The 117608-nt window shown below is 37.9% G+C and overlaps 4 protein-coding genes across 14 annotated transcripts; 3 read left to right on the top strand and 1 right to left on the bottom strand.

Moving 5' to 3' along the window:
• The first annotated feature begins 22812 nt into the window (after nucleotides 1-22812).
• On the top strand, nucleotides 22813-38297 carry CIBAR1 (CBY1 interacting BAR domain containing 1). 2 transcript variants are annotated; one of them, XM_088149133.1, is made up of 8 exons: nucleotides 22813-22955; nucleotides 26970-27204; nucleotides 27762-27830; nucleotides 30082-30183; nucleotides 33830-33934; nucleotides 34791-34904; nucleotides 36029-36148; nucleotides 36748-38297. In XM_088149133.1, exons 1-8 carry the CDS (start codon nucleotides 22852-22854, stop codon nucleotides 36841-36843), a joined length of 945 nt encoding a protein of 314 aa, XP_088005259.1. In that variant the 5' UTR covers nucleotides 22813-22851; the 3' UTR covers nucleotides 36844-38297. The 2 variants fall into 2 exon arrangements, with proteins under 2 accessions (XP_088005259.1, XP_088005258.1); XM_088149132.1 differs by having other exon boundaries at nucleotides 36745-38297.
• A 1196-nt stretch (nucleotides 38298-39493) lies between these two features.
• Nucleotides 39494-45501, bottom strand: RBM12B (RNA binding motif protein 12B). Of its 6 annotated transcripts, XM_025172243.2 has the most exons (4): nucleotides 45173-45501; nucleotides 44063-44125; nucleotides 42530-42574; nucleotides 39494-41971 (listed from the first exon to the last, which is right to left on the bottom strand). In XM_025172243.2, exon 4 carries the CDS (start codon nucleotides 41941-41943, stop codon nucleotides 39601-39603), a length of 2343 nt encoding a protein of 780 aa, XP_025028011.1. In that variant the 5' UTR covers nucleotides 41944-41971; nucleotides 42530-42574; nucleotides 44063-44125; nucleotides 45173-45501; the 3' UTR covers nucleotides 39494-39600. The 6 variants fall into 6 exon arrangements, with proteins under 6 accessions (XP_025028011.1, XP_088005255.1, XP_088005256.1 ...); XM_088149129.1 differs by having other exon boundaries at nucleotides 44063-45501; XM_088149130.1 differs by having other exon boundaries at nucleotides 39494-42574.
• Nucleotides 45502-47065: 1564 nt separating this feature from the next.
• On the top strand, nucleotides 47066-83454 carry TMEM67 (transmembrane protein 67). The gene is made up of 28 exons (XM_025172239.2): nucleotides 47066-47256; nucleotides 50230-50318; nucleotides 50416-50509; nucleotides 51432-51531; nucleotides 53910-53979; nucleotides 54613-54687; nucleotides 55205-55267; nucleotides 56147-56301; nucleotides 56394-56502; nucleotides 57361-57447; nucleotides 58500-58565; nucleotides 60595-60754; nucleotides 61471-61594; nucleotides 62704-62809; nucleotides 63857-63913; nucleotides 64014-64112; nucleotides 64899-64997; nucleotides 65379-65465; nucleotides 67348-67447; nucleotides 68893-69032; nucleotides 71960-72100; nucleotides 73233-73313; nucleotides 74398-74514; nucleotides 77818-77934; nucleotides 79027-79131; nucleotides 79798-79900; nucleotides 81515-81657; nucleotides 82830-83454. Exons 1-28 carry the CDS (start codon nucleotides 47082-47084, stop codon nucleotides 82908-82910), a joined length of 2943 nt encoding a protein of 980 aa, XP_025028007.1. The 5' UTR covers nucleotides 47066-47081; the 3' UTR covers nucleotides 82911-83454.
• A 12839-nt stretch (nucleotides 83455-96293) lies between these two features.
• PDP1 (pyruvate dehydrogenase phosphatase catalytic subunit 1) lies at nucleotides 96294-106148 on the top strand. Of its 5 annotated transcripts, XM_025172238.2 has the most exons (3): nucleotides 96627-96881; nucleotides 99178-99212; nucleotides 102237-106148. In XM_025172238.2, exons 2-3 carry the CDS (start codon nucleotides 99182-99184, stop codon nucleotides 103889-103891), a joined length of 1686 nt encoding a protein of 561 aa, XP_025028006.1. In that variant the 5' UTR covers nucleotides 96627-96881; nucleotides 99178-99181; the 3' UTR covers nucleotides 103892-106148. The 5 variants fall into 5 exon arrangements, with proteins under 5 accessions (XP_007436813.1, XP_025028006.1, XP_007436817.1 ...); XM_007436751.4 differs by lacking the exons at nucleotides 96627-96881; nucleotides 99178-99212 and adding an exon at nucleotides 96294-96515; XM_007436755.4 differs by lacking the exon at nucleotides 99178-99212.
• Nucleotides 106149-117608: the final 11460 nt, after the last annotated feature.

The following is a 117608-nucleotide window of genomic DNA, read 5'->3' as shown; positions in this document are numbered from 1 at the left end:
ATCCCTCTAAGACCCATTATTAGAGTCTCTCTGGTCTCAAATCACAATATAAATCAATCCTGAGGAAGAAAAAGCAGAAGGCTATAAAGCATGCATGGTGTCAACTTATCCTTTTTGTCAGACAAAAGAAAATCTCTTTTCTGGTGAATTTCTGCCCAAGGACTTGGTGAGTTAATTGAGAACCCAGCCGATCAGATCCCTGTTCAAGTACATTATAGAGATTTGTTTACCAATCCAAATTAGCATGGTGAAGATGTATATTATGATTTCAGCACTCTGGATAGCTGGCCTCTGGTTACTTTAGAAGAACTGGTCAAACTGATAGAGTCACTTAAGATTAGAAATGCCCCAGGTAATGAGCTTGTCTTGCCTGAAGTAATTAAACTGAACTCTAACTAGTGGGCTCCCTTGCTGGCATCTCTATTTACAATTATTGACCAAGCAGGGCAGGTCCCTAAAGATGGGGGGGGGGGGAGGAGGGAGAGGGGTAGCAATAATAGTCCTTCTTTACAAGAAAGACAATAAGGAAGACCCAGCTAATTATTATAGACCTTTCAGTCTATGAAGTGTCATGAGCAGCAAATTATTTGCAAAACATCCGAGTAGTCAACTCCAAACTTAGATGGCATCTGAAGAAATGTTAGGGGACAAACAAAACAGCTTCAGAGAAAACTGGCCAACCATAGACCATATTTTGGTATTGTACCACTGTATCCTGAGGTATGTATAGAATTCAAAATCAACTTTATATATGGTATTCTTAGACTTTAAATTTGCCTTTGACTGCACAGCCAGAAAGATACTGTGGGATAAGCTCAAGAATACCACTGTGGATAGGCATCTTCTTTATCTGATTTAGGTTGTATACACCAACTCTTCCCTGAGAGTTAGATGTCATAATCAAGGGCTGCTTGTAGATGTAATATTCAGAGAGGTGCACAGCAGGGACGTATTCTGCCTCTGCCTTGTTTAATCTGTTCATAAATTCTAACTGAGAAAGTTAACAATTCAGATGGTCATGCCCTCAAATTTTGCAGGTTATAAGCCCCAAATACTGCTATATGCAGAAGATGCAGTCTTTATTTCCCTCCTGTTCCCCAGTAGGGCTTAGAAAGGCAATGATATACAGGTATATTGTCCAATACTGCAAATGCTGGTATTTAACTTCCAAAAATCTAAAGTCATAGTATTTGCCCAAAGGGCCAAAGTACAAAGAAGGAACATAGAGTGGAATTCAATTGAGCAGATTCCCACTCTTAAATATCTGTGAGTGGTTTTTTATCCCACAAGAATTTGGAGAGCTCACCAAGATTATTTCTCCCAGTTGGCATCAAGATCTGCAACAGCCATCAAATAATTCCTTTTTTTTTTTAAACTAAAGAAGACAAACTAGTACCAGCTGTCTTAAAACTATTCTTAGCTAAAACTCTGGCTATGTATTGTACAGAGCTCAAGCGGTCTTTATATCAAGAATGCTCTTGAGACAGTTCAAACCAAATTTGTGATTCTATACTTGCTCCATGCTTTATGTTAGAAACAGAGATACCTAAAATTGAGGTCAGGGCACAGATGCTGTTATTATTATTGGCTGAAGCTCCAGTTCTTCCCCTCAGATTTGCTTCCACTAAGATTGGCTGATGACTTTCCACCAAGCTGGAACAATGTCATCGAAAAAAATTATTGTCTTGTGAATTATCAACATGGTTCATATGATCCCTGGGATATAACCATGCAAAGCATACACTTCTGCATAGACTGAACAATACTGAGTTTCAGATAAAAGTAAACAGCTTGACACAGACTCATTTACCTCTGCAGGGTAAAGATCTGAAAACTCCACATTAGATGGGGATTCTTTTGGCATGTTTTGTCTCACAGAGATGGAGAATTTTCCAATCACTGCTAATTTACAGAGAAACTAAGAGAGACCAAACATTGTCTCAGATTACACAGTAATTCAGAATGGCTGGCATATATGGCAAAAAAAAAAAAAATCAATTTATGGAATTTTATTAGCACCTTGATGAACTTACACTTGACAGTGGTTATATTACATGGGAACTGAGAGCCAAGCTAAACGTTAGAGGAGCTACACTTTGGCCCCCTTGGAGTAGTAAAGATGAAGGCACTGGCTTGCAGTTTTGCTTGGTAGCTCAGAATAGACCAACGAATTGAAGAGTTTACAATGAGTTACTCAGGTTGCAAACACAGTTGAAAGATGCCAGTCAAGTACTACTACACCCATGAGAATGGCCTGCCTTGCCATGGTAAACAATTATTGCAGACTTTACAGGACCATTTATGGGCGCAATCGTTTTAGTTGTGGTGGATGTATATTCAAAGTGGCCAGAAGTGTTTTAGTGACTTCAACGATAGCCATAGATGTATTGAGAGGACTCTTCGTAAGAACAAGTGTTCCAGAACAATTAGCAAGTGACAATGGATCCCAGTTTGTTGCTGTTCAGTTTCAGACATTCCTGAAAAAGAATGGAATCAGTTTCAAGACTGCTTTGCAAGTGAAGATAGGAGAAAGCATCATACAAAATCGAAAGCTTGCACATTTTCTATGTGCAACAAAAATGCAACAAAAAAAAAAGAGCAACTAGAGAAGTTTTTCTTAGGTCATACCTTATGTTCTAGACTGGACCTTCTTAAACCTAATTGAGAAGAAACATTCAGGACAAAGAGCTGAAACAAACTGATCAATATTCTCATATTGAAATACAACTGTTTCTGATCAGAGTTATTCATGGATTTAATCAGTAAAGACACTCAGTTCCCAGTGTTGGCTCTAAACCAGAAGCATGGGAAAGGGCTGCATTTTTTATTTAATTAACCATTCAGGGTTTTTTTCCCCCAGCATCCAAGAGCTGCAATAGCATGGTACTAGCACTAAAATATCTCCAAAAGTAGTGTTGCTAGAATATTCAGCATGATTTTTCCTCCTCCTGTTCTGCGGTTCAGTTTGTTTGGTTTTTTGTTCTAACTAAATCCATTGTATTAAGTTCACTGAAGGTTTAATGTACCTATTTCACTGTTTCCTTTTTCTTTTGCTAAAAAAAAAAAAAAAAGTGGAAATTTTAGCTGCTATAATTGGGTGGTTTATTTATTTACATAGAAGAAAGGGCACCAGGAAACACAAAAATGGGGTTCAAAGGTCAGTGCATCTCTGAACTATACCACCACGTACATCCCTGCTCCAGGTTGATTTGACAGTGTCCAAATTTGACAGAAACTGGCTGGTGACCCATGGTCTTCTTAAGCCTTAGCTTCTATGAAACTCTCCTTCTCTTCCTAAAACTGCCTGTGCAGGTAATAAATGTTCATGGATGTGCTGTGTTATTTTTCAAGTGGTCAAACTTTTAAGGATCAGCATGACAGTTGTACAATTCTTGCTGAATCCTGCAGTTGGAATGCCCTGGAACAAATCAAATCAGGATATCTGTAACCATCACAGCTCCCACAGAGAAAATATACTAGATACATCTTCAATTCATCTTCCTTTCTTTATTCTTACAAATAGAATCTTAAGACGCCTTACATTTCTGTTCTGTACTTGTAGACTTCAAAAAAACAGAACAAGCTCTCTAACCTTTGCTCTCCTGCTCACAGCTGGGTAATATTAATGTAATACCTTCCTCAGTAGGGTTATTAGAAAAGCTGGTCAAGTGATCATTATCACCTTCCTCTACAGCTTCTCCTCATGCTATCAATTCATTTGCAAGTTGCAATCAATTGTGTGCTCCCCAATCTGATTTTAAAAGCTTGAATGCATTTTGAGTCCCTGCTATGACATCCTTCTCACCATGAATTGCCCAGTTTAAACACACACACACACACACACACACACAGAGAGAGAGAGAGAGAGAGAGAGAGAGAGAGAGAGAGAGAGAGTCTTTGTTCATTCAGCCTGCTCATTTTAAACACCAGCAGAAATTTTGTCACCTTCAAAATTAGGTTTGGTTTGTTAAGAAGATCAGCTGGTTGCTTTGCATGGACTGTGGTTTTCTTAACAAGGGGACATTTTGGCTTTAGCAGCACTTCATACCTCCCTGCCATTATAAAACAGAAGACAATTACTAAAATGGTTTCACTTTTGTCATTTGAAATTCTCTTCCCATTTCACTGTTTTTTCCCAATGATATGGAACCTTGTGTATATTCTCTAAATTATTTGAGAGCACAAATGGGAGCTATCAGACCTAAAAACTAAAAATTACAATGGTAGAACAAAATTGACTCAAAGGAATCTGTTTTACATGAGGAGAAATGAAAATGTAGAACCATCCAGCTGATGGATATACAACCTGCAGATCCTAAGTTTTCTGTTTACTTTCTCCTGCCTTCTCCTTAGCTTCTAACAATTTTCAGGGGAAAATTAAAATGAAATGTAGTGCTTTTAAGACTAGATAATATTGGGAGGGGGGCAGATGGTTGAGGATAAATCAATATTAAAAAGTCCAAATGAATTTTAAAATGTGGGATTTGACTCCACACATGCCCACTTTCTGCTTTGCCCACACCCACTGTTCCTTTATCCTGACCCACCCACATGTGGTCCCCAGCACATTCTACAAATAAATCCTACATATAGCCCTTGACCAAAAAAGTTTGTATGTTCATGAGCTAATACATAAGGGCAGCATTCTATGCTCCTTTCAGTGTTCATGATTGGAAGGCACTTCATTGGCAGATTGGCAGCTCTCCACTGCTCTCTGTTGTTTGGGAAGAGCACTGCTAGAGAGAAGGTTCATATTATTGGAGGCCCCATAGCATTTAAGTAAGTCTAACCATATGTCCACCACTACCAGCAGGCAAAAATCTCCAGTCAGGATGTTTCAGGTGCAGGGAGGAGCCAGTCTGGATATGCTAGATCCAAACTTTATCTGATCAATCTGACCTGGGCCCATCAGTGATGCCAGCTCCGGAACTGGTGTACCTTGTGAATGAATACATCTGCTGTACTGAATAGGCCAGTTAAGCTATCCCTATATGATCTGCTCAGCTTGACCCTTATCAGAGTTTGAAATGCAATAGAAGTTCTGTTTTTCCATGTTATCTGATTCTACTTAGGAACGCTCCATATATTATTAGATAACGCAGAAGGTTTGACATAAATTATTTTTGATAATTTATGCCAAATTATAGCAATGCATTTTAAATGTGAGAATATAATTTTCCAAATCAGCTTGATTAAAGAAAAAAGATGTTAGTGGTAGGACAAATAATACTAATGTACTTGCTAAGCACTTAAAATAATCTTTTTAATTTCTGTCAGCTAGTAAATTTGCAAAGTTTTAATCTTTTAACAAGGATCTAAGATAACTATATTGCAAGTTTAAGAGAGAAAATGTACACATTACCAAAAAACACAAAAAAGTCTCTACAACAACCAGTGGCCCTGAGCCAAATGCATATTGTCTTTACAAGACTTCATTCAGCCACATCAGCCTTGGGTCAGCTGTAGAAATTACTCCTATGGACAAACTTAAAACAACCCAGGTGATTTATGGCTGGATTTCAGACATCTTTTCATCTTCCAAAAGAAGCTGTTGGAGGAGTTGTATTGGGACCAGGGCATAAGTTAGTTAGCACTCCCCCACCCCCACCTCCACCCCCACCCATCCTCACATCATACTACAATTAAAACAGTTCCTGTTTGAGATTTTAGTCACAGTACAGGAAACGTGTCAATTATCTTATTTGACCATGCTAACTTGATTGATAAATACTGAAGTGGCAGCTATAGGGTGAAGGGGGGATGGGAGTGGCAGTAACAGTAGCTATCTCCTGTCCTCGCTCTGTACAGTAGCCTGGTGAAGGATGTGGTAGCCCACAGTTGAAGTAACATTCTGCTCTCTCTGTTTTATCCCCTGAAATTAATAGCAGCCTGGATAGATGAGGGACTCATTATTTGCATCAGAATCAGCATTAGGAAAAAGAAAAACCGGACCTCTCTAATCTGGCCATTTTCTAGCTGTGTGGACTTCAGCTGACTCATTCTCCAGGAAGCATACTGTAGCTATCACTGAAAACTCTGTGAGTTGGGGAAGATTAGATTTAAACTAGTGATTACGTCAGGACTGGTGGATTTAAACCCTAAGAAAATCAGCGTCCTCTTAGCGATGTCTATGGTGAGTGGCCAAAATCAATAAGATTGCAGACAGAGCATCACAATGCAAGCCATGCCCCTTTTGAACATGCATGTGATATCAACACACATGCAAAAGGGGCAAGGTTTACATCAAGATGCTCTACCCTCCACCTTGCCCATTTTGAGTCCTCCTACCCATCCACAGGGTCCTTTGAATTTTCCCCACAATTATGATCACATTGGCTTGCCATCTTCCATCAGGCCCCCTTCACACCTTGCCCAAAGAGAAAAGGTGAGACAAGTAGTGCTGCTTCTGCTCTTCCTTATTCCTACTGCTGCTCATTTATTCATTTAACATAATATTCGGTAATAGCAGCAGGAGACCACCTCTGTGTCTTGTCCTACAACACACACACACACACACACAATCAGCCCCACTAGGTAAACCAGACCAGGAAACCAACTTTACAGGAAGGCTAAAATTACTTTTACTGAGAGTGGCTATAATATCAGAATCTTGCAAGGCTGATGGTGCTGTACGTCCTCCCCTTCTTATACTCCCTTGAATCAGAGAGGCATCGGTCTGAGCCACTTCTGTGTAGTATCTCATTTCTCAGGACTTAAGAATGCTTTTTGTCTAGGTAATGGCTCTTGCATATTTCTGTCAAGGTCATCTTAGTTACGCTCTACAGATGGACATATATGAGACTCATATGTATATATGAAAAATATGTTTTCTCCTTTTCTAAAATTTATTTTAAATCTAGGAATCAATAGAGAGGTATGGGAATGGGGATCACCATAGGCATATGTATGTGCACCCAGGTTAAAATTTAACAAATAAATTAAACATAATTATATTATAAGTTAGATAATTATGTTTTAAATCTTTATGTGGCTCTGGCTACCTTTTCAGTGTTGTCCCTGACATGCCATTCAGAGCTGCTCAATAAATACTGTTTAGGCCTGCTTTAAATGAGTAAATTCTGTGCGTACATATGAGCTATATGTTTTGCTTAGCATATAAGAAATAAGCTTCTGTATGGGTTTATCTTTCTGTGGTATTTTCTGCATACGATAAAAAGTTAAAATATTTTAAAAATACATAAATCTGAGATTATACAATAAAGCTATGGAACGTGGAGCCCAATGTGAACTTAATTCCCAGTGTCTTTTTACATTCTAGCATCATAAAAGTACTACAAAGGGTTTTAAAAAAAACAGTTTCAAAACACCATATCTTGAAAGGGATTATGAATTTGTTGTTGTTGTTATTATTTATTCAATTTGTACCCCACTTTTCTGCCCAGAAGGCAATCAGAGCCTTCTTTTAGCCACCAAGAGAGGAAATAGGTTGCTATGGAGATAATACTTTATCATGAACTCTTGACAACTTGCTGAGGAAACTGTAGAAAAGAATAAATAAGATTAAAATAATAATGAATCTGCAATTTACCAGGTGCTAAGGTAAAAAATACGTATTTTGTTATAAGAGTATGTAAAAAAAGAGGAAAATGTGGAGCACTTCAGTGACATAATCAAGAAATCATTTTGAAATCACCTCCCTGAAATATGTCTCCAGGAACAGCCTAATATTAATTTATTTTATTCAGTTGTGAGATGTATAGACTTAATTTATAAATATATAGGAAGAGCTGATGGGAAGCAGGCACTGTTAATTCCTGAGAGATTGAAGTACATAAACAAACCTCATTACCCCTAAAACTGCATCTTACCAGCCAGCTAAACCTCCTAAACCTCTTTTCTCTTTCTGCCATGAAATCAAGGCAGTTTTGCAGTTCCCCTCCTAGGAATATGCCACCCTCCTCTCCCCACGGGCAGATGCTTGGGCTAAACTCCCTGTCAGGGAACTGTGGCCTGAATCACAAGGTAACCTTGATTGCCTGCTAATTTACATTCACTGCTAACAGCCAAGAAGAAGCCACCAAGCAGGGCAGCCTGGTTCTTAATATTTAGATACAGCAAAGCTGTTACTTCATTCTTGCTTCTCAGGGAATGCAGATATGTTATAATTTGTAGAGGAATTACAAACTGGAAAAAGGCAGCTACAGTAGCAGAAACTAAGAAAGGGGATAAAGAAAAATGGTTTAATTCACTTTCATGCTTCTGCAATTTACTACTGTATGTATCAGCACCACATCTGTGTATTACACTATGCCTGCTATTCCAAGGCACTTTGTTTTCCTGATTTTACATGCATCTTTCTTATTTCCCCCTTTCTAGCCCAAGCTAAGCTTCATTTCAGCAAGTTCTCTGATGCAGATCATCCCCAGAAGTCAATGAAATAACAGTGCATGAAGTGCTATAATTTCCTCTTCTATTCCAGTTACTGACAGAACCTGCAGTTTTTTCTAAGATTCTGTAAATAATATTAAGGGGATCACAGGACTGAATGGCCACCAATGGGTTTTGCTTAAATATGGTACCATATTTTAACACTGGCAAGGATATGCAAATACCTCTCTCAACTAAGAACCTGGAAGAAAAGAGAGAAAAGTAGGAAGTTCAATTTATTTTCAGATTCTTACCATTCTTACAGATTTTTTAAAACTTCATATGAAGATTTCCATTACAAAAATATAATTTAATATACTTGCACACAAATTATTCACATTAAAATATATTTTCCAGATGTACATTCTTTAAAACATTTTATCTTCCTCTATTCCTTTTTTATAATGGGCATAGGGAAGATTTTCAGCTTTGAAACCATTCTTAGTGTACAGGTAGTCCCCAGTTTAAGAATGAGTTCCATTCCCAAGGTCTGTCCTTGGGAATTTGTATGTAAGCCAGAACAGTATTATTGTATAATACTGAATAAGTAGTATTGTGTAATTAACTCGAACCATTGTGTATTTAACTCAAATCATTGTGTATTTAACTTGAATTTTTTTATTTATTTATTCTATTTATTTATCATATTTATATAGCCACCCATCTCACACAAGGTGACTCTGGGCAGCGAACAACAATTAAAAAAATAAATACATCAAAACAATTACACATAAAAAGCTGTAAAAACATGCAAAATAGGTGGCTATAAAATTAATACGGGAGCCATCATAAAATCTCCCCGGGCCCCTGGGAGCTCCAGGCCTGATCACATAGCCGGGTCTTGAGAGACTTACGGAATGTTAGGAGGGATGGAGGTAATCTCACTTCCAGGGGGAGAAGATTCCACAAGGTGGGCACCATGGCAGAGAAGGCCCGCCTCCTGGGACCCGCCAAATGTAATTCTCTAGCAGACGGGATCCACAGCATGCCTTCTCTGCCTGATGGAATGGGCAGATGTAATTTTGCTACATTGGGCTTCATTTTTAACTATGGGTCATCCTTAAACCAGGTGTTCTTAACATGGGGATTACCTGCATCATCATCATCATCATCATCATCATCATCATCATCATCATATGCAGAGGCTCTTTGATAATTTGAGGAATTGGGGGGGAAACAATCAAAGTGCACCATTTCCATATACTTAGGAGCAAATTAAATGCAACATGAATTGCAGAGATACAATTAAACTTCCCTTTCGTTACAGGTAAATTGTAGCCCCACAAAAGTCTGAGTAGCCTTTGCAGCAGCTCTGACCAAAATGCCTCTTTGAAGCTGGTATTTGCATTTCATGGAAAGCTTCTGTTAGTGCAAATGGTAGCTCCTTTGAGTTGCAAATAGCAGCTCTGGAGTAGTGATTATTTTCAGGACAAGGGCAGAAAGAGTTAAATTTCCCCTGTCCACTTACCCAGGGCCTTAAGGTTGCTTGGGCTTTTCACAGCTGAGATTTCTATCACTAAAATATATATTGATAATTGATGATGATGATGATGATGATGATTACGTGCCATCAAGTTGTTGTTGATCTTTATGACCACATAGATAGATTTTCTCCCTGATGATCTGTCCCTAGCCTGATCCTTCAGCTCTTTCAATGATGGACCCATCACTGAGTTTATCCACCTTGCTGCTGTCCTCTTATTCTCTTTCCTTCCATCTTTCCCAGCATTAGAGCCTTATCCAGAGAGCTGGGTCTTCACATAATGCGTCCAAAGTAGGATAATTTCAGCCTGGTCATTTTTGCCTTGAGTGAGAACTCTGTGTTGATTTAGTCGATGATCCATTTGCTTGTTTTCCTGACTGTCCATGGTATTCTCAGGAGTCTTCTCCAACACCAAAGTTCAAAAGTGACAATACTCTTCCTATCTTGCTTCTTCAAAGTCCAACTTTCACTTCCATAGAGTGTCACAGGGAATAACATGGCTTGCACAATTCTGATCTTTGTGGGTATAGACACATCACCGCATTTGAATATCTCTTCCAAGGACTTCATGGCTGCTCTACCAAGTACTAGTCTACTAGTCTGCATGAATTAATTGCATTCATGTAATTAATACCAAGTCAAGCTTGGTCCTTAGTAGAAAAAATTTAATGAAGTGAAGTGTGTGCAGGTGTTAGTATGATAGAAAAATCTATCCCCAGAACTGAACTGAAGAGCACTTCAGCAATTCATTGAAGTTGTCAGTTCAGAGAATGTTTAATCTTCCTATTTCTGGGAGAAAAAAATTAGGCACTGGTATATATTTAGATTGGCATTTGACAGTATTACCAGGTTAGGTCTCATGAATTGGAGCAGACATGGGAAGCCACAAGCTATGCAGTAAGAAAAACATTATAGAAGTCTCATCTGTTTTGAACTTGAATTGCTTCAGGGATTCAAAATAAAAAATCTAAGGACCCTGTTTTGTTTCAATTAGACTAATCTTTAAATGCACTTTGTAGATCAAAGTTACTGGCTTTCTACTATATATCACATGAGAAAAGATTTGATATTTTGCATCTATTTTCTTATCAGTACAATTTAGCCCTCATATAGTAATCAGAAGAATGAGATCTGTATACATTCAGTTTACAAAACAGGCAAATTAATAAAAAGAGTCCAAATTATTCTACTCTTACCACTTGGCCATTCTGAAAAAAAATGGGAAGAAAATGAACATCATACATAAGATCACCATAACTCAAGAGGGCAAGGTAGGGCCTAGAACAAAACATAACCAGTGTCTGTACTGTTCAAATGTAGTATTTTGCTGCCCTCTAGAAGTAGATTCATGAACATATTTTGGTTTAATGAAGTATCCTAAAAAAATATGTTGGCCTTCGATAGAAAATTAAGCACACTTGTGTCCCTTTTGTTGTTGCTGAACTATAACTCCAGCATCCCTCACTGGTGACCACGCTGGTTGGGATTGCTGAGAATTATAGCCAACAAACATCTGGAGAATCACAGATTCAACATCCTTAACTTAAAAGATGCAGTTCTGCACATATGAATGTATATCAAATTACCATTGATTTCCAATATTTTTAATGTATGTGACTATTTAATTTTTTGTAGATAGGCATTTGTTTATCCAGCAAGCCATATCAACAGTCATCCAAGTAATTTTTTTTTTAATGAGTTGGTTCATAATTCTACCCTTATACTTTTAAAATTGCCAAGTTTGAGAAACACTGAGCTAAGGTTATAATAACCTTGGGTGGACTCAGGATGGGAGAAAACAAGATTAACAGCTGAGGAAAGAAAAAGAAGGCAATTTTTTCCACCTGAAGGCTATACTTTCTCATTCTGTTCCATGTAGGAGTAAAAAAATCAGGAGTCTGGTAGACCTTTCCCAACTAACAAAGTTTATTAAAAGGCATAAACTCTCACGAGCAGCAGTTCACTTCATTAGATGCATAGAATAGCTAGACTTCTGATATTTTGCCACCCTAGACTAACACAGCACTTCTGGCATATTGTCTGTGTAGGGGTGTGGCTGGTGACATTGTGCCCTCAGTAGATGATACAACCATTTTGATCCTTAAAACTCTGACCCAAAATGAAAAAAAAGCATTCATAACTGTCAGCTCCACTCACTTTAGGGGGTTACTGGGTGGGTGTGCTCATGCACACAGGTCATGGATCATACATGGCAAAACACAGCATGAAGGAATGAAGAATTGCTAAGAAATGTTGATAATTTCACCTTACTTCAAAAGCCAATTAAGAAAATATAAAAACATCACCCTAAACTGAACAATCTGCAATTTCCAAGTACAGTGGTACCTCTACTTAACGAATTTTTCGAGATAAGATCAGCTCCGGCCTCAAAAATTTACCTCTACTTACGAACTCGCCTCGACTTACGAACCGGATCCGCGGCCATTTTCCGCCCGTTCCACGTGGTCCGCGGCCATTTTCCACCCGTTCTATGTGGTCTGCGGCCATTTTTCCACCAGTGCCACGTGGTCCACGGCCATTTTCCGCCCGTTCCACGTGGTCCGCAGCCATTTTCTGCCCGTTCCACGTGGTCCGCGGCCATTTTCCGCCCGTTCCACGTGGTCCGCGGCCATTTTCCCGCCCGTGCCACGTGGTCCGTGGCCATTTTCCGCCCCTGACACGTGGTCCGTGGCCATTTTTCCGCCCTGCCGCGTGGTCCACGGATGCCGGAACGGATTAACGGTAATTACATTGAACCTTATGGGAAAATTTACTTCGACTTGCGACCAACTCGACTTGCGATCAGAGTCACGGAACGGATTAAGTTCGTAAGTAGAGGTACCACTGTACTAGCATTCAGAAGTCTCATTTGCACAACATAGGCTGAGCCACCCACTTCTTTTCTGTAACTTTAGGGCTGTCTTCCAGTGCTCTCACACCAGTGCCTGCCTTTCCACTGGCTGGAGCCAACAGACTTCTGGCCTTTCCCTCCTGGCCTTGCTCAGTAGACCTGAGAGCATCATCAGAAACCTGCTTGGCTTGCATTGCTGCTAATCAAACTGGAAACAGGCAGGGAAAGTTTATTCACCTGGTGGGAGAGGCAGGAGGATTGGACAACTGGCCTTTGTTAAGCACAAATGAGTCATTAAGATTACCTTAATATAGTACAAGTTAACTTTTTAAACATAATATTAAAGAAGACTTTTTAAAAATCCCCCAAATTTCATTGTCTAAAAGCCTGAAGCACAAGTGAATGGCAGCCTCATTCAGTTCCAAATGGCTGGATGATTCCATAGAAATGGCTATGCTGAAATTCCACAGTGTGATGCATGTTGAACTTCACGAGACATTCATGTGTGAGGAATAGGATGCTTGGTCGCGTTGTCAAGATGCCAGCACTCCTGGGAGGAAGTATGGAAACTGGATTTCTTAAAGCATCATCTATCAAATAAGTCTCACAGAGACAGCACATAGTAGGAAGCAAAAAAAAGCAAAACTTTTTTACATGGAGGGTTGCTTGGCATGCTGCTTGAAAATCCCACCAAAAAGAGAGAAAAGGCAAAATTAATCTGGAACACAAGCAATCAAACCTAGAATAAGCCAAGGTTCTTATTGACAGTGTTTTGTTGGCTATTAAAATGAATAGCTTGATGTTTTCCATGCAAGATATTAATAAGCACATAGAAAAGTATATGCTTATACCAGAGAACTGGAGAAGAATTATGCCTTTGAATTTCTTGAAATTATTAGCAGCATGGTACAGAATTATGTGGATGAAATAGCATTGGCAACATTTCATACTTTAGCTTTTGATGAAAGCACAGATGCATCCATCAACAAATACTTGACCTTCTACTTTCTTACTTTCTTTGCTTGCCTGCTGAGGCTTGTATGCCACTCAATTTCCACAGATTTTGTGTGGTTTACAAATCACCAAAACATCAGGCTGAACACATCCAATCACATAGGATATCCCTAACACACCATGAGTGTACTGTCCACAGGAGTAGGCTAATCTTCCATGTCTCCAAATGCTTTCCTAGCTAATGTCTTCATGGCCCCTTAGAAGCTCAAAAATGTGGAGGAGGTCCTGCTATCTGCAGTAAGTTGTTCTATAGAAAATGGTCATTACTTGAGAAGGCTAGTCCTTGGGATGTCTGTAGTTGGTATTCTCTTGGAGTAAGGACTCTCAAGGAGCCTTCTCTTCTGAATGTTACCCGGAAAGCAGGTTCAATCTGAAAAAGGTGGTTGCATAGCTTTGAGATGTTCCATCAGCCCTTCACAAAAATTTGCAAATTTCAAGAAATAGTGAATGCTTCTGAATATGATTTAATGGCTTTCAGACCTCCCAATAAAGTGCACTGGTTTTCTATGCACTTAACAATTCAAGCAATTATTCACAACTACAATCTTCTTTTGGAATTCTTTGAGCAAAATAAAGATAGTCCAATTTCTAAATACTGCCTGCAAGAGTTGGTTCTTGGACTGATATTCAAGCAAGCATTAAGTAAACAACCAGCTGCAGACTTCTGCATTATCAGTGAAGACAGCTGCCTCCTCTCTGGTAAACCATGCTATGAGAAAAAGACTTAGAGGTCTCTGCCCTAATGACCCTGAGATATATTTGTTCTAAACTGAAAAGTAGTTATTTGCTAGAATTTTTATACCTCTACAATTTCATCTTAAATAAATCTTGCTAGAGAGAACTCTGTGAATTTCTAGTTGAGGAAAAATCATGTTCAGTTCAAGGCATGACGTTGGCACAAAAATTTAAAAAGCACGGAATGGCAAAAAATATTAAAAGATTTGAATGATGTTTTGTCAAGCTGTCTTCATTATGCACATTGTTTCAAAGTGCAATCTGACATTGAAAGAAGCATTTCAATCTGCACATAGTAAACTAAATGAGATCAGAGGACAGTTCTGTGGAGTCATTAAAGTTAAAAATCTAAGTTTTTTAGATTTGATATCCCAAGAAAATTAAGTGGATACCAATTTCATAATTATTTCATGAACATCCTGTATTCCCATTGTGCAGACATACTTTCAGAGAATGAAGTCTGGGGGTAGGGGGTGGGGAGGAGGTGTCTGCTTTTGGTTGCACAGCAGTAGCACAGTACAATTCAAGTTTGGAAATGAGCAGATAAGTTTCTTATGTTCAAAATGCAAAGATTTTCTTGCTGAAATATAGTTGATCTGTGAAATTATTTCAACTTTGCATTAGACAAAAAAACCCCAATCAAATTGGTCTCAAGTTATCTGGTTACAGTGACATTTGATCATCTGGGAAAGGATCTGGGAAAACTGATGGGTTCTGGAGGGACATTCCTACCATCCCATCAAAACTCTAAAACCAAATTCCAGAATTATCTACAACTAAATCATTTGGATATGCTGCTGCATGGTAAAAGTATTCAGTTTTAATGGATTTAGGCAAATGTCAAAGATCACAGGGAAAAACTCTAAGGCATGTTATGCCTTTCTCGGTGCAGTCTTGGATCCATCAAGTCGGCCCCTCTAAATAGGTCAACTAGCAGATGAAATTGCAGCTAGTGCGCCTTATTATACCTTTATGTGCATTTTTAATAAGTAGTAAAATTATTTTTATCACAAATTCAAAAAAACAATAAAGTATATTATTTATATTATGCTATCTTTGGTGTGCTTCAGTCTTGGCACACACATTTGAGCTCTGGTTCAAAAAAAGTTGCACAAAAGAAGTCTTGATGCACAGTCAATCAAAGGTTTGAGGGAACATTGTTTCCTGAGTCAAATCTAGGACACTCACTCATTCCTGGCAGCCTTCAAATTCTTGAAGTTTTTTTTTTTTTAAAACAACAAAATGATATTTTAGCCAAAGTGCTGGAATGTAAGGAAGAAGAAAAGATGTAGACTATACAAATACACAAATAAATCATGACTGAGCTTCTCTGTAACAGAAAATAAGAAGCCAACACAACTTAGGGAGCTGAATTGTGTTAACTCATTTCTACAGACTTTCTTTTCTGACTATACCACTAGTTATTATGTTATACAAGGTACAATTATGCACTGAAATAAGAGTGTTGCACTGCTGGGTTATTATCTCACGTCCAGTTCTCACTGATCATTTTTTTTCCACCAGGAAAAGAAGTAGGAAAAAATAGTGTCATCCATGATTACAGCTATGTCTATGGCTGGGATGAGTACATTTCCATGTTGTGCTAATAGCAGGTATTTTAAATCCTATAGCTTTTTTCCTTAAGAGAGGATATAGCCGTGTTTCATGAATGAATATACTATAAATATAACCAACATTACATAAATAGGTATATGAGTTTTGGAAGTTGGACTGAAGGAAAAAAAAAACCAAGAACACGTAGCCTCTTTTCTTCAGGAAACTCAGCCTGGCAGCAATACTGTTCCTTCAAATTTAGGCTGAGCAAGAGCCAAGACAAGCTCTCCTGTAGTTCCCTAGACTCTGAACCAACAGCAATTCTGAATGTTTGCTCAGCTGAAAGACATCACGAAACTTAATGCAACACCACCATCTACTGACTGTTGCTATGAAATTAAGCCTTCTAAAAGAGGATTTCCACATGTCTTTTCCAAGTCTGCCTACAGAATATCCCCACTTCCTGCCACTTGTTAAGTTGCAGAAACTTATCACTGTACACTATACAGTAATCCAAAGGATTGCCTTGGAAATTCACAACACTACTGCTTCTTGTATAACATTGGCAACCCTCTGGTCTGCTTCTGCTGCCCAGAAACCAGTCTGTTGCCAAGCCCCCAATCTCCCAGATCCTGTGGTCAGATTCAGCATTTCATGTCACCATAAATCAGGGCACATAGCGCATCAACCAATGACTGCCTGACTCAGCATTCACTTTCTAATAAATTATTACCCTTTCAATTTCTCTTCCTTTTTGTAATATGAAAGCAAATCCTGCATAACCCAGAAAGTTCATTTCAATTATAGATACTCCTCCGCCCGCATTTTTCTCTTTCACATTAATAGTGACCAAATGTACATATGTTTGGTACAGGAGAAGTTTTGGTGCAATTTAAGCTTCGTTCTGAATTTTGTTTACACACACAGTTGAGTTCTGACTGTCTTACCATTCTGTTTCCAATGGAGTCTAGTCATTTTTTTTTTTTTAGCAAAGATTAACATTTTGACAAGATGACTGTGAACTGCAGTGTCAGCTTCCCCAAGTTGGACTCCTTTGACTGTGGTGGCACTACAATACCTACAGTCCTTGAGTAGTAAAACTGTCTGCTGAACTGCAAAATGAAATGATAAATTCCATTTTTGGAGTCAGTGGTTCAGTCTGCATGGAAGAACAAGGATGTATTAAGCATCCTTAAAGTGTTGAGGCAGATGTACCTTCTGGGAATGTTGTCTACATATGCTTCACATATGCTGTCCCCAAACTGTCCATAACCACTTCATTGGCAGTCCCAGGAGAAGCATTGTCTATACCTGCACACACACACACACACAGAGGCAACCTTGGAAACCTTGGAAACAGCTACACCAAGCCTTCCGGAGGATCTGTCGACCTCAATGCCTTGAGGAAGGGTGCTTTGTTCACACCAATATACTTGGTGAAGCATCCTTTTGAATGTTTTGCACAGCCCTAATACTAATCACACAGTTGAGGAGTACCTTTATCCAGTTTTATGGTTTTTAACATTTTATTATTCACGAGACTTATATTCCACCTTTCCTGAACGATCTCCAAGCAGCATATACAGTACTTCTTTTTCCTTGGGATGAGGGTTCCATAACCTCAGAACCATCCAACAGCAGGCCTCTCCCACAAGCCTTTCTTGCTGATCCAAATAACAAGGCAAGTTAATGACAGGAGTGGCAGTCTTTCACATAGTAAGTCCCTAAGTAGTTTGGGGCTTTAAAGGTCAAAAACAGCACTGAAAATTGTGCCCAGAAAGGAACCAGCAATCAGTGCAGATCTAGCACTAGAGACATCATGTGATCTTGTTTTCTCCATTACTTAGCAGCTTAACCACCATGTTTTGTACCAAGGGCAATTTCCAAGCCCTTTTCAAGGGAAGCCCCACATAAAGCATACTGAAGAAGTCAAGATGGGATATAATCAAAGTTTGAAAAACACTGGCTTAGTGTCTTCCTCACCCAACCCCAAAGTCTTCTTATTGGGACAATGCACTTTCAACCACATAATACACACAAAGAGAGAATACGTACACAACAGTTAAATTCTTCCCTTGGAGAAGATGTCCAGCCACAGTTGCCTTGTAGAAAGTCTCACTTCCGGCAACTTGAACTTTCTTGGACCTTTTTGTGGCTTCTCCAGATTCAGCCAGCTCCCTAGCTCTGCCAATCCCATTCCACCACCATCCCAACCATCACACACTGGGCATCCCTCACTCTCTTAACCTCTGTTCTCTCTCTAGCTGACAAATTGATGGTAGAATTTACCCAATAGACCTCCCTTGAACTCAAGCGAGACACATAGCAGGGTAGGGAGGAAAACTTCCTGTATTCTCCCACCCCCTCATTCCTGAATAATATTTCATCACTCACTCTTATTACTGGAACCCTTTCTCTTTTCTCCCCATTGTCTTAAGTTACCTTGGACTCACAAGTACTCTTTCCTTCCGTTTAAAACTTCTCCCTTTCTGTAAATTTCTGGCTCTTTTTATCCGTTCAGGTTGTTTCACTAAGACAGTGTTTCTCAACCTCAGCAGCTGGCTGTGGGAATTGTGGGAGTTGAAGTCCACACATGTTGAAGTTGCTGAGGTTGAGAAACACTGCACTAAGTTAACCACTTCCTTTTCTTTTGTTTCTTCCCACCTTGATTCCTCTGGGTCAACCCTATTTCCCTCAGTGGAGTCCCTAGGTTTGCACTTGCCCTTAGATCTGTTCTGCGCAACTTACAACTCTGTACCTTTTTGTATCTTGTTCATTCCTCTCACCTCTCCTAATTCCAGGTTTCTTGCAAGTTCCCTTTTTTGTACTAAGAAGCCCCTTGCCTCCTCCTGTGATCAAATTATCTTATAGTATTCCCCATTTACTTTTACAACCATGATCTCTTTCTTACATCCTGCTAATTGCAACCCTGGGTCCCAGCCTCCTAACATACGAGATATTTCTTTGCTTCTAATAGCAAACCACTACTAGTTTGCACCAGTTTCGCCATTTCTCCACTTTTACTGCAACCTGCTGGGTTACACCATCAGTAAATTAAAACTAATATTTCAGGAATCTGTAGGCAAGTGATAGGCCATCTGGGCTTGGGATTCAGAATGAAGAACTCTAGGGCTCTATTTTCAACAAAGTTAAGAAGAATTTTTTTTTTCTTATCCAAATACTGCTCATTTATTCTCTATATATATTTAAATTTTTCACTCACCCAACTCTGAGCAATCGGGATGAATAAAAATATTATAAAACAAATTAAAATTAGTCATAAACAACAGCCAAGAAAGCCATACTATAAACATTCAAATTATACTAAGTGAATGCCACCTACTGTTTGCTTACCACTAAACAGAGAAAACAAATTCAAGCAAAATGTCTTTGTAGAACTTTAGGAAAATATTCAAGTGCAATGTCTGGCAGGTTGCCAGAGGAAAAGTGTGGTGCTATCGCACAATTTCCAAGGCATATATTCACACACGCACTGGAAGTCTGTAGCTGCAGGAAACAAAGCTTGGGCATTTGGCCGTGCAGGTTTTGAATTTTACCAGAAATGTGAATTTTTAATCATTTTCAGAATTTGAGCCTGTTTGGTGCCACATGTCCACTGCCTGAAGTCCAATACACATTATATTTAGTAGTCTTAATTTAAGAACACTGAGATCAAAGCTACATGCTATATAGAAAATCTATTAACAAAGAAAGTATCAGAAGTTCCAGTGGCACAAGAATCATAAAGTGTAAATTGGCCTTATATAACATGTGTGACAATTCTCTAGCTTTGCAAATGAAAGCATGTACAGTGCACTGTCTGCTCCTGGAATAACATCCTCCTGGGAGGTTTAGACATTTTTAAAAACCTGGATTTTCCCCCAAGCTCACAGGATAAGTTGGTGGTGTGCCCATATGTTGGTTCTGGTTGTGATATGTGCTTCCCCTATTAGGTGATGTTCTTTTGGGGGGAGGGGTCATTTTTAGGTATTGTACTGGTTTTAATTGTATACCACTCATAGTTTAAGGGCTGTTTTTTTGTGGGAGGTGTCTTCGAGTCAGCGTTGACTCCTGGTGACTACCTTGACTAGTCCCTGCAGTTTTCTTGGCAAGATTTTGTGAGAAAGAAATCTACCCCCAACCCCCTCCCCCCATACTGTCTTCTTCCTTTAATCTTCCTGCTGTAGCCAGGGCAAAGGGTTAAAAATTACAATTAGAATGAGCTGAATACAAAGATTAAAATGCAGGGGGAAGCGCCAGCCTGCAGGAAGCCCGCCTTTTCAGGTGTATATTCCTTTCAAGCTGACCTTTTACCAGAAACCCCCTTGATTAAATAAGAAAGGATCCTTTCCCCAAGGAGATTACGGTTCAATCAGCAATGCTAAACAGGAGGAAACCACAACTCAGCAGGGTGCCTGACTAGAGAGTGTCCCTCTCCGGACACTGGCTAGGTGCACTTCCTCAGAATTCCTAAAGGGTGCGCTTTGGCATGCTTTCAAGGAACAATAGCAAGGCTTTCCCCATATAAAGGGCTTTCAAGGGAAGGCTCACTGTGGCCACTTCGACAGCTGACTCTGTACATTTGCTCTTGGAAATAAACCTCACCTCTGATTCAAGCAACCACCTGTGCATTTTTATTTCCGGCTCAGAAACGAACCTAGTAAGATTTCCTTCCAAATATTTCAGAAGTGAAATTAATAGAAGAGAATATATGTAGCTCAGGGTTGAACTGTGGAGTCCTTGGTGTTCTCTGAGCTTGGTTGTTTTCTTGCAGACATTTCGTTACCTGGCTAAGTAAGATCTTCAGTGCTAGAAGGGAGTGGAGTTTGCTCTCTGTTTATTCAGTAGCTTGCCCTGTCAGTGTTGGTGGGGGAGTTGTTTTGTTCTTGGTTATTCCTTGATTAAGCTGTTTTTTACTGCTTATTTGTCTGTCTGAGTTGGTAGTTCCTTGATTAGGGTATTGTTTACTGCTTGATTGTCTGGTGTTAGTCCTGGTGTTAATCTCTGCTTATCTGGGTGTTGATTGCTGGAAAGGAGGTGTTCTGATCTTTTTATTTCCTTTTTATTGTCTCTTTTGAATAGTGTGTAGATATTATCTCCATGTGCCTGTTGATGGCTGCCTTGTCTGAATGCCAAGCTTCCAGGAATTCCCTCGCATTTTTGGATTTAGCTTGGTCTAAGATGATGACAGTTTCAGTTGAAACTATGGTTGAATCTGTCCATGTGTTGTGAGATTAAATTTTCGTGTCTTCTGTTAGTTGGTGTTCATGGATGTGCTCTGCTAATCTTCTGCCTGTCTATCCTACATAGACCTCCTACTGCATGCTGTAGATGACTCCTGTTTTTTCTTCTTGGGCTACGAAGTCTTTTGGTTTACTTAAGATGTTTTGGAGGGCTTTAGTTGGTTTATGTGTTACAGTGATGTCATGTGGCTGTAATAGTCTGTTGGTTGTTTCTGAAACATTTCTGAGGTATGGCAGTGTTATCCTTTTTATAGCTTGTGTTGGTTGTGCTGTAGTAGGTTGAGTGGTTAGGAACTTTTTGATAAAGTTGCATGGGTATCCATTTTGTTGGAAGATGTTGTATAGGTGGTCTGTTTCCTTTTTCTGCTGTTCTGGGTTGCTGCAGTGCATTTGCGCTTGTTTGAATAAGGTTCTCATACAGCTCCTCTTGTGGGAGGTTGGGTTGCCTTTGACAATACGTTGGGTTGTTACTTTGATAATGGAGCACTTGGTTAGTGTGGGCTGTTTTTCGATAGATGTGTTTCTAATTTGCCGCCATTTCCTCTGCTGATGTGGATACCCAGGAAGGGTAGTGTGTTGCTGTTTTCTTCTTCTCTAGTGAATTTTATTCCTTTGAATAAACTGTTGTTGATAGTTTCATACGTCTTCTCTAATTCCTTTTTTATTATGACAAAGGTGTCATCTACATACATACATCCATACTAGCATGTTCCTCTAGTTCTGCATCTTGTTTCTAATACTGTAAGAAAAACAAGATGATTCCAAAAAGTCCCCAGCAGAGCATGAAGCTAATCACCTTCTCCTGTGCTCAGTTTTGAATAGGATCATTCCATTTTTATCATTACTAATAAACAATGCTAGGATTCTCTGCCATTAATCTCCCCTTAAGTCTGTAAGTCAGGGGGAGGGGGAGTAACATCTCCAAGGAATAGTGAGGACTAGCAAAACTTCTCTGAAGTACTGTATCTCCTCCATTTGCTTCTGCAGCTTTCAACTGGAAAGCATTTAATTCATACCTAGCAAAAAGTTTGGCTACCCTAATCATGGTCTCCTTTGCCACTGCTTCATTCACACCTCCACTGGGAAGCAGCAATTCCTGCAGAACTTGAAAATAAATGGCGTTTCTCTCTCCACCTTTCAACAATGGGAGGGAGGTAGAGAGAGAGAACAGATTTATTCAGCGAACAAGCTCTAGAGCTCCCAGGAGAAAGTTGAAATGTTTGAAATCGACAGGGAAAATAATGAGGCGGGAATTCTTGTCACGTCTCCCAGGGAAAGCCCCAAAGTGTAAGGCTGCCACATCTGGGCGGCAAAAATCCAGACCAGAGGGAAGTAAACGTTGGTAAACCGCTGATTTAGTGCAGCGCAGGTAAGTTACCTTATCCAGATATGCAAATCAGCTCTCATCAGGGAGAGAACGTGAAGTCGCACCACCGACACCCCCAAAGATTGCTGGGAAGGGGGAAAAAAAAAGCAACAGGGTAAATCGAGCGCCTCCGATCGCCCGCTCTTTTGAAAGGCAAAGAGCAATACCGTGTCAGCCGCCAGGTGGGCGGTGCTTGGTTTCCAGGGCAATCGGAGATATGCGACGCGCACGCGCACGCCGCCCGCTCTCTCCCAGCTGCCAGCGGCAGCAGCGGCCGGTCGCAGCCGCCATGTTGATGCTGGGCCGGGGGCTGGATGCCAGGTAACGGCTCGCGTAGGGGCGAGAGGGGCCGCCGGTCTGGGGGAGCCCGCCTGGGCCGGCCGCTCCCTGGCGCGGGGGGTGCTCGCCTCGGGATGGAGGGAAGTGTTCTCCAGGCACGGCAAGGGCCGATCCGTCGCGTGGGGGGAGAAGAGGGGGCTCGGGCTTGGCTGCCGGAAGAAAGGGCCTGCCAACTTAAGGGCAGCCTTCCTCACCTTGACGAGGGCATATGGGAGTGGTAGTCCAGCGCATGCGGTACGGGGGAGCTGCCCGCTTTAGGGTTTAGGCGGGGGAGCATCCTCGCTCTGATCCTGAAGGAAAAGGAGTGACGCGACGAGGCCCTCAGAAATAGCGCTCGCTGCTCCTTTCCCAGCCCTCAGGTCCGTCGCCAGTGTGGCAGCCCGCTCGGGGACTCGCCTTCTGGGCCACGCCGCTGAGAGAAGCGGCCGTACCCTCTCGCTCGTGCTCACCCGGCTTCTCTCCCTGGGCACAAAAATCGTAGGGATTAATTTCTGCCCAATGAACTAAAAGCCTCCCTGCTCTGTACCTCCCACGTATTAAAAGAGGGCGAGTGAAAGGAGCCGTTTGCCTTTGCGACGGGATTACTTCGGTAAACCGCGGCTCACGTGTGGTTGTGTTAATGCAGCCTTCCTTAGTCTGCAAGGAAATAAGGCAAGTTGAAGGGGACTGTGTCGCTTACCTTTTGCAAGCCGCTACTGCAAAGAGAAGTATTACAGTATTCGTTCACTATGACTCATCTAACTAATGGGTTGCTTTTCCTAAAAGCAGTTTTCACATCATCATCATCTATTTATTTAATTTATTATAGCCACCCATTCCCATAGACTCTGGGCAGCTTACAGATACAAAGCAATAAAAACATTTAAAAACATACAACCCCAAAGGTAGCTGAGATAAAACAATAACAAACCAAACCAAGGCCCCCACAGACACATCAGCTCCAGGCCTGAGACCAAATCTGGTCTTAAAGTTTTTCAGAACCCTAGGAAAATGCATAGTTAGGTCTTTAATCTTTATCAGAGTCTGCACCTAGCAGGGGATTGGGCTAGGTGACCTCTGGCCTATTTCCACTTCTGCAATGATGTGTAAGGACAATCTTCGCTAGTACATCCAACACAAAATCTCAGGGCCTATTTTTGTAACAGTTATGGGTATTTTAGTATGAGAATCAAACTCGTTTAATTCTCCCAAATACCGCTTTTCATTTATTAGGTACTTACCCAGGTATGCACCTCTGATTGCAACATTTATCTTAGTCAGAAAGTGGAGACCACCTTGACCTTGGTGGTATATAAATACTGTAATAAGTAAAAATAAATTCAGTATTGTTGCACTTTGGTAATTTGGTCTCTAAATATCTAAAAAATACCCTCCGTGAAATCATTAAACCTTATTTCCGAGTAAAAATGTATATGTATATATCATTATAATCAGCCTGATATTTAGCACTGAGCTGTTTCTTTCCTTTTCTATGAGGTATCTCAATTGTTGAGGTGGCATAACAGCATCTTCTGTTCCTTAATATGCTTTCACCTGTCAGATCCAAATAGCATAAGAATACTGTTCTAAAATATGTTTCTATTATCAGATATTTTCACAGGTTTTACTAAGTAAGTCTTTAGTCTAAAATGCAGAAGACACCCAGTTTTATATCAAGGCAATATAAATTTTATGTTGGAGTATAGACATAAATGCATGCAGACCTGGTGTGGGGAAGCAGGCAGGTATTTGGTCAGCCTAATCTATTGTAGTCTACAGAAAAGCCTTTTTTTAGCTTTTCATATCTCAGTTGGCAGGGTGATAGCACAGTATATTTCCATATAATCCATACAGTAGATTTTGAAGGGAGAGAAATTACACATTAGATTAACAACCACAGATGCTGACACAGAGATCGCTTATAAAGGTTGCACTGATCTCTCTTTCACTCACACACACACACACACACACACACACACACACATTACAGCCCTAAGGCCAGATACAATGCATTGATCATATTTAGTAATATTTGTTTATAAAAATTGTCTGATCATCTTCCCATAGTTATGATACTGAGTTTGGACAAAAATATCCTGATTAGTGGGAGATGGTATTTTAATACTTTTTGCTGGACAATTCACTGTTCGTGAAAAAAAACAAAAGAAAGATATGGACTTTTACATTTGATTCATCCTTTCATGAGAAATTGACATTTTGGTATTTTTATTTTAAATGGTTGTAATGTGTGTGTGTGTATACATATTATGTGCCATCAAATTGGTGTGGACTGTTAGCAACACAGATTTTCTCCATGAGAAAGAAAAAGATAGATTGTGTTTGTGTGTAAGAAAACATAGGTCACAATGGAATAATTACCCTTAACCAACCATTAAATAATGATTTTTTTAAACTTTTGAGATTTTACAGAAGGAATATAATTTACCCCAAAAGGCTGAATGTCCATATGAATAGTTAATGCATACACTTATTATGTACTTTATTTGGTTCCAATGCCATTGTGGCCACTGAAACTCTAAGGAGTTTATTTGATATAAACCAACAGTGTATTATTACCATTTTTATTACAAAAATAAATTTGGACACTAAATTTGAAATAGAGAATTGAACTATCCTATATTGCCTAATCAATGGCTTCAGGCTTTAAAAAATATGTTTCTTATGACCTAAAAACTTGATTATTTCAGTAAAAAAAGGGTTTTGGAACTCTCAAGGAATGTTTTTAAAAGTTTGGCTCTTATACTCTCTATGCTGGAGATGTAATATATTTGAATGAACCTTGGTACTTGTGTTATGGAATGTATCCACTTGTAATTCTCTATTGGTTAGATATTATTACTATGATGAACAAAATTTTTGAAAGGCAATTAAGAGTTAAAAATGTTAATGTTAACAATCTTAATGTTTTGCACAACTATATCCTGAAAATCAGTAATCTTTCAGTCTATGAAAAACTTAGAATATATTAAGCTTGGATTACTACAAAAAAGGATTATATACTCATGGAAGAATACCTGTGTTCCAGATTCTAAAAGGTGGCTTAATGAATTTTGTCAACTCTCAGTCTTTGAATTAGCTCTACACTGAAGGAGATAAATTATTTATTTATCTGATTTATATTCCACCTTTATTGTACAGCTCAAGATGGCATACATAATGCTCCAACCTCCTATATATGTGATTCTTTAAGGTCCAGGTTTAATTTATTGTTTAAAAATTGAATCATAACAGCATTCAAAAGTGAAACAGCTCTGACCCTTGAATGGAATTATGAATGGTAATTAAATAATTATATTATATTAAGTAATAATTACTGAATTATGCATTTCAGAAAGGATGCTCATATAGAGTCTAAAAGTTGGCTTAATGAGGTCTTTCAACTTTTCAATTAGCTTTGAATTAAAAGAGAGGCAGGACTGGACAATATGATTCCACCTTATCTATGTGTGATTCATTATTCAAAAATTATGTTGATGAAATCGAAAAAAGTTGTATAATTTCAATACTGCCGGCCTGCCTTTCTTTTCCTTCCTTCCTTCCTTCCTTCCTTCCTTCCTTCCTTCCTTCCTTCCTTCCTTTCCTTCCTTCCTTCCTTCCTTCCTTCCTCCCTCCCTCCCTCCCTCTCTCCCTCCCTCCTTCCCATCCCATCCCATCCCATCCCATCCCATCCCATCCCATCCCATCCCTTTGTGGTGTGTTTTTGTAATTTTGCTCAGCTGTTACTTATTTTAAGGGTTTTTTGCTCTCTTTTTCCTGTCCTGTGTAGTTTAGGGCTTTTTTTTTTATCATATAGTTTTGTGTGACATACATAAAAGAAACTCACACACACATATATAGATTAGATTTCCTATTCGGATTTAATGGACACTCAGGTCTAACAAATGTTCCTTCCCCCCAATAGCCTGTTGAGAGTTTGCCTGCATTGTTGAAGTTGTTTACAATTCTCAACACTGTCCTTTGTCTTTACTATGTTAACTCTCTTTTTTTTTTAAATAGGGATAATCAGACCAGGCAAATAAGGGAAGCTGTTTCAAATGTGGAAAAACATTTTGGTGAATTATGCCAAATATTTGCAGCATATGTACGAAAAACTGCCAGGCTACGAGACAAAGCAGACCTTTTAGTAAATGAGATACATGCTTATGCAGCTACAGAAACACCAAATTTAAGGCTTGGATTGAAAACTTTTGCAGATGAGTTTTCCAAGCTTCAGGATTATCGCCAAGCAGAGGTATAAATTTACATTCATGCATTTTGCTATAGAAAGTCAATACTCAAATTATGGGTGTTTGTATGTTATGACCATGATAATAAATGAATTGCATTTAAAGCCATTGAAATCTGAATCTAATACTGCACAAAGTAACTTACCCATAAACAGAACTTTCCTATCTTTTGATCATTTCTGATGTAGTCCCTCTCTGATTTTCTCTGGAGTTAATTTTCAGAGGTCATAGAAAATTGAGAGGGGAAGAGAATTAAAAACTTTTTTCAGTATATTAAAAAGAAACCTTAATAAGGGTTTATGGGTTTCAGTTGCATTTCAATTTAATCTGTCACTTTAAAAGATGATAATGGAAAATGAAGAACTAATTGTATTTTAAACTAAGTAATGAGTATACTAATGAACACATCATTAGATTTCTTTATTTCAAAACAAGGTGTTTTTTTCCCCTTCTGCTACTGTTCTCCCCTCTTGATTGTTTTCTACATTCAGGTTTGCTGAAAGTAATGGAAATTTATGCAATGAAAAATTCTAAAATGATTCCTCATTACTTCTTTTTATAGGTAGAAAGACTTGAAGCCAAAGTTGTTGAACCTCTGAAATGTTACGGGACCATCATAAAACTTAAAAGAGTATGTCATAAACTTTGTTTTCTTTTCATGTTTTAAGGTACTTATTTTTCTCTATAAGAACCTGGTGTTTCTAGTCTTTCTTAGTTCAGGTAATCAAATCTTGGAATCTATAAAAAAGCCATGTAATAAAAGTAATTTTTCATACATGGATAGTCAAAGTTGGCAACATCCAGCAAAGCTTTAAAACCCAAAAACACATATTCATTTAACACAGGAAGCCTGTGTTTATAAATAACCATAATTTCATTTGTATATCCAAACCTGCATATAAATATACCAGAATATTAAATCCATTTCAAGCAAAGTTTTGATATCTTAGTATACAATATACTGTTATCTACTATTATGTGGTGATCTTGGGTAAAATAAATAATAGATAACATATACTTGCCAAATTGTTTGCTTGCATCACAAAGAGAGAGTTGTGGACTGCATTCATGAGTAAAAAGGCTTATTCATATTTTGTTATTAAATCAAGACCTAATGGGATGCAATAAGTGCTTTCTTACCGAAATTGCTACCACAAATTGTAACAGCTATCAATTTAGATTGCTTTAAAGTAGGATTAGGCAACACCCATGAAATATATGTCAGTAGCTGCTAATCTCGTAAAGTTGTAACAGTACCTTCTGAATCAGAAGCAATATGCCTCTATATACTAGTAGTTGAGGTCCAATTATGGGAAATAGCTATTGCCCTCATCTATTGTCCTAAGCTTTGGAAAACAGGATGCTGGAAAAATAGTCTTATCTAGTAGATCTCTTCTACGTCATACGTAATTATACACCAATTTTAATTTAATTCTTCAGGTAATTCACATATTTCTTAAGAAAAAGATTGAAATACAGACAGTCCTCTACTTACAAACAGGTTATGTTTCAGGAGGCTGTTCATAAGTCCAACCAAGTATAAAATGCTCAGCCTCCTAATGTGTGATGATGCTGCCAAGCATACATATGCAGCACACTGTAAACTAATCCTTTCCCGCTTTCCGGGACCTTCTAGGTTGGAGTTGCAGACAGGTTTGTTCATATCGGCGAAAGTTCATAACTCGAAAGTTTGTAAGTAGAGGACTGTATTTTTAAAATAATTGTAAATCAACTAACAAGGCAGTAAAACAGCACTAATGCAGTAACAAAGTTCATGAAAGCTAAAAGCAGTTTAGGAAAGACGGTATTTGTACTCAGATGTTAAGTAGACCTGAATCCATGCTTCTATTATGAAGATATCTTTTCCTTATCTCATATAGCGGAAGCATTTGTATGGAGAAAAGTGATCCTTAAAAAATCAGGTTGTATGCTGCAGAGGCTTTAAAAGTTAGGTTCTGAAATCAGACTAGGAGCCACTGCAACTGATACAGCATTGTACATTGTCAAATCCCAAGTATTAACTTTATAGGTGCATTCTGAACTGCAGTTTCCAAACCATCTCCAGAAGACAGTATAAAATAGAATAATTGTCTTTTAATATAACAGTATCAGCCTGGTTCAGAGTTATGCTTTACAGTACAAACAAATTTGTAAACAATGAAACTTAGCTGATTTCTTTTTGAGAAGTGAAAATGCCTTTATTCCCACAATTACAGCTGTTGTACATATGCATGACACAGTTTGTTTCTGGGAAAATCACTTAATTTCCTTTAAAATATTAAGATCTATTGGAGTTGCGCATTGTTATCTCCCTACTATCTCTGAATAGGGAGTTTCAAATTGCCATCATGATTAATAACTGATCTATTTTTCATGACTAGTACTGCATATGAGATCTTAAATAATAGCAATTTTAGAAGTAGAAATGTTCTATTTATTTTTTAAAATCTGCTTTTTTGGAGCTTAACATATGTTTTTATAAAAATGAGCATCCTTGTTTTGATTTTTTTAGTATAATGTTGTTCAGAATATGGAAATCATTGTTTTTTACAAATAAAACTAAAATCTAACTTATGTCAATACTGTGTAATTCCTTTTAATTGGAAACTCTGCATTCTCATTACAGAAGATATTTATTTTCTGATTTCTTCTGTATTAAACATGTAATAGTAAAAAATTGAGAATAAAACTGACTCTATTTTACCCTACAGCAATTCTTAAAAAATGGGGGGAAATACTTTATTTAAAAGCAGTAACCTCTGCTTTTGTTGTATAATTTAATCAATAGCCTAAGCAAATGCCCTGGAATTCCACAAAAACTTAAATGATCAGAAACCTCTTTTTAAAATTTATACTTTTTCAAAATATCTATATGTTTACAGGAGGATCTCAAAGCAACTTTAACAGCAAAGAACAGAGAAGCAAAACAGTTATCTCAGCTTGAAAGGACCCGTCAACGAAATCCGTCTGATCGGCACATTATTGTATCCTTTGCATGCACACCTATTTTAACAACTTATTTATTTGCAATAGCTAAATTGTTGAAAAAGATTGTGTACATGTAAAAAAATCTTGTAAATTTCTTTTACATTCTCTTTTCCTGAAATACTTTTAGTTGACAAGTAGCTACATTGGTTATTCAGCAATTAAAAAGTAATTACCCGCTCATGGAATTCTTGAGGGGAAGATGTACTCTTTTTCTTTGGTCCCTAATTTGTTATAGCTTCAAGATTTACTAAAAACAAAAACCCATCAATAATGGTTGTCTAATAAACTAGAAGCTCAATAAGTTGTTATACAGAAAGGATTGTTTAAATATCAGAAATACTTTTTTAGTATTTTCTATAACTTGGAAATTTTTCCTTTACTGTTGACCAGTCACAGGTGAGTCTTTCATCTGAAGTGAAGTAACAGCTTAAATCTATTGATAATTATGGTTTTTCTTATTTATAACTCAGTTTACATCATAGCTTTCCACCATTACAGATAAAAATAAATTATATACACCTACAGATACTAAGATCCGTAATAGATGTCCTTTGGAAGGCCAAAAAATCAACTCTGATAGCATCTTATCCAACTAACATACTGTATTAAAATTCATAAGCTAGCTAGCTAGATTGATTCTTTATTAAGGTTAATGGCTAGTCCATAAAACACATTGCATATATAAAACTAATATAAATTAGGTAAGCAAGTCATCCAAACCGCTGTACATCTTATATATTACATGATAGAACTTGGCCACACTTAAAGAAATATAATCATTTAAGTCCGAAAGTAATAGTTGTAAATAAAACTGATCAGAATGACCAGGGGACTGAGTTAGGAGTGGGGTTAACAGTTTATGGTGGGTGTCAGCATAAAATGAACCTTCTAAGAAGGCATATCTGATAGTTTCAGTGACTCCTTCACCACATGGGCACACTCTAGATTTGAATGGAATGCTCTTATGATATTTTAATTCTAATGTTTTATTGTTATCCTTCTTAAAGATGTGAAAGTGAGGTATCTGTAGTATAAGTAAATAAAAATAAACATTAAATAAAACTCAAAATATTAAGAAAAAGATTACCCCTAAGATTAAAAACTACTACAGCAGCAAATCAGCTTAAATGTCATAAAACCCTTGAATTAAAATGTCTTAAGAGTGAAAAACTGAAAGAACAGTTGTGCTTTATAAGGACATCCATTACAAATAGTTACATTTCCAGTAAATATTTCTAAGATACAGTTGAGAAAAATAGAAACCTTTTTCCCACCTGTATTCTTAGAAATGTTTAGAAACATTTCTCTCAAGGATCCTAAAGCTACAGCAGGCTCATGGAAAAATTGTGTGTCCCAGTTCCAGTAGGGATTGTTTATAATTACATTTGTTAGTGCCTGGGAAGGATCTGAATAAAAGGTAGCTGTTTTAAAAAGGCAGTAACATGTTCCATGTAATTGATAGTGCAGTATTTTGGATCAGTTTGAATTTTTAATGATTGTCCCATGTACAGCACACTTCAATAGTCCAAATAAGACAAGCATCTGCGCTGTAGCCATATTTGACAGTTCAGATAAGACAATATTCCTGGGGTGCAAATAATCTGGCCACTATTAACATTGGACTTCCAAGTTAATATCCAAATTGCAAAGTTGTTGCTTCAAAAGAAGTTAATTTAGCAATGTTGAATACTATTTATCAACCTCTTCTTGATCCGAAGTGCCTCTATCTTGAATGAAGCAAACTTCATTGTATTTGTATTTATCAATTTCATTACTAAGTAATATTCTGATTTATGACTTAAACAGCTTTCTAGGAATTAGATAGAGTGTCAACCAGTTCCAAAATTTTGGATGACCTCTCACAACATTTTCACATATGCGTTCAGTATCATGAGGGACAAGCTGAAACTGATGAACACAAGTCAATACCTATGGCCTCAAAAGGACTTCTAATTTCTTATCCACAGTAACAGTATCAAAGAGGATCAGAGTAAAGTATCAGCCTGAATTATACACAAATTCTTGTGAAACTATAGATATATGATTTATAAAAATAAGTCACTGTCTTACTAATGTAAAGAAGGTGGTTCTTTTCAGACATTCCACCATTCCCTTCCTTGTACATTTGTGTGCTGTAGTGGTTTACACTTATTAGTCAAACAAAACATTTAGTTTTTAAAGAATTTGTAAACAGTATGGGCTGATATTTTAGTCTGATCCTCTTTGATATCAAGCAAGACTTGCCTAGCACCAACTTCAAAAACCCCCCAACAAAAAAACAGCTGCCTTAAAACAGTGCCTCCTTCTCCACTCTGCCAGGCTGTCTCCAAAAAATGCCATGGTTGATGATACTGGAAGCTGCTGAGAGGTCCGGCTTTCAGCAGAGATTGACCAGGAAAGCAACCAAGGTTCTCTCCACCCCATAACCAGTATTTAAGCCAAATGGCTCATCCTATCCAGAAGAGATTAGCACTGAGAATTTATTATCCCAGCAGCTTGCCCAGTATGGTGGGCTTAAGGACCTCACCTTTATCTTTTTCAGCATATATTCTAAACATTCACCTTATTTTTGGGGTGTGAAAATTTAGGTAAACCATGTGTTGGTTTTGCCTTCTTTCACTTTTCCCTCTATTTAATATACAGCAAGAACTAACATTGCCATGCCTTAAAGATCAGGTGCCTTCATCAAAATGACAAACGCAACATTCATTCATTCATTTTTCAAATTTGTCACTGCCCATCTCACTGCAGTGACTCATCATGCTACTGCAACACAAACTCTGCCTCTTTCATACATGAGTGGGATATCACAACCCATATGCAAAAAGGGATACACTTGTGTTGTAACAGTGCAATGCTTTCATCATTTGACTCCACCTGTGGATCCCTGTTAATTTCAGTGTCTTTTCTTTTTTAATAACAAATCTTGAGTTGCATCTGTGATCCCTAATGACCTTTTTGAAATTACCAATATTTATGTTCTCTAACATGTCTCACCTCTATCCTTATTTAGATCATTCTGCTTTTACATCTCTTTAGAACAGCCATATTTCAAACTAGCTCCATTTAAATATACTCCCATAATCTCTTCATGACATTTTGGTTCTAAACTGTTGATATCAGTGCTATCTGTACAACTACTTGTTTTCTGAATTTTCAGTTCATCAGTTTTCAAAATTATTTACTGTAGAGCTTCCACACTCTATTCTTAAGAGAACTCCAGGATGAATTCCCCTTTCAGCTAGCATTCATGTTATGAAATAATACGTATCAAAAGCAAACAATTTGATTAAGAAATGGCAGCTTTTCCGATTGTGCTAATCCTGAATAAATGTGTGACAATATACTGGTGTAGGCAAAAATATTCCACTCAATAGAAGTTTTGCAATTACTGCTCCTTCTTCAGGATCTTTCACACTTACCTGATATAGGTCAGTTATCTTAAACAGCAGTGAAACATTAGATTTGCTTTGTATTTTGTACTTTTCCAAATTGTGGGAAAATGCATGTTAATTTACTTAGAATATCCTATCTAGGGGCTACAACTATAGCAGTTTGTTCTGTCAGGCAGTTTATCTAATAACTTTTAAATAGAACATTGGAAAACATCTGTTTGAGGAAAAAAATCATTGTATTTTTAAGGCTGAAAGTGAATTACAGAGAGCCTCTCTGGATGCAACTCGAACAAGTCGGCAGTTGGAGGAAACAATTGACAATTTTGAAAAACAAAAAATAAAAGATATCAAGGTGGGTATGTAATTCTGGTATGAAGGAGCAAAGTACTGCAGATAGTGGGGTTAGTAGACTGTTTCTGAAATACGAACAAGCAGGGTCTTAACACAAACCTCTCCATGCATTTAATGAATTTGCAAATGAGTGAGCCAAGTTCGTTAGCTTCCTTCATGTGAGGCTTCTAGAGAGGACATAATTCCTGGTTGTTTTTAAAATTACTGACATGTTCAAGTTTACTGTCAGAAAATAATTCAAACTGGGAGTTTTTAGATACTCCGTGCACGTCAGAAGCATAGCTTAGCCCCAGCAAATTGCCGTTTCTGTCAAAATATCTAGTTTACCCAGTGAAGAACAACACTGCCCAGATTTACTACTGAATTTGAACGTGCTAGAATTACAGAGTTCTAGTGCAATTAAAATCTGAGCAGATCATTAACATTAAAATTTACTAATTCAGCCAGTTATCTTAGTAAAGAAATGAAATGGGAACACAATACTTACATTAAGACAGATAATAGGATGAGGCTGGAAAAAGAAAAATGCTCAGGTGGTCCATGTTGTTACATTTCAAATGGGAAACCTTCAAACAAAGCCTAGAATTTTTCCCAGTTGAAGTCAGAAAAGGCCAAGTATCCGGTCAGCTGTTGAGGATCAAGTTGTGACTGCACTGACCTCTAGGCAGATAAAAAATCAGCCTATAAATAAGGTTCCAATTATACAAGGACTGTTACATATAGTAAACTCAACATTCGTCTTTTCAAGCATAGTGAATTATGCTTGTAGTTTTCATAGTGATGGCTGAGTTATTGCCACAATTGTCATAAAGCAAGATAGAGAAACATATATATAATATTCTTACCTTTACTTTTAGAACATATTTTCAGAATTCATTACAATTGAAATGTTATTTCATGGAAAAGCCTTAGAAATTTACACTGCTGCATTCCAAAATATACAAAATATTGATGAGAATGAAGACTTGGAGGTAAGAGACCAAATGCATTGTTGGTAAAGTTGTAGTCAATTGGTTTTGTAGCACATTTACAGTTTTATAAACTAGCTATTCCAACACAATTAATGTTAAATATTTTCTTAGATAACTGAAGATATTTAAAAATGCATGTCCTTCTGTTCAGCGTAAACAAAAATTTGTGATAGTGAATATAGTCTGTATATATTTTAACGCAGGCAAAAAATTAGACTGAATACGTAACAGAAAAGTTTCCCATTCTCACTCATTCTGACCATAAACACAGATGTAGTTTGAGAGTATGCTATCTTTTCAAACCAGATTTAGTGATAGAAAGCAATGGGTGGGAGTGAAATTTATACTTCCTCATTTTTCTCAAAAAAAGAATTCAGGTCTGAGGAAATACTTCAACTTAAACAAAAAGTTTTACAGTACTTAAAAGTGTAATGGGCCTCCCCAAATGATATGACAGAGAATGTGTTGAAATAATTTTTGCTGGTTTTAACTGTTAGCACTTCAACTGCTAATACTCAAAATATAGGGTTTTTTGTAGCATGAAAGGCAAGTAAATAAGCCTTTTTACCTAATTTGAAGAAATTCTTCTGTATCTAGAAGTTGGGATCTAACAACAAACCAGGCATAGGCAACATAAATTCAGCCAGAGCTGCTTTAATTGCTTTTAATAATGTAAAACAGAATGATTTTCAAAAAATAGATTTGTAGCTTTTCTCTTCAGTATTGAAGAGAAAATGGAAACTTCAATTATACAAGCTCTCCTGCTTGACCTGCACATACTAAACGACATCCAGATTTTAGTCCCATTTTCGATGACATGTTCAGTGACATTCCTACTTTCAGAAGAGATGAGGAGGTGGTATTAATCAACCTCCTCCCTTTTCAGCCATTTACATCCTAAGTCTTACTACTGTGTTTTACATCAGTCTGTTCAGATAGTCCTATTAACATGTGCTCCACTGGAAATATTCCAATAAATTATGTAGTGAATGTTTATATCATTTAAATCAATGTAGTACTTAGATTATCATTAGCAATTATCATACTTTCCTGAGAGACAATGTGCCTCAGAACTGCTGCATGCATTCCAAATCTCACTATCAACATTTAAGTTTTATTAACAGGTATTTCGGAGTTCACTTTATCCACCAGACCATCAATCCCGTTTGGATATTGTTCGTGCAAATTCCAAATCTCCCCTTCAGAGAACTGGTTCTTCCAGAACGTGTGCTGGAATAGTTCAGGTAAAAAAACAAACAAACCACCTTGAATATTTTTGTTACTAAGTTCTAGGAATGTTTTGACATACTTTTCCAATTAATTTATTACCTCTAACCAGAAACCTATTGCATATCAAATTATTTGAGTGCCCACTCCACTTGCCACTTCACTCAGGAAAAGTAATAGTTGAAAACAAACATATAAAACCTTTTATTTCTAAAAGCGAAAAAACATAGTTGTGTAAATCACTTATGAAAGCCTTATTATGGATAATGGTGGAACTTGTTTTTAAGGGGTTTTTGTTTTGTATTTGATCAGTACCATTTTCAAGTATAATTGAGCCTAGCATTTGTAATACAGCTGCATGTAAAATACAATATACAAGTTTTGGACTAGAAGCAGATTTTTAAAGCTTAAAAACTTACTTGCCAATTTATTGGCTGAAAATACTTCCATTTGTAAGCCATGAAACATATAGTCCAGAAAGGCAGTTTGTAGGATAGCCTGGCAATAGTGAATCCTTACATACATAGTCTTTACAAAAATAAAGGTTTTTTTTCCTTCAGTGAGTGCTTTTTTCAACTTTGGGATTTAATTAAGAGCTTACATTCTATGGTAGCAGATTTCTAGGAATCACCTAAAGGAAGAGGAGGCAGAGGAAGATGATGAAGAAGAAGAGGAAGATGAAGAATTAGAGACCACTAAGGAGGAAAGATAGCTCTTTCAACAACAAAATATTCCTCAAATTAAAAATGTTAATTGTATTTACACTTCATGTTAAGACATCATAAGGACAGCCATTAAAATTGCAGAAAAAACACATTACCTGACCACCTTATGATCTCTTAATAGTATAAAATGTAAAAAAAAAAAGTTGCTAAAATGGAATTCAGTAGATATTTTTTAAAAGTTGTGCCAATTATAATCACCATGAAGGATTCACCAAGTTTCCTTGTTTCTTTATATTTTTCAGAATAGATGTTATTCCCATTGATTATCTGCTAACACAGGGAGTGGAGTATATTTTCTTATTTATTAAACGATACAAGCAGTCAACCCCTAGTAACCAAATAAAGTGACTTTCATAACTTGTTCAGATGTATTATGGAATCCAGCAGCTGTCCAAAAATCTAAATTTGCTTTGACCTGTACACAAAGCTATAGTCCTAAAAAACAAGTACCAGAAAGATCTTGGTCATTAATCATTTCCAGCCTTATCTTCCAGCTTGCCATAGGACTGGAAAGATGTCAGTGAAGCCTGAATGTAATTTTGTCTGCCTATCCCAGACTCTTCCCCAGAATCTAGTCTTCAGTGTTTAACTGAATATGCATATTTGATTTGCAACAGAAGCAGTGTGACTCAGTATTAGACAGTTTACTAAGCAACTTCAGTCTGTTTGGCAAAAAACCCTTCAGTATTTTATGGTATAGGTTTAGGTTTTATTTTAGTCAAAATTCAAACTTGAATTTAGAAGAAAACGGAGATTTTCATAATCAGAATTTCTGCATTAACTATGTATTAGCAGTATTCTAACATCCACTCCTTTTGTTTTTAAGATTATTATAGGTTATTACATATTTTAAAAATAAAAATATATATTCTCACATGAAGTATTTATAATCCTCTGTCTCAGTGATTCTGAAACTGAAGCCCATAGCACAATAAGGTTTTCAAACTGTACAAAACAGTAAGTTTGAAACCAAAGAGAAAGAGAAGTAAGCATTTACCTCCCATCAACTGTAATGAAAATGCAGATGCACAAACACCTAAAACTGAACCATAATCTCTTTATCCCAGTAACTAAAGATCAGTTTACACCATACTGCCAAGAATGTATTATCTTGTAATACAGTGACTGAGCTTGCAAATCAGTATTTGATAAACTACATATCCATACTCAAAAAAAGAAATGGTTTTCTTTACTAGTTACACTTGAAAAACATTTCCCTAGCTCAGCTAATTAAGGCAATAAATACTGCAAGGATGTGTTGAAGGAATTGGAAATGTAGCATTTTCTGTTAAAATGTGAATATTAGTATTAAAATTAGTTATAACATTGAAATGTTATTGGAATTCCACCAGATGGAAATTCAGAAAAATTGTGTTAACATTTCATGCAGGCTAAGAGTTCACACAGTATTGCAGATGCACAGCTCAAGTTATGTATTACCTGTTTTTTCACATCTCATCTGCACAGAAAACAATGCCAAAATCTTTGGCTTTAGTAGGAGTTAATAATTCAGTTCAAAGATCACCCAGGTGCCTAGATGACAGGAGCTCCATATGTCCAAGTCAAACACTATCTTTAAGAGAAAAACAGAACACTACTCAAAAGAGATTCCTGGTATATAAGAATTGCTGATTGAGGACAGTGTCATCTTATCCTCATCTATCCCAGATATAAGTATTTAATATTGTCTTTCACAATCTGATACCCTCCAGATGTGTTGTGTTTAATTCTCAAGCAAGCTAATTGACTAAAATTGATGTGAGTTGTAGTCTAATACATCTAGAAGACACATGGTTGGGAAAGACTTGTCTAATGCATACAAAGCCAAAGTAATCATCTCAAAATGATGCTCCAGCTGCAAATGCCCAGAATGAATAAAAAACACCCTTACAATAACATGTAGATCAACATAAAAATACTTCTGAAGTTTTCTTAAATACTGGATACAATTGCCAGTTCCTTTTTCCCTCCTACCCTAATACTTAAGAAAATGTGTTAAGGCTATTTTCTACCCAAGCAAAACAATGCTGCTGACAAATTTTGCTGACAAATTAATAGAAAATCTAGGCATGAACCAAGATTGTAGGGGTACACACATATAACAGTATGTCACATTCTTTGGGGTATACCATGCAATGTTAGACTGTGTCTGGTCCTATAAAACTTAGTTCATATAATCATTACCTATGTTCACATATGCCAAAATACAACATAGGTTCTTAATGGGATTGTAAGATACTACTGTCGTGAAAAAGCAATGCATCAGTGACCATCCACATATTTCAGTGTACGTATTTTTATTTTAAAAGAAATGCTGAGCTGACGTTAACGAAACCATTCACGATACCACTGAGTATTAACAATGGGCAAGAATCCTGTGGATTTAAGTTAATATATACAGGGATGACACAACCTATGCTTTTGAATGACTTTGAAAATACAATGTTTTACATCAAACAATATATTTAGATGAACTGCCAATATACATGCAAGCAGTGTGATGAAAACTAAATACATGTTGTCAAGTTTCATATTTCAGCTAGGCATATTTTGAAGAGAACTTGTCAGAACTATCAGGCTGATCCACCTTTTAAAAAAATATTAATTCAATTAAAAATGCTGCAATTTTAAAATAAGACTTAACTTTTTATAACGTTTAACATTTTGGGGTATCTTCATTTTCCAAGTAAAAAATGTGAATTGTAATGAATTAATACTGTATATTTATTTAACCTCATTTTCACCTATGCCAAACTTAACCTAACTTTGCGCTGGCCAATTGGCCTATCATTCAGTTCATTAATAGCAGCTTCTGCCTCTTTGTAATTTACTAGAGCAATGATTGCTTCACCAGAAGACATTCCATATTCATTGTGCTGAACAGAAAGAGATTCTGGTATGATTTTATAGCCATGGAAAAAATCCAAAATTTCATTAGGAGAAGCTCGAAATGGTATATTTTTTAATTTGATCAATGTTACACAATCTGAGCCACCACCAAAATTAGAATCAGGCATAAAACGCCTATCAGGAAAATTTCCAGAAATACCTTCACCAAATTCTGTAAATGGGGGAGGACCTCTAAAATTATCAGGTGAACAGATGAAATCATCAGAAAGGCATCTATAATCAGATGGATGTTTTACATCTCCCTGCACAGAGGGTCCCTGTGAATCAACAGAGTAAAAGTTTTCCTCTCTTTCGCATGTATGGTGATGCCCTTGCATTTTTTCATTAGATGCTGATGAAACATTAATACCAAATTCTTGCATTTGCTCCTCGGGTATACATCTTAAGAGTACCTCTGTCCCCAAAAAGCGTCGGCGATTTAAGCTTTCAGCTTTTCGGGCTTGATCTTCAGTTCTGAATTTGACCAGTGCTTCTCCCAGTCCAACTCCTTTGTCATCAAAAAGCAAATAAATGTCATTGTCATCAATATTAAATCCTGCAAAGAATTTCTGTACTTCAACATTTGTCACATCAAATGGAAAATTTCTTACATAAACACATGTCTTTGAGCCAGAATAGCCATCTTGATTATTTTTATCCTTTACATGGTGATGTCTTTCTGGTGACCTTTTGACTTCCGAAGACCCAATTAATTCTAGCACTGTTCTTTTGGAAACAGGGAAAATGTAAACTTGTCGACCAAAAAGATCAAGCTTGTGATAACTAAGTGCGGATGTATATGCTCTCTCTGATCTGAACGTAATAACTGCATCCTTGCTCCTTGCCTCATTATCATGTGATTTTAGGAAAGTAATGTCCTTGTTCATTAAGGTTGGCTCCTCAAAGAACACCTGCAAGTCTCTCTTCTCAACAGCAGCAGACAAATTTTTAACATGTATACAATATTCCTTGCTCTGAGGTGAATGGGACTGGGTTGAACCAGAGAAAGGTGAACGAGAGTGGGTTTTGACCCTCCTTGGAGACCGTGAATGGGTGCTTGCTGTGATCCTCTTTGGAGAATTTGAATGCATACATGCCGTGACCCTCCGTGGAGACCTTGAACCATTGCGTGCCATGACCCTCCGTGGAGGAGACCTTGAACCAGTGTGTGCCATAACCCTCCGTGGAGATCTTGAATAGGCGCGTGCCATAATTCTCCGTGAAGGAGACCTTGAATAGCTGCGTTCCATAATCCTCCATGAAGGAGACCTTGAGTGAGCATGTGACATTACTCTTCGTGGTGGAGTCCTGGATCGGCTACGTTTTCTTGAAGGCAAATAGCTTGGCTCTCTTTTTGAATATTCTCTGCTTGAAGAATAATTTCCTTTATTCAAATTATGTTCAAAGTGGAAAGAATGATCTATCTTCTCATCTATCCTTCCACCATATTTAATCCATGCTCCTTCATTAGAGGGCCGTACTTCTATAAACCGTGCACCCATATAATTCCTATCACGCTGCAGTCCTTTCATGGCATCACTTAATGTAGCAAATTTGACCACGCCATCCCCATTATTTTGACCATTGGTTTTTAACATAAGTATCCTCTCCACTTGTAATCCAGAGAAGAAATTGAGCACATCATCTTCTGTTGAAGAATAAGGCATACCACGTATGAATAAGTATAACCTATCAGATTTAAATGATTCTTTCCTAGGCTGATTAAAATTTGATTTTGAAATGTTTATATTACTGTTTCGAGAGCCACTGGAATGAAACTCATCCTCCAAAGGAACCCTGGAATCATAGCTAGATTTACCAATTCCTTTTTTAATAGCTGCAACTAAATTTGAAAGGCTGCCAACACCAGATGGTCCTGAATTATTAGAACCTGTCCGCCTAGATCCTGTTTCTCTTCCACCACGATCAAATCTTTTCCTATTAATTTCTATTATGTTCTGCATTTCTGTCTTGCTACTGAGAAAAAACTGTATACGTGAATCCTTGATAAATCCTCCTGAGTAGCTCATTGCTTGTCTGGCATCTTCATCTGTTGCAAATATAATAAAAGCTTCCCCCTTTTCTCCTCCAATAATATGTACACCTCCATCAGGAATATTCAATCCTGAGAAGAAACGGCGAATATCTGCAGGACCCGCAACAAGAGGAAGTCCCTGTAAACGGATGACTACAGCCATTTTGAGCTCAACCCACAGCAATAATCACCTGTGGACAAAAAGGCATACATGATAACAAGCCTTTAGTATACTGGAAGAATGCTGGGCCTAAGCTACACCATTTAAAACAAAAAAAGTCCTTCCATTACTGAAAGAATAACTCCTACATTTCAAATCACACAGAACCTAGTTTAATCTGAATGTTTACAAACACTAGCCAATCTGAAATATTTGGACAGTTCCCAATAATCTCAATCATAAAAGCACCAATGTCATTCATAAAATCTATGATAAAAGCTATCACAGCTTTCACAGCATCTTATAAAATCCAGTGGAAAAAAACCTGATCTTGTTTTTCTGCTATCTGATATCAAAAAATTATTTGTGATCAAAAAGATGTTATACCACTCCCAAGAAATAATGAAGTTTAGACATTCTCTGTTAGGCCAGCTCATCTCATAATGAAGCAAATTCAGTAATCTTTTCCCCCATGTTTATTCTTTCCCATAATTAGATAGCCAACTGCACATCTTCCTTTCCAGTCATCAGCCTGGAAGAAAAAGCCATCAAATCTGACAATACAAATATTAAGCTTTCAGAAGCTTACCTGGTTCTTCTTGAAGGCCTGATAAAGGCTGTGAAATCAACTTAACTGTGGAAAGAAAATGAAACAAAATTAATGGCTAAGAAGCAGATTTACATTTTATGCCACATTGAGTGGAATATCCAGAACCATGGTGAACATTAACAACCCAGTAAGAAATAAAAAATAATGGAAGTTGTTCAGCTCCTTTCCTATTCCAAAGATGTACCAAAAAAACAGGAATTGTGAATTTTAACTGTATAGTATCTTGTTTTTCACATGTTTTGAGAGAGGTTCATTATGCTCTCTACTTAAAACTGATGTCAGCAACAATATGAAATCAATCTTCAAAATTTAGATTCTGGTAAAAAAATCCGATAGCAAAACATATTTTTCCTCAATGTCCTCAGTCCTTGAAAGTTCCACACAAAAAAGTGCAAGCGTCCAGTTCTTCTAACATCCTTTTTCTTTTAAAGAAGGTAGCGGAATGTTCAGTAACTGAATAAGTGACCAAATTAAAGAAACATATTCCAACATCAGAAATTCCAAGAAAATGATATACCAACTTCCCCATGCTTGCTGTGCCAATATGAATCCAGAGGAATCCAATGTAATGCTATAATAGCTTTGCATTTATAAGATCAGTATCTCGCAAAAGTAAAAGTACACACGTTACGACTACATCCAGAAATAGATTTACGCAGCCCTTGTAATATCCATATTTTACAAGTTCCAGCGAAAGGAAATAACAGAAAACTGCAGTACAAACCTCTGTAAGCTTACAGAGGTACGTCCTATTAAACTCATTAAAGCCTATTCACAAATGTATGCACAGAACTGCAGTTTCAGCATTAAAGACCTATTACAGTATCTAATAAATTGAAGGAAATACATTCAATTTAATGTTCTATTAATTGAATATTAATACCAGAACCCAAATCACATGTATCTTGTGTACCAAAAAAACCCTAAAGGCTGCAAACAATTATAAAATACATTATACTAAACATTCAAATCCGTTATTATGCTTAGAACCAAGCTACCTTCTCGGACCCTTATAAAAGTATGGCACACGCATCTGGATAGAATTTCTTTTTAACGATCTTACGTAATTTGTGAGATCCAATCCATTTGTTTTGTATAAGCAGTATCTACATTTCACTGAAAACGATGGCAACTAATCTTAATGGACTTGAATAACAACTCATTCAAAAAGCTCACGTCAACAATTTATAGTTTTGCATGCAATGCTAGGTAACCAGCTACAACTGTCAGTAACATACTTGGGCAACTCAACTTTTTTCCCTGAATGCAAATGAATAAAAAGCAACTACATCCAGCAAAGAAAGACTGATAGCATTACGTCCTGTCCTTCATTTTCAACAGAGCAACAAAGCAATGAAAAAGTCTTCAGGAACTCCAACTGATGTTAAATTAACAATTATTAAAATATCAATTCCTGATTGTTAAGTACAGCCAAGACACACATGCATTAATCTGTTAACAGGAGAAAAAACATATAGCAGACAAGAAGTTCAATAATTCAACACAACTTACTTCTGAGCAGACACTATAGCAGTCCTACCACTAAGCTTTAAAACCAGGTGAATAGTTAACCAACTGCAAAAAAAGAAAAGAAAAACCTCTATGGACCAGATCATCTAATATGTAGAATCATATTATACAATTCTGTACAGAGGATGAATATCAGATGAAGTGGTATATTCATAACATGTTTTTCGCAGTTAAAATGACCACTGTGCATTTTATTCTTGCATAATCCATTCATGATATTGACTTCTGTTAAAGCAGGCACACGCATTCCTATCCATGCTGGAGTAGTGCTTGGTTTACTCTTTCCCAGGAAGTTATCTGTTGCAAAGAGGAATCTATCCCTCCTAGAGAATGCAGAGTGTAGCAGAACTCTGGAATATCAGGCATGACTTCCGTAATTATAATCCTGGCAGAAAAATAACATTGTCAAAAGACAAGATGAGGAGAAAACGCATGTCTTCTCTAGCAATTAACAATACTCATTCCTTTCCAAAGACAACGCTGGCTAAGATGGGATCAGAAACACCCACTTAGATGGAAATCAATCGGTAGAACAAGCTGTGAGTCCGGAGTTTTCTTCATCTTGTACAGCTTCTATATACAAATCCCAATATCATCCAATTCGCTCCTCGGGAAAACGTTCGGAATGATCCAATGCGCTCAGAAAAGTGCCATTAAACCAACGAATGAAATGCACGAGGTACAAGAACTTCCGTAGCTTGTTCAAACCTGAAACGACCTTCCGACACAGAATCAGTGCGACCATTCCCAAGCACACCAAACAGCGAGATGTCCTTCCTCCCACCCCCGTCCTAAGAGGAAAAGAAAGCTTTCGGCGAGCTGTTTAAATGTTCCAATATTTTAGTAGCACATTGAACAGCAAACGTATCGGCATGACTTTCCCCGCCGCAGGAGCTGCCCGGGCACCGCTCAATGCCCCCCCCCCCGCCATTATATACTTCCACTTGCCGGCCTCGCTCGGCCTCTCAGTTCTGAGCAGGGCGAGAACATAGGATGCACGGTGCAGCTTAGACGCCACCGCCGAAGCCAGTACCCCCACAACACTCACACACACCCGTAACAACGGCCCGCTCACGATTCGTTTCTACTAACCAGGCCCCTGTGGGTCGAAAGAGGCCTTGAAAGAGCCTCAGCTCCGTAATTTCCCGCGGGAAAAGAGAGCAGAACCCCGCGCTTGCCTAACAGATCATCGAGACGAACGCCGCAGCCTCCTCCCTCTCCTCTCGGGCGCGCCAATCCGTCCAGGCGGCCGTCTGGAAAATCGGCTATCGGGCGTTCTGCCCTCTCAAAAATACGGCGTCGCCCCCGCCTCGGCCTCCCGAAGACAGAAGACCGGCCCGCAATCTACAAAATGGCAGCCGCGCTTCCGCTTCAGCTCCCCGCGTCCCACCTCAGCAAAGCCACCCAAAGCGACTTCCCGCGCGCAGGCGCAGAGACGCCCTAGGCGCAAGCGCCATGCCCCCGGAAGTTCAAAGTTTGGCCCGGGATTCCGATTTGTCGGGTTGTTTCCGGTGGCTGCTAATGCAATTTCTTTACAGTACAAAGAACGAGAGTTTTGTAAAGGGGAGAAGCGGGGGTGGGGGTGAAAGATTGCAGTCGTATGATATATGAACAGTCTCTTGCATGGGACTCGAAAATATAGAGAACAATTAGCATAATGTAAATATTAATCTAAGTTCATTTGTCCTCCTCCTAGAATTTTCCTAAACACAACTCAGAATTTCAATTTTGCTTATTTTTTTTAAAAAAATTGCATTTCTCGTCCATAATTGTTTGTTTGCTTTTTTAAAAAATCGATCTATTATTTATACAAGTAATTTAAAGCTATGTTTATAATGACATGAAAATCAAAGAGTTTTGATTTCAAATAAATACGTTTATGATTTCATATGACTGATTCCTATCTCCGTTTTAATGCAGTGCTCCTCTAGTGTGTGTGTTTCAATATATATGAAAACACTAATTTCGTTGATATTTTTGAGTTGAGACTTGAATAGTATTGCTATATAGACCAGTCGCTGTTGATGCAGGGCAACCTTTTCCAATCTCGTGCTTTCTGTACGTGTGGACTTCTAACTTTCAGAGCAGTGAAGCAATCAGTCACGCCGTCTCGAAACAGTATAGGAATAGAGAATTCAACGCATCTGGAGAGTGGTGTCAGCGTCCAAGCGGGCAGTTATGCTTTTCAGTTGCTTACAAAATAAATACTTTATAATTTTATAATACTTTTATTATTTTATAATTTTTAAAATATATATATATATATTTTTTTTTTTTTAAAAAAGTGTTGCTTCAACAAATCGATTTTGGGAGTTGTAATAGCATTAGAAAGATTTCCAGTTCTTGTTAGCTGCAAAATTTGTTACTGCAAAAGGCTGCAAAGCCAAAGTACATAATCCCTTACATGGAAGTATTTAAAATTACTGGAAATTGCTCAAAGATTAATGCACCAACAAAGAGCTGTGAAAATGAAGGCTAAATTTAGTCAAATTTTGTAACCATCCATCAGTAATATCAGTGATGTCCAAATGTTTTGGATGGAAATATTGACAATAGATATTTATAATTTTTCTCTTTGAGATCTCATAGGTCACAGAAACAATATATGCACTACACTCCCAATTAGTGTTTCTTTTTTAAAAAAAACAATGTACTATGTTTTGTTTTGTTTTTATTCCACCAAAATAATATTGGGTGGTGGGTTAAGACGTGCGGATTAAGATCTAAGCTTTCATGGACTGGTATTCACTTCATCAAATGATTGAAATTTAATCTTCAATTGCCAGATTCCTCATCCATCTTTCCTACAGTAAATTGGTTAATGCTGAATTAACTCGGGACCCCTCGTTGCTTTGCGGGGTGTTGAGAGGGAGAAAGCGATCCTATTTTCCTCCCGTGGTTTTATTTTAACCCTCTTGGCGCTCCGTAGTCCGAGTTTTAAGCCCGCCTTTCTATCCGAGGGGCTATTGATGGGGTGGGCGGGGACGAGGCTTGAGTAGCCATGGCGACGCTGCGGTGGTGGCTTGGCGCAGCGCTGCTCGTGCTGCCTTTGAGCGCGGGCCGCGGCTTCTTCCTCCCCTTGCGCAGCCCGCAGAGCTGCGGCCGGACTCAGTACTTCGATACCGCCAGCCTGGCCTGCGGACGGTGTGGGGAATTCCAGAGGCAAAGCGCTCAGGGTGAGGCTACCTAAGGGATCGCGGCTCAGACTGATCCCCGAGGCCAGCTGCACCTCGGCGGAGCTCGGGGGCGCGGACTCCCTGGCTCGCTACCGTTGGGCACGGCAGACGCCCCTCTCGCGGGGCGAGCGGCTACGAAGTCGCAGACTGGGCTCGCGCGTGGCGCTAATGTGGTTGCCTGCTTCGAGCTCAGCGTGTTGTGCGGTTTATTCAACTGGGCTTTTGTGCCGTGTGGGAATCAGATGTCCGCATCTTTCCCCACTGCTGAGTTGAAGGGGTTTCCCCGCCTTCTTACTAACAGGGCAGAAAACCATATCCGCATGAAATGTCCAGATCCCTGCGCTGCCTCTGCTTCCAGTCCCTGCCATTTTCCTGATTCTATCCCAGGGAATGGAGGGCAAAGCCCAGCAGGTTTTATTCGCTTTGAGTGCCCTTGGGCATATCAGAATAAGAGGGAAGTGTTACTTTAACACTAGTATAGCTAGGGATGGCATAATGCTGTTTCACTTACGAGTTGGGAAAGAGATGAGAACAAGGCCATCTGACTCAGCCAAAAAAAAAAGGGGAGGCAGGATTTGTGGCATGGCCAGGGCCAGCTTTAAGCTAAGGCTGAGTAGGCACTGCCTAGGGCGCTGAAGCTTAACAGATACCAGTGCCACCCCTTTTTCTCAAAATACAGATCTTTGCATCAGCACACCATCAGTCAGTGTAGCCTAGAGGCACTGTATACCCTTGAGCTGACATTGGTTAAGTGCAAGTGGGAAAGACCCTTTGACATCTGCTGACTGTGGAAAAAAAAAACTTTTCCATCTGGTTCTGGCTCAAAGTCTTAGGGAGACAGCTCAGTCACAATCATAGTAGCAGGGCCATCTGCTACTGTCCAGATGTTTTGGAATAAAACTCTGTAAACCCTCAACAAGTGTTATCAGAGATTCCTGGAACAGCAGTCTGCAATATCTGGCGGTCACCACCCTGTCTCCTAGAATGTTCAGTGAAGTGTGCTTCTAGAACCTGGTGCTCCCCCAGCATATATAACTCCCATAATCTCCAGTCCCATTGGAATCCAACATGTAATCCAACATGTATGAAAGACACTAAGAAGAATGGGGCTTTTTAAGAGGTTCATTCAGAAATTCCACTGAATTCAGAGGACTTTCTTGAACATAATGCATATAGAATTGCATGTTTGCATATTTCCCAGAAAGAGCAGATGTGCTTGATAGCTACCATCTTCTGGTCATTATGTAACCCAGGGGGCAGATGAGAAAACGTAGCAGTTCTTTGTCATTGGATCTCCCATAGGGAAAAGAACACATATGAGCACAGGGAGAAGTTAAGGAAGATGGTGAGATTGCTGTAAACAAATTCTGTTTATTAACAACATATTATTAATATATACAGCAAGCCTGATGTTCTCTAGTTCTTGCTTTATGTTAAGGGTATGCAAGTGGGTAGAAGTAGTTTCCCTAAAACAGTCACTTGTTCACTCATTTCCATGGTCTCTCCCAGTTTGTAGATAGAGCAGAGGGTTGCTCTGCCACCCAGAGAAAAGACCAAACAAATAGAAATATCAGGAGCCATATCTTTTGCTGCAGCTAGATCTTCTGTAGATCTTTCCTTGTCCAGACAGAGAAGTGCTGAGAGCTGGGATTATTGGGCAAATGCCAACTATTATGCCATTCAGAAACTGAAATTGCTTTAGTACATAGAGAGCAAGTGGAAGTTTCATTATCTACATAGAATCGTCTCAGGTTACTTTCTCTCTGCATGGTAGGCAGGCAACCTTTTTTTAGCCCTGGAGATTGCACAGATTGCTGGATGGAAACTTTACATGTATATATTCACATTAGCACATTTATATTTAAGCCCCTCTCTTCCATTAATCTTAAGCACTATAATTGGAAGAGAAAGGAAAGTAACTCCTCCCAGAAACTTATTAAAAACTGTACTTTCTTTCCATGGGAAATCAAGAAGAGGGCCTCTGAGTAGGAGGTAGGAAAACTAATCCCCCTTCCTTCTAGTGATTCAATTCAAGGTCAATGGATTCCCACTAGCAGTGAAGGACAGTGGAGGCCCACTGAAGGCACATTGTTAAGAGCATCACAAAATCTGACCCTATCAGTTCTCTCAGAATTTTTTGGATCTCAAGATTGCCTCTTTTCTCAAGTCTGACTCTAGTACTTGGAAGCTGCTGTAGAATATCAACTGTCAGACCGAAATGCTGCCAGGAGAAATGAAGATTACTTCTGAAAAATAATTGTATTTCTTTGTTTAATTTATATAGTCATCTACCTCTTAATTGCTACTCTGGGCAATGAACATAGGATTATAGCCAACAAAAACATAAATCATAAATAATAACAATAAACAGCAACTATGCAATAATAGCACAATGATACCCATTAATAGTTTGCATTATAAGCATGAGCATTCCAATGTATGTAGCTCAGGATTGAACTCTGGAGTTCTTGGTGCTCTCTGAGCTTGATTGCTTGCAGGCATTTCATTTCCCAGCTAGGTAACATCAGTTTGAGTCAGCTGAGTAATGAAATTTCTGCAGTTGGGTAATAAAACATCTGCAAGCAAACAACCAAGCTCAAAGAGCACCAAGAACTCCACATGAGCATTATTATTTTATTTACTACTTCTCATCATTACCACTTCTTAGAGGTTCTTTCAAGTGGTTGACACATCTTCTTTACATACTTGATCTTCATAATATGTGGTTGGCCTGGGGCACCCAGTGAGCTTTAATGCTGAGATTTGTGATTTTTGCCCATATTTTTCCAGAATCCATTGCTAACCTAACCAGAAAACCCAACATAACTGTTGGAAGCTAAGGACATTCCTTAAAATCTTTTAGAGGCAATACAGGTAGAATAATTTAGGAGATATCTCTTAATAAATAGCCTTATTAAAGCAAATGTTTTAATATGAAGCAGCTAATACAACAAAATATTGTGTACTTTTCAGGTACATCATGTGATTGTCTTCCAGGATTCAAGAAAGTTTCTGATAATGGTGGAACATCTATTGTGTGTGAAAAATGTCCAGAAACCATGGTAAATCAACCTAAAATATTTCTGTTAGAAAAGGCAAGTAGGTAAATGTTGTTTTTCCTGCCTTGTGAGCTTTAAAGTATTTTAATCTTTCATTTAGAGTGGAGTCACTCAAGATGGATGGGACTGCATTACTTGTCCTAGTGGCTTAACTACAGAAGGAAAATGTAAATGTGCTAATAATGAGATTTTAGGTAAGAATTTTATGAAGTTATTTTACATTAGTCTGTTTATTTTACCAGGCAAAGCTATGTTGAAAATTTACTCTGTGGTATATTTAACATTTTAGTTCAGTGAACAGACAAAGAATTGTAAAGGTTTATTTGTTCAGGGAACAAAATGGATATAATTATGTATTTTCAATTTGTATTTTAACAAACAAACAATTCATATGTGTCTTTTCAGATCCCCTATTCCAAATAATAACTGGATGTAATTTTTATGTCTATTCTGTTTCTTACTTCTTGGCTAAAATGAAACATCTCATTAAGACGTCAGTGATAGATTTACAGCATAGGAAACCTGCTGTGTTATACCAATCTATCAATGTCTTTGATTGAATGGTTTTCAAGGTCTTTTCCTGAGCTCTTTTATTTCCCCAAATTGAAAATAAAATCTTCTCTCTGAAAATATGTTCTTCCGCCAAGTTTACACTCCCTTCAACTGCAGGTTAGGCTATGATACCACTTTTTGCTTTGATGAAAAGTGCAACATAGAATAGTGTTGAAAGAGACTTACAAAACAGCTTTTGTTGTTACATAATTAAATATGTTTTTCTTTTTAAAAATGTATAAGCTGCATTTTTTTCTATAACATAACTGGTAGAACTAAGTGACCATACATGAGCAGAAGGCACTTCCATATTTGCACAGAGAGGGAGTTAATTTTTCATTATTCTAGGTAATTCCTGGAAAGAAGGGAATTGCAGGAAATTCCAGTACTGAAAGATCATGGCCAAGATCTCCGAATTGGGGGTCATGTATATTAAACAACATCAACTGAATTTTCTGGATTTGCTTTTTTAAAAAATATTGTATTTATACATTGTTAATTATATTTAAATATAATGTGGTATCTACAGTAACATTACTACTAATATTCATGTACTTTTTTAAGTGGAAAGAAATACTAATGGTACACTACTGAAAGCTGCATCATGTGTTCGATGTAATGGAAAGGAACAGTCATTTTCAATTTCAAATGCATTAAATAACATGTAAGTATTTTATTTATACATGATATAAATTGAAATAGGAAAGAATGTTTGCATTTCTTATTTATTCTCATTCAATTTGCAGAACTGAAAATAAAATTAATTGATGTTTGCCAAATGTAATGATTTCAAAGTTTTCACAGTGCTCCCACTTTGAAAGTAGTAACATTCTTGCCTTAAGAGGTAATAATTCATTAAGAAGGAAACAAGTGTCAGGCCTGGTTTACTTTCATCTCCATTTCCTTTTTCCTTTCATGTGGTTTTGGAACTGTGATTTTGCTGTTTACTAATCAATATTTTCCAACTTGAGATTCCCCTTGTGTGATAGTGTTGGTGGTGCAGCCCAGCTTCATTCACTCAACAATCCTGACCCATCAGTTGAAGAGCAATGGCTTAAATCCTAGTTGACATTAATACATATTTCCCATTTGGAAGTAAAAGGAAATTCTGGTTTAAAAGACTAGAATCATAGCATCAAAATTGAGGAGAGGGAGGAAGATAATGAATAATACGAATTTCCTGTGTTCTGAATCATAGTTTAGAAGGCTGGAAATATTATTGAAAGAAAAATTCCTTTTCAGGAAATACTTAAATGATGCTAAAGAAATTTGAAAGATATAAGAACAGTACTTAGCAGAATCAGGGAATTTTTATGAAAAAAAGATCCACTGGATTCATGTAGCATACTAAGCTATTTTTTCTGAGATATAAGCTGCAATTAATTAATGCAAAATGTAATAAAATAGAGAAGTAAGGAAAAATTGTAGTTGTTAACTTCAGCTCAGCTCCCTAGTTGAATTCAGTGATGAGTACTATAAACATAGCTTTTTTCCTGTTTGTTAGCTGTAGAATAGTCATCTGTAGTCTAATAAATATGTTCAAATACCATATGGAGTTTGATGGACCATAAAATGTAGGATACAACATTCAGAGGTATATTTTTATTTAGAATAAATGTATAAGAGGAAAAATCCCAAATAGTAAATTCCAGAGATGTACCGTATTTTTCCGACAATAAGACACCCCCATGTACAAGACGACCCCCACTTTTCCAGCCCAAAATTAAAAAATCAATATTTTAAAGATAGTGCAGAACACATTTTTATTTAGTAAGTAGTTAACATTTACCTGATACACTCGGTGGGAGGAGGTCCAAACCGTCTCTCTGCAGCTCTATTTCCAGGCTCTTTTGCATAACTGATTACATTCAAGCACGAGTGACTGCAGATAGCTTGTCTCTGCAAACAGCCTTCCTCTAATTGGTTTGTTCAGCATCAGCTGATGTCAGTTACATCAGGCTTGTGATTGGAGGAAGTCTGTTTGGGAGACAAGCTATTTCACTCGTGATTGGAGGCTAGCAATAGGAAGAAGCCTCTCTGCAGAACAAAGTTTGGCAGTTTTGCAACCGCGATTCTCGGCTGACTTTCTTGAATAAGACGCCCTTCAGTTTTTAGGGTAAGGATTTTAGAAAAAAGTATCATCTTATAGTCGAAGAAATACGGTAGTTTAACAAGAGGAACATATATCAGGACACGTATATATATAAATTGGAAAAATAGGTTCCTTAGTGGGTGAAAATGTATCAGAGCTTTTCTTAGTCTAGTGTTCTCTAACATGTTGAATTGCAACTTCTGTAATCTAAGAATTAACCAACATGAAAGATGATTCTTTACAGATCTACGATAGGAAACATTGATTTAAAAATCAAAGTAGAAACAACAATTAATGTCTTCCAGCTCTTGAAAAATGAGGACATATAGACATCAAGAAAAGACTTCCTAAATAGTGGAAGAGTGGTGTCCATAAGTCTTTTATCAAGTTGACTAAAGCAACCTCAGTACCATATCATGGATGAAACCCTGATAAAATGGGTCTAGAAAATCAGTTTCATCCAGGTGAATCTGGAGCTGCAAAGCAATCACTTTCTCAGTCACCTTGGCCACGAATACACAAGGATCAAGTAAGCTAATAGTAATTATCATTTCTCCACATACCCTGTCTCAATAGCCTTGAGTTTTATATGCTGAAAGGAATCCATATGAACCTGATAGTTACTGAAGCCTAATTCAAAAATATTTATTGAAAAAAATAATCCTCAATGTAATTTTGACAATTTCTTCCTTCAAGGGCAATTCTCATTATTTTGCTAAATGGAAGAAAAGTCAGTGAAAATTGTTGTATCTCCAGGCTGACTTTTCAACACTGACTTACACTAGTGCAGTGCATAGCTTTACCATGACACCAGTACACTGGTAAATAAATACTGTATTCATTCACCTAGCATATTAGCATGGCAGCAATTATATCCTTCATTTAAGCTTGTTTAAGTCATAGGATTAAACTCTGTATACCTTCTTCACACTTCATTTTATTTTTTGTAGGTGCATAAGATGTCAACCAACTTTCATCAGTGTCAACAAATCATGTAGCTGTTCTGAGCCAAATATTTTAGTAAGTGCAACAAATAGCATATACCAGAAACAGCCACTTTGCATGTTTTTGGATACAAAGGAGAGGTATACATTTAATAAATTATCATAGTGCATTGTCTTGAATATGGGGAGGCTTGTTCAAGTAAGCTGCCTGCATCCACTTTTCACTGGTTCTCCTAGAATAATGTGGAGGAACCATTTAGCTTTTGGGTCCAACCATTTCTTAGTGCAGCAACCCTACTTCAGCACCTCCCCCCCCCCCAGTATCTCAGGTCTTTCATGAATCATTTCCAATTTATTGAGGTTTTACATGGGACTGCAGTGGAAGGGATGGGGTGTTAAAGTTCTGTGCCTAAATCTGAATTAAGCTGCTGTACTAAATCTAGATATCAGTGGAACATTCACCAAAGTGGGACAGGCATGTCCTCCCAAATCCTCTCCCCACAACTGCTTTGCATGGGAGATAGGATAGGACACTTGGATAAATGGTGAATTAATGAAAATCAAGTGGCTTTCGTTCTGAGCTGCAGCTCCTGCTGGATCTGCAATGTAAAATAAACTTTTTTGTTTTTAGAAGGGTTTCTCTAGATTAAGACCTCTGCCTTTAAAAATAGATATGTTTGTGACATGATTTACTTATTTTCAATTTCAGACAGGAGGTTTATGTTTCCCAAGCACTGGAAATTTCCCTCCAAAGGGAATTACAACTGTTCGATTTGGAGAACTAGTAAGTTATAGTCATATTTTGTATATGATTTACAAAACCATTGCAATCACGACATAAAACAAATAATTGTGTTTAAGCTCCAACAACTACATAAATAGCATATTAACATAAAACCTAAGTTTGATATGCAGTAGAATCATAGACACAAAGTCAAAAGAGGCCATTTGAGCATGTAATCCAATTTAGTGCAGGAATCCAAATCAAAACATCAGTGTCAGATAACTTTCCAGTCTCCATTTGAATACATCTAGTGAAGGGAACCTGTTACTCTTAGATTTCCTCTAATGTTCAAATGGAAGCTGTCTTCCTCAAATTTATATCCAAAGTCTTGATAGCCTTTCAACTATTTGAAAAGTGCTATTAAATTTAATATTGTAGTATCAAGTCAGGTGTTGCTGATTCTCTGAAGGAAAAAGTTGTCAGAGTGCAATCTTCCTATACCTGGGACTGACTGCTGAGCAGATGTTTGTAGAACTATACTGAGATATCTGTAACAGTTGACATGTTCTATTTCTAGGGCATCACATTGAGATCAGAATGGTTTTATAAAAATCTTCAAGCATCAGCAGCTGCTTGCTGGGTATGTTTTAAATTAGTTTTCTTTTTGAACAAAATGATTGGTAAATATTTCTAATCCGTGTAATTTATACAGGTAGTCCTGGGTTATAACAGCAATTTCCACTTCTAAGTGATGCAGTCATAAAGCACAATATCACATGACTGCATCGCTTAGCACTGACCACTCACGCACCCCCACACACCCTCCCCAACCCTCACTGTACTCCCTCACATCTCCGTACACCCTCCCTGACACTCACCACATCTCCCTTGCACCCTTGTGCACCCCCTTGCGCCCTCCCCCCACCCCACAGCAGTCACTTACCTGCCTACCAGCCTGCTTGCAAGCTACCTGGGACTTGCAACTTTCTACCAGCTTCCCCGCTGACTTGGTTGTGGGAAGCCAGCAGGAAGTTCCCTTGCCTGACTATGGCATTCAGTTAATAATGGCAACCAGGACTGCACAGATTGCCATCGCTAAGCAATGTAGTCACGTTTTACAACCGCATCACTTGGTGACAGAAATTTGGGTCCCAATTGCCATCGTAAGTTGAGGACTGCCTTACAGAGCATAATAGAAAAAAATCCATTTACTTTCTATTGTTCAGAGGGGGGAAACGTTTTTTCTTTTCTTTTTTTACATTTTTTGTTTTCCACATTTTTTTCAAAGTATCCAGTGTCAGGGGCATCTGCAGGGGAGGGGTCAAAAAAGTCAAGATGGTGGCTTCAGTTGCACCATTGTGGCCACCATCTTAACATTACACTCCCCCACCCCTCCGTGGACAATCCTGCCCAGTGCGTAAAAATAAAGCGAAGACCATCAGTTTTATAAAATTTGGCATTAATCCTCTTTTATACCATGTTACACTCTGGTCATAATTGTTGGCTTATTTTCTTTCAGCTGTATTCCAATCTTACCGCTTGCCAAGCCTTGGGAAATATGTGTGTTATGAACATGAATAGTTTGAGCTCTGCTGTTCCTGATGCATGTGGTTTGTTTCAGTATGTGTTTGCAAATACTGCTGGACTTGGTACTGTTCATTCAATATCATTTTGGTATGTTGTCTTTGTCATTCATTCCTTTGACTTTTACACTGTACACTTTTGCAGTAGGCAGGCTGCAGTAAGCATTGTGTAATCGTTTGCAGGAGACAGACGCTTCCATGGCTATACTATGGTGACCAACCAGGCTTAGCATCCCAGGTTCTTGATACAACACAGTTTCCTAGTAGCTTCACTTTTAAAGAAAAAGACAAGGTAGGTTCCTGCAGTAAAAAAAAATTTTTTTCAGTCTAGACTTGTACTTGATATGATTCTGTAGTGATTAATTTATCCAGGTGATTATTTTAATAATATTAATGCATTTCTTCAGGATATGTCATTCATTGTAGTATTGACTATTTTTGAATATGTATCTTAGAAGTAGGAACATGGAAATCTATTTTACAGTTCTGTTGGAGCTTTTCATATAATTTGAAATGACTAAAATGTTTTTATTTTCAGGCTTTAATTATTTGAAGGGGATGGGAAATAAGTACCTATACCGGACCAGAACAGCTTATTTACTAGGACTTAATTTTATACAAACAAACTTCATTTTCTTCACAGAAGTTTATAAGCTTTATTGTTGGGCTTGTACTTTTTTTCTTGGAAACTGCAACATCTTAGGCAGGAGGAAGAGTTTGCAAGCATACTTTTGATTGGCAGACATTAATTTATCATATATACAATATAAATAATCATGTATCTAGAAATTAATATATCCCCATGTTATCTGTTTTGTTGAGAGAGTTCTATCCTACAGCTTTGGGTCTGTATTAGTACATTAGTACATTTTTTAATTAAAATTATGGCCATTATTCCTTTTCACATTTTTAGAATAAGAGAGTAACTTTTCACCTGTCCATGATACTGTTTACATATAGTGAGCTAGACAGTAAGTGGAGTGGTAGGGATTTACATTTAGTACTTAATTCCTCTAATAATTGTTCTTACACAGTTGTAGATTGCAACATGAAATATTAATAACATTTTGACTTTCTTTTCGATCTTGCATAAAAGATATCCCTAAGATACCAGATTCTAGATCTTGAAAGCACTTAATCTTTTTTACAGGATGTAAAATTAAAGTTTATTGCAGCTTCATATGATGCAATGGGAAATTTTCTGAAATGGCAACATTTAGAAGGTGGTCGTTTACAGGTAAGGAAAGAGCACATCACCTGGTATTAATTTGGGTTAAGAATATCGGCTTATTTAGTCAAATTTGTCTATTGAAATCTAGTAGAACAAATTAGTCATGGTTAAAAAATGCTTTGAATGAATTTAAACATGTCTAGATTTAATGTTACACAAGTGAACTTCCATTTGCTTTCCTCCTTCTCCATCACCACTCCTGCATACTTTGCAGGAGCTCAAAAGGGTATTCCAGCCCTCCAAAGCAGATACAAGAGTGTGCAGGAGGTGGAGTGGGAAAGAATCTATTTCAGTGGCAGATGCAGTTCCATGAAGAGAATGACATCATTGGTACATTTCTAATTATGAATCCAAGTTTTTACATTTTGAGTCCCATCAGCATAGTTTCAAAGCATAAAGTGTGTGGAAGCATAGCATTCTGTAGCCTCATTATCTGAAATCACTGAGAGTAATGGTATGTGGGAATGACCTTGGAAGACAGGAGGAAGAGCTGCAGACTGGACAACCATCATGTAAAAGATATCTCAATCCTTAGAAGGAGGGGGGCATGGGAAGTGTTTCACGAGGGACCCTCCCTAGTTTTCCAGAGAGTAAAAAGGAGAGGAGGGGAGAAATACTTTCAGACTTGCAAGGTTCTGTTAATGTAACCTTACAATAAAGATAGTGCCGATACTCCTGGTAGTGCTTCTTGTCTGGGCTACCCCAAACGGCTAACGTCAAAAAAGGTGAGTGTTATGCAAAGCTTTGAGAAGCTACGTCTGAGTTGTTAACTACAGTGGCTTGGAAAAGCTTTATGTACTTAAAGCACCCTTTGATACTCATCAGAGAAGCTGCTCTTTCTCATAAAGAGTTTGCTCACTGGAACTCTTAAGTACCGAATCATTCAATTATTTGTCATTGCAGTGAACATTAAAAATCCAGAGTTACAAAATACGGCATTTTGTGTTTATGTAAGCATATGGCTTCTATTTAAAAAAAAAAAATGAATGTAACATTTATTTTGAAATTTGAGAATTGCAACATGAAGAATGCTAAATATTTTCTTTTTAAAAAAACAGCTTTGTCCAGACACATTAATTAGACTGAATGCTGCTTATAATTTTGGAACAACCTACCAACAAAAGGTACGCACAGTTTATTTTTTAAAAAAGTTCCATAAAGTACACCTTAATTATTGCTAGAGAGAAGAAAAGAAATATTTAATTGTTGTGCTGTTGTATAAAGTTCCATGTTCTCTTATGGATTGACTGAAATAAGATTATTCTGGACTGTCACACCATGAACAAAATTGAAAATAGTCCAGTATTTATATTTGGAGGTCACATAATTTTAACCAAGAAGTGGTAACGCACTGCATATTTTGCAATTCTGAATTTGATGTTGTTATTGGTTGTTAAGCCACTCCTAAACTCCAAATATATAGAATAAAAAGGCTTTTTAGGATCAGTTCTGCATAAAAAATCAGTTCTGCTTGAATGTACACACCAAAACACATACCACCAACAATTAATTCATCCAGTCTTAAATTTAAGGACTGATCGTTTTAATTAAAAATGATCTAAACAGAAATGAGTAATGATTGTGGAAGTTTTAAAAAGTATAAAAATACTTTAGCAGTTAGTAAGTCAGGGGGGAAAAAAGAAGAAAGGGGGGAAAGAACAAAAGTGGGTGGCTGCTCAAATGCCTTTTCTTATAGACACATTTTTTTCTGTTTTTATTTTTTAATTATTTTTTCATTTTTCTTAATCATATTAAATCTCATCTTTTGAATTTTCACTACAAACCTCATCTCAGTGTAAAACTTATCCAACAGCAATAATATTCTCTCTCTCTCTCTCTCTCTCTCTCCCTCTCTCTCTCTCAACGTAGACAAGTCAGGGATTACGCTGCTATGTTTGTAATTATGTGTATGTATTCTATTCCTTTCCCCTTTCCCCTTTTTCTTTGTTTTATTTTTCCTTGTGCTTTTTACTTAACTAATAAAAATAAAAAAACTGAAAGAATAACAACTGTCACTATTATAAATCTATTGAAATGTGTTTTTTTTTTTTTTAACTTCTCACACTTTTAAATACTGAAGATGTCACTGAGCATTGTAACTTGCACCTCAGAGCTCCAATCTAAAAATTCCACCCCTAAGTGGCTTCTATTTCTGGGGAAGAGGTTACGGTCGTTAACTCAGTGAAAATATTAACCATTCTGTGCTAGAGATCATTAGACAAGGGATTAAACATAAAACTCCCCAAAATGTATTGTAATGCTATTATACAAATCATATCTGAAATACTGTGTACAGGTTGATTTCCAGTATCTCACTAGCATTATTGTAGCATCAGGGGCAGTGCAGAAAAGGACTATCTTTCCCAACGGAGCAGTCTTCCCAAGACTGGACTGAAGGGCGCTTATGGGAACACCTTGCTGAATTTTTGGGAATTATCAGAGTTCCTCATTTTAAAAAAATAGTTCGATAAAATTTAACATTGTTAATAACATTGTGGCGAGGCTCTTCCCACTCATCTACTGTTTATGACAGGAGAGTCCTTTGTTAGCAAATTGACAGTACACTCTGAATTCTCCCATATGGAAAGATTATAGCACTTGGTCCTTCTCATTTAGTGGAAAAACATGAGGGACTTGATTAAGGCCCTAAAGTAGAGAAAGTGAAAAGACAGCCTTTTCTCTCTTTCTCCTAACACTGGTATGTAGTAAAGGTCATTGGAGGAAGATTCAAAATAGGCAGAAGAAAGTACTTCTTCACACAGGGGGTCAGGCTGTGGGCATGCAGGATGACTGTCAGTAATTGAGACCATTTGTCAAAATAAGTCCAGTTCATGGAGAATAAAGTTCTCAGTATCTCTTCTTTCAGACACAGGATGCTTCTGAATTACCAGGTACTGGGGAACAGCAAAGAAGAAGCTATTTCCCTCATGTCCTATTTAGTGTGCCCAAGAGAAACTGAGCACTTTGTAGTTGTGTACAGACTTTTGAATCCGTTTGTATAATCTCATTGTTCTTTTGTTCTGTTTGCTACAAAATAATAAGGTACATGATTTAAGGGGAAGAAGTTTTCCCTTAAAATCTTTTTTTCCATTTCTGAGTTTTCTTGGATGTTAGTAGAAACACATTACACATTCGTTTGCTCTTTTGATACAGTGTACAATTTCAGTTTCCAAGATTTTAAAGGATTATGCTGAACCTGTGTTTTATGATGTATTCCTTGAGTATTATGATGAAGAAGATGGACAGCAATACCTTTGGGCAGTGCCAGTGTTAAATGTGAATCTTAAGTATAATGAAATATTTGTGAACCAAGGTAAGAATATTGTGTTGACATGCCTTGGTGAACTGACAGGGTAAAATTTAGGTGTAATAAATGTATAGTTCTATTTTTTTTTTTAATTCTTCAAAACTATTGCTACTTTCTATCAGTAACTCTAATGGCACTCTAAACCTCATTTATACATGGTGACCTCATTTGAATGAAGCACAAAGCCCTAGTTTGGTATTATGTGAACAAGTATCAGGTTTGAACCTCTCCTTTCCTTCTTTCTTCAGGAAACCTTGTCAATAGGAGAGTGGAAGTGTTCATTCAGCTTTCAATTAAGTGACACTTACTGCTTAAGCCCTGGTGAATTTAACAATGTTATTGAAATAAGCCCAGTTTGTAAATGATGGTTTGAAATTGAGTTGTTTTCAGTAAACTGTAGGACCAGCCATAGTTTATCTGGATTTGGGCACAAAGCTCATTATAGTTAATTAAAAACAATCAGAAACATTCAGTCTTTTAGGTACACGTGTGCTCCTAAAGTAACTGCAGTTGTTATTTTAGTTTTAGAAGTAAATACAGTAAAATATATTTGATAATATGGAACAACTGAAAGTTATTCAACATGTTTTATAACATTATTATCATTGTTCTATATTAGTTATAAACAATGCAAGTTTCCTTATTTTTCCTTCTCTTTTAGTAATTCTGTAAAAGTTTTATTTTTTTCCTAAAGTTGTAATTTTACAACATGTTTTTCAAAGGCAGCAATGTGAACAACTGGCTTTTGACGCGCCGAATATTTTTGGTGGATACCTTAAGCGGGCGAGAAAATGACTTAAAAAGCCAGCCAAAAGTAATCCGAATTGCTAGTAAAATAGCAATAAGGTAAGGTTATATAAACTTTGGATAAGATGCTGCCCAATTGTAGATGCCCAAATTCAAATTTGAATTTACTTTGATACAACATACTAGTTTTGTTACGAGAAAAAAAAACTGAATAAAAATAAGAGGGCCCAATGCCCTCCAACCATCAAGGTCCATGTGTATTGTCTCAGAAGTGAGCTCTGTTGAATTTATTGGGATTTATCCTGGTGTGTCTACATATGATTAGAGGTTAAATGTGCTCTGTGACATGCTGAAGATAATATTCTCAGTCCAAACAGATTGCCTATAAGCACAATGTGAGCATAAATGAAAATGTCAGTGAAATATTGCAGTAAATGTTGCTCTTGAAGAGGGAACTTACCACTTTAAAAACTGAACAGGGCAATAGGAGGCAGCTTCAGAAAATGGCTCCACTCTGTGTCATACAAAATAAACATTACTTGGACTGCAAGGCAAAAGCTAATTTCATATTTGACTTGCTATGTCCATCAGTAATTAATAAAAATAAGTTTTATTGATCATAGACATAGGACCTGTTTATTATCTTAATTTTATAATCTTCTGTATTTTCTAGAAGGATGTGTACAAACAGAAAAGATGTTTTAATCCCGAACAAACATACCATGGCCAGGAAATTCAGCCAGGCAGGTTGCAGCTTGGCCAACCCAGAACCAGAATATTTTAGTTATTCTGGGTTTCAGCCAAGACAAAATCTAGAGAGATTTTGCCAAATGAGTAGGACAAGGCCAGTGCACCATGTTCCTTTCTCCCGCCCCCTTCTGTGCGATTTATACCCCAGGCCACCTTTTCTTCCCAGTTTCTGCCTTTACCTATCTTTTGTTAACAGTAATAATAATACCCTTTATTATAGTGAATAACCATATTTAAGTTAGCTCCATAACAAAAGTTCTGAGAGTAAAAAAGAATAATGAGATTTTTATAAAAGACCCTAGGCACTTTCATGAAGTAAAAAAGAAAGCAAGTTTAAGCAAAATACAGAACGAGATGCATGGTCTGCAAGAAGACTAACAATTCATGGTTGATACCTTGCTTTCCATGGTGCCAATCCCTATTTTCTAGCTAACCCTCCATTGCATTCCTTTTTGCAGTATTCGTCTTGTGCGGAACACTCAGAGGGGCGCCATCTATCCTCCTCTGATAACAATTGCCTACAGTGATGTTCTCATCCAAAATCCCAGTGCTGAGAATGTAATGGTAAGCTCTTCTCTGCCTCTCAGCGTCATTTAACAGTAGCTTAGCCAGCTACTGCATAACCAAGATAGATCCTGCTGAGTAATGAATAACTCCACTAACTCGATAAACTGGAAAGCCCTGGATATTGGTCATTATAAAGGGTTCACAATTAACTGAAAAGAGCATTTTATATGTTTTTAAGTGAGAACTCAGTAGAAAGAAATAAGCTCTTGCCCATTTAACCCAGCCCACTGAACGGCCATTAAAATGATTGATTACAGACTGGTGCATCCTCAAAAAATCTCCATTCGGATTTATTTAAATGTTAATTAATTCTTAGTCTCTTCTTTCTCCCATAGTTGTGTTTAATATCTGCAAGTGTGTTCTCATTCCAGATTAGGTTTGCATTTTTTTTTCACTTAAGTTTGGATTATTATGGAATTATTCAGTTTGCAGAATTTGTATTTATTGCTCTTGTACCTTGTGGAGGTAGACTGTGGCTCTTCCCAATATTTTACAGATAAAGCATTCAATCTATAGGTGGTTGCATATTTATTATTTTATTTATTTATTTAGCAAATTTCTGTAGCCACCCATCTCACAAACGTGACTCTAGTCTGAAAAACATGCCCATAGTCTGTGATAGTGATATCTTGTGCTTCAGTCTTCCATATTCCTAGATTTTTTCTGTGGACAGGAATCAGTAAGCTAGCATTTCCTTCATTTTATTCTGAATTAGATTATTAAAAAAGAAACAAAACCTCTCAGTACCAGCTCTGTATACAAAGCCAGGCTGTTTTGAACACCCCTTACCAGTGACTATGGTTCAAATTTCCATATTGTAGCCACTATTGTTTCTGACACTGTTCACCTTGTCTGCAGTCTTATGAGATGAAGTTCTTGTGCCAAAATCTGAAGACCAGCTCAGCAAATAGATGAGAAGCCAATAATGTACATTTTATTTAAAGTAATTATATTTTATGATCTGTAACCTAATGCTGTGTGCATGGTGGTGATCAAGTAAAGGTGATTTTATTAGAAGGTTAAAAGAATTATTTCACTGTTTAGGTTTCCTTCTCAGTCAACTATGAAATGAACCAGTCAGAGGCTCACATTCAGACTGATGTAAGTATTCTCTTTCCACCAAATTTTAATCTCTTTGGAACTCGTCTGATCATTTCCATAGGCAAAGCAGTATGATTTGTTTACCTACCTTTTCCTGCAGATAGCACTAGGTGTTCTGGGCGGCCTGGCGGTTCTGTGGTCCCTTCTCAAGACTGCTGGCTGGAAGAGGCGTATAGGAAGCCCCATGATTGACTTACAAGTATGTACGATTGGATGTCCTAGTTTATCTAATATTATTTGAATGTATATGTTTAGGACACTTTCCTGCAATATAAAGCTGACCTGGCTGAGGAATAGCACTCTGGAACTTTATCAAATTGATCTGTTATGACCATGCTTACTGAAAGTAAATCCTACTCAGTTTAATTAGATTTAATGATGCGCATTTATGCTAGGATTGCAGCTTTAAGAAGTGTACTGTGTAAACAGCATCAAACTGGAAACCCCAATGTTAATATAGTTTTAATGTAAGATTGCAATTCTAGCATATACATGCAATAGTAAATCTCATGAAAAACCAGCAGAAAAGGTTCTTTGTAGTACTCATCTCTGAATGGAAGGAGCCATCTGTTTCCTACATGTTGAGGCTTACTTCCAAATAACCTGGCATTTTAAATCTCCTATTAACAAAGAATATATTTATTATCTGGGGTGAGAGATTGAGAGAGAGAGAGATCTTCTTACTCCTGTATGCTTTCAGCTCAGTGTTCACTGACATCATTGTATGTAATACAATACTGTCAGAGCAGCATAGTATTACATCCATGCCTTGTGTTGGCTTATTTGAACAGTAAAAAATAAGGTAAAAGTATTTCCTAAATACACTTCCACGCTTGGGTGCTGAAATGTCATCTCTCCTACAAATCATATCAAGAGTCTCTTAATAGGTAGTGCAATGGTCTAAAAGTCGCTTTTCTGACCACTTTTGTTGGAAAAAAAAGTCACTCCATTGTATCTTACAAAAACATATAATTTGATATTTTAGACAGTTCTGAAGTTTCTGCTCTTCTATGCTGGAGACCTTGCAAATGTTTTCTTCATCATCACAGTAGGAACAGGGATTTATTGGCTTATATTTTTTAAAGTAAGTTTCTTTTTTCTTTTTTCCTTTTTTTTTTTTTGCAAATGAATAAACAATGATGTATAATTGTTTACTTATAAGTACTAAATACTTATATGTTTTACTTTCTCTTTTGCCTTTTCTGATCAGACCATTCAGGCAAGTTCTGCATATTAAATAATCTATTTGCCCTGATGCTTTTTAATTTGCTTTTCCTCTAACTCTAAATGTACTTGAAAAAATAAGTAGACCTAGTTGAGATGTTACCAGTCCTATTTTGCTTTCAAGTTCATTAACTTCTGCAAAACTGCTGATATTTTATAAATAATATACATGCTGGTATGATTAAACAAGCATAAATGTATTACATCCTGTTTGGTATAATAGAGTTTGTTTGCTCTTCAGGCACAGCAATTTGTCTCTGTTTTACTACCTCTGCCAAGTCAAGAAGATAAATTTATTTCTTATGTTGGATGTGCTTTTGCTCTGAAGGTAAACATACGCCCTTTTGATTTCCAAAAATGTAAACTGCTACAATTTATTGGTGACACTTTGGAAACAGGTTGCATTCATAATGTTGTTTTGCTATTTTCTGGAGGGGGAAAAAAAGCTTTAATGGTAACTTCTTTTTTGGAATATCACTTTCTTATTAGTGTTCACTAGGTTAAAATTCAAAATAAGAACCTGATAGCTAATGCAACACTTCTTGCTAAATGTATTTTTTAAGCCTAGTTGAAAACTCACCCATGCTTACTTCCTAATTTTCAGAGGGGACATGAGATGACTTTGGGGTCTGCCCTGAATCAGAAGTTATACATGTACATAGAAAAGCATGGAATAATCCTGAATTTTAGCTCAGTTGTAATTGAAAAGGAACATGACTCTTCTCCCCGCGTCCTAAAAACAGAAGTGTATGCTTTTTCTATATGAAATCTATTGTTTTTTATCAGTCTATAAGCATTTGAAAGTATAGTATGTATGCACACATCAGTGAAGCATAAAGATTCTATATACAAATCAGCACTGAATTTGAGCTAGGAAAAAACAGATGGGCCTTTGCCAGAGTTTAAAAACTATTTTGTTTAAAACATAACAATTAGACTCACTGAAACTTACATCTGAATAAATATATCAGGAATTGTGCTATTAATGGGAATTTCCTGCTAGAAAAAGCTGTTAAATGAAACAGTCTGTCCTGACTAGTGGTGGACTTCTGCTTGTTGGAAGCTTTCAAATGGAGCTGCATCACTGCCAATCAAGGATGATTTATTGGAGGGTTGGAAGAGATGACCTACAAAGTCTCTTCTAATTCATACATTCTATAATTCTGTGATCTGATTGGAATAGCATTGGGATACTCCAAGTCATCCATCGTATAGAATATGCACTTGCAGCTCCTGTTGATGGCAATAGCAGGCAGAGCTACAGGTAGTCCTCACTTAACAACCACAATAGGGACCAGAAAATTGGTCATTAAGAAGGGCAATTGTTAAGCGAGTCACCATGTGACCGGACCCAATTTTACGGCCATTTTTACGACAATCGTTAAGCAAATCACCACAGTCATTACGTGAATCACTGTGGTCATTAAGCAAATCACATGGTTGTTAAGCGAATCCAGTGTCCCCAATACAAGTAGTCCTTGCTATCTGCCCACAATAGGGACCGGAAAATTGGTCATTAAGAAGGGCAATTGTTAAGCGAGTCACCATGTGACCGGACCCAATTTTACGGCCATTTTTACGACAATCGTTAAGCAAATCACCACAGTCATTACGTGAATCACTGTGGTCATTAAGCAAATCACATGGTTGTTAAGCGAATCCAGTGTCCCCAATACAAGTAGTCCTTGCTATCTGCCCACAATAGGGACCGGAATTTAGGTCACTAAGCAATTTTGTCGTTAAGCAAATCAGAGTTGATTTTACGATCTTTTTTACAATGGTCGTTAACAGAATCACTGCAATCATTAAGCGAATCATGTCATTAAACGAATCACATGGTTGTTAAGCGAATCCAGCTTCCCCAATGGACTTTTTTGCTGGAATTTGCTTAACAAACAATGATTTGCTTAACAGCCACAATTCGCTTAACAGTTGTCATAAAAAAGGTCACAAATTACAATCACATGACCGCAGGGTCGTAAAGCACTTTTCCCAAGGCTGTCATGACTCTGAACCGTTGTTAAACGAACAGTCGTTAAGCAAGGACTACCTGTATTAGGAATTATTTTTTTCCTCTTTCCACATTTGATAGATGGCAATGTAAATGCCTTTCTTCACCTAATTCTGAATTAGGGTTGCTTTTCTAGAGTTGTCTTTTTTTCCAAGGCAGAAATTTTAAGCTGGTTTTTATTTCATCTTATTATTTTTAGGCGCTGCACTTTTTGCACCTGCTTGTTTCCCAACTTACAGTAGATATCTTTTTCATCGACTGGGAGCGTCCAAAAGGAAAGGTTCTTAAAGCAGTGGAAGGTATTAAATGTTTTTCCCAATGGTTGATTAACTGTATTTTGTGCATCCTCAGAGAACAGAACGTATTGATTTGTGAAAATGCTATCAATGAAATATATTGTTAATAGGCTGCTAGTTATCATTCATTCACACTGAAGAGAAGGAAGAGCATCAGTAAGGGAAGGGACACTTAGCCCTTTCCACCAACTAGAGAAGGACCAACTGTTGGGGGGGGGTGTTTTTTTCCTCTATTCCATGTTGCCTTAAAAAGGCAGGTCACTCTTCCCTCAGCATCTGGTTGGAGGTAGAAGGGGTGCTTTGTCATTTGGAATATATTGTTTCTCTCCAAATGAGACTACTAGCAATAGAAATTGCCTGACTGATTGGATCTGAATTAAATACCTGCCTCCTGTTTCATTCTGGCATTGTCAGTTGATTTCTCCACCTCTTCCTTCCACTCCATTCCCTAAGTATTTAGCCTCCTGGCATTCTGTCCTCAGACTTTCAGACTCACATTTATAAATAAAAGGAAGCTGTTCTAGGAAACCACAAGTTTTCTGAAAAGGCAGATCAAAATATAAATAACATTTGAAAAAGAAGAGTAGTAATCCCTCTTGTACTTATAACAACAACAACATTGGCAAAATCACCATCAGTCAATTGCAAAAGGCAGCTTTACTTGGAACAGCTTACATCCTGCGACGATACCTTTAACACCATCAAACAACAACATCTGCCTATCCCAGGTCCTTGGGAAGGACCCGATAGGTAGGTACAAATGCCAAATCCAGTCTAAACATCTGGCTGTGTGACCAACCATAATAAATGTAAAAATGAAAGTATGTGTTTATATACCAAGAACCCTTATTTGTGAATATGGAGGTAGGCTATTGTGACCTTAATTTTGCACAGTAGTTGCTATTGGTGTGCATTAAAGCCTTGAAACATAATATGGTTAAGAATAAACACCTTTAAGTTTCGCTGATTTCAGAAATGGGGCTAATCGACTCCTAAGCATTCTATTTAAATTAGTGGGACTTTAGAAAAGCTTTACTTTGTACAGTCATGTAACCACATCTATACCTTCTTTCTCATATTATATATGAAGTAACTGTACACATTTTTTCTTCCCTCTGTATTTAGAATAATCTCCTCTAGTAAGCTTTGAATGGGCCAGGCAAATACATGCTGTGGTGGTGGTCATGTGTTCAACATGTAAAAGCCATTATACAGTTTTTGGATAAGCAATAAGTACATGCCAAAACTTTAAAATGAACCTGGATTTAGTGGACTGTGTAAAATAGACCCAGAAAAAAAATGTGTAGAGTTATTTAATTTAGTTAAAAATGTATAATATGCTTTATATAAATTTTATATGACCACATGCATTATCTAATAACTGGTGGTGCTTGTGTCATTGAAGCCAAAATAAAATAAAATCTTTAACGTAAGTTTCTTCTTCATAGGAGAAAATGGCGTAAGAAGTATTTCTGCACCAGTCAGCATATGGAGGACATATTTCATAGCAAATGAGTGGAATGAAATTCAGACCATTAGGAAAATAAATCCTCTCTTCCAAGTGCTTGCTGTTCTCTTCTTTTTAGAGGTGACATTTAAAAATTCATAGCCAATGTTCCAAGACATAATTGGGTCAGCTAATGAAAAATTCACATATAATAGTTGTTACAAACTGGGCCTCTTATAGCACCAGTTCTAAACACTTTTAAAGCAGCTTATGCAATCTGGACATCCAACAATGAAATTATACATAATAACCAAAGCAGTAAAATATATTAAGTAATATATGAAGCTAGTGGCATACAAGACAATTAAATGATCACTAACAGTCTGTCAGGAATGTAATACATTCAGTTTTATGAGAGAAAGACAAGGGGGAAGTCAAAGGCAGCAGAAAACAGAATTTTGAGAAGTTCATATTAATGGTGCATAGACTGGGAAAGCAGAAAACAAAAACAAAGGTGTCTTATTATAGCAAAGAAAGCAAGAGATTTGCAGATATAACAACTCAGGAAAATAGAATAAAGATAACTTAATTTGTAAGAAGAAAAAGGATTTCTGGTTCAGGAAGAAGAGAAACAGAGGGAGAAAGAGTTGTCTTCCTGTGCAGATTGGCTGCTTTTGTTGGCTTGGTGTGATGGAAGATGGCTTAACTTCTTTGGGATAAAGAGAAGCAGACAAAAAGAAGTACAGAAGAGTTTCTTAACTGAGTAGGAATCCCTGTGCTTATGTTCTTCCTTGCTTGATGGTTGAGGGCCATTTTTATAACTCTCAGGGAATATGGCAATTTAAAAGAAATCAAAATCACAACCTCACTTCATGATTTGAGAAATCATCAACTAGATATCATACAAAAGAAGAAAATCATTTTTCATTCTCTTTGTTAGGCATTAGTGTAATGATTGTTGATAAACAAAAATTTAGTTCATTGATTGCCAATGGATTAATTGGATATTGTCAGTGATTATTCTAAACAAAAGGCAATGTTGAATTGATCAAGAGCAGCACAACATGAGAAATGTGAATACTGGAATTGCCAATTATTCAGTCACTCAAGATTTAGTTTCTTTCACATTCAACATCAGAAAAATTATAAGAGGTATCTGTTTGTATATATATGACTCTTGCCTTTAGGCCATATTTACAGTTTTACAAGTGTTAATCAGAGTTCAGGAAGCATTGGAAAAGTTCACCAGAAGCAGGGCATGCTTGCAGGAGCTGATGTACATACACTGGGTACATCTTGGCTGAGTTTTAATTATGGAAAAGCTTATTTGATGCTTTTGCCAAGCATGAGTTGAAGTGTTCTTTTCAGCTCCTGTCTGACTTTATCCAACGTGTATGATAACTTCCTGACAATTCCCTTTATTGTTGAAACATAAGCCTCATGCAATAATGTTCAGCAAACCAAAGCAGTACCAACTTCTTCTATACTTTTACAGCCAAATATGACCGCAATACAGTAAAATGCGACAAAGAAAGTCAGGCTACAGCCAAGAAGGATTTCCCACCAAAAGGAGCAGATGCTATCTGGGCTGAAACATGATTGATTTACTACTGCCTCAATTCCTAATTCTTTATTATCCTAGTTCCTGCTGTGAGAAAGAATGAGAGGGAAGAATTTTAGGAACAGAGAAAGAGAAACCCGAAGATACCATACAGGAAATACTGGAAGGATAAAGAAAGGCTGTATTTGGAAAGAGATTATTCTATGAAAATAAAATGACAAAAACAATGATAATAAAGAAAAGCATAAACTGAACAAGTCATATTATAGACGATGTGGGGAGAGAAATAGCTAGATAGGATGGCTAGATAGATAGCTAGATGGCTAGGTAGCTTTTTCTCTGGGCATGAATAAAAGACCTTGACAGAATATGGCAAGAGAATGGAGATTTGTTTATTTGCTAGACATGTCTAATGCAAATGCCATTCTGTTACTTCTATTATCTTACTAAAATCCAACAGCCATGCAGAGGCGGAGGCTGAGAGGATATTTGAAAGACTGAAAAGGCATCCTTGCGTCCTTTCAGTGTCATTTTATTCATGATTTGGCCAGAGTCAAATACTGAACAAAGTAGGGACGGGAGGACAAATAAGGTAATGTCTGAGTGAGCTATGTGCTTCTGAGTTTATATGATTTTCATTCAAAACCCTTATGCTATCTGTGTGGTACTGGTCTTTTTTGAATCGGTTCAAGACATAATGAAAAGAAAGTATATGTTTGTTCCAGCAGAATAAAAGTTCATGCATACTTCTTATATGTTATGTGATGTAGATAAGAACAATTTTTTCTTATGCACTTAACTAAAATAACAACAAAAAGATCAGGGTTGAAGTTATTACTTCATAATATATTCTAAGACTAGGGCTTTATTTTATATTGAAGTTGCTATAAACTTTTGCAGGTTTGAATTTTGGCTGCCAAGTCATATCTGTGAAGCAGAAAGTGAAACAAAGAACTGAAGAACACAGGGTTATTCATGTAAATTATCAAATTCCAAATCTAAAATTATTTGATGTTGGTTTAAATTTTTGCTGGATATCGACATATAGTTAGCTGTCTTTGGACAGGAACTGTAACAGATGTTTACCAAGATCCCAGGATGCCTTTTTCAACTGTTAAATATTACCTTCTGATTTATCTAGTTTAATCAAGTACCATTTACATTATTATTGCAAGCCTTCCTGTATCTTAAACCAGAGCTGGGGAACCTATGACCCTCCAGATGTTGCTGAATTACAGCTCTACCATCTCTTCCTGTTGGCCAACCTGGCTAGGAATAGTAATTTAGTAACATCTCGAGCCATAAGCTCTCCACACCTACCTTAAGGGCTAGAATTATTATTTAAATGAAAAAATGATATTGACAAAATATTGCTTGCTGTTTTGTGCTCACTGAGGTATGTGCAAAAGTTGAAGGTGATCGATCATCTAGGCAACTTAGAGAATCTTCGCTAATGTAGATATATATATTTTAAAAACTATAAACAATTTGTTCATTATCTTTACAGGTTGTAGGATTTTCACATTTAGCCTTAATGGATTCATCTTCCCATCTTACTAGAAACCCTGAAAGTTACATAGCACCCTGGAGCCGCATTCTGAGATATGGTGTATCTGCAGTACTTTGGCTACTGATTGCTATAATTCAGGTAAAGCTTTGTAAAATCACTGCACTGTGACTATCTTCCCATCAGATGATTCAAATTCATCAATGACTTTATTGTTTATGAATCATCAGCATACTGTAAAGGACTGATAAAACCCAGTTTCTCAAGTTTTTCTTCAGGAGTGGCTTTATGAACATTTATTGCTTTCAAGAACAAAATAGAAAATATCTGTCAAATGATAATATAGCAAATTGTTATACTGAACTTCTCTCATTATGAGAGAAGAATGAAAGAATGACTTTCTCTCAATTTCTACAACTAAGGTGGATTTGCACACTATGCACCAGAATCTGGGTTTTGTTAATATAGTGTGATAATCACCAAGCATGCATGAATAAAGGAGCCAACTCTTGGAAAAGTAACTAATAAGTATTACATGTAACTTATTTCATTTTATTGGAAATAAGAATATTTACTGGTATTGAAATTCATAAAATGAATGAAATGGAAATAAAATGGAAAAATGCTAATACACTTTAAGCTGACGTCTATGACATTCATCCTGACTGTCATATTTAGTCCACAGACTAGAACAATCACTGAGGGTCAAAGGGCCTACTTATCTAGAATGCTCTTTCAAGATGAGTCAGAGAGAGAGAAAAAGACCACATTTGGAAATGTCCAGATTGGCTTTTTACTTATAGCTCATTACTGGGCTGGAGGGAAGACAGTCTGCCTCTGCCTGGGCACTCCACCCTAAAATAATTGGGAATCAGAAAATTCCATGCTCCTTCGTTTTGGAACTGCCTTCTTTTTTATTTGTTTGCTTAGTTGCTTGGTTGGTTATTGTGGAGTTGGCAGAGTTGGAAGTACCTTAAATTCTGCAAACCAATAGTATGTTGGTGATTATTTAATAGTATGGTAATGACTATTTCCTTCTGCAATCAAGGCAGCATACATAGTACTCCAGCTTCCCATTTTTTCCCCACAACAACCCTGTAGGGTAGATTGGATTGAGAGGGAGTAGCTGGGCCAAAGTCACCCAGTGAGCTTTTGATTTGAACCTGGGTCTCCCCAGTCCTAGTCTGACATCTTAATCAGAATATCTTACTGGCTAAAATAGAGAAGCAAAAACATTCTTCCTTAACTTATTAGTAAATCTGATTTTTTACAGGTGTTATATTTTTCTGTCTTTTATGAAAGATTTATAGAAGATAAGATCAGGCAGTTTGTTGATTTATGCTGCATGAGCAATGTAAGTATTTTATACTTCCAAATAGTATGGGTTCAAAGGGGTCCATATTTAAACATTTCAAAATTACATTTGAAAAGATGTGCTTTGTTAATATATCTATAGTTAGTGCAGTCTAATACTTTATATCCAAAGCTAGTTTTTTTAAAAAAATAACTTCCCGATTCTTTACTAAAAACTTATCTGAGTTTTATTTCTTTATAATTTCCTGGACCGGTAAAAAAATCCCAACTATAGAAAAGCTCCTGAGATAAATATTCTGAGATAAATGGCCTAATTTTCAAGTGTCAAGATGTGGGCCAGAGAACAAAGAACTGTTTTTCACATTTCTTTTTACTTTAATGCCGTGTGTAATGGCATTTGGATATTTAACAAAACTCACTCCACCTGGGTTTGTTGTTACTAAGTTTGAGCTGCATTCCAGTCTCCCTGTATTTACCCTGATAGCCTCATGCAGGGAAGGGTCTCATGATCACACATACAATTTCACAGATGCTTCAAAAATAAGATATGTCTTTTTTTTTTTTTTAATCTGCGCTCAGTCGTTACCGACTCTGCAGTGACTGCTTGGACGAGTCCTTGCAGTTTTCAAGGCAATTGTTTCGGAAGTGGTTTGCCAGAGCCTCCTTCCTAGAGCAGAGCCCAGCTGGCGTGCGCAGGAGGCGGGGTTTCCATTGCTTCGCGCCCTTTTCGGGCGCGCGCGGTTTTTCACGCTTACCAGCAACTGCTCCCAACTCCTTTTTGCAAGGCGCCGCCAGCATTTTTCCTCCCACCGGAGTGAGAGTACCCATTTATCTACTCACGTGAGTTTTCGAACTGTTGGGTTGACAGGAACTGGGGAGGAAACAGGAGCTCACCCTGCTAACGCGAAGGCTGGACTCGAACCGCTGAAGTGTTGACCATTTCTGGCCAGCAACTTTCAGCGTCATTAAGCTTAGCTTCCAAATATACAGTTGCTCACTATGTATAGCATAGGAGTGATGACTAAAAAGTGATAAATTTGCAAAATACAGTAGTGGGCAGAACTGTGCTTGTTGTTATCTGAATCTGTATTAAAATGCTCCATTTTGTTTTCCTCACATTGCAGGTTTCAGTTTTTTTATTGTCAGACAGATGTTTTGGATATTACATTCATGGGCGATCTGTGCATGGCCACTCAGATACAAATATGGAAGAGATGAATATGAACCTAAAGAGGGAAGCAGTAAGTAAAAAAACTCAAAAGACTGGAAATCTAAAATGGGTTCATTCTCTCAATTTTGATTCTTAAGGAAACCACTACAACCTTAATGAAGTTCATTTCACTCATTAATACCCAGTTAACAGCTCTCTCTCTCTTCCTACTTTCCCTGCATTTGATCTTTCAAAATAACCCAGTTCTCTCACAGCTTATGAAATTCACCAGGAGACAAGATCAAATGAAATCTTTCACGTGGACTTAACGCTGCAGTGAACAATATTTAACTGGCAGATGTTTTGGGTTTCTGCTAATACAGTAAAGCAATCCGTTGTCTCTTCCAAAGCAATTTTAATTGGTTTTTAATTGTTTTAATTTTTTTAACATTTGTATTTGCATGGTTGCTTTATTTTTTGGCTTTTTTTGGTATTGTTCATGTTTTAATTATAAGCCACCCAGAGTCATGAATGTGAGATAGGTGGCTATATAGAATGAATGAATGAATACATGCATACATGCATACATACTCTTTTCTGAGGCCAGCTGTTTTCTGATACAAAATCCAGCCAAAAGATTTTTTGTAGAAGCTCATTCTAGAAACCTTTTCCTAAATCATAACTTCTGTATTTAGGATCTCCTGCCAGGGGCATCCACGGTGACAGTCCCTGGCTTCAAAATAGGAGGTGCAATCAGGCGATACGAAGGCAATGCATGCTAAAAAGAAGCGGAGTTTCACTGACACAGTTGTGCTTGCCATTTTAAAGCCAGCAACTGTCACTGTGAACAACCCTGTCTCCTGCTTCCCATTTTCTCAGGCACTTTTCTATTTGAACTGGCCAGATAGCTTCAGCAGAGATCTAACATTGTAGATTGTTCTTTTGCCACTCTCAGAATCTTTGCCACTTTTACATCTGCCAAGCCATAGTTTATATGAGAGTTTTAAAATGTTAGTTAGTCAAGTGGAATTTACATTGTAAATTCTCCTCCATAGTGTATACTGATAGGAATAACTAAACTACTAAGGCTTGTAAGAGTGTCCTAATGGGTTTTGGTCACATGGACAGGGGCATCTGCCGAGCAGTGTCCAAAAAGTCAATATGGCAGCCAGAAATGCACAATCAAAGCCCTGCCCTTTTTTAAATCTGCTTTATAATGTGCTTAAATGGACAGAGGTTTAAATAGTGCAGTCATGGCTGGCATCTTGACCTTTTTGACCCTGACTCCCATAGATGCCCCTGCAGAGAGACTATTTTCAACTGAACGATTAAGCATAACAATATTATCTTTCATTGCTTTTTTGGTGGTGGCTGTTCTTCCCATTATACAGTGGGGCAAAAAAGTATTTAGTCAGCCACCAATTGTGCAAGTTCTCCCACTTAAAAAGATGAGAGAGGCCTGTAATTTTCATCATAGGTATACCTCAACTATGAGAGACAAAATGGGGGGAAAAATCCAGAAAATCACATTGTCTGATTTTTAAAGAATTTATTTGCAAATCATGGTGGAAAATAAGTATTTGGTCAATATCAAAAGTTCATCTCAATACTTTGTTATATATCCTTTGTTGGCAATGACAGAGGTCAAACGTTTTCTGTAAGTCTTCACAAGGTTTTCACACACTGTTGCTGGTATTTTGGCCCATTCCTCCATGCAGATCTCCTCTAGAGCAGTGATGTTTTGGGGCTGTCGCTGGGCAACACGGACTTTCAACTCCCTCCAAAGGTTTTCCATGGGGTTGAGATCTGGAGACTGGCTAGGCCACTCCAGGACGTTGAAATGCTTCTTACGAAGCCACTCCTTCGTTGCCCGGGCAGTGTGTTTGGGATCATTGTCATGCTGAAAGACCCAGCCACGTTTCATCTTCAATACCCTTGCTGATGGAAGGAGGTGTTCACTCAAAATCTCACGATACATGGCCCCATTCATTCTTTCCTTTACACGGATCAGTCGTCCTGGTCCCTTTGCAGAAAAACAGCCCCAAAGCATGATGTTTCCACCCCCATGCTTCACAGTAGATATGGTGTTCTTTGGATGCAACTCAGCATTCTCTCTCCTCCAAACACAACGAGTTGAGTTTAGACCAAAACATTCTACTTTGGTTTCATCTGACCATATGACATTCTCCCAATCCTCTTCTGGATCATCCAAATGCTCTCTAGCAAACTTCAGACGGGCCCAGACATGTACTGGCTTAAGCAGGGGGATTGCAGGATTTGAGTCCCTGGCAGCGTAGTGTGTTACTGATGGTAGCCTTTGTTACTTTGGTCCCAGCTCTCTGCAGGTCATTCACTAGGTCCCCCCATGTGGTTCTGGGATTTTTGCTCACCGTTCTTGTGATCATTTTGACCCCATGGGGTGAGATCTTGCATGGAGCCCAAGATCAAGGGAGATTATCAGTGGTCTTGTATGTCTTCCATTTTCTAATTATTGCTCCCACAGTTGATTTCTTCACACCAAGCTGCTTGCCTATTGAAGATTCAGCCTTCCCAGCCTGGTGCAGGTCTACAATTTTGTTTCTGGTGTCCTTCAAAAGCTCTTTGGCCCTGGCCATAATGGAGTTTGGAGTGTGACTGTTTGAGGTTGTGGACAGGTGTCTTTTATACTGATAACAAGGTCAAACAGGTGCCATTACTACAGGTAACGAGTGGAGGACAGAGGAGCCTCTTAAAGAAGTAGTTACAGGTCTGTGAGAGCCAGACATCTTGCTTGTTTGTAGGTGACCAAATACTTATTTTCCACCATGATTTGCAAATAAATTCTTTAAAAATCAGACAATGTGATTTTCTGGATTTGTTTCCCCATTTTGTCTCTCATAATTGAGGTATACCTATGATGAAAATTACAGGCCTCTCTCATCTTTTTAAGTGGGAGAACTTGCACAATTGGTGGCTGACTAAATACTTTTTTGCCCCACTGTATAACATATGAACGATATTTTAGATCAGAATTCTAGATTCTCCATAGTTTTGAAAGGTAGCACATATTGTGCATATACAGCTGTGACAGGAATATTATGGGGCTCCCGGACCTGGGCTAGAAAAATCCAGATGGCAGCAAAGAGAAAGAGAAAATTCTTTATTCCCATCTAGTGGACATCCAGATTTTTGGTAGCTTAGATCTGATCACCCTAGATCAGTGTCACTCAGCTTTGGCAACTTTAAGATGTATGGACTTCAACTTCCAGAATTTGCTGTCTAGGGAATTCTGGGAGTTGAAGTCCACACATCTTAAAGTTGCTAAGGTAGAGAAACACTGCCCTATATAATAAAGTATTGATTTCAGTCTTTGTACGTGTTGTTTCATCAGTTTTACTTTGTGTCATTTCCTCAGGAAAATCTGTGTAGCCAAAGAGGGTTATTACCAAATACAGATGGCCAGACATTTCAGATTTCCATTTCAAGCAAGATGAGGCAGCAATATGACAAGATTCATGAAACATTGACAAGGGTATATATCTTGTTGTTAGATCGTTTGCTATCAAATATGTGAAATACGATTTTTGCAGGAAAAAATAGGATCCAATTCTTGCTAAAGTATGATATTTGCCACAATTACTTTTCTCATTTTTGTGTATCCTTGTATAGCCAATGGATCTCCTATCTGTATGTTGTATATGGATCTCCTATCTATGTATTGCATAGGTGGATCACTTTCCATTTTGTTCCTACAATTTGAATGGAGTTTACCATTTTACATGTGTATGTTAAAATGGTTGATGAGGTCCTTTTGGATAGTGGTATTAGTGCAGAATGTACTCTTTTAAGTATCAATGTTATAGAAGTCTGATACTCCAAAACTGAGATTATTCACACAAACTGAGGGATTTTCTTTAAAAAAATTAACTGGACTTAAGATTTTTTTATTATTGTTGGTCGCACAGTCAGCCAGATGTTTAGATTGGATTTGGCATTTTTATCCACCTATTGAGTCCTTCCCAAGGATCTGGGATAGGCAGATATTGTTTGATGGTATTAAAGGTATTGTGGCAGGATGATATTATTATTATTATTATTATTATTATTATTATTATTGCCGCCTTCGAGTCAGTGTTGACTCCTGATGACTGCCTGGACTAGTCCCTGAAGTTTTTTTGGCAGGATTTCAGGAGTGGCTTGCCACTGCCTTCTTCCTACGGCTCAGAGAGAGTGACTGGCCCAAGGACCCCCAGCTAGCTTTGTGCCTAAGGCAAGACTAGAATTCACAGTCTCTTGGTTTCTAGCCAGTCTTAACTACACCACACTGGCTCTCCTACTTTAAGAATAGACTTCCTGTATTTTCAACTGTTTGGATCTGTGAACATTGTGCTGCATAGGAGAACCTTTGCATATTTTAATGCAATGAGTTTGGGTACTGTAAGCATGTTAGAATTTAGCTCAGTTGTAAATGGTATTGCATTAAGAGAATACTCAAAATATTTAAATGCAAGCCTTGAATATTAAGTATGGAGATTTTCCAATAATGTCACATATTTGTTATGTCAAACAGACCCTCAAATACGTATGCTTCAAATTAATTTTTATTCTCTTATCTTCCTTTCAGAAACATGGTCCCGTTAGGCTTCTGAATTCTTCTGCAACTACATTTGAGCAAAGCACAAAAGCATACCATACTATGAATAAAATTCTAAGCTCATTTATTGATCATGTACGTATTATAATTAACTATTATAATATTGATTTTCATACATGATTGTGATTTAGCTTTTGTTAGCTTTTGTTTCACACAAGTCTGTTGATTAGTTCTTAGACTGTAATATATTTGTGTCCCAAAGATGCTTCATTGTTGTTCATTTAATGTCATAGCAATTCCCCTTTCTCAGATGCTTTTTTAATATAATTCGTGCATAGTATTTTCAGCTATGATATCTATAACATGATATCTGCTCTGAGATCAACATTCTGCCAGCAGAACGGGGGCATTATTATTTTTTAAAAATCTTTTTGATTCAACAGACTTTGGCCTGATTTTTATGTTATTATTATTATGTTATTTTTATACTGTTTTTATTGTATTTCAATTAATATTTATTTGTTATTTTACTGTGAACCACCCAGAGTCACTTCCTCGTGAGATGGGCAGTATCTAAATTTGAAATATAAATAAATAAAAATAAAAATAAATTATTGTTGTTCATTTATATTATCATCATCATCCACACAATTATTTTGTACTTTTTATTCTGTTTTTCTTAGTTTGCAAACATTGCCTTATCATGAACACATAATCTTACTTTTGCTGTTACTGTTCTTTTCAAAGGAGTTTCATAATGCAGAAATGTTTTCTTCTGAGTTATGTTTTCCCTTTTAATAGGTTCATAAGGAAATGGACTACATCATAAAGGACAAATTGTTATTAGAACGAATTCTTGGAATGGAGTTTATGGAACCAATAGAAAAGAGCATCTTTTACAATGGTATTGTCAGTGTAGATTTCAGATGTTTAATTTATGAAGGCATAGGAATCCTAGCAACGTGTATCAATATGTAATCTTTTTTCCCTTGCATAGCCTTTAATGTTTCAGAAATATGCCAAATTTAAACTACATAATATATAGCTTATATTTGCTATTTTCTGTATACATATATTTATGGAGATTAAATCTGTCAGCAGTGAAATACATCTAGTTGTAAGGGAATGGCCATCTTTGTATATCTGGGTAAGCCAAGCGCGGCTGCCTCAATTGCCCTTGCTTTATCACCCCCTCAAAATCGATGTAGCTTCAGCAAGTTGCTTCTGTTGCATCTTTTATTTACAATTTACAGAATTTACTGTTCTGAATAGCTGTTCCTTAAAGTTGGGCACACATTTCACACCCTTTTTTCTCTTTTAACATGATGTCAAGACATAGAGTACTTTTAACAATTAGAGAGGAACAACTCTATCCTGTAATATTTGTTCAGACAAAAATTAGTTAATTTCTGAGTTTTGAGCTTTGTAGCACACTCCATCTGACAGGCACAACCAAGACATTTGCCAGTCAAAATTTGCCAGGCAAGCTTCACTACCTGAGTTGCTGCAGCTAAAACTGATCCCAGGATATAACTACTTTGTAAGTTAGCCTTAATGCAACCATCTAAATAAGTCCCAAAGATACTAACTTGCAAAAATGTTATAGCCTATTAAGATAGTGATCCTCCACTTCTACAAACAACATGTAGATAAAGGCTGGTGATTTTTTTTTTTTTAATACTAGTAAAAACATACTCTTTTTACCAAAAGAACAGGCAGAGATGAAATGAAGTGGCACGTCCTTCATCAACCACTTTGCTTCATTTCAGTGCTAATTGTGTGAAAACGGAGTTTCCTTCGGCCTTAGTGCAGAAATCAAGCGGGTTCCATTTCTGTCTATACTGGCAGAAGATGAAAAGATTGATCGCTTTTTCATTCAAGGGTCTTGGAATTTTTGGTCATTAATCGTGAATAATGGTTCAATACAGTTTAACTTTTACAAAAAGGACAGTCACGTCAGGCTTGATTCTTCCAACATGCAATTTGGAAGTGGTTTGCCATTGCCTTTTCCAGGATCTGTTTTCTGTTTTCAGCCTCCTGATATATCTTGCAGCTTGGATATTTCCTGATGGTCTCCCATCCAAGTTCTAGACAGGAACTTAGTCTATAAAACTTTAGAAATCAAGTGCTTCTGCTTATATTTTCAATAGTATTTTACTTTTGAGAAGGGCTTTGAAACTGTATTAAGCTCTGGTAGAATTGCAGATATATTAAACACATTACACTGGTTGTAGCCTAGTTATAACTTGATTGGTGCATTAATCAGAAAAGGACTATATTACTATCTTTTTCAAATCTGCACACATCATTAATGTTTCCTTTGGCATTGCATGTTCTTTGTATTTTTAATCAATTCTCTAGTACAGCCAATTGGCTATAGATTATGAGAGATGGAACCTAGTTGGAAAAATGTTCTGGTAGTAGTTCTCATTTTATAAAATAATCTTTACTTGGTTTTTTAATTCAAGTTATTCAGCAGATTTTTAAATTTTAAATTTTTATTTGTTTATTTTTGCAGATGAAGGTTATTCTTTCAGTGATATTCTTTATTATGGCAATGAAACTACCCTTCTCATCTTTGATATGCTGTTTTTTGCCATTGTGGATATGGCTACCCAGAGTTTTGTTTTAGCAGCTGTTCTTACATATTTACAACAAGAGGTAAACTTAGAATAACATGGAGAGTGCTGTAGAGTTGCATTCCATCATTTATTTATAGCTTGTATTCATGTGGGAAATATACCTTATTAAGATTATTAATATCCATAAATTGCTAGATACTATAAAAATTAAAAATAAGCCATCTTTCACAGTTTAAAGAGAAAAGGCAAAACACACTGGAATGGAAAGCAAAAGGAACTATTGAACACTGATTTGGTGATCCCATGAAAATAGTGTTTTCAAAACTTATATAAAAGTCCAACTTATATTTTTTCCAGGTTCTTTTATACCTCCAAAGAAATATAATACAATTATATCTGACTGAGGCCACCACTAATGCTAACAAAGTGGTTGCCTGGATTTTTATAGATACAATAGCCTATTGTTATTTCATGAACTGCTTTTAGCATTAAGCAAACTTAATCTGGTGTGGTATTTTCAGGAAGTACTCTGAATTCAGCAGTTAGTACAGAATCATCTGGTAAACCCCCATTTGCTTATAAAACCTGCACTGTTCAAACAGCAAAGTCACGTGGTTGCATTAATTTGCTTGGCTGTTAGGATACCTCTAGCATTTCCAAAGAAATTAAAACTTGCTACTCTGAAAGCCTGAAATAGCATATTTAAGACTGATCACTGTAAATTGAGAGATATAGCCTCTAAAGGGACTGATCTTAAAGCTAAGACTTTGCTTTTGATGTATTTCTTAGAACTCCAAAGGAATATGATAACACAACATTAGATAGATGTGGCTATCCCCCTTTTTCTCATGCACTGCAATATTAACTTGTCATGATCAAGATCTAGCTATAAACAGGCTTGGTGTAGACAATATGAATAATTTTGGCTATTGAAAGCAAGCTGTTACATGGTTTGCTGTTCCTTTTTCAAAAGGGAAGTTAGATGTGCATAACAGCTGGAGATACATTGCTTGGAAAAGCAACTTGCATTAGGTTCATTATTTGGATAATGAAAAAAATTAGATCCTGCATGCTCACTGGATAACGTTGAATTATGCTTAATGTTGTTTGATCATACCTGACTAAGACAATAACCTATATGAGATTAAAGAATATCTAAGTTAGCAGAACAGCCTATGGACATTTGTTGCTACACAAAGAATATTTGGTTGAATTCGTGTCATATCATTTGAAGCTGGTTTGTGTTTTTAGATTTTCAGGTTCATTCGTAGTACAGTTGGACAGAAGAATTTAGCATCCAAGACATTAGTGGATGAAAGATTCCTTATATAAGTGAGGAAAAAAAGGTTCTTTATTGGACACTAATGTTGCTGTGGAAAAAGTTATGCAAAAGAAGAATCTATTTGCAGTATTATTTAAATATTAACATATACTATTTTTGTTATGTGACATACTAGAAAATCTATTTTTGTATGAATTAAATTCTTTGGTACTTATAATAGTCCATAATGAATTGCATGCCTTACAGCATTGATAAAATACTACAAATTTCTGTTGTCAATATTACAAAATTAAATTAATGCATTAATTTTGTAAATTATTTTATACAAATTCATGCGCAGTACTGTAATGTTTCTCAGTCATGGCTATGTTGAACATTTTTGCATGTGGTTTAAAGTAACCTTTATGGGTTTATAATCCTACAGTCGTGTGAACTAGTTGATTTAGAATATGTAAATTATTTTAATATTGTTTTTAATGTTTTTGTAATTTTGTAAATTTCTGTAAACCTTTTAATGATTTTACTATGTAAAATGGTATATAAATTAAATAAATAATGGGAAAAAATAAAGGAACTGGACAGTATTTTCAAGTATTTTGGCAGAAAACACTTGAAGGGTATGGGTCTAAAGAGTGCAAGAGCTACTCAATGTAATTAATTCTCTTGAATGAGTTCAAGGACTACTGAACATCTAGTAAATTTAGGAGTATATTGGGTAAATTACATTCCCACTGAATCCAAACAAGAGGGTTGGAGCAATTCCTAAATGTTTCAGGTTTTGATAACTTCAAGAATGGATAGTAGGTGTTTTGTTTTTTGTTTTATTATACAAGTACAAAAGCCCACAGCATCATTAAAGGATCGACCCAATCACAAAATTAATAAGCATAAAAACTTGGAAAAGAGGAAAAGCTGTAGTGTCTCTGGTTCTGATAAACAAATATGTTTGCATTATTTCCTGCTTTGCTTCATATGTCAACAAAGGATTCTGGAATTAGGGTTCTTTAGCTGGTAGTTTTGCTAATCTCCTAAATAAAAGCATGCAGGGTTTAACCTTCCACTAAAGTAACAAATGCTGACAGAAGCAAAAATATGCTGATCTAACTAAACAAAGCAGACATGGAAGCAGACAAGCCTCTTAGTGCCCGAGTCAAGGGTCGGTATCAAGTGAGCAGTCCTACAGAGTGGCCTGACCAACCAAAGCAGCATGTCACAGTTAGAGGCTCTCATAACTAGCCTTGTGCAATAAAGAAATCACATATTGATGGCTGCCATATATCACTAAGCATATTTTGAGCCAATCTTAGGGAAGTTTTTCTCCCTTTTGTACTATAGAATTCATTAAGAGCACTAAAAGAACCAAATATTTCTTGTAATGGCATGTGGGAATGACCTTGGGAGACACTGCCAAGGCAACGGTCAGATAAAAGGCAGCTTAGCCCACAGCAGGAATGTGGGCTTGGTAAATGTCTCAGAAGGGATCTTCCCTAGTTTCTTGGGTTGTAAAGGATACAGGGGAGAGATGAACTTTAAGACTTACAAGATTCTGTTAATGTAGCCTCACAATAAAGTAGAATTAGCTTATCTGGTTGTGTTCCCTGTCTGGTTACTTTGTAAGGTTGGCTTCATGCCTAAGGCAGCACTAGAAATCAGAGTGTCCCAGATTCTACCATGCTGCCTTTTACCACTACATCAAACTAGCTCTCATTTCTTCATGTGAAAACTCACTAAATTGTAAAATTGATTAGCATAGGATAAGGAGAGGACCATGACTTACAGAGTGTGGAAGGGTTAGATTTACTTGCTGGAGATAAACTTGAGAGCTAAGTGGAGCTTGGATCCAGTGCCAGTTTTAGATTTGAGTATCTGAAAGGACCCATCTGTCCTGTTTCCATTTGATTATCTTCTGCACTGTGCAGCTACCTAAAGAGAAAACACAAAGAAAGTGGAAGATGCTGCTGCTTGCTTGTCACTGATTGCAAATTTTCAATCAGTGCCTGACTAGGCAGCAGCAGAGCAGTAGGGGCAGAAGATTCCAGGGGACAGAGAGAGGTTCCCTTCAGGGGTGTGGACTTTGGCAAGTTGACTCCAACAGTGGAGAAACTTGGATGTCAAAGAACACCAGGAACCCAACAAAGTTAACTTGTTGAAATGCCTCTTATTATCAGGCACTAGGGACAACAAATAAGAGAAAGCCATCATCTTTGTAACTTGTGGGTAATAATCCAGAATGCTGAATTAGGTAGACTGTAGTCCCTTACAGCAAGGTCTTAAGGTTCTTAATTAACATTTTGTTTTGCTACCTAAGTTTCTAAAATCCTTTAAAAGCTTGCTTTTTAAAGGTTCATCCAAACACTGTAAATTATAATCCAAATGTATTAAAACATTAAGACAAATTTCAGTATGGCGGAATTTGCCAATAAAGTTGGCTTCTATTGATTTTAGGACATCATTCTATCTGAATATGCTTCTTGAGCTTGCTAAGAAACATTACCATGTTACTTTAAATTCTATGCAAACAGAAAATATATAGTTTCAACTTCTGGCATCACTACCACTTTTCTATTTATTGCATTTCACCAAACTGGAGTAAAAGTTCAATTTAATGGACAATTGGGGAATGGCATCTGTCAGAGTTTCCATTCAGGATGGTAATAAGTCTCATGAGTTGGGCAGTTTATGAACAAATAGGTATAGGATAGTAGCATCATGACCTCCCCAAGCTGCCATCTAAGGGTCTAGACCTTCTGCCTTAATTATCAATCAGGGTTCCTGTAGGTGCTTTATATACCTCTAGCAGCTTTGCCTTTGGACTGGCTAAAGGCTGCTGAGGCTAACTAACTAAGTTCACCAGGTCTCTTGGGAGCAACTCCCTGGGCAATCCTTTCACCAAGGCCTACTCCACATGCCACCTTCTCCCAAGATGCCACCTAGCCAGTATGAGCCTGTGAAGCAGCTAGCAAGTAATCTCTGATAATGGACCTCTTCGGTGAATCACTGCCTCTAAGGCCTCTTCAGTGGAGGCCTCTTGATAGGCTCCACCATCCCCATGATGGTCTGCTGCAGTGTCAGCTGCTGCACAATTTACCACAGTAGGGCTTTGTTGGTGGCTTTACCTGTTAGGCTGCTTCTTTTCCTTCCATGACAAGTCCATTGGTGAGGCTATTCAAAGGGCTGTTGCCCCTGGACTACCCTAGGTATGTTGTCTCACTCCTCCTGGGCTCCTCCTGGCCTTGACGCTGCCTGCTACAGGTACAACAGTTTAGGCAAGCTCAGTTGGGTGCTGTTTTTTCCACTAGCTTCTTAGCTTCTCAGCACTTAACTACAGCTTAAAGGAAAAAAATGTTCAGCTCCTTAATCAAAGTTAGTCCTTGACTTACGACCATTCATTTAGCAACTGTTCAAAGTTACGATGGCACTGAAAAAAGTGACTTACGACCAGTCCTCGCACTTACAACTGTTGCAGTGTCCCCACAGTTATGTGATCATGATTTGGGTGCTTGGCAACCGTTGCACATTTACAACGGTTGCAGCATCCTGCAGTCACATGATCACCATTTGTGATCTTCCCAGCTAGCTTCTGACAAGCAGAGTCAATGGGGAAGCAAGCAGAGAAGGTTGCAAGTCACAGTCATGTGTTGTCTCACTTAACTGCAGTGATTCGTTTAACAATAGCATGTTAAAAGGTTGCAAAATCAGGTGTCATGCAATGCCTCACTTAACAACCACACCACTTAATGACCAATTTTCCAGTCCCAATTGTGATCATAAGTCGAGGGCCACCTGTATATCACTCAGGATCTCTCCAGCCAGCTCCAATCTACAGGGGGTGGGGGGAGCCCTCTCTCTTCAGATGGGCTGTAAATCCCTGCCTTTTTCCAGTTCTGTTAGCATATGCAGGAGAGACTGTTTACAAAGGAATTAAAGTGAGGGGTTGATGGCATTCCTTCCTCCATGCCATGCAAAGCCTATCCTTTCACAATGTCCATTTTTGCACGGGTAGAAAGCCTGTCTACACTTCTGCACATGGCTGAAAAAGTACCACATAAAGCACCCCACTGTATTGCAAATGGAGGCTAAGGAAAGCACCTTCCTGCTGATTTTCACAGGGCCTTTCCAGAAACAGAAGTAAAATCTTGATTAAATAGCTTGTCCATTATTTCACCGGGATGTTCAGCCTCAAATTGTGTCCGTTTTATCGCAACTCTGATCAAAGAAGTCTGCCCAACCTAGGTTTTACTATTATATGTCTAGGGAGATAACCCATCCAGAACACATTGCAAAAGATCACTGGCATGTAGGCTATTAACAAGTAAATATTTAATTTTGAACTTAAAGACCAGTCAGACAACAGAAACATATACACATTAATCCATTATTGGTTTTGACATACTATATAAGGGTAAAATCTGGTATTGCATGCATGGTTTAGTTTTCCTGATATTTCAGCCACCATTTTAAAAAAGTGCACATTTTGTTGAAGTTGTGGACAATGTCTGATGAGATCTCAGAAAATGGAGAAGGGTATGCTTGCACTGATCAGAGTATGAGGCTTGCCAAACCATAGGAAAGTTCTGCAGCTTGGCCTAAATATGGATAATTCCCATGTACTGCACGGGTCTATATCTACAAAAAGCCATCTGAAGAGAAAAAGAAGATGGTCAACTCCTTTTCTGTCTCTGATTGCTTTTCCTACCATTAAATCACTCTTCACTATGTTATTAAATGAAATTATGACAAAATAGATACATCTGCACAATTACTAAAAATGTGAGCTGATTTCCAAATTCAGCATCTTTGATATAAAATCTTTCCTGTTTAGTTTTGCCTTGCGCTAACCACATGTATCCCTTACTCCTCAAGCTTTATAGGCAAAAAAAAAAAAAAAAAAGCAGATAGTTGTGGGTTCATGTGCATATGTGATCAGTTGTACAGATGGCCATCTGAATTCTTCCTTCCTTCTACTGACAAACAGTTCAAGAGCATTATTTTGGGCAATGTAATGTTAACCATCCTTATTTAGGGGATCGCTCCATTCAGTATGAGAATTTCTAGAATAAAGCTCTAATGTTAATAATTATGACAAAGCCTGATATCTAATGCAAAAGCATCATTCCTTGACAAGACAATGAAAGAAAGAAAATTGAACTGGGGGTGTGCTAATTCTATCCATGGTTCTTTTAAGCAGGTGATTGCACATGACATTAAGAAATCCTATCAAGAATACAGCAGTTATGGTCAAGGAAGCAATAGGACCACCTGCAGCTTTGAGGGCTCAAGATGGTTTGGTTGATGGATGCAAGTTTTATTGGGCCTCAACATTGTTTTAAATGTTTTTGGTTTGGTTTGGTTTTAATTATATTATGTTTTGATTCTTGCTCACCACCTAGAGTTTCTTCTGGTAGATAAGTGGCTATTTACGTTTAATAAATAAATAAATAAATAAAAATAAAAGTTCAGTCCTCTTTTATGTGGTTGACTTAATAAAGCATGGAAACTAATACTGTATACCTTTTTATAGAATTCATTTGAATACAATGCTTACAAAGCAAATCATACTTTTGGAGTTTGGGGATTAAATTGCCCTATTTTGTTGCTTTTTTTATAGGAAATATGGTTTGGTACTGTAAACAATATTTTTTGTTTTGTTTAGGGGGCATATATTGAGTTCAAATTTTTAAAAAGTAATTGATCCAGGCCATTCTGAAAATGATACATTCTGACCGCAGTAAAATAAAAGATCTCCTGAGGAGCAAGCAGCTTCACAACTTTATGCTTTTTGTATTCAGAGCAAGGTCACAATGACCCAATTTTTCCTTGCCTTCTCACAGTTCCTTTAATCTGAAATGCTCTTTTGAATCAGCAATATACTTTGGAATATTAACCAACCTTTACTTATAGCCACTTCTCAAATGGCCCCTGCAATATCCTGCTTGCTCAAACTTACGTTGTCTGGACATTGGAATGTAAATAAGATAATGTGAAATTCACTTAGGAGGTGTTTACAGACCAAAGCCATTTGGAATGTTAAGTGTCTTTTCTGTTCATGATTAATATATGAATAGCAGATAGGGGCTCAAGACTCAAGTGTCCTGATAACTTTTGATAAAATGGGTGACTCTGCTATCTGGACTGAAATACAATCCACCAAATTGCCTTCTAACTAGCTTAATTACCTCTTTACTGGTCGTCGTCATATATTATACTGGTAAAAAGTCATTGCAATGCAAAGAACTGATGTATGCTTCGCCTTCAAAAAGGCCCTGGGTACAATTCGGGGAATCTCAGTCTAGAAGAATCATGTAGGAGATGTGAAGGAAACTGTACCTAAAATCATGAAGAGCTCCATCAGAAACAAGAGGCAGAATATGATACAAGTAGCCCATGCTTAACAACCGTTTGTTCAAAGTTGGTTCAAAGTTACGATAGCCTCAGAAAAAGTGCTTTACAACCTGTACTCGTACTTATGACTGTCACAAACCATCGCACCCCCCAAGGTCATGTGATTTGCGACCTTTTTTACAATGGTCATTAAGTAATTCATATAGTCGTTAAGTGAATTGAATGGTATTTATTTATTTATTTATTTATTTATTTATTTATTTATCATCAGCCACCCATTTCACACAAGGTGACTCTGGGTGGTGTACAACAATTAAAAAATAAATACATAAAAACAATTACACATTAAAAACTGTAAAAATACACAAAACAGGAGGGGATAAAAATTAATAAGGGAGCCATCGTAAAATCTCCCTGGAAGTTCAACCGGAAGTCCTTCCAGTTCCCTGGAAGCCCCAAGCCTGATCACATAACCAGGTGTTGAGGGACTTATGGAATGTTAAGAGGGATGGAGCTAATCTCACTTCTGGGGGGAGAAGATTCCACAAGGGGGGTGCCACAGCAGAGAAGGCCTGCTTCCTGGGAACCACCAAATGTAATTCTCTAGCAGACAGAATCCACAGCATGCCTTCTCTGCCAGATCTGATGGAATGTGCAGATGTAATCAGGGAGAGACGGTCCCTCAGGTTACCTGGCCCCATGCCATGAAGGGCTTTAAAGGTCAAAACCAGCACCTTGAATTGGACCCAGAAGCAAATTGGCAACCAGTGCAGCTCAAAAAGCAGAGGTGTAACGTGTACCGCCCTAGGGGCACACATAACTGCCCGTGCTGCTGCATTTTGCACCAGTTGAAGCTTCCGGATGCTCTTCAAGGGCAGCCCCATGTAGAGTGCATTACAGAAATCCTCTGAGCCGATCCAGAAGGATACCATGGTCGATGGTATTGAAAGCTGCTGAGAGGTCAAGTAGGGCTTACCCTCCCACCAAGCCCACCTCTGGCTCTCACCCAGAGAAAGGCAAAGAGGGGGAATAACATTCAATATCCAATGGAAAGCCCACAGTCCAACTCCCAGGCACTTCACCATTAAATGGGAGTAATGATGTTTTTTTCTTCTTCTTCTCAAGACTGCCAAAGGGAAGCAGAAAGGCCTCCACAGGGGAGGTGGGGGCTACAGCTGTCTGCCATTCCACTGCAAACCCCCCCCCCACCCTGCCTAGCCCCCACCCACACCTTCAGAGCCCCAGCGTCCAGATGACGAGCTAATGATAGCCAGATGGTAAAAGGCTACAGCACCCCAGAGCTCCAAGACACAGTTGGAGCAGCTCCTCAGTCCACTCCCCAAAGAAACTGCTTGGGCAGTTCTCCAAAGCAGCACAAAGAACTCCCTCCAGCAGCAGCAGACTCTTCCAGCCAAGCCAGCTAAGCCAGTCCAAGAACGCTGCTCCCAAATTCAAAAAAGCCGCCAAGGTTGCAAATGCAGCAAATGCTGCAAACATAGCAACTCCAGCAGCAACCATGGCAGCAGCAGTTGAGCTAGTCCCAAGAAACACCGCCACCAAATTCAAAGGAGCCACCAAGTTTATAAATGGAGCAAATGTAATCGAGGCGGTAAGCGTGGCAAGCACTGCAAAATGATAAGTGCTGCCGTCGCTCAAATTCCTCCAGCTGAAAAAGTCCAAACAAACCCAAGCAGTCCAGCTTCTATATGGGGCAGTGCCAGTCCAGAGCATCCCTCCACACAACAAACACGTACACAGCAGACACATACAAAAAGCATAAAATTAAAAGGACAGCAGCTTCCATTAAGCAAATTCTGGTAAAAAGCATCCATTAGGGAAGCTGGATTTGTTTAATGACCACATGATTTGCTTAATGACTAAGTGATTCGCTTAACAACCACAGTGATTCGCTTAATGACTGTCATAAAAATGGTCATAATATCGGGTCTGATCACATGGTGACTTGCTTAATGACCACCCTGCATAACAACCAATTTACCAGTCCTTATTGTGGTCATTAAGTGAGGACTACCTGTAGAGAAATTGCCAGGTTATGAGGTTATGAGTATTCTGTAGTTACAAAAGCTGGGAAGGAAAATAGAATGGATAAAACAAGAAATGGGACTCTCACAGAACACTGAGAAATCATTTTTAAGCATCTTCCCTTTCCCTCATTCTTGCTGCAGCCAAGCTGGTGCAGGCTAAGAACAGTGCTGCCATGTTTGCTCTAAATGGTGTTAACTGAAATCAGCTTGCAAGTACAAACTTTCATCTAGTTCAGGCTGCTAGTCTGCTTGGATAGAATTAGCCCAAAACTTCATGCTGCCTCTGGAGAAATAAAAGTGCCCCCCTCCAATTAAAATACCTAGTATCCAAGCGAAGACTAACCAGGTTAAGTTGGCATTATATACACACATACAAGCACCTCTTCCTTATAGCAGTTAACAACCTCAACAATAAAATAGTGCAATGGGTCATGCATAGCTAGAGAAACCCATGGAAAACAATGAGACTTAATTATTACTAACTTCAGTCCCATTAATTTTAGTTGGTCTACTCTCACTATAACTAAGTTTGAATCCAGCCAATAATAATAATAGCAACAACTTAGCTAGCAATGGATCTTTTCATGATGCCAAGAGTGGCTGCCAAACTCACTCTACCTAATGGGAAGGTCAGCTGCGTGCCTGGGACTTGAAAGGGAGGGTAAGAATTTAGGTTTGAGATGATATGTAGAAATTCATTCCATTTGATAAGACTAAGAAAATATGACTATCTGAAAAGCATCCAGCAAGCTTCAGGCCTGAACAGAGACTGAAATGCAGTGCAAGACACCCTAATTTTACCACATGGTTTTATCCAGTCTCTAGGCCACAGTAGCTCAGTTGTAAAATATTTTGCTGAACTGTTGATAGTACAATCAATGTTATTGGAAGTTCAGATGCAGATCAATTCAATTCATTTCAGTTGAAAACTCCCCATTCATGCCTTCCCACTTGAGGTAGGGATGGCTGGATCACCCTGTTTCATTACAGTCATTTTCATCTGTGTTGATACATGCTATTCTCTTCCTGCATCACTCCATTTATGTAGAAGTTACATAGAAAATGTGGTTTTTAAGCAGATTTATTATTTAAATATGCACACAAAGAATTGCATGGCAAAATTGGCATAGCATCCCAAGAGGTATGGATCAGATTTTTTCAGATTTTCAGAAACACCAGTTCTTTGAACACCCCCGGGGTCTCTTTAAGAAGTGGCGCTTTCTTCTGGATAAATCAACAGAATTTTGTGCAGCCAGCATATCACTTCACAATCTAACTAGATATCTTAATAGTTCAGACTTTGCTACTTCTGGTCATAAAAAAAAAAAATAATAAGCATTTGCTTCTTCATATTGTAGGTCAATGGAAATGGCTCAGTCCAGCAATCTGAAATCTAAAACCAACCATCTTTCTCAGCGTCACTTATCCAGTTCTGGATGACCCTTGGGGTAGGACAGGTTTTTAAATAGAATATTCCCATAACCTTTGCAGCACAGCAGCTTTTGGAACCCAGTAGTATTTCATAATTAAAAAAAAAACAAACCCTTCACCCTCTCCTTTTTGACCACTACATTTAAATTAAACTACAAAAGAAAAGGAAGTTTAAGGATGGGCAGGAGCTTATTATGGGAAAAAGCAGGCCTTTAATGATCCAAGAACCAAGTGCCTGGTATTTCCATTTTAAAAAACAGCATATTTCTACCATATCTATACAAGTTCCTGCAAGTTACACCCTCATCCTTTTTCAGTGATCCCTATAATTCTGAAATTGGGGCAATTGTCCCTTAAATTAATTCAGAGCTCAGTCATTGTTCTTCAGTGCATGGAATTCACATTATCTTTTCCTCCAAAACAGAGAGATTTGTATGTGGGGACCAGGACAACCTACACTAACTGATCCCTTTTGACTGCAACTCATTATTCCAACCTCTGCCTGTCTGCAAACTGCCAAAGATTAAATGAAAACTATGTTTTTTAAAATATTCATTCATGCATGCATTATCTAAGCAATACTTGTATCATGGGGATACATAATTAGACATTTTGAAAGTATCCAATTCTCTGTATTTAAAAAAAAAAAAAGGGTTCAAAGCAACATGTCATGGAGAATTGACATACTACAGATCTTAAATCCAAACCATGCTTCTGACAGCAGTATATACACAAACTATTACAAAGTAGATTATTTCTGTCTATACCAACAACAAGCAAGCCAGGGTACTCTATCCTTTTTGCCTTTATCATGTGCTCAGAGAAGTTATAATCTTAATAGAAGGAAAATGTCATATGTGCAGAACTTTAGAATAACAAATAAGCTATCCCTTTATGTGTTTGTTTAACACTCTGCTTTTCCATCAAGAAAGATGTTGCATATAGTTCTTCTTGTCCATGTTATCATCACAACCTTACAAAGAAAGATAAGAAGGGATAATGATCACCTCAGGATCCCTTGAAAGATGACAAATTCCCTGTTGTCAGAAAAATTATGGAGCATTCTTATTTAACTTTATAGCAGAATCAAAAGGTGTTCTTGAAGAGGTCCAAGCCCTACTAAATAAAACTGAAATTGACTTACAGGTGGATTTAAAAATTACAGCCTATAAGAAACGGATGGAAATAATGGGTTTACAAATGAAATTGGATGATGATTTAGAAATTAAAAAAAGATATACAAATAATAAATCAGAAGAGCGATGTGGATTATTTTTTTTCTATTGCATTCATAGAATGGATTTTTTTATATATTGGAATAACAAAAATGGCCTGACAAAGATGACAAGAACTTTGAGAGAAGAGACAAAGAGAGTCTGAGAAAGCAGATGTTAGAACTTTCTTTGAAGAATTTAAAGATTGTTTAGAGAAAGAAGAAAGAATACAAAATCGGTTTATTTGATCAAGGTTAAAATAATGGGTTGCTATTTCTGGTGATGTTTAATGTTTTTTTTTTTTAATTGGGACTGGATAATGTTGGTTATTTTTGGTAATGTTTTTTGATTAGGACTGGAATTTGATTATTTGAAGAGAGAAAATGGGGCGATCTGTTTAAATGGAAATGGAAATAAAATATAAAAGGAAGGATTCAAATCAAGTATAATAGATATAGTTTGTAATATTTATGTTGTTATTTCTGATCATCCTTACTGGACTTTTGCTGATTAATACAGAGAGATGAGGGTTTAGAGATGGACTTATAGAGAATGGGGTGAGGTATGGAATGAAGAAGTGTTGGTTATATTCTAAGAGATAGTTGTTAATGTTGATTATACTTGTTTCAGGGAACCCTGAGATGATCATTATCCCTTCTTATCTTTTTTTGTAAGGTTATGGTGATACAGGAGAGGTTTCTTTTTCTACATTTTTCTTTCTTTTTTCTTTTTCCTTTTTCTACATTTCTTAATTTTTTTAATGTATCTCTGTACTATGTAGTTGTATTAATTTTATCTATATAATCTTTCATAAAATTATTGGAAAAAGAAAAAGAAAAATGATGGAGCATTCTTTAGAAATTTGTTGCAGGCCCTTCGCTGCTTTTTTACAAAGTTATTTAGGGCCAAAGAACAAGAGAATAAGAGTCTTCAACAGATGAAGGGCTTTATTTTAACTAGGATGTGACTCTTCAACATGGCACCGACTTTATTTTAACCATATGTGCCCATATTATTGATCTGGTGGTCCAGAATGTGGGTTAATGTAGTTCTTATTCCCCCAATAAACAGAATCAGACCTGGTTAGTGCTTGGCTAGAAGATCTCCTGGAAATTTCAGGACTGAAATCTAGACTGGAAAGGTAAAAAATAATCCCAGAAGGCAACGATAAATTACTTCAATTGTTGAATCTACTTGATGTGTCCATTAGGTCCCCCAGACTGAATGAAACTTACAGACCCTTTAACCCTAGAGTAAAGGTTATATTTCTTCTATATTCTTGCCCAGCATCGAGCATACCAGGAAAATGCTACATATAAGTACAATGACCATATGTCCTCTATTATAAAGGACAGTCCTTTATTTCAAAAAGCTGTCCTTTAGATTTATTTTTCAAAAACTCATTTTTGTCCATTCTTTGGGCATTTAATTTTTACTGTACAAATGGTACCACTTAATCCACAGCCTTTCACATCTATGTGAAAAATACGGAAAATGAATTTTTTAAAAATAAATCTACATATATTGTTTGATTTTAGATATTTTTATTAGAATATGCATTTTTGTAACGTTTTCCTTGGTTTTGCTCTTTTGAGTTTTCCTTTGTAAAGCAAAGTCATAAACAACTTTCCCTCAATTTCAACCCTCACTGGCCATGTAATAAGAATCTCTACTGCAGAAATATTGTAAGATTGACTCACTGCATTTGCCCCTAATTATTCTACTGCAGTCTCTCTCCATTCGTCCCACTGCTTCCCCAAATCCTTTTCTCCCCTAAGTTGTAGGGAGACTCGTTGCAAATAGATGACCTGGGTCCGCTCACACCCAAAGTGTATTTGCAAAGGCTACATCGAAATATTAGGGGTTATGTCAGGACCCGAACCAGAACCAGCGAACCACGTTTTAGCCCAGCCTGCCGTGCAAACTCAGTTTGATTCGTTTTCAATTCAGTCTGTCGTGCAAACGCAGGACACGAGTTAATTCTACAAGCCCTACGTAAACACGCCGCGGATGACCATAAACGCTGGGATTCTTGTCCAAAGGAAGTGTAGGCACCCCTGTCATCGTGTGAACTTAATTACAACTTTTGCAAAGAGGGAAGCAGTGCAGAGCCGCAATACATGATTTGGTGGAACCCACATACGATATGAAGGAGACAGCGAAAAGCATAACCTGCGGCTCTCCCTTGCATGCGCCTCTCACCCACACTTCTTGCGGCCCCGCCCCAGAAACAGCGCAAACCCCGCCCCTCCTCGACAAAGTGCTCTGATAGGCCCCAAAGCTAGAAGAAGGCGGGCCATCTGGGAGAAAATGCCCTCATCCGAGCCAAGCAGAGCGCCGGCGAACCCGCCCTTTTTTTTTTTTTTTTTAACTGCCTCCCGCCTTTTCAGACTGGAGGATCTAAGAGGCCAAGGAGGAAAAAGAGTCCTCAACGGCAGTTTGACCAAGATGCATCGCTCTTCAGAAAGCCAACAGCGGCAGGCGATCAGCGGAGGGGGACGTCAGACGTGAGATCCCTCCGCCGAGGAGCGAAAGACACCTCCGCGGAGCCCCAGCATTAAAAACGGAGGAAAGGAAAAAAAGCAACAATAACGAAGGCGGGGAGTGTGGGGCGAACGAGCGTGTAAGTCACGTGACCGGCCTCTTTCCCCTCCCATTTCTGTCTTCAGCCAATGGGCGCGAAGGCGGCCGACCGGAGGCTATATATCCCGCGTCGCGTCACAAAAACCGCCCACGACCCGGGCAATCCGTCGCGCGCTCTGCGTCCGCTGGGTTGTGGCTGCTGCGAGGAGCCGAGGCAGGCGCGTGCCCGCTGCCGGCCACTCGGGGTTCTGGGTGGGAGGGGAGGGGGAGAGCGCGAGAGAGGCCGAGGTCCTCCGTCTGCGGTGGGCGCGGAAGGGCGGGACGGCGGCCGCATCGCTCGCTCGCTCTCCTGTTACCCGCTGTCCTCGCCGGGTCCTGCCACCTCCCTCTCCCCAGATCGGGCCAGGTCAGTACCTCGGGGTTAGAGCCAGCCCTGGGCTGGAGCGGCCGCGGGTGGTCTTGGATAGCGGCCGCTGCAGTCGGGGATGTGAGCGGAGAAGAGCCTGGGGACCTCTCGGCTCCGGCTTTTCGGGCCTGAGGCGGAGAAGTGCGCGCAGCCTGGGCGGAGGCAGTGATGCTGCCGCCGAGGCTGTAGTGCAGCCGCCTCCCGCTCCCCTGGGCGAGGATGAAGGCCGAGCGTCGCTCGTCCCGGCGGAGGGGCGTAGGAGGAGACCGGGGCAGAGGTCTCCCTCTCCCGCGGGGCAGTATGCAGAAGGCGCCCGCGGTCCCTGCAGGAGGACGCTTGTTGAGCGGGCGTAGCCTCAGCGAGAGACTCAAGTTCACGCGTCTCCAAGGGAGCCCCTGAAGGAAAGGCGCTGTAGTCCTGGGCAGAACACGCGTCCTCAGTTCGACTTGAAGGTGACTTTTCAAGACCCACCAAAACCAGGACCAGAGTTTTGCCTTGATTCAGTGCTTGGCATCTCTGGGTAATGGAAAAGTAACCTTTGAGTCAAGCTCGGCTCCTAGTGACTTCGTGGACACATCCATGTGATTTCCTTAGAGTAGGACTGGAAAGCTCCAGCCTGTCAGTGCAGGCAGTTTTGAGCAAGATGGGCCATCTTTCTTGAGTGTTACAGCTCTGAGCAGTGGCTCCATTAACTATGACTGTATGTAAGAGTGTGTGTGTGTGTGTGTATGTATGTATGTATATATACATATAAAAATGTAAGCACATATTAAAAAGCCTCCTTCAAGTTGAGCATGGCTCCATGTAGTTTTCTTGCAATATTGTGTGAACTCTTTGATATTGCTTTCTGTATATTTGTTGTTGTTGTTAATCTCCCATCTCTCTATAGCTTGGGTATTCCATAGAGTTCACCCATCCCAGTATTAATCTGGCCCAATTCTTTCCTAACCTTCCAAACCCAAACATAGGCAGCCAGCTGTTGCCATCTGCTGGGGCTATATACATCTGTATCATTAATAATATTGAAGTAGGAGACATACGTTGCTTTTTAGCTTTGTTATTTTGCATTCATGACAAGAAAAAAAACTTAAGATGTCACTATGTTTTTAGAAGTTCTCCTGATAAATACTTTAAAAATGTCCTGCTTTTCAGAGATACTTCTAGTATAATAGATAATTTAAAAAGCTTTTAATCTGACTGGCAAATAATTACATAAACTAATCATAGTTTATTTCCCCCTGCCTTGTATCCAGAAGAACTTATTTGTGCAGCCTTTTTTTCCTTAAACCACTTGCTGCCATGTGGAGAATAATTAACAGCATTGACAGAATCCTGGGAAAGATATAGTTAATTCCCTGTTAGAATGCCCTCATACTAGGAACAAACTATCTTTGCAGCTAAACAGCTGATGAGGTCATGCCAGGTTTGTGATTGTCCCCATCTGTCTCATGAATTGACAAGGACTTTGTAGAACCTTGGAGAAGAATAGGATATATGTCTTGTAACTGAATTGATCATAATTCCATGGCTTGATCACCCCAATATTCAAGTAAGGCAATTTGGGATATGTAAGAAGGCACTCTTGAAAACACCAAACTGTTGAAGAGGTAGCGGTAAACTGTTCTTCACCTAAGAAGCTCCATTCTCTTTCTGTCTGTGATGTTCATGTGTGTTCAGGACGATTAAGGCATACTTGTAATTTTCAGTGCTGCTCAATACTTGTTTAATATGGATGAGTTGCTTTGATTTAAATGTCAGTCTGGTCAGAATATGTCATGTATGTCTGTTGTTTACTAATCTCTTTTAGGTCAGTAAAGCTGGAAAAATCCTGAGCATCTTGGTTTGTAGAAAATACCAAAGTGAAAACTTTATATTGCTCTGTGCAGAGCAGCTGTATATAGTTTGATGGTGGCTTCAAATAATTGAAGCTGGTGCTTAGCAGTTTAAAATATTCCCCCAGCCTTATTTCAAAACAATGTATATGCCTGTTGCTCTTCAGAGCTGGCTGATAGCAGATGAGTCTTGTGTGAGCTGGATGCTATGTTGTACAGCAAGAGTGATGGAGATCTGCTGTGTGTTGGGCTGTAGAAGGCTTAGATCCTGCTGATAAGAAATGGCTATGCTGCAAGTTGCTGCTTAATGCTTGTCACTACAAACAAACTGCTTGTATTTCTGTGTTTTTTTCTGTCCCCCTTCAATGTTGGAGACTTCCTCCTCCTCCTTTAATAATCTCTCCTGTGCCTTGCTATTCCTGGGCTACTGCTTTGTGGATGTTGGCGGCTTCTTGTTGTGACAGGAGAATGTGTGTGTGTCCTGGGCCCAGGAGAATTGGTAGGTATTTTTTGTGCTCCTATTACCTGAGTAATAGAATTTTGGGGGTGGGGAATGGGTTAATGAGGGAGTGTATTAAATAAGCATTACTGTAGGGATCCTCTGGAATTGTTGGCTGTGAATTCTAGGAATTGTAGTCTAACATTTCTGGAGAACACCAAGTTTGAAAAGGCTGCTGTAAGTATTGTCTTTTTAATGCTTTTTTAAGCCTAAATTGGTATTCTAGTTTATACTCTTACAAATAAACTTCCCTTGGGTTTCAATTTAACAGAAGTGAGCTTCAATGTACAGTAAAAACAGATTCACACAGCACATTAAACAATAATGTAACTTGTTTAGTTTGGGCTTAAATGCATGAACTCAGTATGGTGCTTTCTAAAACATGTTTTATGATTTCATATGTGTGGACTTAGCCATTATGGTTTATTCAACTGATGATGGTTTAAAAAAAATTCTGACTTAGGATGTGTGTACCAAGCCGCTATACATGTGTTGAATATGGGTTGAATAAAGGTACTAATTGGTACAAATGCACTACTGACAAGCATCCCAAGTATCTAGAATATAATAATATAAACATGAGATAATAAATTATATTGTTACTACCTTCGTTCCTGTTTTTGGAATGCCTTCAGATGGGGTTAATTAATTTTAGTTTGCTTTAGTTATGGGCATAAATTGGGCGTGTCATTGACCCATTCCCCTTGCCTCCTCCCCCCAGCCCCAGTAGGGATCTTGTATCTGATACAGTGCTGAGTCTTTCTTTCATGTTTACCTGAAACTTATTATGTTGATCATGATAACCACGATAAGTGACTGTATGTGTATGTATGTATATATATATATATATATATATATATATATATATATATAGCTTTCGAACTGGTTTTTTGATATTCGCGAGTCATCAGCTACTTAAAATTAATAAGATGGTCTGGAAACATGACAGTAAAGAATCAAAATAACTGAGGAAATGAAAGGACCTGAGGTCGGACAGTTGTTGGCACTTTCTAGAGCAGTCTGACTTGGTTTATTCCTGTCTTTCATCTATTAAAACTAGAAATTTCCAGAATTTGAAAAGGTACTATACATATTTGAATTGTGCATTGGAGCAAGCTACCTCTGCTTCACCCCAAACAGGCTCTCAGCAGTAGCATATACTATTGGCACTGTACAAGTCCCATAAAGGATATGATTGGGAGAGAAACAAAATAAAACAGGAACAGTGGATCCATCTTGTGTGTCCTTTTTTCACATTATGGCTATTAAAGGTTAAGGTAGCAAAAAGTATCTCTGAAACTTGAGAAAGGCAGACAGGTAAGCAAAACACTGAGCAAAGTATGAGCAACCAAAAATATAGGAATACAGAAACAAGAAATAGAATAGAGACTGCTCAGATCAAGATATTTGAATATTTTTTTGAAATCCAGTATGACTGAAAAACACAAATTAGACAGCTTTCTTTCCTTTAATAATACCCTCAATTCTGCTTTCTCTACCAAACCTTGCAAAATAACAAATATTTCTGTGGAACTATGGAAGATAAAGTAAGAGTAAGAAAATATTTTAAAGCAATACTAGTAGGAGAGTTTGCTGCAGTTCCTCTTGAAAAGCTGCAGTTTGTCAGAGTTGAAAGCTTGGAGTAGATCGGTGGCTCCCAAACTGTGTGCCATGGCACCTGGGGGCACTACAGCAAATTCACAGGGCTGCTGTGGGATATTTTACTACTTAAATGGAATAGTCCTAATTTTTCTAGGGTGCTGTGGCACATGTGTGGGAACTGCTTGGGGCGTCATGAGAAAATTACACTAAGGGTGCTCCGAAGCAAGGAAGTTTGGGAATCTCTGGGCTAGATATTAGTTCCATCATACAATAATATACTCCATATTAATTCAGAAGTTGCTGCTGCTGTTGTAGACCATTAACCGTGTAACAGTAGATGGTTGCTGAAAATGGTAATGCAAAATGTTGACTGTACAGGTAGTCCTCGACTTACAACTATTTGAAGTTACGACAGTGCTGAAAAAGGTGACTTACGACCAGTCCTCACACTTACATCTGTTACAGCATCCCTGTTGTCACGTGATCAAAATTCAGGCACTTGGCAACCAGCATGTATGTATGATGTAGCATCCCCAGGGTCACAAGATAGCCATTTGTGACCTTCCCAGCTGGCTTCCAACAAGCAAAATCAACAGGGAACTGCATGATTCACTTAATGACTGTGGTGATTCGCTTAATGACCGCTGCAAAAATGTCATAAAATTGGGTGTGGTCACATGCCTTGCTTAACAATTGCACCACTTAATGACAAATTTTCTGGTCCCTATTGTGGTCGTAAGTTAAGGACTAGTTGTAGTTATTTTTGTGATCTGCTTGAAGACCATTAAATGAGTTTAAGTAATGTTTTAAAAGAATCTTCTATAAGTTTTGTGGTTCCAGACTGTAGTCCACTGTTCACAATTGTTGTTATATACAGTAAATATCCTGTGGTCACTTGCAAATGTTGCTGAACTTAGCAGGACTTACTGGTAGGTAATGCAAAGATTTTAGATACCTGGTGCTCTTAAGTTTGTAAATTTTGAGGGAGATTATATAGTAGAAAACAGAATGCAATAATTAATACAAATAACAAATGTGGCAACTTCCTTGATATGGCAAACCAAATCCTTATTACATTTATAGACACTGAGAGTCTTTTCAAGGACAGGACTTCAGTTGTGATTGTTTCAGTGCTTCAGCTTTTAAGATGATTTTCAGTCTCCCAACTTGAAGTTTCAATAAAGTTAGATAATTCTACTTATCATTCTCTACTAGTATAATAGGGTGAATTGGGATATTTAGACTTACATTATTAATTGAAAATACTCCTGCTTCCTGCAATTAACTGCTGAGTCAGCAAAGCTGTACATGTTTAAATGGTATTTAAATAAAAGTGTGTGGGTGGTGTGTCCATTATATGATATATATACTTTTTTATAAAAAGGCCATGCTAAGCTTACATTGTCTTATGTTTCCTTCCAGCAATTCCAGTTAAGAGCTCCAGGCTGCCATTGTTCTCTGATGCCATGCCAGCACCAGCTCAGTTACTGCTCCCATTAATTCGCAACTGTGAGATTAGCAGGATATACAGCACTGCATGTTACTGTCACCACAAGCATCTGTGTTGCTTGTCCCCTCCCTTAACTCACAAACACTTGAGGTATGTTCCTCAGAAGAAGCTTGCAACGCTCTGCAGACCAAAGGAAAACTTCAGTCAATTTATTCAGGCAAGAAGCTATGTCTCCACACCACAGCGATTTTACCTCACCCCTCCACAAGTCAACAGCATCCTCAAAGCAAATGAATACAGTTTCAAAGTGCCAGAGTTTGATGGCAAAAATGTAAGTTCTGTTCTTGGCTTTGACAGCAACCAGCTGCCTGCCAATGCTCCCATAGAGGATCGAAGAAGTGCAGCAACTTGCTTACAGACAAGAGGGATGCTCCTGGGTGTCTTTGATGGCCATGCAGGATGTGCCTGTGCCCAGGCTGTCAGCGAGAGACTGTTTTATTATATAGCTGTTTCTTTGTTGCCCCACGAAACTTTACTTGAAATAGAAAATGCTGTTGAGAGTGGTAGAGCCCTGTTGCCCATCTTACAGTGGCATAAACACCCCAATGACTATTTCAGTAAAGAAGCCTCCAAATTATATTTTAACAGCTTACGAACTTACTGGCAAGAACTCATAGATCTTAACACTGGAGAAACAATGGATGTCAAAGAAGCTTTAATTAATGCATTTAAGAGGCTTGACAATGACATTTCTTTGGAAGCTCAAGTTGGAGATCCAAATTCTTTCCTTAACTATTTAGTATTGCGTGTAGCTTTCTCTGGTGCAACTGCCTGCGTGGCTCATGTAGATGGTGTTGATTTGCATGTTGCCAATACTGGTGATAGTAGGGCCATGCTTGGTGTCCAAGAAGAGGATGGCTCTTGGACTGCTGTTGCTTTGTCTCATGATCATAATTCACACAATGAAAGTGAAATTGAACGACTTAAAATGGAACATCCAAAGTCCGAAGAAAAGAGTGTTGTCAAACAAGATCGGCTGTTAGGCTTACTGATGCCTTTCCGAGCTTTCGGTGATGTCAAATTTAAGTGGAGCATTGACCTTCAGAAGAGAGTAATAGAATCAGGCCCAGATCAACTCAATGATAATGAATATACAAAATTCATTCCACCAAACTATCACACTCCTCCATATCTCACAGCTGAGCCAGAAGTGATACACCACAAATTAAGACCTCAGGACAAATTCCTGATACTGGCAACAGATGGTTTGTGGGAAACAATGCACAGGCAGGATGTAGTTAGAATTGTAGGTGAGTATCTAACAGGCGTTCATCATCAGGAGCCAATAGCTGTTGGCGGCTACAAGGTAACATTGGGACAGATGCATGGTCTTCTTACTGAAAGGAGAGCCCGTGTCTCTTCAGCCTTTGAAGATCAGAATGCTGCTACTCATTTGATACGTCATGCCGTAGGAAATAATGAGTTTGGCACTGTTGATCATGAACGGCTCTCTAAGATGCTCAGTCTTCCAGAAGAGTTGGCTCGGATGTACAGGGATGATATCACAATTATAGTGGTACAGTTCAATTCCCATGTTGTTGGTGCATGTCAAAATGAAGAATTCTGAATTGAAATGGCAAACAAAACTCTTCACAGAACAAAATGAAAAATGACCAGTATTGAGTCCATCATAGTAAAATACTTGATTATCATCTGGTCATTGGAATTATAACTGGAGCAAATATTATTTGGAAAAACCTTGGACAATGGTCAAAATGTTACTTATCTAATTTAAACTACCAGGAGAACAAAACAACTTTGCACTAATTAGTCTGTTTGCTTGAACAATGGCTTGTAATTTGGGATTACTTGGTGGAAGTAAATCTTCATATGCATCAGTGCAATGTCCTGCAGGGCAAAAATCTTGCATTTATCACATGTAAATTCCAATGTAGGTATGTATCTAAGTTGCTTTAGAAAACTTTGAGTGATAACCTGGTTATAAAACTGAACTTGAATAGGGCTGTTGACTTTTATATCTACAAAGTAGCTATTGTGTCTTTCCTTCAGGAAAGGAAGGGGATGTATTTTTTAACAGTTGGTAAATGTCTTGATATCATATCTAATTATCTTCCTCTTGGGTAGTGATATATCTGTTGAAACACATGCCTGGAATATTGATGTTAAAAGTCCAAGTTAAAGCCATAAGTATCTTAAGCCTATCCAGAAGTATTAGAAATTGAATACCATTTTGCATCAAATAGCTAATATATTTTGCACAGTTCAAAGGGCAATAAATAATTAGAAGGTTAGATAACTAAATGGAAAAGTGCAAAAAACAAAAAAAAACCCTCTTTGGCTTATGTTATAAACCTGAAATTCTACTTTTGTGAACCTTGACCTAATATTCAGTCAGACTGGCTTGTAAAAACATCACAGTCCTGCCTTGTACCAAACCTATTTCTACTTGTCTTGGTTTTAGTGTTGTATTTAGACAAACAGTAGTGACTTAGTAAATTTGTGGAGTCACATGTGTTATAGTCTGATTTAAAGTTTGGTCTTATGGACATGTTAAGTATTACAAAGCAAAAAATGTACCTGTATTGTTTGGTTGCCATGGTCACTATTGAAGAAAACCATGTAATAAGAATTGTAAATAGAGATAGAGGTGGAGAAAAGCCTGCATGCTATATACTTAATTATACTGGCAGTGCAGCATCAACTCCTTTCAAAGCGTCACTACTGGTGTGTAAACTTGCTTACATCCCAGATCACTTCCTAATGTTGCATGAGTGATCTCTGAACTTTATTTATACCATATAATGCACTTATTTGGAAATGGCAGGTAAATTTAAGAAGTTTTCTTAGCAATTACATTTTGAATACTTTTAATATCAAACTCAAGGCTTCATGAATGTCACTTGCCTTATAATATCAGACTAGTTTTTATCACTTCATAAACAGATAGTATAACTATAATTGAACTGTTGCTTAATGTTTTCCTCAAGTTCATATCTACATCTGAGGCATTTGCAAATGAACATTAATATCCTATGTGCTTCTCTGTTTAAATATCTTATATATATTCCACTTGAACTCCATTTGACTTTCCATCACATATGTGATTGTTTAAGCTGACACATTTTAGAAAATGTCAGTGTTCTTCACAGCGTAGATATATAAAAGGAAAAAAGAACAATCAGATAGCTCTGTCCTTAGTACACCAGTAATATGTATATGATCATTTCCAGCACTTAGGTTTTGTACCACTAAAGCTTTCTTTGCTGTTTACTATACACTAAGAGTCATATTTGTCTAAAAAGTTAAAGTATTGAAATGCAAAGACATGTGTAATTGCACCACTTTCCTAAATGGATATTCTTTATAAATTTATCTGGGTGGAAAATTCCTATCTGCAGCCTTAAAAAGGGGGATGGCCTTCTCTTTCTGTGTCCAAAGAAGTAACTATTCTAGCTTTTGTTTATATTTTTCCATCTAATTTTGTTATTTATTGTATTAATGACAAAACTGAGCAGTTTAAATTGCCACCTTTATAAATGGAATAGAATTGATAAATCCATATTTTATGTTACATTATTCATTGCCTTAGCTATTTGTGACATCTACCATACATGTAAATGTATCTTTTTGGCTTGGTTCTAGTCATAATGAAAGGTATTGAGTCCTGGCCCTATATGTTCGGCATTTTGGGGAGAGGTGGTGATCTTGCACATACAGATATGAACATAGGAATTAACTTTTAAGTTCTCAAAATATGTTTGCATTGAAAGGGGGAAAATGGCTTTTTCAAAACCACATGATACAATCCAAGAACAAATAACTTTTTAGTAGATTTCAATAAAAACAATTACTGGAAACATCCATTAGAGTCTTTAAAAAGTTGTCTTGCCTTTACTTTCCTGAATTCAAATTTCAGATTTTATTGTTGGACTGTATTTTTAATGGTAAAGTCACTGATGCATAAAAATGTTTGCAGTGAAACTGCCTTTCTCAAGAGAGCTTGCAACTGGAACAAATAAATGAGTAGCGCCAGACTGAATGGATCACAATATTTAAATATATTCTATTTCACAAATGTGATTTTTTATTAGCTTCCAGCTATTAGAAATATCCATTCGTGCCTTCAATTTTTAGAGCAAACAGAAGAGCTCAGTTGAATATAGGCATTTATATCATCCTCCAGTTTTTCTCATCTGTTTTAGCATATGCTTTTAGCTGATCCATTATAACTATATAGTGCTAGACGATTTAAACCCCTTTACTTTCCAATCAATGAGTAACTAATATCTTTTCAGTGAAGTGAGTTAGTTTCATCTGTTGTCCTTTGTCATTAGTATATAAAAAGAAAAATCAAGCAGCTGGTTCTTGTTAAAATTTGTTTGGGAAAGAAAACTCAGGCAATCTTTAAAACCTATCATCCTCTTGTTCCAAATACTGATGTTAAGAACATTTTTCTTAAACTGTTAGAAATGAGGAAACTAGGCTTTTGGATCAGCTCTAGTATAGAGTAACCTTACAAGGTAGGCAAGGTTTTGAGAAAGTAACTGTGTAAGACAAGGGAAAAGAAAACAGTGTAATTCTTAAGAGCTTAGGCAGCCTTGCCAGTGTTTTTTCTTGACCACTCTAAAAGAAAAATGCATTCCATTTCAAGCAAAGGCTCATAACTGACATGTTTATGTCTATTTTTACTCCATTGAAGTTGAACCTTAGATTGACCTGAATTAAAATGTCTTGACCAGAGTGCAGGGAATGTCTTGCATAATCCTGTTTGTTGTATAGTTTAATGTGAGTGTATTTTTTTCAGCTAATTTTCCAGACAGGAATTGGGACTTGAGTTATACATCAATGCATTTTCTAAAAAATCTAAACACCAAAACACCAGGAGATATTTGATTTTGTTGATATATCAGTTTAATACCTTTCAGTGTGACTGCCAATGAAGTCTTACAGTTCAAAATGCTAAAAAAAAAAAAAATTCCAAAAGTTTCACATGGAAAAAGTAAAGCATGCTAAAGCATGTAAGATGTGCTATATGTAATCTTTATCAGAAGAAAATTATTTTATGTTCAGAGGGACTTCTGTAGTAACTGTTTAGGGTAGTAGTTGTTCAAACTATACTGAGACTTTTTTTAGTTGAGTTCCTAGGATCTGTGCCAGGAATTATTGAGGCCATAAAATTATGTAATTACCATTTAAACTAAAATATGCTCAAAGCTATTTCTTTCATAAGCAACATCAAACGTAAATTATGAAGTGAATAGTGGTATTCTGATGGGTGCATGTGTGTCTTGTGTTGGAATGTACCATCTTGATGGCAAGAGTATTGAATGTTTTTATAGTAAAATATCTGTTAGCAGAAAATACTCCTGAGATTAAAGGAACAGAACATATGTAGTACTCTTGCTTCTAAGTATGAAATGAAGAATGATAGGGTGGGACAGTTGCTTTTTATTAACCCTTTAGTGATTTCTAGGAGTTCCCTAGGTCCTTGTCAGGTGTCTTACTGCTCACTGTTTTTCAGTGGCTGTAAATTGGATAGGCAATTTTGAACTGCTCTGTAAAAATCAGTCTCCTTTTGTGTTTCTTTCTGCCAATAGTTTCTTTCTGCCTCTTTTGATTTGGTTGCCAGAAATTGTATTGGACAAATTAATCTCTAGAAATCTAGTTTGATCTGTCATTTATAAAAATTGAAAGCTTGGAATTGTTATGATATAGTATGGGATAAGAGAGGCAACATTTTATTTACAGTATTATTCATTATTACCACTCTATAACAAAGTCTTCAGATGGTTTACGGTAAAAGTTAAATCCATACAAATATAAATGTTTCCACTTGTAATTTCTTATTGGTAAGATGTTATAGTGAATGAGGTGCTTGGAAGGCAGTTCAGAATGAAAGATCTTAATATTTTGTTAAACTATATTCTAAAACATTTGGAATCTTTCATTCTATGGAGAACTTTGGATATATCAAGCTTGGGCACTTGTGAAAAAGGTGATATGTACTCATGGAAGAATGTTTGACTGTATGGAATCTATCACCACTCAGACTTTGTACCAAAGGAGAGGCAAGACAGGCAATATGTGCTAGGTTTAATTCATTGTTCAGAAATTGAATTAGAATGATGAAATTGAAGAAAATTATGTAACTTTGAGGAAAGTTACATACTTTTAATAGCTTGATATATATTTTTTCTTTAAATGGGTTTTTAAAATAAATGTTTAGAAATAGATATAATTTAGATGTGGGTTTGTATATTTAATTTTGTTGCTTTTTTAAAGGTTTATTGTCTGAGGGACTTGTACATACACACACGTTGTTTAGTATAGTTTTTTCTTTTTTTTTCTTCACTATATAGCTCTATATATAATAGGTTAGGTTTCTCTTTTAAAGTTTTATACAATATAGTTATGCTGCTGTTTTAGTATATATGTAACATTACAAAGTAATGGCTTTTAATGTTAGTTTAAGGAATACATACACATACACACTGTAATATGCATGGAATACATCAGAACGATATCAAATGAAAATTTATTTTGCCGACACCGATCAATCTCAATAATAAGTGTGTGTGTGTCAAATAAACAAAAGTAATAAACATTATACCAGAATAAAAGTATACCAGTGGTGCAAAGGAAATAAAAACTTTTTACTGAGATTGATAGTTGTGGGCAAAATAAATTGATTTTCATTTGATATTGCACTGATGTGTTCCACATATCTTACATGATACTTTTTTCTCTCAAAGCAGTGCATCTTTAAGGAAAAGTAGTGGCTGGTTCATTGGAATTTCCCTGTCTGGCTCTGCCTTCTGAAAGAAAAGCTTAACCTGAATTTCCCATTCTCCTCTAAACATGTGTTTAAAACTGTCCTTCAATCAGCCTAGAGAGAAAAAAAAGTTTACCCACAATTCAAATTGTTCTTCCCTTTCTATTGCATTTTGATTTGTATTGTACAAAACAGCTACAAATCTGTAGTGCTTTGAATAACTGATACTTTGCAATTGAAGTTACAAATTGGATTCTGTTCTGTCAACCATCATGTGACAAGCTTGGCCAGCTGGATATCAAGAATGGGAGCAGGAGGGGCAGGCTAGTAAGAACGGCTGGCCAGGTGCCTCTGCCAAAAGCTTTTCAAAAGGTCTATTTATGACTTGGATGTGGTCCTGACACTTCTGCATTCTCAATGTTTTGAGTTGTGTTCTAGCCATAGATAATGCTGCCAAAGCTTTGGAGGGCATTAGGGTACACTTGCACAATAAAGAGAATAGCCTCCCCTTTATATATGTCACTAGTATTTACAAATCAAACCATTTCAGATTAGACTGCAACTTCCCCATCTGAGAATGATTTGTAGTGATCTGACTACACCAAGATGTAATCTGGAATAAGGAGATTAGTGATTGTTTGAAAAGCCTACTTCTCTGCAGTTCCTGTCTGTGCCACTGCAGCTTCATTCACAATCCCTATCTTGGTTCTGTGAATGTGATAAGGCTGGGAAGCTATTCTCAGCTTTGCCCAATATCTGGCTCAGGACTTTAATAGACTAGGAGATGCCATGACAGTTAGATTTAGAAGACCACTCAACTTCCAAATGACTCTGAGTAGCTTACATAATTAAAAGAAAAAGGAATTTTAAAAACACATCTGCACCTTGACAAAACACACCCAAAAAAATTCACCAGGGGCCTAACCAACCTAATCCCAAACTCACGGGGGATTGGAACACTGTTGTATGGTGGGAGCCATGTGAATCTTCAGAGGAATGCTATTCAAAAGGGCAGGTGCCGCAACAGAAAAGATGTGTTTTTGGAGTCCCACTAGGTGCCATTGCTTGATAAAAGAGATCTGAAGTACTCCTACTCTGCCCAATCTTACTGGACAGGCAAAAACCACTGGAAACAGGTATCCCTCAAATAACCATACCCTGTGCCATGAAGGGTGACAACTAGCACTTTGAACTGCATTTGGAAGCAAACTGGCAACCAATGCAGCTTGTAGAGCATTGATGACACGGGTTTATTGAAGTACACCCAAAATGCCTGCACTACTACTAATTGGTCTTAAGTGGCATCCCCATGTGCACTGCAATAGTTCAGCCATGAGGGGACTAGAGTGTGAGTGACCGTCAGAAGGTCCTTCTAGGAATGGGTACAACCGGTGCGCAACATGCCCCTGTGGAAAGGCCCTCCAAGCCACTACTGCCACCTGCCCTTTGAGCAGTAACTGTGAGTCCAGGAAGACCTCCAAGTTACACACTAGTCTTGAGTGAGGAAGTACTACCCCATCCAAGATCAAAGTTGAACAATTCCTTGATCCAGAGAACCTGAACAGCCATGGCCATTCGCTCTTGTCAGGATTGAGCCTGAGTCTCTTCCTCCCCATCCAGATCTGAACAGCTTCCAGACCCTGGGTCAAGACATTGACAGTATCACCTGGACAGCCTGCAGTTAAGATGTATGACTAGGTGTCATCAACATACTGATGATACCAGACCCTGAATTGATGGGTCATCTCACCCTCGTTTAACAGGGATGAAAGTGTTGAGCCCTGATGCCTCTCACAAATGAGGGGCTATGGACACAACTGCCTCTACTCCCCTGTTAACACCAACTGGAACTGGCCAGAGTGCATGAGGGGAACCATGGCAATAATGTGCCTCCCAATCCTTGCACTTGATTGAAAAGGATATTGTGGTTTGCAGTATTGAAAGCCACTGAGAGATCAAGGAGCACAAGGATTGATATTCGCCCATCCTAGCTCTGCCAAAGGTCATCAACAAGCATGACCAATGCAAGGTCCATACAGTACCCTGGCCTGAAACCTGACTTGAATGGGTCCAGATAATCTCTTTTCTCCAAGAGCCTCTGCAACTCTTGTTTGATCACCACAACAACCTTTCCAAGAAAGGGAAAGGTTGGAGCCTGGACGATAACTGTCCAGAAGAGATGGATCCAACAATGGCCTCTTGAGAAAGAGGAACACCATGGCCTCCCCCTGAGAGGCTGACACAAAACTACAGGTCACCTTCTGAAGTACTTTTACAATGTAGGAGGGACCTGGATCTAATAAACAGGTGACCAAACCTTGGAGGACCTTGTCCGCTTCTTCAGGAATCACAGGATCAAACTCAGTACAGATAATCTCACAACTCTTGAGCTGCCCCAGACTCAATATCACCAGATGGCAAATTCACGTCCTGAAGGACTAAGAGCCTTGGAATCTTTAAATCCAGACCAGGGATGGAATCCAACAGATCTAGCAGAGATGATGCTGCACAGCAAGGAGAGTGGTACAGCAACAACAATTCTTTTTTTTCCCCCCTATACTTTATTTTTTGGAAGATTACCAAAAATAGAGTACCAGAATATACAACAATAACAAAATCAAAACTAAACCAAACCAAGAAAAAAGATACCCCCAAAAAAGTCTCTGAAAGCAGCAACAATCCTATCTGTTCTCTCAGACCAAACTTCAGCCAGAGCATCTCACATCTGGTTATCTCTAGAGTATTGCCTCTGAGAGCCTTCAGTGACACAGATAATAGCCACCACAACTCCCACTTGGGGTCTCAGCCAATGCAAGACTCAAAAGCCAGGTGGACATATTTCCAAGAGGGAAATGAACACACAGCCTGGGCCCACCCAGATCTTGGTTATACAGGTAGCCCTCGTTTAGCAACCACAATTGGGACCAGCAACTCAGTCATTTAGCAAAGCAGTCACTAAGTGAAACAATGACTGTGCTTATGCTGTTACTTCAGCTTTCCTTTGCTTTACAGACCTGTGAAGGTCATAAATAAGAGGATTGGTCACAAAGTTACTTTTTCATCACCATTGTAACTTTGAACGATTGCTGTACAAGGCAATTGCTAAACGAGGATTAACTGTACATGTTAGGTCAGCACCCCCAACTACAATAAGACCATGGAAAAGGGCAGATTTATTACAAACCAGCCTGGCATTCCCAAGCAGCAGCTGAAGCCCAGGACCACCAAGGATGTGATCATATACCAGGGGTGAACGCTGAGGGCCAAACATCACTATCCTCTAATCCAGCTTCCCACCTTATCTACTCCTCCCTGTCATAGCTACAATGGTATTACCTGCCCTCTATTCCCCCCCACCTCCTGGTCCTCCCTCCAAGGCCAGGATACTCATACTCCCTATCGCTCACATATTCATCAAACACCCACCACCATCATACACCACCCAACCACAGGAAAGCACAGAAGAACTTTAAGTGGTGAAGTACATGCCTAAATGGCAAAACAGATAGATGGTCCTTTAAAATGGTAGTTTCCTAAGTTTGTGACTGAGAAACTGTGTTTTTGTTAATAATAAAAAAGCAATCAGGAAAAAAGACAAAAAAGACACGGTGGTAGAAGGAGAGGCTTGGCAATATGAAATCCTGGGAGGAAAAAAAAAATATGACTCTTTCCTCTGAGAGGATTGGCAGGTTTTTGGCAAAAATGTTTACACAACCTGGTTTTTGAAGTCCTAAGAGTGGAAGCAGACTTTTGGCCTCAGTTCCTTCAACTCTCAGCCTGGACTGGCCACTCTGAATGGTCTCCTTGGCAGCTAACAGATGGTCCTGCTCTTATATGTGTATCCTTGTCTTTCCAATAACTCCTGTGTTGATACAACCAGATCAGGTTGATAGTTGCTTAGAAGTTCTCCCCCACTCCCTTGCCCAGCATCCCTTTCCTCTGCATTTAGATCCTAATGGGCAACTGATTGACACAGAACAGTCAAGCTGAAAAATGATATTTCATTTAAGCCCTGAGCTAAATCTGGGTGACACTGCTCTGTGTCATGTACAACTGCAGCTTGAGAAATTTGTATATAAGCCCTTGCTTTTAGTAACATGACCAACATTTCCTAAAGTTATTACAAAGAGTGATCCAAAATATAAGCAGAAGCTATAGGCAAATAACAAAGTCATGGTCAAGGAGAGGTTTAAAATAAATTCTCCAAACCAAGCTTGATTCCTGATAATTTCATGGACATGCCATGTTGTATTCTTGGCAGCAATATTGAAGTGATCTGCCATTATCTTCTTTCAGGATGTGTTTTTGACTTGGTAGTTTCTCATCCAAGAACTAACCAGATCCGGTACTGCTTAACCTGCAAGCCTTGTCAAGACTGGACAAGATTGTTGCTACCTGCTGAGACAAAGGATAGATTTTGTATTGTTAATGGATACTGTATTACAAAATCTGACTAGCATAATTAGGCAGTACACTTCATAATGATTTAATTAGGCTCAAGGAATACATGTGGCAATATAATCTGCTAATTTAGGGAAGCAATCTATGGCCCCGGGACTACATTTAGCTAAAATCTCCTCTTTAGTGGCTTTAGAGCTTCCTCTGACTCTGCCTTTGAATTCTGTTAACAGAATTCCTGAAAAATAGGAACACATTTCCTGTGCTTTTGAGATCAGAAGCATGAAAACAGTAAGTCTAAGTAGGCATAATGCAAAGAAAAACCAGCACCATCCTTGTGGGACAGGGGACACTAGAACATCTTGGCCATCCTTATGTGTGTGACATAGCCCTTCTTTATCATTATCATCTCTCCCATCGGCTTCATATAACCATTAAGTTCAAAGAAACATGAATAACAGGTAGAGGAAATAGTGCATCCTAGAAAACTCCATTCCCAAGTTCCAGAATGTAACTATTTTTCTGATCTAGACCCAGTATTCTATCAGGACATGACAAATAGAACCTTTTACTGTTCTAATTTTGTCACATAATCATAGTTTTCCATATGTAGTAATTTTCCCCATTTTTGTCAGAACCAAATAATAGGTAATAGAATTGATATTATGTAAAAATTTATTTGTATTTCATTTAAGCCAGCAGATGTAATTTTAAGATACACATTTTAAGAAACTTTGTAAGTTCTGGAAATAGCACAGTGTGAAAGAAGATTTTCCTGCTCTAGCTCAAGAAATAATAACCAAGTAACCCCCAGAGAAAGAAAAATACATATCAAAGAGGATAGATGCCTCTGTGAAAGAAAACAAATCTCTGAGATGAAGCCAAACCTGTTCTGTGACCCAGAGTGGAACAAATTTGACCTGTCAAGGTGACAACACTACAACAGTCAGAACAAAAAAAGAAGGGTAAGCAAGAAGTTCTGTTAGTGCTATATTAAAGTTTTGGGTACTAAAATCCTAAAAAAAAACCCTGGCTTTATCACTCTTTCCAAACCGGATGTAACTTCTGCAGACCTAGCTTTAGGGAGACGTGTATGAAGGAAAACAAACCTTGGCTATTTACATCCTGCATTTCCAATATTTATCCCCAGTTAACACTCCCCCCCCCAAAAAAAACCCTTAAAAATTAGTTTTGGGGTCAGGGAAATGCATTGTGCAAAGATCTATATATTAGATTTTCCACAGTGATTAAAGGCTAGACATGGAAAAGATTAAACCTTGCATTTATTCCCATCAGATCCAGCAAGAGAGACATGCGACGGGTTCCGTCAGTCAAGGAACTACACTTGGTGGCCCTAAGGAGATGGGCCTTCTCTGCCATGGCACCCGCCTTATGGAACATTCCCCCTGCCCCGAGTGGGGTCAACTCCATCCCTATTTATTTTCTGGAAGTCCCTCAAGTCCTGGGTATGTCATATGGCCCGGGCATCTCAGGGGACTGGTGAAATCTTGAGGTGGCTCCGTTGCTGATCTAATCTCTTGTGTATTTTAAGTTTGTTTGTTTTTTTTACTTTTTAATTTGACTGCTTTTGACATGTTTATTTATTTTATATTTTTTGCTGTATGCTGCCCAGAGTCACTTGTTGTGAGATGGGTGGCTCTCTCTATATATAGTTATAGAAATAAAAGATAGAATATGTTTGTATAAGAACAGAATAGTTTTGGGTAAGAATTGTTCAAAGGTTGCCTTCAACCATACAAGCCTGCCCAGACAATTCCTTCTATACCAGTTTGGTGGCCTTCTACCAGCCTCCCATTTATAAGGGGGTTGGACTTGACCTCTTGGGTCCCTTCTAACTCTATGGTTCTGTGATTCTCTGAAAGCCCTTTAATCTTGAACCAGGGGTTGAAATCATACAATGGTTTTTAAAAGTTCTAGTCATAGTATCAACCTCAATTCCTATGCATAAAATGTCTAAAACTCCATGAAGGTGAGATGTTAGGTTCCTCTAGCAGCAAAAATGCCCATGGAAGTGCACAGCCCAGTGGCTGGAACAGTCTTGCAGCAGGCCAAATGGAACACAACAGATCGCTGACTTCCTGTAGAGAGTATGAAAGATGACTTTGATGGAGATATGCAGGAACTCTTACCTAGGCAAAAGGGGCTGGAGCATTTTTCAAGTCCAGAACAACAAGGCAACATCTGGAAGTGGCTCGGGCAAATGCCTCCCTAATTCACTGAACTATCAGAAGGAGAAGGAGGTACAGCACAATTAGACTTGCAAGATTCTGTTATTATAGCTACTCTCAATAAAAGTAGCTTTAGCCTTCCTGTGAAATTAGTTTCTGGTCTGGTCTACCTAGTGGGCCTCACACTTCTGAAGACTCTCCTCCATAAACCCTAGAATGTGTGCATGGGATGTCTTCTGCTGGCATATGATGGAAAACACAGTTTGATGTTGGAACACCTTAGCAAAGCTTCAGTCTGCCTCAGAATGGGCTGGCCTTAAGATGTAGGCTACATTTTGAGGACATGTCCTCAAGAAACAGTAGAGTGGCTTCATACCATAACAAGCCACACTTAGATGTTGGTTACAGGATTTCAGCTCTAACTCTAACCCTAATTTAGAGGGAGAAGTGCTCTTATATATTCCATGCATTTCAATAGCACAGGGTTGGGAGCAAAGAGAATGAAAAAGAAAGATTAGTCTTCCAAACTTGTACAACTATTGCAAGAATAGCAACAGCCAAACACAGCTAATTTCATCTTGATTTCTGGGCAACGTCTGCAGAAAAGCTTGGCAGGCTGGCTAGTGGACTTTAAAAGGAAAGCCAGTCAGACAATAATATAATGACTGCATTGTTTAATTTGCTGCTTTCTTCATTTCATTTTATGGTTCTTTATCAAAGTTGTTTGCCTTTGATCTCTTCTTTCCCTTTGTGCTTAGTTCAACTCATAAAACATCTGTTCTGTATCTAATTAGAAAACAGAGATAATGCCATGAAGAAGCTTTTCTGTGGAAATGAAATGTCTTTGGCAGAGGATTTGGTGGGGAGAAATAGTGCAGTTTCTCATGCACCCAAGCAGCAATCTGTTCACGTACACTAGAATGAATGTTTCAGAGTGAAGTGCTTCTGCTTGGGGAGCCAACCAGCTAATCTTCCTCAATCTAGCTCTCCATTTCCCCCTCCAAAACAACATTCCATAGCCCAGAAAGTGGCAACTTCTCTATGCAACTCTCTTGTGGCCTTTTTGATTCCCAGATCATACTGCCAGAATTTGCCTTCATTGCATTTCACTTAAAACAAACACAACATCATTTATGTTAGGCCTCTAGTAATCCAGATAGATATAGAAAGAGATAGATACAGGTAGATATAGAGATATAGACATGGATGTAGACATAGACAACATAGACATAGGTAGAAAAAGCCCCAAATTTCTGTCTTGGCCTTTCCAGTGACATCATGCATCACCAACAAGATTCCTAGTACCCTCAGACTCTTCCCCACCACCACCCAAAAAAAGTGCAGTCCCTGATACAAAAATGTTAATTACACTTCCTGTAGCCACCTTGCATGTTTTTCAGATCTGGAACTTTGAAGACAAGCTTTGAGTTCCCTTTTCTTTGAGGGCTTTTTCCCCATTCTCTCCCAAGTATGCTAATGTCTTCCTTTCAATATGTAATGCAATTATGTCCATACATGGGGAATGAATTCCATATTAATGAATTGGACAATGGAGTTGAATACTGCTCATATTTCTTTATAAAATGTGCAAATGTGTCTCCCTCTTGTGGGAAAAGTTATTAAAGAAAGTAATACATTAATAATTAGGGGAGTTCATACAGGAGAGCCAACTACTTTTCTCACTGTTATTCTTTCCACGTGTAGAATTTTATAGAGAAGTCTCTGAGAGAGTAAGTTTTTAGGCAGATTTACCCAGGTTGGTGTATCTCCTGTCAGAAGGAGAAGGACATAATGCAAGGCCTATCCAGTTGCATGGATAGGACCAACCATGTCCAGATGCTTCTGTCTCAGGACTGTCTTATGATTCCAGAAATGAATTGTTTTCAGCCTTCCTCCTTGTCTCTCCCCACTTTTTTTAAAAATCATGAACTATTAAAAAAGATGGTTTTGAATTGTGAACCATC

This window comes from Python bivittatus, unplaced genomic scaffold (assembly GCF_059951505.1).
Source record: "Python bivittatus isolate LINGU-HERP-01145 unplaced genomic scaffold, Pbiv_v1 ctg000590_np1212, whole genome shotgun sequence".
Classification (NCBI taxonomy): Eukaryota; Metazoa; Chordata; class Lepidosauria; order Squamata; family Pythonidae; genus Python; species Python bivittatus.
Note: the sequence above shows the minus strand (reverse complement) of the source record. Positions and strands in the feature narration are given on the sequence as shown.

Coding starts and splice junctions, on each gene's coding strand:
- CIBAR1 (XM_088149132.1), top strand. CDS start 22,852: ATGCGACGCGCACGCGCACGCCGCCCGCTCTCTCCCAGCTGCCAGCGG. Junction 27,205..27,761: donor AGGATTATCGCCAAGCAGAG/GTATAAATTTAC, acceptor TTCTTTTTATAG/GTAGAAAGACTTGAAGCCAA. Junction 36,149..36,744: donor CGTGTGCTGGAATAGTTCAG/GTAAAAAAACAA, acceptor ATTCTATGGTAG/CAGATTTCTAGGAATCACCT.
- RBM12B (XM_088149129.1), bottom strand. CDS start 41,943: ATGGCTGTAGTCATCCGTTTACAGGGACTTCCTCTTGTTGCGGGTCCT.
- TMEM67 (XM_025172239.2), top strand. CDS start 47,082: ATGGCGACGCTGCGGTGGTGGCTTGGCGCAGCGCTGCTCGTGCTGCCT. Junction 56,503..57,360: donor CTTTTAAAGAAAAAGACAAG/GTAGGTTCCTGC, acceptor TCTTTTTTACAG/GATGTAAAATTAAAGTTTAT. Junction 57,448..58,499: donor TAGAAGGTGGTCGTTTACAG/GTAAGGAAAGAG, acceptor TTAAAAAAACAG/CTTTGTCCAGACACATTAAT.
- PDP1 (XM_007436754.4), top strand. CDS start 99,152: ATGTTGGCGGCTTCTTGTTGTGACAGGAGAATGTGTGTGTGTCCTGGG. Junction 99,213..102,236: donor TCCTGGGCCCAGGAGAATTG/GTAGGTATTTTT, acceptor GTTTCCTTCCAG/CAATTCCAGTTAAGAGCTCC.